General features: G+C 44.3%; 3 protein-coding genes and 1 long non-coding RNA gene across 30 annotated transcripts; 2 read left to right on the forward strand and 2 right to left on the reverse strand.

Moving 5' to 3' along the window:
* The first annotated feature begins 5,303 nt into the window (after positions 1-5,303).
* On the forward strand, positions 5,304-27,364 carry RPS27L (ribosomal protein S27 like). 4 transcript variants are annotated; one of them, XM_032297226.1, is made up of 4 exons: positions 5,304-5,603; positions 6,499-6,607; positions 7,325-7,435; positions 16,341-16,600. In XM_032297226.1, exons 1-4 carry the CDS (start codon positions 5,598-5,600, stop codon positions 16,583-16,585), a joined length of 471 nt encoding a protein of 156 aa, XP_032153117.1. In that variant the 5' UTR covers positions 5,304-5,597; the 3' UTR covers positions 16,586-16,600. The 4 variants fall into 4 exon arrangements, 3 of the variants coding, with proteins under 3 accessions (XP_032153117.1, XP_032153120.1, XP_032153118.1); XM_032297229.1 differs by lacking the exon at positions 16,341-16,600 and adding an exon at positions 9,706-9,906; XR_004274821.1 differs by lacking the exons at positions 5,304-5,603; positions 16,341-16,600 and adding exons at positions 5,866-6,161; positions 15,202-16,318.
* LACTB (lactamase beta) lies at positions 19,661-39,493 on the reverse strand. 2 transcript variants are annotated; one of them, XM_032297224.1, is made up of 6 exons: positions 39,072-39,493; positions 38,564-38,630; positions 35,538-35,728; positions 34,895-35,231; positions 32,661-32,826; positions 19,661-20,433 (listed from the first exon to the last, which is right to left on the reverse strand). In XM_032297224.1, the coding sequence occupies exons 1-6, from the start codon at positions 39,426-39,428 to the stop codon at positions 19,908-19,910; spliced, it is 1,644 nt and encodes a 547-aa protein (XP_032153115.1). In that variant the 5' UTR covers positions 39,429-39,493; the 3' UTR covers positions 19,661-19,907. The 2 variants fall into 2 exon arrangements, with proteins under 2 accessions (XP_032153115.1, XP_032153116.1); XM_032297225.1 differs by lacking the exon at positions 32,661-32,826.
* Positions 38,597-58,604, forward strand: LOC116564270. The gene is made up of 4 exons (XR_004274822.1): positions 38,597-38,933; positions 40,768-40,839; positions 56,416-56,502; positions 58,234-58,604. It is a non-coding gene; the product is annotated as an uncharacterized LOC116564270 (long non-coding RNA).
* Positions 58,605-90,465: 31,861 nt separating this feature from the next.
* On the reverse strand, positions 90,466-119,898 carry TPM1 (tropomyosin 1). 23 transcript variants are annotated; one of them, XM_032297254.1, is made up of 10 exons: positions 119,592-119,891; positions 118,710-118,835; positions 118,380-118,505; positions 104,665-104,798; positions 102,182-102,299; positions 100,915-100,985; positions 100,064-100,139; positions 99,582-99,644; positions 99,215-99,284; positions 90,466-91,297 (listed from the first exon to the last, which is right to left on the reverse strand). In XM_032297254.1, exons 1-10 carry the CDS (start codon positions 119,703-119,705, stop codon positions 91,215-91,217), a joined length of 981 nt encoding a protein of 326 aa, XP_032153145.1. In that variant the 5' UTR covers positions 119,706-119,891; the 3' UTR covers positions 90,466-91,214. The 23 variants fall into 23 exon arrangements, with proteins under 23 accessions (XP_032153145.1, XP_032153127.1, XP_032153134.1 ...); XM_032297234.1 differs by lacking the exons at positions 90,466-91,297; positions 118,710-118,835 and adding exons at positions 96,156-96,358; positions 97,724-97,802 and having other exon boundaries at positions 119,592-119,898; XM_032297237.1 differs by lacking the exons at positions 90,466-91,297; positions 100,064-100,139; positions 118,710-118,835 and adding exons at positions 96,156-96,358; positions 97,724-97,802; positions 100,582-100,657 and having other exon boundaries at positions 119,592-119,898.
* Positions 119,899-143,350: the final 23,452 nt, after the last annotated feature.

A 143,350-nucleotide genomic window follows, 5' to 3' on the forward strand; every position in this document is an offset into this window, starting at 1 on the left:
AAATTTAACACTGGTTGGGTTCCTGGCTTAGCCTGTTCAAACACCTGTGTGCCTTCCCAGCATCAGAAGCTGGTAAAGGGAGGCTGGGCACAGTGGCTCACACCTGTAATCCCAGCGCTTTGGGAGGCTGAGGCAGGTGGATCACCTGAGGTCAGGAGTTCAAGACCAGCCTGGCCAACATGGTGAAACCCCTGTCTCTACTAAAAATACGAAAATTATCCAGGCGTGGTGGCACCTACCTGTAATCCCAGCTACTCGGGAGGCTGAGGCACAAGAATCACTTGAACCCAGGAGGTGGAGGTTGAAGTGAGCTGAGATTGGGCCACTACACTCCAGCCTGGAATTCCATCTAAAAAAAAAGAAGTTGGTAAAAGGAGATGGGAGTAGAGATGGCCACACCTTTCTGAGGGGAAAGGAGCCAGTGCCAAATAAGAGGTTTCAGTGGCACCTACTTAGACCTGGCCAGCTAGACCAGCTGGAGAGTTCTCAGGGAAGTAAACAGGATTTTGACTGGTGCTTTACAGTTCTTTGGAAAGCCAGGTGGGAGCTCCTTCTGCAGGATCCCTGAGAGCAGGCTGCCAAGGCAAAAGGACTCCAGGGTCCTGCATCTGCTGTCAGTCAGTGCAGGGGCCTGAAAACACTTTAGGAGAAACTGAGCTTTGGAGGAGGAGAAGGCAGAATTGTAATTTGAGTCCAGGTCTTCTTGACCTTGAACATTTTATTTCTCAGGCTGCCTCTGAGTGTCTCAGAGGCTGGAGGGTTTTGACACTGTACCAGGCATTGGTTAACAAGAACTGAAGCCTTAAAAAGGCCTAATAATCAGAAATTGTTCTAAGACCTATAACACTGAAGTGCCAAAATAAATTCCAACTTAATTAAAAAGTTAAAGAATAAATATCACAGCAAAGGAACTAGAAGAAAGCAAGGGCAAATATTCAGTTAATTGTATGGTGACCAAGGCCTCTCTAAACACAATAGCAAAAAGGAAAAAAGCAATGGATTTGAAATACATGTGTATTTGTGTATGTGAATACATAACATTAAAAACTTCTGCATGATTAAAACAAATCATCAAGAAATAAAATTCGGCAGGGCACAGTGGGTCACAGTGTCATTCCAGCAATCTGAGAGGCAGAGGCAGGAGGATTGCTTGAGGCTGGGTGTTTGATGCTGCAGTGAGCCATGATGGCATCCCTGCACTCCAGCCTGGGCAGTAGAGCAACACCCTGTTTCAAAAACACAAGAAAACAAAAGACAATAAAAATTAAAAATGTGATAAAGGTTGGGAAAAATATTTGTAACATATATGATCAATATTTAATATCCTTAATTTAAAAGGATAAAGAATAGGCTGCTCTGCCTATGCAGCAGCCATTCTTTATTCCTTTACTAAAAAATAAAATAAAATAATAAAGAATAGATGACCATCCTTATAGAAAAATGCTAATGGCCAATAAGCATATGGAAAATACTAATTACAACAATGAAATATGACAAAATACTAGTTCAAAACAATAGTTCTTCTGGATTGAGATAGGAAAAAACACAATACCCAGTATTGTCAAGGGTGCAAAGAAAGGAACATTCCCATACATTTATATCTGAAATATAAATTGGTTTCGCTTTTGTGGAGGGTAATTTGCCAGTTTATGTTACAAACTTTAACTTGGGCCAGGCATGGTGGCACATGCCTATAATCCCAGCACTTTGGGAGGCCAGGCGGGTAAATCACGAGGCGGGTGGATCATGAGGTCAGGAGTTCGAGACCAGCCTGGCTAATATGGTGAAACCCCCATCTCTACTAAAAATACAAAAATTAGGCCGGGCACGGTGGCTCAAGCCTGTAATCCCAGCACTTTGGGAGGCCGAGGTGGGTGGATCACGAGGTCAAGAGATCGAGACCATCCTGGTCAACATGGTGAAACCCCGTCTCTACTAAAAATACAAAAAATTAGCTGGGCATGGTGGCGCGTGCCTGTAATCCCAGCTACTCAGGAGGCTGAGGCAGGAGAATTGCCTGAACCCAGGAGGTGGAGGTTGCGGTGAGCCGAGATCGCACCATTGCACTCCAGCCTGGGTAACATGAGTGAAACTCTGTCTCAAAAAAACAAAAAAACAAACAAACAAAAAAAAACAAAAATTAGTCGGGCGTGGTGGCAGGAGCCTGTAGTCTCAGCTACTCTGGAGGCTGAGGCCAGAGAATCACTTGAATGTGGGAGGAAGTTGCAGTGAGCCAAGATCCTGCCACTGATTCCGGCCTGGGTGACAGATCAAGAATCTGCCTCAAAAAAAAAAAAAAAAAAAAAAGAATGTTTATTATAGCATTAATAATGAAAAGTTGGCCGGGCATGGTGTCACACCTGTAATCCCAGCACTTTGGGAGGCAGAGGTTGGTGGCTCACAAGGTCAAGATATCGAGACCATCCTGGTCAACATGGTAAAACCTCGTGTCTACTAAAAATACAAAAAATTAGCTGAGCCTGGTGGCGTGTGCCTGTAGTCCCAGCTGCTTGGGAGGCTGAGGCAGGAGAATCGCTTGAACCCAGGAGGCAGAGGTTGCAGTGAGCCGAGATTGTGCCACTGCACTGCAGCCTGGTGACAGAGTGAGACTCTGTCTTAAAAAAAAAAGAAATAGAAAAAAGAAAAGTTGCTGGGAGGGTGTATTGAATATTAAGGTTTGACAGAGCTAGGTGGTGGGTACATGAGCCTTCATTATTGCATTAGTTTTCTATTGTTGCTGTAACCAATCACCATAAGCGTAATGGCTTACAACAACACAAATTTATTATCTTACAGTTCTGGATAGAAGTCTGAGCCAGGTCTTACTGGGCTAAAGTTGAGATCCCCTCTTTGGGGGATCCAGGAGAGACTCCATTTCCTTGCCTTTTCCAGCTTCTAGAGGCTGCCCACATTCCTTGGCTCATGGCCCTCTGCCATCTACAAGCCATTAATATAGCATGTCTCAGACCTTCTTCCATTACCACATCTCTTTCTCTCCTGTCTTCCTCTTTCACTTTTAAGAAGACTTGGGATCACACTGGGCCTACACAGATAACCCAGGAGGATCTTTCTAGACTGAGTCAGCTAATTAGCAACCTTCATTCCACTTGCCAGGTAACTACAAGTTCTGAGGATTAGGAGATTGATGTCTTTGGGGGCCATTATTCTGCATATACAATTATATTATTCTATATACTTATCTACATGAAAAGATTTACCATTTACCAATATTTTATGAATTTTAAAATATCAAATATTTTAAAACCCAAACCCAATTTAGTGTATGGCTGAAATGAAGATACATATAGTCAGAGGACAAATGCTATAGGCCCATTAAGAAGCATAATGTAGAATATTCTAGCCGGGGCAACATGGCGAAACCCCATCTCTACAAAAAAACACAAAAATTAGCCAGGCGTGGTGGCTTGCACCTGCTGTCCCAACTACCCAAGAGGCTGAGATGGGAGGACTGCTTGAGCCCTGGAGGTCAAGGCTGCAGTGACCTTGACTTGGAGATGGTGCCACTGCACTCCAGCCTGGGCAACACAGTAAGGTCTTGATTAAAAAAAAAAAAAAGAATATGTAGTGATACCAAGCAATGCTTATTTAATAGTAAGTGGGAGGAAAACTCAAGTCTACAAAAGATTATGCACATGATGATCCCAGTTAGGTTAAATCAAAACCCAAAATAAACCTATATCCAAGTGAATAAAAAATATTGGGAAGGATATAGGTCAAAAGTTAAAAATGTTTATCTCCAGATGCTAAATTTTCTTCTCTTTTTCTGCATTTCCCAAAATATATATTATACATTTGTCCTTTTTGCAAAGACAAGGTAATTAAGAACATCCAGTTAGGGCCAGACGCGATGGCTCATGCCTATAATCCCAGCACTTTGGAAGGCCGAGGAGGGCGGACCACTTGAGGTCAGGAGTTCGACCAGCCTGGCCAGCATAGTGAAACCCTCGTCTCTACTAAAAACACAACAAGTAGCCGGCCATAGTGGCGGGCTCCTGTAATCTCAACTACTTGGGAGGCTGAGACAGGAGAATCGCATGAACTCGGGAGGCGGAGGTTGCAGTGAGCCAAGATCGCACCATTGCACTCCAGCCTGGGGCAACATACGGTGCTAAAAAAGAAAAAAAAAAATTCTGTTGGTCCAATTTTCTGGTCAAGTGTCTTTCTAGTTTCTTGCCTTTCAGTCGTCCATGACACTCGTCTCTCAAGCTTAGAGTTTCCTCCTCAAAAATAGAGCGTGGTAGCCGGGCGCGGTGGCTCAAGCCTGTAATCCCAGCACTTTGGGAGGCCGAGGCGGGTGGATCACGAGGTCAAGAGATCGAGACCATCCTGGTCAACATGGTGAAACCCCGTCTCTACTAAAAATACAAAAAATTAGCTGGGCATGGTGGCGCGTGCCTGTAATCCCAGCTACTCAGGAGGCTGAGGCAGGAGAATTGCCTGAACCCAGGAGGCGGAGGTTGCGGTGAGCCAAGATCGTGCCATTGCACTCCAGCCTGGGTAACAAGAGCGAAACTCCGTCTCAAAAAAAAAAAAAAAAAAAATAGAGCGTGGTGGCACGTGCCTGTGGTCCCAACTACTTGGGAAGCTGAGGTGAGAGGACTGCTTGAGCCTGGGCAATATAGCAGCACCCTGTCTCTACAAAAAGTTAGAATAGTGGGGTGATCCTGTGGTCCCAGCTATTCGGGAGGCAGAGGCGAGGGAATCGCTTGAGCCCAGGAGGTTGAGGCTGAGTGAGCTGTGATGGCACCACTGCATTCCAGCCTGGGCAACAGAGCGAGCGAGACCTTGTCTCAAATAATAATAATAATAATGAAGATTCATGTTCGGCTATCAGTGACATTCGCCTTTCTCAGGCCCCCGAGTTGTCCATTCTGCAAAGCACTTGTAATCCCCAGAAGGTGGGTCTGTGAGTAAACGAGGCACAGCAGCTAACCGGTGCTGTTTCAAACACTTTTTTTTTTCAGAACGAAACAAACCTAAGGCACAGCCACACCCTGCAGAGAACTTCGAATTCTGCGCCTTGGAAAGGGAAGCCAAAAGGATTCGGGCCTCTTTCATCTCTCTGGCACATACTAATGGTTAATAGTGCTGTATTTTTTAATACACAAAAGAAGAGAATAGTGGCATCGCCCCGTGTGCCCACCTCGAGAGCCGAGCGAGAGCGGCCGGGCCAGGGGGCTGGGGCCGAGCGGCCTCCGGGTTCCGGGGTTGCGCGGGCCAGGGTGGCCGAGGGCGCTCCCTCGCAACAGCCTAAGCCCGACGCCGCTCCCCAGCCAGATCCTGGCCTCAGGCATCGCAGAGTCCGCGGCCCTCGCCGACGACCCCGTTTAGACCCACGGGACTTGGCATCCTCGAATGCGCCCCATTCCCAGGTCCTCCCTGCACCCTGGACCAGCGGACATGGCTTGAGCATCCGCCTCTACCACCGAGAGGAGGGCCTAGAGCGGACAGGCCCGCCCCGCCGCTCCTCCCTGTCGCCTCTATCCCGGAAGTTGATGCCGAGCACAGATCGCGTGCAGCTTGTTAGCGGTGTCGGCTGAGAGGTCTGGAAGGGCTGGGCTTGCGAGAGGATCAACATGCCTGTGAGTTGTTTACGTTGGGGTCCGGGTTTGTTTTAGGCTTCTCTACCTAGGAGCATAGGGGGCGGATGAATCCGGAGGCTTCCCCGGCCTGTAGTGTCCGAGAGTGGCGAGACGGCTCCAGTCACTCAGCGTCTCGCGCGTGGCGGGCATGTAGTGACTTGCCCGGTCAGTGCGGCGCGGCTGGCCCTGCAGGGGCGTGGGCTGCGATCAGCAGGCGGTGGCTGGGGCGGGGGTTGGAGGTAAAAACTGTCTAGGTAGCTTATGAGCCCTCTTGGTTTTTGGTGGGTGCCCCTGAGGCTGTGATATTTGGATCTTTTTGCTTTCCTGGTGCTGGTGTTTCTCGCCCCCTCTGCCTTCTTTCGGAATCGATTTCCTACTTGTTTTTCTTTTAAAAACTGCCTTCATTGTTGCCTTAATATTAATTCTGTTGAGTACGGTCACGCCTCAGCCAGAATTCCTGTCAGATCAGCTGTTGAGCCCCGGGAGCAAAAATCACCCGAGAGTTGGCGTTCTCTGGTCTACTTCAGCAGTTTCTACTCTAAGCGAGTCCACATTGGGGTCAGTTTCTTTACTTAACACCTCGACCTCACACAGTTTGCACTGAAGACAGTTTATTACGCAATTGAGTAAAGAAGGACGGAGTTTGCCTTACCATATGTTTGCTGATCGCCAGAAAGCCCTTTGATAGAGACTTGGAGAGCACAAGTATTTTGAAAAGTATTGATGAAAGTTATTAACAGGTTTCGAAAAATAAGTTTACCATCTGAAGTATTGCTTCTGCCGAGGATGACCGTTATGCCTTTTTTTTTTTTTTTTTCATGTATATTTCACGTATGGTTAAATGTGCCGGCATTGTGGTTTAAAACAACTACTAATGATATGCTTCTTTATTCAGCTGGCTAGAGATTTATTGCATCCGTCCTTGGAAGAGGAAAAGAAAAAACATAAAAAGAAACGCCTAGTGCAAAGTCCAAATTCTTACTTTATGGATGTAAAATGTCCAGGTAAAATTTCAAATCTTAATTCTTTTACTAACGAAAATTTCTGTAGGAATTCCTAGTGTGGTGTGTATAGTTAAGATGCTTTAGAACCCTCTGTTGAGAAGAAGTGGGATTACAGAATTGGAAATGTCAGGGACATTTTCATAATAAATGTACTACTTAAAACCATTGTAGAAACATTTGAGGGTAAGTGAAAGCAGGCATTCACAGGAGATATGCTATTTCACTTAGTAAGTCTTTAAGCTGTTCAGGTGATAAGTTTCTATTTCATGATACAAGGAAAAGTCTGTTGATTCTTCAGTCTAAAACTGTGCTGCCCATACAATGGCTATTAGCCGAACGTGGCTACTGAGCACTTGGTGGGTAATCAAAATGTGAATAGTCAAAATAGGAGGGTTCTTTACCCTTCACTCTCTGGATTTTGCCGATGTAGCACGGGAAAAAAAATACATTGATTACATGTTGAAATGATAATATTTTAGAAATATCAAGTTCAGGAAAGTATATTATTTTACCTGTTTTTTAAAAATTTTGTGTCACTGCTGGAAGAGTTTATGTTTATGTTACACATGTGGCTTGCTGTTTCATAGCGCTAAAGTTCTTAATTTTTTTTTTACATATTACCACAAATGTTGAATAGGTGGTGTTCTGCTTTTCACTTTTAACATTGCTTTTTTTTTTTTTTTTTTTTTTTTTTTTTTTTTTTTTTTTTTTTTTTAGGTTGCTACAAGATCACCACGGTTTTCAGCCATGCTCAGACAGTGGTTCTTTGTGTAGGTTGTTCAACAGTATTGTGCCAGCCTACAGGGGGAAAGGCCAGACTCACAGAAGGTATATCATTTGGCATTTTCCAACCCAGTGATGAGATTTTATGATTATAAATGTCTCCATCTTCACTGAAAAGTTTAAAGAAATCTTAATGATTACCAAAACAGCTTTTCTCTTTCATTGTGTGCTTTTAGTAAAGAATGCCCTGTTCAGCTGGATATGTTTATACTCTTGCTCTTGCAATGAACTCCACTGACTATTCTTTTTCTTAGTTTAGAACACCTAGTTCTTTTATATTCATTCACTTAGTTTGCTTAACTTGGAATAAATTAAAGAAATCAAAATGGAAACAAAAGAATAACTACATGTTATACGGTTTTTTAAAACCATATAGAATTTTAAAATTTCTCATAAAATTTTGTTCCGTATGGTATTAGTACATAGAATAGTTTTTTTAATCATTGCCAGCTAAACAACAGATAGCTAATGTGTAAGTTAAAATGCCAGAGGTTTTATTTTTATGAGCAACTGCAATGATTAATATAAAAACCTAATTTTAATTCCTCTTTCACTTTAGTGCAGTAAGAAAAAAAATTACGTATATAGTTTCCATAGTAATACTCGTAAATTTGCAATTCCATAATGATGTTAGAAATTTGCTTGTGATATTTTGGGGAGCTGTAAGTTCCATGTTCTCACTGGAATAATTCAAGTGGATTGGCAGCAAATCCGAGATCTATTTGGTGTGACCTGGTGAGATCTAAATATGAAGTCAGCACATGATTTTTTAATTTTGATTTTAATTTTTTTGAGACAGAGTCTCGCTCTGCTGCCAGGCTGGGGTGCAGTGGTGCGATTTGACTCACTGGAACCTCTGCCTCCTGGGTTGAAGCAATTCTCTTGTCTCAGCTACCTAAGTAGCTGGGACTATAGGCATACGCCACCGCATCCAGCTAATTTTGTATTTTTAGTAGAGACAGGGTTTCATTATGTTGGCCAGAATGGTCTTAATCTCTTGACCTTGTGATCTGCCCACCTCAGCCTTCCAAAGTGCTAAGATTAAGGCGTGAGCCACTGTGCCTAGCTAGCACATGATATTTTAAGAGTAGTATTGCTAAGTATACTTGTTGGATTTTGAAATGTAGTGCCCATACGCTGACAGATGGTTTAAAGGGTGCATCTGATCTAGAGTTTTCCTAATAGATCTGAAAATAACTCTAATCAAAATTATTTTCTTGAGAAAATTATTCAGAATACTTCATAAAAATTAAGAGTATCTCTTCTGACCGCTTTTCACTGTTGAATTCAGGCTCATGGTCTTAAGTAGACTTTATTATAGCATTTGAGAAACAGGAGTGACACTTATACCAGAGTACACTCAGCTATAACAGATTTATTATAGCAAATTTCTGGCATGGGAGGATAAATAATCTGTATATATAGAGTATTAATCCAATATTCTTTTTTTTGGGACAGAGTTTTGCTCTTGTCACCCAGGCTGGAGTGTAATAGCGTGATCTCAGCTCACTGCAACCTCTGCCTCCTGGGTTCAAGTGATTCTCCCGCCTCAGCCTCCCAAGTAGCTGGGATTACAGGCACCCACTACCACACCTAGCTAATCTTTTTTGTTTTGTTTTGTTTTTGAGATGGAGTTTCACTCTTTCGCCCAGGCCAGAGTGAAGTGGTGCAATCTCAGCTCTCTGCAACCTCTGCTCCCTACCCCCATGTTAAGCAATTCTCCTGCCTCAGCCTCCCAAGTAGCTGGGATTACAGGCGAATGCCACCATGCCTCGCTAATTTTTGTATTTATAGTAGAGGCAGGGTTTCACCATGTTGTCCAGGCTGGTCCCAAACTCTTGACCTCAGGTGATCCACCCACCTTGGCCTCCCAAAGTGCTGGGATTACAGGCATGAGCCACCACGCCCAGCCTAATCCAATATTATAATTATTATTATTTTGAGAAGGATTCTTGCTCTGTCGTCCAGGCTGGAGTGCAGTGGTGTGATCTTGACTCACTGCAACCTCTGCCTCCTGGGTTCAAGTGATTCTTCTGCCTCAGCCTCCAGAGTAGCTGGGACTACAGGTACTCGCCACCACACCTGGATAATTGTTTTCTTATTTTGATTTTTAGTAGAGACAGGGTTTCACCATATTGGCCAGGCTGATCTGCCTGCCTTGGCCTTCCAAAGTGTTGGGATTACGGGTGTGAGCCACCACATCCCCAATATTCTTAAAACTCTTCAGTATTTTACTGAAAAAGTACTTTTTGTCATTAAAAGTTTAGCAAAGGTATAATACTCTTGTTTAATATACTCTCATGATTCTTTTGCAGGGTGTTCATTCAGAAGAAAGCAACACTAATGATCCAAACAGCTTCCTGAATTTGTGTTATCTCACAGAAAGCCTTATCATAAGTTCCATAATTCTAATTAATCTACCAAGATAATGTAATTATATTTGGTTTTGTAAGGTATACAACAGTGAACTACTATTTTGGTGTCAGTTTTTCAATAAAGTTTTGATTATGGGCAAATCCCCTCTTTTTCTTTCTTTTTAAAATATGTGTGAGTATGCCATACATTTATATATATGGTGTATATTAATTTGGTTTAAACATTTCAAACTTTATTCTGATTAGTGTGTGTCTCATTTTCTTTTCTTTCTTCCTTTTGAGACAGCGTCTTGCTCTGTTGTCCAAGCTGGAGTCCATTGGTGCAATCTCGGCTCACTGGTTCACGCGATTTGAACCTCCGCCTCCCAGGTTCAAATGATTCTCTTGCCTTGGCCTTCTGAGTAGCTGGGATTACAGGCACACACCACCGTGCCCAGCTAATTTGTGTCTCATTTTCAAGAGTAGAAACCCTAAATATTTTATTTTCATTCCTTTTCCAAATTATTTGTGAATAGGGTTAAAGGATTACAAATGTAAAATCTATTATTTGTGAATTCTAAATGTAGTTCTGCTGTTGTACCTGTGGAAACATCTTATAGAAGTACATATCAGCCGGTTGCAGTAGCTCACGCCTATAATCTCAGCACTTTGGGAGGCCGAAGTGGGTGGATCATCTGAAGTCAGGAGTTCAAGACCAGCCTGGCCAACATGGTGAAACCCCATCTCTACTAAAAATAAAAAATTAGCTGTGTGTGGTGGCACATGCTGTAGTCCCAGCTACTCCGGAGGCTGAGGCAGGAGCATTGCTTGAACCCAGGAGGTGGAGGTTGCAGTGAGCCAAGATCATACCATTGCACTTCAGCCTGAGCAACAGAGACTCTGTCTCAAAAAAAAAAAAAGTACATATTTTGCACATCCTTCATGTTTACTGCAGAACTTAAAAATAGTAGCTTCAAAAAAAAAAAAAAATATTTAACATAGTAACCATCACAATGTAATGCCTTAGATTTATGTGGCCTTACTGTACTGCTGTATAATTTAGGACAGTAACTGCTAGCTGGGGTCTCAGTTATTAATTGGAAGCTCCTTTTTGGGTTAGAAAATTTGAGAGGAGAAATCAGGAGTGGTACGATTTACTTGCAGAAGTCCTGGTTGGAGATAGTAGATGGTGTTGAATTCTCTGGCTCAGAGAATTCATAGGTGAGCACTCCAGACTACAAATGTGTGTTGAGTGGTTCTGGTGCCTCATTGTCATTTTCATAGTTTATGAAGTGATCCTGGGGAGCTGAGAGGGGCAGTGTACGTTTCCCTTTTCAGTCACTATACAACTCCTCATTGGACGAGGAAGATGGTCCAGTTTCTACTCTGCTGCTATTTGATTTGTTACCTTATGTCAGGTCCTTAAAACAGGCAGTTCCTATCAACAGGTAGGCCTCTAATGTGAGTCACTAATCGTCTTACATACTGCTTAAATCAGAGAACTGTTGCACAAGAACTGAAGAATGATGTCAAGTTTGGGGTATATATAATGTATGAGGAAGTAGATGACCAGAGATTCTCAGACTTTTTGTTTCTGACATCCTAAGAATCTCAGTAATTTTTTTCAGGTTGTCCCTTGGCCAAAAGAAATACCTAACAGTTACATTTATTAACTTATGTTCTAAAAATTCTAGTAGCCATTTGAAAAAAATTATACACAAGAGCAAAAGTGATGTAATGATTTTTTAAAAAGTAGAGACAGCGTCTTGGCTCTATTGCCCAGGTTGGAGGATCATAGTTCACTGTGACCTCAAACTCCTGGGCTCAAGCAAGGCTCCTACCCCCACCTCCTGAGTAGCTGGGACTTAGGCATGTGCCACCACACCCGCCTAATTTTTTTGTAGAGATGCGGCTCTGGCTATGTTGTCCAGACTGTATTGAACTCCTGGCCTCCCAAAGTGCTGGGATTACAGGTGTGAGCCACTGTGCCCAGCCTGATGTGATAATTTTTATCTCATCCTTAAATCATCACAGTTACTAGTGGAATATGTGTGCTTGTTGGGCTCTGTGCACTTTCTCAAAATTGGAATCTGATTGGACACCACCGTCCTTATTTCTTCCACAGTGATTTTTACATGGTGCTTTTTGTCACAGCAGTGGCTCCAAACCCAGCTTCACAAAGATAGGATGCCATCAAAGGGAATGCAGTGCCTTATAACAGTAAAACTGAACTACCTGGAACTAGTAGTTTATACAAAAGATGTGTCCATGTCAATGTTTTTCCTGAGGTACTCCAAGGCACTTCAGCTTGTGCAGTTTAGGAAACTTGGTTCTAAGGAGAGCCAGTGGAAATTACTGCTTTTGATGAGAAGTAATCAAACCTATGATGAGGACTAATCTAACAAACCCCCCAAAATTCCCTTGGAAGTATTTTTTTACAAAAGGATTATACTTTAAAGAACATATCTAAGGGCTGGGCACGGTTGTTCATGCCTATAATCCCAGCAGCTTGGGAGGCTGAGGTGGGCAGATCACTGGCGGTCAGGAGTTCGAGACCTGCCTGTCCAACATAGTGAAACCCCATCTCTACTAAAAATACAAAAATTAGCTGGGTGTGCTGGTACCCACCTGTAGCCTCAGCTACTTGGGAGGCTGAGACACAAGAATCACTTGAAACCAGGAGCAGAGGTTGCAGTGAGCCATAATTGCACCACTGCACTCTAGCCTGGCTGACAGAGTGAAGCTGTGTCTCAAAAAAGAACACATCTAAGGATTTATTTGATATTGGGAAATGAATGGTGTATTCAGTTTTACTTTATTATTAATCTAGATGATGTTACTGGGTTTTAAAAGTGCTGAATAGGACACCAGAACTTTCCCAAACTTCAGGATTAGCCATATACATTATTATACTGAATGTGGTAAATACTATTATCTATATTGACTTCATATTTTAATGTAAATACATTTTTAAAGAAAACTTTCCATAAATTTAATATAAATATATTTTTAAGGGAAGCTTTCCATTAATGGAAAAAAACCAGTTACATATAGCTAAAAATAAAATGAAATTCTTGGCTTCTGGCCTGATGAGATGACAAATGGTTTTGTGTCTGGTTGTTCCTGTAAGTCATCTGATAAAGTTCTAATTCCTTTTTATTTTATTTTTCTGGAGAGATGATTCAGAAACTATAAAATCCAACCTTCTGTGATGTAAGATTCAATAGTTTTTAGTATATTTACAAGGTTGTACAACCATCACCACTGTCTAATCCCAGACCATTTTCATCACCTTAGAAAGAAACTTCATACCTATCAGCTCTGACTCTCTGTTTCTTCCCTCCTCTCAGCCATTGGCAGCCACTAAGCTACTTTTGTCTCCGTGGATTTGCTGCTTCTCAGTATTTCTTCAATATTTATATGGAATACTATTTCATATAAATGGAATCATACAATATGTAGCTTCTGTATGTTTACTTAGCATAATGTTTTCAAGGGCTATCCATGTTGCATATATCAATCAATCAGAATTTCATTCCTTTTTTTGACAGTAATATTCTGTGTAATAATCTACAATGTTTATCCATCAGTTGATAGACATTTAGAGTGTTTTCACTTTTTTTTTTTTGACATGGTGTCTCGCTCTGTTACCTAGGCTGGAGGACAGTGGCATGATCTCAGCTCACTGCAACCTCTGCCTCCCTGGCTTAAGCGACCCTCTGGCCTCAGCCTCCTGAGTAGCTGGGACTACAGGCACCTGCCACCACACCTGGCTAATTTATTGTATTTTTTGTAGAGACGGGGTTTCACCATGTTGCCCAGCCTAATCTTGAACTCCTGACCTCAGAGGATCTACCTGATGGTTTATGACCTTGGGAAAAATAATATTTCTACTTTAAATAGAGTTATGTTGAAGATATAATGAGATAGCATATACAAAGTGCTTAAGCAAAATGCCTTTCCCACAGTAAGTGTTCTGTTCATAGTTTGTGTGTTTTTTAAATGAAAAGCAGTCATGTCTATATAACATCAAGTACTTTAATGTTGTTTTTTCCCCTACAGTTACTTACCCACCTTACCACCACACTGGAGCATAGATATGTTAACTTTTGTTGCAAAACAAGTCAACCCCAAATCTAATAGCTTAAAATATTGACTCATTACTATTTCTCATGATTATATGTATTGGCTGCTTACTCTGTTGGTTTCACCCATGTTCACTCATGCAGCCGCCTTTACCTGGAGGCTCAAGTCACAGGTCTGGCAGCTGGTGCTAGCTGCTAGCTGGGGCATCTTTGTTCCTCTCCATGTGGCCTCCCTCCTCCAGTAAGCTAGTCTGGCTTCTTTATATGGCAGTCTTGGGGTAGTGTTCTTAGAAGGTGACAGACAAAAGCTTGAAGGCGTCTTAAAGCCTATGCAGTGGGACTTGCACATTATTTCCACCACATTTAATAGGTCAAAAAGCAGCCAGGTGCAGTGGCTCATGCCTATAATCCCAGCACTTTGGGAGGCTGAGACAGGCAGATCACCTGAGGTTGGGAGTTCAAGACCAGCCTGACCAACATGGAAAAACCCCATTCTTCTAAAAATATGAAATTAGCCAGGCATGGTGGCACATGCTTATAATCCCAGCTACTCAGGAGGCTGAGGCAGGAGAATCACTTGAACCTGGGAGGCACAGGTTGCAGTAAGCTGAGATTGTGCCATTGCACTCCAGCCTGGGGAACAAGAGCAAAACACCATCTCAAAACAAATAAACATAAAGTGAGACTAGATTCGAGGGAGTGGATAAAGACCCCCAACTTTGGATGGAAAAAGCAGCAAAAGCACATTGCAAAGTTGTATGCACAATGGAATGAGAGGAAATTGTGGCTATCAAATAATTGGTGGCTGGGTGCAGTGGCTCATGCCCCTTTTAGAGGCTGAGGCGGGAGGATTGCTTGAGTCCAGGAGTTTGAGACCAGCCTGGGCAACATGGTGAAACCCCTTTGCTACAACAAATGCAAAAAATTACCCAGGTTTAGTGGCATGCACCTGTAGCTTTAGCTACTCTAGAGGCTGAGGTGGGAAGATCACCTGAGCCTGGAAGATCAAGGCTGCAGTGAGCCATGATTACACCACTGCACTCCAGCCTGGGTGACAGAGTAAGACCCTATCTCTAAATACATAAATAAATAAAAATAAAAGAAAATTCCAAATGAGGGGCCAGCCATAGTGGCTCATGCCTATAATCCCAGCACTTTGGAAGGCTGAGATGGTAAGGCTCACTTGAGCCCAGGGGTTTGAGGTTATAGTGAGTTATGATCATCACTGCACATCCAGCCTGGATGCCAGAGCAAGATCCTATTTCTAAAAAATAAATAAATTCTAAATAACATATTAACATGAAAGAAACATTAAATATTTAATGTTAAAATAACATTAAAGAAAGACATGACATTTTTATGTTTATCTAAGGGCACGGATTGAAAAGTTTGACAAACATGAATATAAGACCTAGAGATCAGTAGTCAGAAAGACATAAGGAGATGAAATGGATCTGTTTTAGAGAGGTGCTTTCTTTCTACTTTAACCAACTCTGAGATATCCTTCTATTTACTTGTATACAGTATTAAGTGAAGAAACACATTTAGGGCTGAGAATTATAGAAAAGCCCTTCTACTTTGATTTCAGTGGCACACTGGCAATCTCTAGTACACAGGATCTATGGCTGTTGGAACAGAATTCCCCAATATGTTAACATTGCAGCCTCCAAAATGGCTCCCAGTGATCCCCACCTTCTGGTATCCACTCCTTTGCGCAGGCCTCTCCCACATCAAATCAGGGTTGGTTTCTGTAACCAACACAATCTGGCATAAATGATGGCATATAACTTCCAAGGCTGAATTACAAGAGACATTGAGGTGTTTGTCTGATCTTCAATCCCCTGCTCTAAAGGGAAGCCATAGCACAGACAAGCAGACCTATGGAGAGGGCCACATGGTTAGAAACTGAAACCTCTTGGCCAAAGCCAGTAAGTCACAAAGACCTCTTGCCTGTAGCCACATGGGTGAATCATTTTGGAATCAGATTCTCCAGCCCCAGTTGATCCTTCCCTCAGATGCCTGAAGCCCCTGCTTACATCTTGTCTGCAAACTCATGAGAGACCTTGAGCTAGAAACACCCAGCAGAGCTGCCCCCAAATTTCTGAAACACAGAAACTGTGAGACAATAAGCTTTGGGGTAATTTGTTAATGCAGTAGTAGATACCTAACACACATTATACTACAGGAAAAAGCTCAGACTTTTATACTACAGACACAGAAGGCCAGATATGGTATGATTCCATTTATATGAAACATTCATAACAGGCAAATCCAAAGAGATAGAAAGCAGTTTGCTGATTACCAGGGGCTGGAGGAACAGAGGAATGGAGAGCAAATGCTAATGAGTATGAGGTTTCTTCTTGGAGTGAAAATGAATTGGATAGTGGTAATGGGTGCATAATCTCGTGAATATACTAAAAACCACTGAATTGTACATGTTAAAGAATTTTATGGCATATGGACTGTGAATTATATCTGAATTATATATGTGTGTGTCTGTATTTGGGACAGAGCAGCAGATGGAAGTTGGAAGGACTTTGAGGAGGGTGCTAATGAAAACCTGGAGATCCTTAAAGAAATTGTTGAGAAGCATGGCCTTTGAGGAGGCTGCAGGTATAATCTTAAGGAAAGTAAGGGAAATCTTATTGTCAATTAGAGGAGGGGATTCTTGTTTTGTACTGGCAGAAAATTTAGCAACATTGTTACCAGCAATAACTCAGAAAACAGAAAATGTGTCTAATGAACTGGGTGATTAGCTGATGGGATGTCCATACACAGGGTTTTTTTTTGTTTTTTTTTTTTTTTTTTTTTTGTTCTAAGGCTGGGTAATTTATAAAAAGAGGTTTATTTGGCTTACAGTTCTGCAGGCTGTACGGGAAGCATGGTGCTGGCATCTGCTTCTGATGAGGGCCTCAGGAAGCTTACAACCTTGGCGGAAAGAGAAGGGGGTGCTCGAATGTCACAGGGCAAGAGAGGGAGCAGAGAGCCATACACAGTGTTGAACGTGCTTCCTTAATTCTTGTCACTTATACTAACATGCAAGAGAAAGATAAGCTAAAGGAGGAACTATTAATACAGAATTAATAATTGAGGGTTTCAAAAATTCCCAGACTTTTCAGATGGCAAGTGATGCCAAAATTAAGAAATGGCTTCAAGACAAAGATATAATTGAGGGCACTTCCAGGAGAACATACTCTAAAGATGAAATTGAGGGCATGACTATACAATCCTTTCTCAAGACTTCAAAATGAACCAACATGGCACTTTAGAGAACTATTAAAACAATAGAGTTCATTAGATTATTACTGTAAGTAGTTCTTCCCATTGTCTCAGCAGACAAGGCCCAATTTACAGAGGGGTTATTCTGAAGGGATTTTGGTGTGGCATTTGTCTATTGGCATAAACCCCAATAAGATTCACAGGATACCCTTAACATTTTAAAATATTATATTGTCAGTTAATAGGGTTGCTAAGAAATAATTCAAAAATTAAATAAATAATATATTCTATTAGCAGAACCACTCTTAACTTAGATTGAAAGGACAGAGAGAATACAAAAATGCCTTTGGGCTTCCAAACTTCTACAAGCAGAAAGCAGACTGAGAAAACAACTCAGCTAGAAAGACATGCCAAAAAGCAGCCAGGCATAGTGGCTAATACCTGTAATCCCAGCACTTTGGGAGGCTGAAGTGGGTGGATCACCTGAGGTCAGGAGTTCGAGACCAACCTGGCCAACATGGTGAAATCCCATCTCTACTAAAAATACAAAAATTAGCCAGGCATGGTGGCGTGCACCTGTAATCACAGCTACTTGGGAGGCTGAGGTGGAAGAATCGCTTGAACCCAGGAGGCCAAGGCTGCAGTGGGTTGAGACTGCACCACTGCACTCCAGATTGGGAGACAGAGTGAGACTCTGTCTCAAAAAAAAAAAAGAAAGAGAAAAAGAAAAGGAAAGGAAAGGAAAGAAAGAGAGAGAGAGAAAGAAAGAGAAAAAGAACAAAAGAGAGAAAGAAAGAAAGAAGAAAAGAAACAGAAAGAAAGAAAGAAAAAGAAAGAAAGAAAGAGAGAAAGAAAAAGAGTGGCTCATGCCTATAATCCCAGCATGTTGAGAGGCTGAGGTGGGTGGAGCACTTGAGCCCAATAGTTGGAGACCCACCTGGGTAACATGGTGAATACCTGTCTCTTAAAAAAATAAATAAGTATAATCGGAAGGCAGAACTAAGAGCCCAGAGAACATGGCCAAGAGCTAAGAATTATTCTGAAGTCTTGAGTACTAATCAAGAGTTGTCAACCTCTGTCTGACTGAATCTCATGATTGCCAGTCTCCTGTATGTCTTCCATTTCCCTACTTTTTGAAGAGAGTATCTAGCACTTATCCTGCATCTACTGTGCTATTGTATGTTACACATATGGGGAACAAATAAAGTTCACACGTCATAAGGTCAGGAGAAACTGTACTTGAATTGCTGTACCTAAGGAACTCCTCCCGAGGAGCTGTCATTCACACTTGGACCTGACCCAATTTAGATGGTAAGATACTGGGCTTTGAGCTGATGAAACTTCTGGAGGATTTAAAAGGAGATAAGAGTATTTTGCACTGGGAAGGACATAAATCATTGGGGACCAGAGGTCAGACTCTGGTATCTAGCTTCCAAGTTGACTCCCAGTGATTCCTACCTCCTAATATTCACAATCTATACAAACTCTCCAACATTTATTCGGTCCCATGTAACCCATGGACTATGGCAAATGTGATGATATGTGACTTGAGGCTAATTTATAAAAGAGTGACTTCTGCCTGGTACTCTCTATGTCTCATCACTTACTCTGCGGGAAGCCAACTCCCATGACATTAAGATACCCCAGCAGCCCTACGGAGAGGTCCTTGTGGTGACAAACTGAGCCCCCTTGCTACCACCAGCCAGAGGACTGACTCTTGCCAGCAGTCATGCAAGTAAGCCACATGGAAGCATTTCTTACAGCCCTGGAGCATTTTTTTTTTTTTTGAGACGGAGTTTCGCTCTTGTTACCCAGGCTGGAGTGCAATGGCGCGATCTCGGCTCACCGCAGCCTCTGTCTCCTGGGTTCAGGCAATTCTCCTGCCTCAGCCTCCTGAGTAGCTGGGATTATAGGCACGCGCCACCATGCCCAGCTAATTTTTTGTATTTTTAGTAGAGACGGGGTTTCACCATGTTGACCAGGATGGTCTCGATCTCTTGACCTCGTGATCCACCCGCCTCGGCTTCCCAAAGTGCTGGGATTATAGGTGTGAGCCACCGTGCCCGGCCTGGAGCATTCTTTAGATGACTCTAACACCCTGTCTGCAACCTCATTAGAGACTGCGCCAGACCCACAAGACTATATTGCTCCTGATTTCCCAATTCCTTCTCCGAAAGTTTATTTTAAGCTGTAGTAGATAATAAACCATTTCTCATGCTTTTGGTTCTGTTCTCACATTAAAAGGATATTTGGGCTGGGCACGGTGGTTCACGCCTGTAATCCCAGAACTTTGGGAGGCTGAGGTGGGTGGATCACCTGAGGTCAAGTTCAAGATCAGCCTGGCCAACATGGTGAAACACTGTCTCTACTAAAAATAGAAAAATTAGCCAGGCAGGGTGGCGGGTGCCTGTAATCCCAGCTACTTAGGAGGCTGAGGCAGGAGAATCGCTTGAACTCAGGAGGCAGAGGTTGCAGTGAGCCCAGGTCATGCTGCTGCACTCCAGGCTGGGCGACACAGTGAGACTCCAACTCAAAAAAAGAAAAAAAAACCTGGGTATCTGGAGGCTCCTGTTGAATGAGATTTTCTCTGTATCACACACACAGAGAGTACATATTTTATCAGAATATTTTATTCAAGAGTTAACACTTTTTTCAAAAAGTAAAAACAATAGAATTACTTCCCTGAGTATAAAGAACTAATTCTACAATAAAAGACCATTACAAAATTAAGCAATTAGAGGTGCATAATTGTCTGCTTTCAATTATACTCTATTTCAAATTTATTCTTAAAAATTTCATATGTTTTGGAACACTGATGTTTAAAAAAAACCCTCATTTTGCACCTGTGGTGTTAAGATATCAGTCCAATCTGTCTTTATCAAATTCAAGGGCAATCTTCAAAGCAGTGCTATTGAGGCCAACAGATTGCATGTTACATATGATAGAAACAATGATTCCTCTCGGGGGAACCTTGTTATTTAGAGTCTCTGTATCCAGTTCTTCAGGAAGGACCAGCAGGACACTACTGGCACCCACTGCCCCTCCAGTATGTGAAGCATAATGCCGTTGCTTTCTACAAGAACCATACGTTTGTTTCTTTTCCACCACACCCCATGCCATTGCGTATTTACCCTCTTTATCCCAGGACATCTCTGTGTTGGGGACTGGTGTCCACATCATAACCATTGTTTCTGGCTTGAGGTATCCAGGTAAAAGATTTTCATTGGAGTTCTTAAACAGCCCGACTTGGTAACCATACAGCATTGCATTCCCAAATTTCAGAAGGTCACCCACTGTAGACAGAAATCCACCACCAGCCCATTTATAGGAGTTATCCACATAGGGTGTGTTGACAAGACGTTTCTTTTTATTGTAAACATAAAATCTAAAAGGAAATAAGAAAGAATCGTTAAAATTTCATAATCGCTGACTTCACACGATAGAAAAATGTGTACATGAGACAGATTGTATTTCAATGTAATGATCATACATTCTCAGAAACTACAAACCACTAATTTTCAGTATGATTCAGGTCTTAATGACACACGGATAACTAAGTAAGGTAGTCTAATTACCTTTTGAATTAAAGCTTAGAATGTGAGTTTTTTCTACTGGTATGGCTTGTCCATGCTGAGTGTATCAAACTTTTAATACCTGCAAAAATTTATTGGTTAATATTATACATAATATTTACCCGGTGCATATGGAGAAACTTATCATTTGGTACATATTCCTTGTCCTTGGGGTCAATATTGAATTGTGCCACAATTGAATTTTATAACCAAAACTGTAAACATCCAAAGCACATTGGGATGTTTAGGAATAAGGTTATTTGTAAGAATACTAGATTTCTTGGATAGAAATACCATATAAGCTGGGTGTGGTGGCCCATGCCTATAGTCCCAGCTACTCAGGAGGCTGAGGCAGGAGGATTGCTTGAGCCCAGGAGTTTGAGTCCAGCTGAGCAGCAAAGCAAGACCCTATTTTAAAAAATAAAACCTCTAAAAAAAAAGCCACATGCGTATCATATATAATGATGTGACATGGTACTTTCTTGGTGCAGTGGGAAAGGCTGGAGTTAGCAAACTCTAGTTTGAATCCTTTCTTCTTTTTTCAAGATTCTTATACATCCCCTTAAAGTACAAGTCATAATATTGGATGAAGTAGGGTTGGCAGTTAGAAAGGGAGTGGCCACAGGTATTTATCGGAAGATTTAAAAAGGAAAAAAGGTCTAAAGGGGATCTTAGCATGCTCTTTAGAAAATCAATGACTTGATACATGGTTTTCTCATTGTCTCAAAGGCAACATGTCTAAAACTAAGTTAATCTCTTCCAAACCTTCCTGTCTTGTTTCTTTCTTGACATTAAAACCTTCATTATACAACTTTTGATGACTTTTTTGCCCTAAACACTCATATCCCATAAGATGCTAAATCCTACTTATTCAATCTCTGCTTTGTGACTTACCCTTCTCCATTCCTTCCATTCCTATGACAACTCTCATATTTTAGTCCCTCATTACTTTCTGTCTCAAATCCTGATTGTATTTGTAATTCCAGCCAACCAAGTAAAATTAAATTTAAAAAGAAGTTACATAATAGAAACACATTTTTGTCATTGAGAAATAATTTTTTACTTTTTTGGAGACAGAGTCTTGCACTATTGCCTAGGCTGGACTGCAGTGATACAATCAGGGTTAACTGTAGCCTCAACCTCCAGGGCTCAAGCAATCTTCCTGCCTCAACCTCTTGAGCAGCTGGGACCACAGGTGTGTACCACCATGCCTGGCTTTTTTTTTTTTTTTTTTTGGTAGAGATGAAGGTCTCACTGTTGTCCAGCCTGGTCTTTAACTCCTGGTCTCAAGCAATCCACTCACCTGTGCCTCCCAAAGTGCTGGGATTACAGGTATGCGCCACTGTGCACAGCCAATAATCAGCTTTCTGTAACTTTTTTTTTTTTTTTTTCAGACTGAGTCCTGCTCTGTTGTCCAGGCTAGAGTGTAGTGGCACGATCTCAGCTCACTGCAACCTCTGCCTCCCAGGCTCAAGCAATTCTCCTGCCTTAGTCTCCCTAGTAGCTGGGATTATAGGTGCTGTCACCATGCCAAGCTAATTTTTTCTGTATATTTATTTTTTTGAGACAGAGTTTTGCTCTTGTTGTCCAGGTTGGAATGCAATGGTGCGATCTCAGCTCACTGTAACCTCTGCTTCCCAGGTTCAAGCGATTCTCCTGCCTCAGCCTCCTGAGTAGCTGGGATACAGGCATCCACCATCATGCCCAGCTAATTTTTGTAGTTTTAGTAGAGACGGGGTTTTGCTGTGTTGGCCAGCCTGGTCTTAAACTCCTGACTTCAAGTGATCTGCCCACCTCGGCATCCCAAAGTGTTGGGATTACAAGCGTAAGCCACGGCGTCTGGCCTATTGATTTTTCAGACAGAGTCTTGCTCTGTTGCCCAGGCTAGAGTGCCATGGTGTGATCTCAGCTCACTGCCTCAGCCTCCCCAATAGATGGGATTACAGGCGTGCACCACCATACCCAGCTAATTTTTTTTTTGTATTTTTAGTAGAGATGGCACTTCATCATGTTGGCCAGGCTGTTTCGAACTCCTGACCTCAGGAGATCCAGCCCTCTCGGCCTCCCAAAGTGCTGGGATTACAGGCGTGAGCCACTGTGCCCAGCCGAATTTATTTTTCCCCTTGAGATGAGTCTTGCTCTTTCGCCCAGGGTGGAGTGCAATGGTGTGATCTTGGCTCACTGTAACCTCTGCCTCCCAGGTTCAAGCGATTCTCTCTGTCTCAGCCTCCCAAGCTGCTAGGATTACAGGTGCCTACCACCAGACCCAGATTTATTTTTTTTAATTAATTAATTAATTTTTTTTAGTAGGGATGGCATTTCCCCATGTTGGCCAGGCTAGTCAGGAACTCCTGACCTTATGTAATCTGCCAGCCTTGGTTTCCCAAAGTGCTGGGATTACAGGTGTGAGCCACTGTGCCCAGCCCTGTAACTTCCTTTTAAGAGTAAAGCATTTCAAACCACTTACATTAAGACTGGAAACTAGAATTCCTCAGTCATTCCTCCTTTAAATATAAAAATACGGAGACTTTCAGACTTTAGGATTCTAACTTTAATAAAGTAAATTCTAGATTTTAATCTCTTAGTTCCTTTTCACATAGGACAAATTAGTACATTTTTATGAAAATAATTTTGTTCAGCTGAAAGATAAACTACTATTTCAAGTTCTTAGAACATGTCTGCTTACAAGAATATAGACAAAAGTTCTTGACTAAGTTACTGAGGCATTTTTGTAACTAACTGATGGGATGATGCCAGATGACAAACAGTTTCCTCATACTTATTTATAAGAATCGCCAGATTCTGCTTAAGAGTGTTACATAACCACCGAAATCTACACCTACAAACTTAGAAACTAAAAATACTTTTTTTCAAGAGTGGGGGGACAGGGCCTTACTCTGTCACCTAGGCTAGAATGCAGTGGTGTGATCCCAGGCTCAGGTAATCCCCAACCTCAGCCTCCTGAGTAGCTGGGACTACAGGCAAACACAACCTTGCCTGGCTAATTTTTGTATTTTATTTTATATTTTTTTGTACAGGCAGGGTTTTGCCATGTTGCTCTAGGTTGGTCTCGAACTCCTGGGCTCAAGCAATCCCAAAGTGTTATGATTATAGGCATGAGCCACTGTGCCCAGCCTTATTTTTAAAATGCTTCTTAAATGCCTTTAGAGACAATATCATCACTTAGTATTTATTGTTACAAGAAGTTTGAAAACCAACAGAGTTTCAAATGCATATTATAAAAACAATGCCACTTTAACATCTAGTATTAACATTTATTGAACTACTAGTAGAGAGTCTGTCAGCTAAAGGCGTGAAAAAGAGCTTGATATGGAACAATTCTTAATTCTGGAAGACACTTTAGAAATAGAAGGTAAAGGCCATATCTATACTGCCAAAATAAAGCAAAGGCTGAGAGAAGGTGGAGATGGTTAATGGGTACAAAAGAAACAGAAATAATTAATAAGATCCAGTATTTGATAGTATCACATGGTGACTATGGTCAATAATAATTGTACATTTTTAAATAACTAAAAGAGTAGGATTGGATTATTTGTAATACAAAGGATAAATAATTGAGGGAATGGATACCTCATTTTCCACGATGTGATTGTTACACATGGCATGCCTGTATCAAAACATCTCATGTACCCCATAAATACATACAGCTGCTATATACCCATAAAAACTGAAATTAAAAATTTTAAACATTAAAAAAATGCAGCATACACTCCAGAAAACATCCATTTTATTTGGTTTTCATCCCATCTAGTTATAAAATTAGAAATTTTTGTTGCAAACATTGTGCCAAACACATAGAAAATATGGCCAAATTCTAATAATAAGCCAAGGCATTGACTGAGGATTCCCCTTTCAACAAATTGAGTGTCTTTCAGTGGCAAGAACATTCACTGAACTCCTTCGTGATGTTTACTCACAGAGTTATTTAGTGTACTTGCCTATACAGAGTATATTAGCTACACAGAATCAATATAGTTATGCTCCTAAATAGAATCAATGTTCCCATTGTTCCATTTAAGAAACTCCCAATTTTATTCAAGACAACAGCATACCCAGCTAAAAACAATTTTCTTGCCTCCCTTACAGCTAAGTGTAATCTTGTGACTCAAATCTAAGCAAAAGAATTTAAGTGCTATTGTGAGGCAGGATTCTAATGAGATACTTTAAGCAGGTGACAGTACAGTACTATTTTAAAGACGTGCATAAACACACGGAGATGGAATAAAGAGAAATATTTACTCCTGGAAACACAGCAACTCTAAAAAGCCCTACTCAGGATATTACAAACCGATTTATGGTTATACCCAACAAGTCAGGAGACTAAATAACAAAGCTAGAAACATTTTTTTCCCCGCAAAATGGTACCATAAAACACATGATTACAAACATATGTATTTAGTAAGTTTTACTATAAGGTTTTATTTTTGTCTGTAACCAAAAAGACTCCTTTTACTCCCAAAATTCCCCCCAAAAGCTGGTGCTTTTAAACTCCTTTAAAATAATTATTACAAAAAATAATCAGAGTTGAGTTCTAGAGGCCCAAATAAATACTGTATCAAATAAAATAAAACAAGGCAAATGGACAAAACATTTTCCTGTGTAACAAAATTTCCTTCTTTTAGTGCCCTATTTTATTTTAGCAGCCCATTTTATCTAACTAAAATAATCAACTATCCTTTAGAACCATTGGGAACTACTAAAAATTAAAACAACCACACCAAAAGCATCTCAGAGCTCAGAGGGACTCTAACTAAAATAATCAACTATCCTTTAGAACCATTGGGAACTACTAAAAATTAAAACAACCACACCAAAAGCATCTCAGAGCTCAGAGGGACCCTTAACACTAGAGATAGAAACCTGTTGCCTTTTTTCAAAGAATAGAAAATAAAATGAGCTACGCTCATACCTGTAATACCCACACTTTGGGAGTCTGAGGAGTGAGGATCATTTGAGGTCAGGAGTTTGTGCTCAGCCTGGAAAACACAGCAAGATCTCATCTCTACAAAAAATTTTAAAAATCAGCTGAGTGCGGTGGCGCACATCTGTAGTTTCAGCTACCTGGAAGGTTGATACAGGAGGATCACTTGAGCCAGGGAGTACAAGGCTGCAGTGAGCTATGATTGTGCCACTGCATTCCTGCCTGGGCAACAGAGTGAGATCTTGTCCCAAAAGAGGAAAAAAAAAAAGAAAGAAAATGAAATTAACTCACCATCATATGGTATATTTTGATTTTCATGCAAGTCACAAGTTAATTACTCATCAAGAAAACAGGAAACAATAGCTGCTCTGCAGTCTGCACATTCACAGAGCCTTAATTTCTAGCTTAGTAAAGAGGCTCAATGAGTGGACATAATGTCCTTCTCCCCTTATATACAGAGCTACACATCCGCTTTCAAAATTTCAAATGTGTAGGTCTAAATCACAGTTAAGGTCATCCATCTGTGCCATCTTTACTAGAGAATCATTTTTTAGATTCAACTGACAACTTCTGTTTTTTTTTTTTTTGAGATAGGGTCTTACTCCATCATTCAGGTTGGAGTGCAGTGGCACGATCACAGCTCACTGCAGCATCAACTTCCTGGGCTCAGGTGATCCTCCCACCTCAGCCTCCAAGTAGTTGGGACTACAGGCACGCACCACCATGCTCAGCTAATTTTTTTTTGTATTGTTTCACTATGTTGCCCAGGCTGGTCTTGAACACTTAGGCTCAAGCAATCTACCCTTCTCTGCCTCCCAGTGGTATTTATCATTTTTCTGGTGCTTTCCAGTAAAATATAATGCTAGACCCAAAAATAATAAACACAAAGAGTCTCAAGTAGTTGAGAACCACAGGCCATTTAAAAAATTAAAATTCATTGCTTGTTGTTAACCTAATTTATTTTGGGTCCCCAAAAAATCTTTTAGGCCACAGACTGATTTGCAATGCATATTTAATCCTTTTAAATAAGCTGATAATTTAAAAATTACAATTCAAATACAACAGAAGATTGAACAAAACTAGTGTGTAGAAAGGAACATAAAGCTAAAAAAAATTTCTTTAATGGCGCCATTTCATCTATTTCTTTATGAAGTGCAAGTAAGCCATTTGTAAAGCATGTACTAATGGAAATATGCAAGGTAAAAGTAACAGTTGATTTGTTAAATGTGCTACTTTTCTAACAAATCAAATAATAAAAAAGAAAACACTGTAACTGTAAAATTCCTATTAGTCATTAAGCCTCAAAATTCTCTCCCAAAGTCCTTTTCACAAATTACTAGTAGAAATTATAATAAAATTTTAGTTTGATATATTCCACTGAATGGCTTTCAAACTTTTTTTTCAACCTCAACAAAACTGAATGAAAACACACACATGCACACCACCCTTCTAAAACAGGAGTTTTATGGAGCAACACAGTAGCCAGTGGCATAGATGGCTGGTTGTTGACCAAACTGACTCTTCTCTTCTTACTTAGTAATAAAGTATAGCAAGGCGCATGCCTGCTCAGCTAGAAATTACATTTCTCAGCCTCCCTTGTTGCAAAGTGTGATCATATAGCTACGTTTTTGCCAACAGAAGGTGGGCAGAAATGAAGTGTGGCACTTGCAAGCCTAAACCTTAAGGCCCTGAGTACATGCTTCATCCCACCCTTTCTCTTTCCAGGAAGCTGGGGCACCTGCGGGGCTCTGATTGAGCTTCAGGTGTACAGATGTGGACACCAATGAGGAGGGAGGAGCAGTAAGATGGATGAATCTGGGCTCTTAAACGCTTGTGGGGAACCAATCAGAAATGTTCATCTCAAGAATGTTGCATGGGAGAATTAAAGTTTTATTTTCCTCATGCCACTGCATTTTGGTGTCTCTTTAATGTAGCAGCTAGCCTTTACCCCAAAGCTTATATCTACCTTTACTACCTGCAGTGTACTTTATCATATTCTATATTGTTTCATTAAAAAAAAGAAATCCTGGTACTCAACCCTCTAAACTGATTTTCCAACTCAATAATTGAACATTACCTACAGTTTGAATACTACTATGGTAGGAAGAGAGAGGAGTAAAAAGATACAGATCAGTAAAGAATACAAATACATAACAAACTGAATTTATTCTGACCTTAAAGAATCAAGACATGACTCAACTGGCCATTTTATAAACTTCCGACTCACCCTCCTAACATCTGACACAACTGCCCTTTCATAAGTATTCTTTGTTCTTTCTGAATTAAAGTATTTTTGACAAGTTACCAAGTATTTGCTTTCCAAATACTTTTTCCTCTACTAATAAAACCCCAAATTACTTTAAAAGGTCAAACAAATCTTTATTGCATTTGCTAACACTGTGTCTCAAATTTGTGTCTACAAACTAAGCTCAAATGTTTAAAATTCAAATACTTCTGTGTGTGATTTTTGAAGTATACCAGTTCATACAAGGAATCTTCATGTATTTGGTTTGCATTATTTTGATCCTGTCTCATCTCAACTTAACATGTAAATTTTTTAGCACTTACATATACTCTTGTGCTTGTTTTATTTAATTCACTAATTAATTAATTTTTAGAGATAGGATCTTGCTTTGTCACCCAGGCTAGAGTGCAGATCATAGCTTATTGTACCCTGAAACTCCAGGGCTCAAGCAATCCTCTCCTCCTGATTTGCTAGGACAACAGGCATGTGTTACCACACCCCACCAATTTTTTAAAGAATTTTTGTAGGGATGGGGTCTCAATCTTACCAAGGCTGGTCTCCAACTCCTGGCCTCAAATGATCCTCCTGCCTTGGCCTCTCAAAGTGCTGGGATTACAGGCATGAGCCACACAGCACCTGGCCAGAGTTATTTTAGATTATGCAAATTAGTAGTTAAAACTAAGTCATAGAGAATCTCTCCATAACAGAAAGCATATATTAAAATATAAAATTTGTAAAGGCTAAAATGCTGACTAAACCCTTTCCTATTATAGTGGTAAATGAATCAAATATGAAATTATATAAAATCATAGCATTTTTCACTCCTAAGGATAAAAATTCTAGTTAATTTGTCAAAATCTGTTCTAAAGCCTCTCCATAAATTATATTAAAGTCTGCTTAAGCAATTTGCCAAGGATTTTGTTTGAACACCCAATTCAAATTTACATAAGTAACTTCAACTCGATATTTTACATTTAAAAGCTGTAGAAGAAAATGGAGAGAAACTGTGGCTTAAATGTTTTTAATCTTAACACTTATGAAAAAGGACCTAAGGATGCCTAACTGTAAGATAGTCTTTTATACTCAGTTTTTAAATGTTCAATTATTTTAGTTAGATCTTATTTTGTATTTTTGTAATATATTAAAAAAATTTTTTTGAGACAGGGTCTTGCTCTGTCACCCAGGCTGGAGTGCAGTGGCACAATCACAGGTTACTGCAGCCTCAACCTTCCAGACTCAAGTGATCCTCCCACCTTAGCCTCCCAAGTAGTCAGGACTATAGGTACACATTACCATGCCTGGCTAATTCTTTTTGTGCTTTTGGTAGAGATAGGGTTTTACCATGTTACCTAGGCTGGTCTTAAACTCCTGAGCTCGGGAAATCCACCTGCTTCAGCCTCCCAAAGTGCTGGAACTACAGGTGTGAGCCACCGTACCCAGCCCCCAAAATCTTAATTACCCTTATTAATGGCATGCAGCAGAGGCCTACATAATCCAACTAAGAGCATTTAATGTTCACTATCAACACACACAAAATCAACCAGAAAATCATTCAATTAAAAAAATATATATATATACACATAAAAAAGAACAAAATCATGTCTTTGCAGCCACATAAATGTAGCTAGAGGCCATTATCCTAAGTGAATTGATGTAGAAACAGAAAATCAAATACCACATGTTCTTACTTATAAGTGGAAGCTAAACACTGGGTACACATGGACAGAAAGATGGAAACAAGAGACACTGAGGACTCCATAAAAGGGGACACAGGGAGGAGGGCAAGGGTTGAAAAACTACCTATTAGGTACTAAGTTCACTCTTTGGGCGACAGGTTCAATTTAAGTGCAAACCTCAGCATTACACTAAAAATCCATGTAACAAACCTGCACATGTACACCCTGAATCTAAAATAATAATTACAAAAAGAAATTAGGGATTACCATGTTAGCTATATACCTAAAGGGCAGTGTGGCCCCACTGATAACTGTGTTACATGATTATATTCTTTTTTGGTGGTGTGGTGGAGAGACAGTCTTGCTCTGTTACTCAGACAAGAGTGTGGTGGGGTGACCCTGATTCACTGCAATCTCCACCTTCTGGGCTCAAACAATCCTCCCACCTCAGTCTCCCGAGTAACTGGGATTCAGGCATGCACCACCATGCCTGGCTAATTTTTGTATTTTTTGTAAAGATGAGGTCTTGCTATGTTGCCCAAGCTGGTCTCGAACTCTTGGCCTCAAGCAATTCTCCTACCTTGGCCTTCTCAAGTGCTGAGATTACATGTGTGAGCCACTGTGCCTGGCTGTAACATGTATTCTTTTTGAAAGAAAATTTATGTACTTAATTGATTTACTTGCTGGATGTTGTTCTGTAAGCTCCTGGAGGGGAGGAGCTATGTCAGCTTAGCTCTACTATGTGGTACAGTATGTGGCATGTAGTGTTTGCTCAATAAATATTTACAAATGTATGGCAAAACAAAACAAAAAAATACACATATAGATAAGCAATCTAATAACAATTTACTGTTAGTTTTAATATTTTATATACTATTTTAAAAGCAACATATTAAATAATGACAGTGACAGATTACCACTCACTAAATAAGAATCCATGGGTGCATACTGGTATGAATAAATAAACAAGAGAGAAGGGAAAGCACTTTTTCTTAAATGGAGTCTCACTTGGTTGCCCAGGCTGGAGTGCAGTGACATCGTGATCTTGGCTCACTGCAACCTCCACCTCCTGGGTTCAAGGGATTCTCCTGCCTTAGCCTCCCAAGTAGTTGAGACTACAGGTGCATGCCACCACACCCAGCTAATTTTTTTTTATTTTTAGTAGAGATAGGGTTTTGCCATGTTGCCCACGCTGGTCTCAAACTTGGCCTCAAGTGATCCACCCACTTCCCAAAGTGCTGTGATTACAAGCCTGGGCCACTATGCCCGGCCTGCACTTTCTTATAATAGAATGCCAATTAACGAGCATAGAGTGGAGGACAGAATTCAAAAATCACCATTTGACAGCCATCACTGCAATAACTGATTAAATCATGAATCATTGATAGATGCTAAAAACTAGTAGAAAGTTTGACGAGAAACAGGATTTTTATATCATCTCAAATTATCTCCTCCAAATATACTTATAAAGAAAAAATGGTAGCTTTACAATAACTTGACAGGCACCACCTCAAAAAGTGATTAAAATACCATCAGCAATAACGGGACAAACTGATGTCATGTGACTTCTGATAGATATGACAAGTAAATGCAATGTGGAATCATGGATTAGATCCTGGACCAGAAAAAAAGTTTTTCTCCTCTTTTGCTATAAAGGACATTATTGGAACAACTGGCAAAATTTGAGTAAGGTATGTAGATTTGATAAAAGCATTGTATCTGTGTTAATCTCCCAAATGTCCTTGTTGTTTGTTTATTTTTTTTCCTTTTTTGAGATGGAGTCTCACTGTGTTACCCAGCCTAAAGTGCAGTGGCACAATCTTGGCTCATTGCAACCTCAACCTCCCGTGTTCAAGCGATTCTCCTGCCTGAGCCTCCCATGTAGTTGGGATTACAGGCACCTGCCACCATGCCCAGCTAATTTTTGTATTTTTAGTAGAGAAAGGGTTGGTTTCACCATGCTGGCCAGGCTGGTCTCAAACTCCTGACCTCAGGTGATCCACCCACCTTGGCCTTCCAAAGTGTTGGGATTACAGGTGTGAGCCACCGCACCCAGCCCTGAATGTCCTTATTTTTAGAAAAATACACATTTTATACAAAAAAAAATTAGCTGGGTGTGGTGGTGCATGCCTGTAGTCCTAGCTACTCGGGAGGCTGAGGCAGGGGAATTGCTTGGACCCAGGAAGCAGAGATTGCAGTGAGCTGAGACTGCGCCACTGCACTACAGCCTGGGCGACAGTGCGAGACTCCATCTCAAAAAAAAAAAAAGAAAAGAAAAGAAAAGAAAATACACATTTTGATATTTATAGGTAAATATAAATATTTACCTATTTATAGGTAAATACGTGTTGGGTATCACGTCAACAACTTACTTGCAAATGGTTCCGAAACAAGCACACATGTAGACAGAAAGGTAATGCAAATGCAGTAAAATAACATTAAGGGAATCTGGGTGAAGGGGTATGTGAATTATTTGTACTACTCTTGCAACTTTTCTGGAAGTATAAAATTATTTCAAAATAGTATTAAAACAGTTAAAAACTAATAAAATGTAAACAAAGCATTAGCTAAAACATAAGAAAAGGAATGGTTGAAGAGCAAATTATAGATGCCTATGATGGGTGCAGTTTTGGTTTAATTATTCATATGTTTGAAGAATTATTAATATTATTGCTTTCTTTTTTTTTTTTTGAGATGGAGTTTCAGTCTTGTTGCCCAGGCTGAAGTGCAATGGCACATTCTTGGCTTACCACAACCTCCGCCACCCGGGTTCAAGTGATTCTCCTGCCTTAGCCACCTGAGTAGCTGAGATTACAGGCATGCACCACCACGCCCGGCTAATTTTGTATTTTTAGTGGAGACAGGGTTTCTCCATGTTGGTCAGGCTGGTCTTGAACTCCTGACCTCAGGTGATTCTCCTGCCTTGGTTTCCCAAAGTGCTGGGATTACAGGTGTCAGCTACCACGCCCGGCCCCTGCTGTCTTTCATCAAGTGGTCTTAGTGCACTTTATCAACACATTTTACTTCCTTCACTTTATAGGTGAGAAAACAGACATGTAGAAGAGCTAAAATGTGGCAAGTTGATTTTGGAATGGAAACAAAGAAACTTTGACTTTTAATTAATAACACAGTGTTAAGATGTGATACAGCTAGACACAGCAGAAGGCATTCATTTACCTTGCTCTATTGTAAATCACTGGCTCATTTTCTTCCTGCACAGTTGTCAGCATATCCAAGTCATGGAATATTTTCTGCATATAGTCCAAATATTTACATCCTGAAGCTCTCTCTACTATGGCTGCCAGTAGGGTATAGCCAAAAGTTGAATACAAAAACTGACTACCTTGAGACATCATTGTAAGGAGGAAAAAAAGAAAATAATAATCAATATTATTCAAAGATATATAAAATATATTCCCACTGAAAACTGGCATACCTTTAAAACTGGAATATTTTACTTTAGCATTTAGAAGAAGAACACAGGAAATACATCAACAAATTGAGTTAACTTTGCAATTGTCCTTATTCCAAGTTCTTAACACAAGAATAAAATTAAGACCAACATAAAATTTCACATAAATCTGCTCCTTTCTTTGATAATAAAGTAAGCAAATAAATACCACCTCAAAACAAAATAAAAGTCTTTCAAAGCGACAACAAAACAGGAAGAGGAAAAAGAGCAAATTTGATTTATTGGGTCAACTTGTTCTTAATCTACCTCTACTCATTGTTTAAGGCATCAATGGGCATACACATTCTTATTTTAATCAAATATATGGGCCAGATGTGGTGGCTCTCACCTGTATCCTAGCACTTTGGGAGGCCAAGGCGGGTGGATCACGAGGTCAGGAGTTGGAGACCAGCCTGGCCAACATGGTGAAACCCTGTCTCTACTAAAATATAAAAATTAGCTGGGTGTGATGGTGGGGGCCTGTAATCCCAGCTATACGGGAGACTGAGGCAGGAGAATTGCTTGAACTCAAGATGCGGAGGTTACAGTGAGCCAAGATGGTACCACTGCATTCCAGCCTGGGCAACAGAGCCAGACTCCGTCTCAAAAACAAATAAAGAAATAAATAAAATAAAATACATAAATGTAGACGTACAAACCTTGTTTCAAATACATATTTAAATTTAAATACATATTAAAATATACATAGTATTTCAAATAAGTAACTTTATATCATTTTGGGTTCTAGACAAACTCAAACTGGTTTGAGACAGGGTCTTCCTCTTGCTGTTGCCCAGGCTAGAGTACAGTGGTATAATCATAACTCACTGCAACCCTGAACTCCTGGGTTCAGGGATCCCCCTACCTCAGCCTCCTGAGCAGCCAGGACTACTTACAGGTGCAGGCCACTGAACCTGGATAATTAAAAAAAATTTTTTGTAGAGACAGGGCCTCACTTTGTTGCCCAGACTAGTTTCAAACTCCTGGGCTCAAGCGATCCTCCCACCTTTGCCTCCCTAAGTGCTGGGATTATTGGGCATGAGCCAACTGTACCCAGCATGGAACTTTATTTTTAAGAAAAAATCCAAAATTATATTTTATTTGCTCTAATTATATATATTAACATCTATTCAACTAAAAGCTTTTAAAATGAAAATAGAATAAAAGTATATAAACCTATGGTAAATTTAGATATTAAGTAGCTTCAATAGGCACTAAATCAAAAAATAAACCAAAGATAATTATTTGTATAGATTGGCTTTTTGGGAAAAAATTGATGAACAGTTATTTCTTTCTTTCACTTTTGTTTTTGAGATGGAGTCTTGCTCTGTCACCCAGGCTAGAGTATAATGGCGCGATCTCGGCTCAAGGCAACCTCTGCCTCCTGAGTAGCTGGGACTGCAGGTGCACGCCACCATGCCCGGCTAAATTTTGTATTTTTAGTAGAGATGGGGTTTCGCCATGTTGGCTAGGATGGTCTCGATCTCTTGACCTCAAGATCTGCCCGACTTGGCTTCCCAAAGTGCTGGGAGTACAGGCATGAACCACTGCACCCAGCCCAAACACTCCTTTCTTTAAGAAACAAAGGCACAAAGTAAGTTGAGCAATTTACCTTCTAACTAAATAGTAAAATATCAGCAATACCTTATCATGTCTACTTTGGTCCAGGTTGTATTTAGAGAACTATTATTCCAACATTTCTCCATAATTTTGCATGAATAGCTTGATACTGAGAATCCTCTAAATGACTAGGTAGTCACTAATGAGGCAAAATTTAAACAACGACCCGCCTGGATGCTAGGCTTTGATAGGAACTACAGACAAAACCATGAGCACCGGACTGGCCCACATCACAATCGTCAACCTCACTGAATACACTCCGGATGGCATCATTTTAGATTTCCTGAAGATTAACATTTCAGTAATGATGATTTTGTTAAGAGAAGAGATTAACACTCACCAGGTTTAAAGAACAAAGGATCATTTTTAAATAATTTTAGGGATTCAATTGAATTTTCAAACTTTTCTTTCAAATATAATTCGCCTTGTTCAAAATCATTCTTCTTCTTGCCAGGTTTTGAATTCCGGCATTTGGCTTCATTCTCCTGCTCTGTTTTAAATTTAGTAAAGTCATTCTTTTCATTGCTTTTGCCTTCTTTTTCTTGCTCAAATGCAACAGTCTCTTTCATCATCTTCAAGGCTTTATAAGCTTTCTCTTCTTTCACCTTTTTCATGTCCTTTTCATAATGACGAATTCCACTTAAATGGGAAATCAGTAATCTTGTTGTGACAGAAACCTAATTATAACAACATGAGAATGCAATTACAATATTAAACTGTGCAATAGAAAGTTAGTTGCCCTGGAATCATGTCTCAGTAATATTTTCCATTTTGAGCTGCTGCTGGGAAAATGTCATGTACAAATCCTTAGCCTCAAATTTCAGAAAAATACCTACCTGATGACCATCTGGATTAAAAGAAAAAACTAATACACTAACAATAACTACAAACAAGCCAAAGAATGCTATGAAACGTTTTAAATATAAATTTCAGCATAAACTATTTAACAGGCCATTAATAAAATGAACAGTAAGTTTCACTACCTTTTCACCTTCATATTCCTTTTCTGGGAATTCGGGAACATAATGTTGTACTGGAATATCAAGATCCAGCTTCCCTGCTTCCCACAACTTGGCAAGAGCAACCATGGTGAGACTTTTGCTGATGCTGGCAATTCGCATAACTGTCTCAGGTTTACATGGTACACGGTTCTCAACATCAGCATAACCTAAACCTTTGGGAGGAAAAAAGCAAAAAGTCACTATTAACAGTTTTCATGGTCAAACAAGTCTTCAAAAACTGAAGTAGTACTACGTTTAAAGATACCGTGTCTTTATCTAAAAGAAAAGATACTCCACTTTTATAAGTTACTTAACACTGGACATGTAAAAGATTAAAATCTTAGTATACTGGTAAGCCTAACAATTTAACCTTATAATGAAAGTGCAATTGTACCATTTGCAATAGCAATTTTCTATGATTTAGATACACATTTGTCTTAGCTTATCTAAACAACTAAGTTATTCCACATTTTAAATATTCTTTAAAGAAAACATCTTTATTCTTTCGATTATATTTACTTTTGACTTTTGAGTAAATTTCCACCAAATTCCTTGAAATAACCACTCAATAAAAATCAGTGTGGGTCAGGTGCAGTGGCTTATGCCTGTACTCCCAGCACTTTGGGAGGCCGAAGCAGGAGGATCCCCTGAGGTCAGGATCGAGGTGATCAGCCATCTGACCAACATGGTGAAACCCCGTCTCTATAAAAAATACAAAAATTAGCTGGCTGTGGTGGTGCGTGCCTGTAATCCCAGCTACTCAGGAGGCTGAGGCAGGAGAATTGCTTGAACCCAGGAGGCGGAGGTTGCAGTGAGCTGAGATCATGCCACTGTACTCCAGCCTGAGTGACAGAGTGAAACTCTGTCTCAAAAAAAAAAAAAAAAAAAAAAAAGTGTGAAAAGATGTCCTGCAAACCAAATCTAGCTAACCATCAATTTAATTTGGCTGCAAACCAGAAGAAAAATTATGTACTAACTTACTTTTTCTAGAAAATATTTAAATTTGGTTTCGATGTTCTACAGACTGAAAGCGTGTAAATCTAATTAAGAAAGAGAAAGTTTCTGTAATCCCAGCACTTTGGGAGGCAAAGGCAGGCGGATTACTTGAGCTCAGGAGTTCGAGGCTAGACTGAACAACATGGCAGAAACCACATCTCTAAAAATATACAAAAAAAAGTCTGACATGGTGGAGCGCACCTGTAGTCCCAAGCTACTTGGGAGGCTGAGGTGGGAGAATCATCAGAGCCCAAAAAGGTTGAGACTGCAGTGAGCCAAAATCACGCCACTGCACTCCAGCCTGGGTGACAGAGTGAGACCTTGTCTGAAGAAAGAAGAAAGAAGAAAGAAGAAAGAAGAAAAGAAAAGAAAGAAGAAAGAAGAAGAAGAAGAGAGAACCCAAAGGAATAAATATTAAATATCTAAAAAATATTTGTATAAAGTCCATAAAGCTGACATTTGTATAATTTTTGATTATGAGATTTATCATAAATTAGGTATAATGATTAGGCTATACTTATATTTGAAGGAAAAATCATTTTTCTTTTTAAAAAAATTAAAAATTTTTTATAGAGACATAGGTGTCACTACGGTGCCCAAGCTGGTCTCCAACTTCTGGCCTTCAGAGATCCTCCCTCCTTGGCCTCCCAAAGTGCTGGGATTACAGGTGTGCGCCACCTCCACTGGCCCATTTTTCTTTAAATTCAAACCCCTACTGTTCCCATCAACTTCTAAAAGTGTTACTGCCTTTAAATGACATCTGAAACGTTTTTTTTTTTTTTGAGACACAGTCTTGGTCTGTTGCCCAGACACAGCTCACTGCAACCTTTGCCTTCCTGGTTCAAGCGATTCTCATGCCTCAGCCTCCCAAGCAGCAAGATTACAGGCACCAGCACGCCTGGCTAATTTTTTGTATTTTTAGTAGAGATGGGGTTTTGCCATGTTGCCCAGGCTTTTCTCAAACTCCTGAGCTCAGGCAATCCGCCTGCCTCCGCCTCTTAAAGTGCTAGGATTACAGGTGTGAGCCACCAAGACCGGCCTGAAACCTCATTTTCTAAAATTAGTATTCCTAGAAAGCTGGGATGACCAACTGGATCAATTTATGTGCAATGAGGAAGTTATACAAAAAATGCTATCATAAAAGTATCATAAAATGAATAGAAATCCCTCTCCCTAAGTTTCTTGCCTTTTGTTTTAAAAAAATATTTGACACCTCTGCCTGGTAAAAAGCCTGATAAAGTAGACTAAGAAGTCATGAAAGACAACGGGTACCGTATAACTCCAGTACTCAGTACTGTGCCTTTTACAGAAGACAGGACTCAACAAATTATTGAGTTAATTAAAAAAGAAAAATACGCAAATTCTGAGTTTTAACTACCCATAAGTGTTACCTACAAGTACTCAGTTAATGGATTGTTCTACACAGTAGTCACCCCTTATCTGTGGTTTTGCTTTCCTCGGTTTCAGTTATCCATGGTCCAAAAATATTACATGGAAAATTCCAGAAATAAACAATTTTAAAGTTTTAAATTGCATGCCACTCAGGGTATTGTTGTGACTGTTGTATTTTGTTGTTGTTGTTAATCTTCACTATGCCTAATTTATAAACTAAACTTTATTACAGGTATGTATGTATAAGAGAAAACGTAGTATATACAGGGTTCCATACTATCCCCGTTTTCACGTATCCATTGAGGGTCTTGGAATATATCCCTAGGATAGGGAGGGACTACTGTATACAACTTTCAGACCAATAAATCCAGTCGTAAGAGAAAAGTGGGAGTAGGTAGCAGCAAGCCATCTTTATGACTCCAATTTATTAGTCACATTTTAAAGTTTACTGTGATTTAAAAACACCTAATTCTCTATTCTGTTAGATGTTCTCTCTGCAATATGCATCGCTTTATGTAAACGGAATAGCATTTCATGGGATTCTCTCCAACCAGTAAAACAATATTTTATTTACCAACTGGTACAGAACAATCTACTAAACAACAATTTTCTGAACCCACCTTCTGACCAGACTTCCTTTCCATCTACAGAAACTCCAACCACTATGCCGGGTGCGCCCACCTCATCCTAAAGCGATGGGGAAAGAACCTGCAGTTAGAGACCTGCTGAAAAAGCCCAGAGCTCTCCTCTGGGGCCTTCCAAGGCCTCGCCCTTTCGGTCTGGACTCCGCCCCCTCTACTCGAGCCCCGCCCCCGCCACCAGGGCCCCGCCCCCTCCACCCGTCCCCGCCCACCTCATCCCAGGCCAGACTCACTAACAGCAAGGGATGTGCCCTGTCCGCCCCTTGGGGGAAGGCGCAGTCCCCGAGACGGGCGGTGACCTCCGCCCCGATTTGGGGAACCCCCAAGAGCGTCTGACCGAGGCTTAGCGGTGAGGAAATGGGAAGTCTTTCTCGGAAGCCGACTGCCGGCACCCCACTGCCCCTGGTGGGGTCCGCTCAGCCCCGGACAGCACCGCCGAGAGGGCTGGGTCCCCGGCCACCTACGCCCCGCGCCCCAGTGGCCGCACCTTGATCCTGTGCAGCAGGTCGCGGCTGCTCTCGATGGCTCTGGCGAAGCACCTGGAGCGGGGCAGCGCCGGGGTCTGCGGAGACCACGGGGCGAGGGATTGCTCCTGTGGCGGCTCGGCCAGAGGCGATGCCTCGGGGTCAGGAGCCGTGGGGGGCTGCGCCGGAGCCGCGCCCCTCAGCCCACCCGCCAGCTTCACCCCCAGCGCCAGTCCCAGCCCCAGCCCGAGGCCCCCGACCCAGCCGTGCCCAAGCGGCGGCAGCCCGGCGCGCTGATGGACCCCGCGTCTTCCGCAGCTCGAGGCCAAGCCCCCGGGGGCGGCAGCCGGGGCAGTCACGGCTGACAGGAGCCGGTACATGGCGTCTCTACACAGCGGGCCGCCTCGGAATTCACGCAGGCCGGGCGGGCTGCGGCGCGGCGAAGAGGGAGGGACAGGGGGCGGGACGGGGGCGGGGACTGCGGTCAGACCCTAGCAGTCGACTCCTGAGGACCCGAGCGCCGCTCACATCGAGCCGTTCTCCTTTGCCTTTCTTCTTGTCTCTTCCCTGTTTTTTCTTTCTTTCGGTCTCCCTTTCCTTTTTTCCCTTTGCTTATTCTCAGATCAACCGTCACCTCCAAGAGCCCTTCCTAGCTCCCGTCCCATGGGAGTTCTTTCCCATACCGTCTTGCCCCTCAGTGTGCACAAACTTCCCTTAGTAACAGCAAACACTTTGTTATCGTTTAACTGCTTGTCAGATTCCCGCCAGACTGGGACTTCTTTGGGGAGCCTAGACTTAGTTTTGGATCCTCAACTTCTGGAACAGCACAGGGCACACAGTAGACGCTCAGCAGACAGCTTCTTTCCCGTTAGAACGGACTTTTATTCTCTCTCTCTCTCTCCCTCTCCACCTCCCTTCTTTATGTCTCATTTCAGCTCCGCCCATTTCCCTAAAGCGTGGTGGCTCACGGCTGTAATCCCAGCACGTTGGGAAGCCGAGGCTGGTGGATCACTTGAGGTCAGGAGTTCGAGACCAGCCTGTCCAACATGATGAATCCCCGTCTCCACTAGAAATACGAAAATTACCTGGGTATGGTGTCGCACGCCTGTAATCCCAGCTACTCGGGAGGGGGAGGCAGGAGAATTGCATGAACTCGGGAGGCGGAGGTTGCAGTGAGCCGAGATTGTGCCACTGCATTCCAGCCTGGGTAACGTGAGTGAAACTCCGTCACAAAAAAAAAAAAAAAAAAAAAAAAAAAAAATCTATTGCTTCTGGAATTCTAGCTCCACACCATACCAAAGATATGAAGTTACATTCAGACCTGAAATTGTTTCTTTGCTGTAAAAGATAAAGTGTTTTTTTAAAATTTTGTGTTTGAAAAACTTTAATCAAAATGTAACTCTTGTAATTTACAATTACCTATGATTTCTCAGCATCTGTAAATGATCAGACATTCTTGTGAAATAAGAAATCCAATCTCAAATTGCTACAAAATGTAAAATGTGTATAAAATCCTAGTTTAACATGTAATGAAATAGATATGTTAATTTTGAAGTTACTTAAACATTTATCAGTTTTGCAATTTTTATATTTTAGGATACACACACACACACACACACACACACACACACGATCTTTGGAAGCTTTTAGGCTTTAGCCTTTGGCATTGGGGCCATATAAGGGGCTCCATATATAAAATGGCCCTGTCTTTTCTTGCAGGTAGAATAAAGAAGAGAGCTCACAGACTTGAACTGACAAGCCATCAAGAGAAAAAGCTGTAAACATATTGAGGTAATAATTATTTAATAGGAGGAAAAGGCAACAATGGTATCCACACCTAGCGACAAGATAGCGGGGCTAAATAAGTAAAGCTTCTGGGGCTACTCACAAAACCCAAGACTCCAAGAGACCAGAATATCCTACGATCCAGAGCATATAACTACACTGAAACTGCAGTTATAGTGGACAGATGTACTCTATTAAGATAGTGTTAGAGGTTCACATGGTGGGGATCACCACTACTCCAAGCACATGACAGAGAGAAAAATATAGAGAAAAATGTAAAAGACAAAGTCAGTGACCGTTATGAGTACCCACTTTAAACTGTACACAATTTTATTTAAATTGTACATATGTTACTGAAACACCAAGGGTTTAGTCTAGGTTCCATTGCTCGCCACACAGAAAGCCAATCGCCAAAGCAATGAGAATTTCCAGGGAAAAAAGCTTTTTCAGGTGCTGCAGCCAGGGAAAAGGGAGATCAGTCACAACTCCACCTCAACTAACTAAAATTAGGAGTGAATATGGCAAGGAAGAAATGTAACTATGTGTGGGGAAACAGAAAATAGGGAGGGATAAGGAAGAATAATTGTTCAACAGGAAGTGGATGGTTGGTTAGGCCAGGGGTCCCCAACCCCTGGGCCATGGACCAGTAGGGAACTGGGTCACACAGCAGGAGGTGAGTGGCAGGTGAGGGAGCATTACTGCCTGAGCGCCATCTCCTGTCAGATCAGTCGTGGCCTTAGATGCTCTTAGGAGCTCGAACCCTATTGTGAACTAGATGAGGGACCTAGCTTGTGTGCGCCTTATGAGAATCTAACTAATGCCTAATGATCTGAGGTGGAGGAGCAGTTTCATCCCGAAACCATACTCATCAGCCCCCAACCCCACACCCCATGGAAAAATGTTCTTCTATGAAACTGGTCCCTGGTGCCAAAAAGGCTGGGAACCACTGGTTTAGGCAAGCATGACAGGTAAGGGATCTGGTCTCATTGTCCTGATGTGGTGATCTGGTAAGTTTCAGTTTCTTGATACTATCTGGGAGGACTGATAGTTGGTTTCCTCTAAAGGGAACTCAGATAAGACAAATGTAAGTTTGTCAAGTTTTAAGACTGGGCAGGTCAATTTCTATGTTTATTCAAAAGAACCCATAAACATGAACTGGTTTCACATATGTGTTTTTTGCACTCTTCTGTACCTCTCCTTGGATTAAAAAATAAAAAAAAGAAACAGAGCCATGGGTTTGCCATGTATAGGGCAAAAGCCAATGTCCTGGTGAACTTTCAGTCTAGAAGCAGGTATAGAGAGACCACTTGAAGTATGGCTTCTGGGAAGTGTTGGCCTAAAAGGAAGAGGCTGAGGCACAAAATATAATTTAAAGGGTTTACTTCAGCCAAAGTGAGGACAGCTGCCTTGAACACTGAGGCCCAAGTAAATTTACAATAAACTCTGCCTTAGGCTTTTGTTACAAGCAGGTTTTAAAAGGGGACAGGGAATGGACTGATACAAATTTGTCAGGAATCCCCATTGGTTTATGGAAATAGCAGTGACTGGCTATACATTGTTAAGCAGTGGAGTGTGGGTTCTAGTGGCTGGTGCCACATTATTAGGTTAATTTATAACTACTTGTGGCAACAGCAAGCAGTTTCAAGAGATGAATACATAGGTTACTGGGGAGGAGGAGTAGGACATGATTGCCAGCCATCGCATTTTTTTTCTTTTTTTGGAGACAGGGTCTCACTCTGTTGCCCTGGCTGGAGCACAGTGGCACGATTATCACTCGTTGCAGCCTCAGCCTCCCAGGTTCAGGTGATCCTTTCACCTCAGCCTCCTGAGTAGCTAGGACCACAGGTGTGCACCACCACACATGGCTAATTTTGTATTTTCTGTAGAGATAGGGTTTTACCATGTTGCCCAGGTTGGTCTCAAACTCCTGGACTTAAGCGATCCTCTGCTGTCAACTTTCCAAAGTGCTGGGATTACAGATGTGAGCCACAGTACCTAGCCACCATCTCTTTTTAATGTCTCTCTGGGCCTGATAATTTGAAAGGACTTGCATTCTTCAGATGAAAGTTATTTTCTTTACTCAGAAGGTAAGAGAAAATAAATGTTCTCCAGAAAGCCGAGTGCCAGAAGGCAACCTGATCAAGCAGCCTGCAGACTTGTTGGCAGGATCTTTACTACAGCCCTAGGGCAAGAGCCCAGAGCCCCCAGCATTGGAGCTGGCTTTAGGATGGGAGCCACAGAGACCAGACAGAGAGAGGTAAACCACTCCACATGGAAAATAATGGGAAGACAGACAAAAAGAGAGGAAAAGGGAGAAAGAAATAAACTTTCCGCTAAAAATAAATCTGCAAACCAAATTTCCAAAACATATTTTTAAAACTTTTCTAAAAAACACTGACAATAACAATCAACAACCAAAACGTGAAATTGCCCCAAACAAAATAAATCAGTAGAAGAATATGCAGGAAAACAGGCCTTTCCCTGCCTAAGAAAAAGATGGGTGATGGAAAATAAAAGAAATGTATGTATTTCAAAGAATCCTTAAAAAGAGAAATGGATGTATAATATCTACACAACAAAAAAGGAATTATAAAACAAAAATAGGAATAAATGAAACAAAATCATACACAAATGAAAAAGCACTTATCAGAATTGGTGGAAAGAAAAGATCATGAGAGACCTTTAAGAGCATCTCTTCTGAAGTTGGGGGCTGCGATTTTGGTGGACTGCTGTAACTGAGCCCAAAGCTTGTGCTACTCAGCACACAACAGCCAATCAGTCAAGAGACGGGGATTGGAGCAGGGAAGACAACTTTATTTCTGGGGAGCCAGCAAACCAAGATGGCAGACTACTGTCCTAAAGAACCATCTTAAGTAAATGTGAATTTTGGGCTCCTTTTATGTTAGGGGAGGGGGAAAATGGGAAGAGGTTTAGGTCAAAAAGTGACCAATGACCACAGACCTCTGGGTGGCAGTGAGGGTAAGCTTCTTTGTCCTTGTCAGGTCACAGTGCTCCTGTAAATTTTTAACATAACATTGTTACTTATGTGTATACCCACCTTATTATCTCCTTGGTGGTTAGTTTTGGGGAGGGACTAATCATCCTTGCTTTAAAGTTCAACTATAGGCTGGGCATGGTGGCTCATACCTGTAATCCCAGCAATTTGGGAGGCCAAGGTGGAAGAATTGCTTCAGCCCAGGAGTTTGAGACCGGCCCTGGAAACATACTGAGACCTGTTTTCTAAAGAAAATTTAAAAAAATTAGCCGGGCATGGTGGCCTTTGACTACCAGCTTCTTAGGAGGCTGAGGTGGAGGATTGCTTGAGCCTGGGAGGTCGAGGCTGCAGTGAGCTGTGATCATGCCAATTAACTCCAGCCTGAGCAACAGACTGAGAACCTGTCTCAGAAAAACAGCAAAATACTGAGTGGGACTGGACCTCAGACAGAAACCACTGGTACATCCATCAGTAGAAACTTTTCTCCAACAACTCAGAAGATAGTCCCAGCCCTCCTGGAACTTGCAGTCTATAGTGTAGGATAGTCATGATAAACCGAAAGGCACAATTAAATGTAAAATCCCAGTTGTAATGAGTGCTGGGAAGGAGAGGTGAATACTGTGTTGAGAGGTTGTAATGTGAGATGTGGTTTGGTCTGGGAGATCAAGGAAGACTTTTCTAATGAAATGAAATTACATCTAAGACTTTAAGGATAAACAGGAATTACCCTGGTTAAGTATGGGCAGAAAGAGAAAGGAAGTGTTCCATGCAGAGGAATTAGCAAATGCTAAGACCCTGTGGTGGGAAGAGGCAGTTTCATGCAAGGAATTAAAAGATAGTCATGGTGCCGTGACTAACGCCTATAATCCCAGAACTTTGGGAGGCTAAAGCAGGCAGATCACCTGAGGTCAGGAGTTCAAGACCAGCCTGGCCAGGATGGTGAAACCCCATCTCTACTAAAAATACAAAAATTAGCCAGGCATGATGGCACACATCTGTAGTCCCAGCCACTACGGAGGCTGAGGCAGGAGAATCACTTCGACCTGGGAGGCAGAGGTTGCAGTGAACTGACATTGTGCCATTTCTAGCACCTTCTTAATAAGAATGATGAGAGGGGACATACTTGCCTCGTATGTCTTCCCCATTAAACATAATGTTAGCAGTAGACTTTTTGGAGATATTCTTAATCAAGTTGAAGACGTTTTTCTCTATTCCTATTTTTCTGAGGGTTCTATCGGTCATCATGGAATTTTTAGCACATGGGAAGTGGAGCCAATCCTGCAGACCCCTCTACCTCCTGTCCCTCCAGATCAGCAGAGTCTGAAACACCTGTCCATATGTCACTCCAGGGGTCTGTGTTCTCCTGCACTAGCCACAGGGCCTGAGGGCATCCACACTGTACTGATGAGCAAATTGTGCAGCAGAAGGGATCCAACAGAGGGCCTTTCAGCTAGGTAACCGATCCTGTGGCCTTAGTCACAACGAGCCCCACACAGATTTACCTCCTGGGAATGTGAGAAATGATTTTTTTTTTTTTTTTTTGAGATGGAGTCTTGCTCTGTTGCCCAGGCTGGAGTACAGTGGCACAATCTTGGCTCACTGCAAACTCTGCCTCCCATGTTCAAGTGATTCCCCCGCCTCTGCCTCCTGAGTAGCTGGGACTACAGGCGACCACCACCACGCCCGGCTAATTTTCGTATTTTTAGTAGAGATGGGGTTTCACCATATTGGCCAGGCTGGTCTCGGACTCCTGACCTTATTATCCACCTGCCTCAGCCTCCCAAAGTGCTGGGATTACAGGCATGAGCCACCGTGCCCGGCTGAGAAAGATTTTATGTATATATTATTTTGGTCAAAAGGAGCAAAGAATGAGATAACTGACATCTATTTTAGTCTTACAGTTGTGAACAATTTCCAAGTGCAGATGTTAAAAATCCAGAATCCTGGCTCGGTGCAGGGTGGCTCATGCCTGTAATCCCAGCACTTAGGGAAGCCAAGGCGGGTGGACCACCTAAGATCAGGAGTTCAAGATCAGCCTGGCCAACATGGTAAAACCCCGTTTCTCCTAAAAATACAAAAAGTAGCCAGGTGTGGTGGTGTGTGAGAGAATCACTTCAACTCAGGAGGTGGAGGTTGCAGTGAGCCAAGATCGTGTCACTGCACTCCAGCTTGGGCAACAGAACGAGACTCGATCTCAAAAAAAAAAAAAAATCCAAAATCCACGGAGGACAAACAGATCACCTTATTCAACCCATGTTCATTGCTCAAGGGCCTTCTGCAATTCACAGCATTTGGTGTCCTGCTTGTGCAGAGTAACCCCTGCCTGTGGCTCACAGGCTGCATTCAATTCATTGCAACTTATAAAACCATTTACAGAGTCACAACAACATCTGGCTTCTATGCTGGGGACATGCAAAGATGAACAAGGCCAGCAAACGGTCAAGGGGCTCACAGTTGGGAGGGAAGACAGGTGGGGAGTCCTGCATGTGGCAAGCAGGCTTTGCTCTACACAAAGGAGCCTGGCTGGGGGAAAGTGGGCTGCAGTACCGCCAGCGCTCCTATTGCCAAGTCACGTGTCTACCTCTGGAGGAAGGGGCACCTTTTCCTAATATACACAAAGGGGCAACATGTGCTCCTGGCAGCCCGGACAAATGGACAGACTTAGGACTCAATTAGTACAGTAAGATAAGCGCTAGAATAAAGGTGGACATCAATAGACACTGGAAGGGAGGAGAGTCTCTCTAGGGGAAGGAGTTAAGGAGAGTGACAGAGAAGGAGGAACATTTCAGATGAGCCTTGGAGGGGGAACAGGAATTTACCCAGTAGAATTAGTCAAAGAAAAGTCTGGGGAAACAGAGAGAGCAAAGATGCAGAGGTTTGACAATACAAGGCGTGTTCATAGAACAGGGAGTAGTACAACCTGACTGATACAGGTAAGGCCAGAAGGTAGGCAGAGCCACATGCTGCAGGCCCTGCAAGCCCCACTGAGGATTCTGGGCTTCAGCCTGTAAGCTGCTGGTTCTCAAACTTTGGTGTGATTTGAAACACATGGAGGGCTTGTTACAGGTGTAGTTTCTTTAGCTCAGACCCCAGAGATGGGCTCTGATTCAGTAGGTCTGGGGAGAATCCTAAGAATGAGTATTTTAAATGATTTGCCCGCAGGGTTTTGATACAGTGGTCACAGGAGACATAGTGCTGATTAATATGGGTGTCCATAGGGGGTTAAGCCATAGAGTGTCTGGTGAGCTCACCTAAGGAAAGGTCCCCAGCTGCAAGGGGGAGGAGGAGGGCCTGCTGGTAGAATTCATGATGCCGGTGCCCTGCTCTTCACACCCTCGCCCAGGGCTCAACCCTTCATTAATCCACTCCCAGGTGTGTAGGTGCAGTTTTGTTTTCTTGTGTTTTTTTGTGTTTTGTTTTTTTTTTTTTCCAAGATGGAATCTCACTCTCTCTTAGGCTGGAGTGCAGTGGTGTGATCTTGGCTTACTGCAACCTCTGCCTCCCGGTTCAAGCGATTCTCCTGCCTCAGCCTCCTGAGTAGCTGGGATTACAGGGGTGTGCCATGACGCCCGGCTAATTTTTGTATTTTTTGTAGAGACAGGATTACACCATGTTGGCCAGGCTGGTCTCGAACTCCTAGCCTCTAATGATCTACTTGCCTCAGCCTCCCAAAGTTCTGGGATTACAGGTGTGAGCCACTGCATCCGGCTTAGTAACAGTTTAAAGGATAAAATAGTTGAGCACTAGGAATGAGAGGCAAGGATTTCAGGCCCTTTTCTACCACCACCAAGGTGGGCTCACTTCAGCCTAATTATTTCCCCTTAGAATCTATGTCTGTAAACCAGCATGCACTCTGAGGTCCCCTTCAGCCACATGGTACAAAAATTCTAAACCTCCCAGCAAGGGGTTCACTATAGAAAACCATGCTGGATAAGGCCAAAAAGAAAGAAAGGAAAAAAAAAATCCCTAATAGTGGACATTGGAATAGGCTTAGCGTTGTTTTAAGAAAGAGAAGTTCTTTCTGGAAGCTTCTCAAGCCTCTCTGTTCTTGATGGAACCCTACACAAGCACTCTGCATCTAGTAGGCCCTCAAGAACTATTTCTTACTAATGAACAGCATCTAGAGTGTCAGAGTTGGATCTTCAGGTTTGGGTACATCTAATAAACTCCTCTCCCAGTGCTTCACCCGGCCTGTGATAAACAAGTATTTGATGTATCTACCCTCTTCTTTTCCAGACTTTTGTTAAAGCTCTCTATGGGATGTTTTCAAGCCTTCTCAGGTAATGATAACAAGGCCATAATGATGACCCAGAGGTGATTGTAACTTTTGTGTGATAAGCTCAAGAAAGAATTAGAGGTTTTAAAGGTGACGAAGAGTTTTTTTTTAAACTGATCAGCCTTTGACATACGCAGACTGGAGATTTAACACTTGCAAAATGGAGAGAGTGATGCGGGACATTTTTTGTTTGTTTTGTTTTGTTTTGTTTGTTGGAGATGAAGTCTTGCTCTGTCGCCCAGGCTGGAATGTAGTGGCACAATCTCTGCTTACTGCAACTTCCGCCTCCCAGGTTCAAGCAGTTCTCCTGCCTCAGCCTCCCGAGACTATAGGCTGAGACTACAGGCAAGTGCCACCACACCTAGCTAATTTTTGTATTTTTAGTAGAGACAGGGTTTCACCATGTTAGCCAGGATGGTTTCGATTTCCTAACCTCGTGATCTGCCGATGCGGGGTGTTTAAAGGTAGAGTAGAAGGCACAGAGCAGAGAGAGCAGCTGTAACTTTGCTGAGGAAATGGTCTCCCTTCTCATCACAAACCATTCCATTATCTATGTGTATATCAAAGCATCATGTTATATACCTTAAATATATACAATAAGATCTTTTTAAAAATGTCTTTCATTTATCTGTTTGCAAATTGGAGGAGCTTGAGACTAGGATGCAGTTAGGCCAGAACAATGCAATAGACATGTTGAGCTCATGACTGGTCAAGGAATAGGCAAGGCCAGAAGGGAAGCTGTGACCAGGGAGACAGGTAGCCAAACTGACACTCCTCAAGAGTGGCAGCTGTCCCTCCTGCCTCCTCGTGTCAGCCCTTCCAGCTGCCAGTGCCTGCCTGAGGACTCTGGTGCTGGAGCCTGTCTTGCCCACAAGTGCAGGAGGCAGGAATAATTGCTGCCCCCTTCGAAAAAATAGAGACTGATGGGACTCAGCACTCTTGCCTCTCTGGGATAATTCTGTCTCTGAGTTTCCCGGGCGGGGGAGGGGGGGATCAAGCTTCCGCCACGTGGGTAACTTGCATGATCTCATATCCTTCATTGTCTCCTTCCTCTTCCTGTCTCACATCTTCAGTGGTGTTTCCTGGGATCATCTCCCACAAACTACCTGAACTGGAATCCTTGTCTCAGGTTCTACTTGTGGGGAAACCCCAACGAAGACAGCAGGCCACTAGGAATATGATGGGTAAAGTCACTGACTTGTAGCTCGGGGGCTAATAGAACACAGGACCACCATGGAGCTTATAACACAAAAGAGGAAGTAGCTGAAGTGTCCAGTATACAAAGAGATGAGCATAGTGACACTCATGGGGATGTGCAGGAAGGAGCAACCTTGATTGGAAGCCTACCCTAGGCCTGACCCTATGTTTGAGATTAGGTACATATTATCTGTATTAGTCCTTACAGAACTATATGCTAGGGAGATGTCACCTCCATTTTACAGGTTGAAGGAAGTTAAGTAACTCATTCATGATCACACAACTTGTAAGTGAAGTAGAAAGGGGATGTGAACCAGGCCTCCCTGGTACCAGCGTCTATGCTCAGTTCCCAAGAGCTCATCTAACATCCCACACATCGTGAGTGATCAGTGACCAGTCGGTGTGGTTTTCATGAGGAAGAGCCAGCAGTTTCTCAGGCTAGGCCGGGCTTCCCAGGGTGGAAGGAGCTTAGAGAGGTGGAGGTCAGCCATACAGGACCTCAGCTCACCAGATCTAGAAACTTGATCTGGCGACCCCATAGCAGTGATCTGGCTCAGGGGACTGAATAACAGTCACCAGACTCTCCAGAGACTCATAAATGATCTGGGCACTGATCTGTTGACCAGATATTTATGCTTGTTAGTATATTAGTTTTCTGTTGCTGATGTAACAAATGACCACAAACTTAGTGGCTTCAGACAATACAAATTTATTATCTTATTGTTCTGGCAGTCAGAAGTCTGAAATCAGTCTCATTGGTCTAAAATGAAGGTGTGGGCAGGGCTGCGTTCCTTCGGAAAGCTCGAGGGGAGAATCAATTTCATTGCCTTTTCCAGATTCTGGAGACCACTCTCATTCCTTAGCCCCTTCATCTGCCTTCAAAGCCAGCAGCATAGCAACTTCCAGCCTCTCTGACCCCTAGACCCTGGCTCCTTCTTGTGACTTTTGGTGCAGCTGGATGATCCCGGAGAAATCTCCTTATTTCAAGGTTCTTAGTTTAATCACATCCACAAAGTCCCTTTTGCCCATAAAGTAACGTATTCACAGGTTCCAGGGATGAAGACATGGACATTTTGAGGGAGCCATTAGTCAGCCTGTCTCCTTTGCTCAGTGTTTTTTTTTCTTCCCACAGCAGAATCATAGTTAAGCCAGCCTATGAGTAGAGGCTGCTGATGAACCTGAAACCAGAGTAGGGGTATGTACAATCTCCACGGACAGGTCATCAGCTGGCCGCGAATCAGTTGGGCCCCAGTCTGACATCCAATCAACAAGGGGTGGAAACTTCTGACACTCAGGCTTCCCTTCTTGTAGACACTGTAGACTTTTGACAGGTGGACTCCAGTGCTGATTGTCAGGTACTGCTCTACTTACTCCCAACTCTCCATCTTTGACACAGTTATAAGTCATCTTTTATGGTTGCTTGATGGGACCTGCCTCATCCTGGGTTCTCGTTAATCGTGCCCATTAACCTCTCTGACAGATCATGTTACAAACCAGTGCCCAGCGACAGCATTTGAGCCAGTCTTACCCAGGACCTCACAGCTCTCTGCCCTTCTCTCCCTACCTCTCTGACATATGGCCACACACCCCCGGTTCCAAAGTCTGCTCTGCCCTTCCCTTGTCTTTTTGACAATGTGTTAGGACTTTCCTTTCTGGATTCTGTGTAGAATAATCTCATAGATTATGTGTTGAGTTTTATGAGTAAACTTGTCTGAAAATTTACATACCTCCTTCATGCTGACCTTTTTAAAAAAAACTCTGATTCTCAATTTTCTGTGTTAGGCAATGTCTACCTTTATGAAAATCATTCTCTAAGTATTCTGCAAGAATCCGTTTATGTGCCAGGCTCTGTGTAAGGCTCAGAGAGCCTAGAGGCTAGTAGAGAAAATGAATTTTTATCAAATCATCACATTCACACATGTAATTATAAATGAAGATTAATTGCGCTTAAGAAAGAAACATGGTTAATAAAAATTTAAAACAGATACCTGCCCCAGATTGGGGGTCCTCAAGGGAAACTTCTCTATGGAAGTGCCATTTGAACTGTGATCATCAGATAGGTGACAGGGAGAAGTGGGGAAGCTGGGAGGTGACCGTGGCTGCAAGCAGAGACAGACAAATGGGGAGAAAAGGTCAAGAGGGAGTTGCAGAGGCAGGCAGGGGCCGAGGCAAGGGTTTTGAGTTTTAGCCTAAGAGCAAAGATTTTCAGCAAGGAGAGAGTGGGGACAGCATCAGGTGTGCTGAAACCATCTTCCTGTAGCGTGGTGAACAGCTTTTATGGGTAGGGAGGAGAAGACAGAATTGGTGTAGGGAGAGCAGTTAGGAGACTTTTTCAGTAACGGAGGTGACGCATGAAGGCGACCTGGCTGGGGTGGTAGCAATGGAGAACAAGAGGAGTGGTTGGTTTCTCAGAGGTAGTTTGGAAGTAAAAATCTAACAGGAGATGGTGACAGTTTGAATATGAGGCAAGAGAGTGGAAAGTTTTGAAGATGAAACCAAGCTTCAAAGCATATGTAAGTTACCATTAACTCACCTGATGTTTACATTTAACTGCAATGAAACTTTTTTTTTCCTTGAGACAGCTTCCCTCTCTGTTGCCCAGGCTGGAGTGCAGTGGTGTGATCTTGGCTCACTGCAACCTCTGCCTCCCAAGTAGCTGGGACTACAGGCACGCACCACCATGCCCAGCTAATTTTTGTATTTTTAGTAGATACAGAGTTTCACCATGTTGGCCAGGCTGGTCTTGAACTCCTGACCTCAAGTGATCCGCCCTCCTCAGCATCCCAAAATGCTGAGATGACAGGCCTGAGCCACTGCGCCTCGTCTGCAATGAAACTTTTTTTTTTTTTTTGAGATGGAGTTTTGCACTTGTTACCCATGCTGGAGTGCAATTGCCCAATCTTGGCTCACAGCAACCTCCGCCTCCTGGGTTCATGTGATTCTCCTGCCTCGCCTCCGGAGTAGCTGGGATTACAGGCGCATGCCATCATGCCCGACTAATTTCATATTTTTAGTAGACAGGGTTTCCCCATGTTGGTCAGGCTGGTCTCAAACTTCCAACCTCAGGTGATTTGCCCACCTCGGCCTCCCAAAGTGCTGGGATTACAGGCATGAGCCACCATGCCTGGTCTGCAATGAAACATTTTTAAAAGGAGGAAATGCTAGCTCTTTGTGTATTTTGTGACAGGCCTAATGAAAACAGCTGCCTTCAGTGTGAGGGGTTGCTCCATCCCTTTGAGCCTCAGACATGACTGTGCTGGTGACTTCCGGGAGAAGTTTACATACCTAAGTTCAAGTACGTAGGTGGCCAGCATGGTTGATGCTTTTATCATCAGACTTCCCCTAACATTCTTTGCAGTGGGGAGAGGGACTATCTCTAAAACCAGACCACCATCATGAAGGGGCTGACCTTAGAATGAGAGGCTCACTTTTGGAGACTTATATTTGGAGAATTCTGGGAATCCAACCCCAAGAATGCTGGCCCCTTTCCCCACTTGTGACAGCCTTTTGAACTTCAGGATTTGGCAGTCTGTCAAACCAAATAACTCTGGGTGCAAAAGTCAACGGAATCCAGAACAATCTCTGCCTCATTGCTGCAGGCTGGAAATCTCTAACAGGCATGTCTTGGAATCCTTGCCCTTTTTCCCTTTTCAGTTACAACAGATTCTCTGGTATCAGAACATTTTTTTCCCAACATTGTTTTTTAATATTTTATTTTCTTTCTTTCTTTTTTTTTTTTTTTTTTTTTTTTTTTTGAGACAGAGTCTCACTTTGTTTCCCAGGCTGGAGTACAGTGGCACAATCTCGGCTCACTGCAACCTCTGCCTCCCAGGTTCAAGCGATTCTCATGCCTCAGCCTCCTAAGTAGCTGGGATCACAGGCACGCGCCACCTCACCCAACTACTTTTTGTATTTTTAGTAGAGACAGGATTTCACCATGTTGGCCAGGTTGGTCTTGAACTCCTGACCTCAAGTGATATCCCACCTTGGCCTCCTAAAGTTCTGAGGTTACAGGTGTGAGCCACTGTGCCTGGCCACAACATGATTTTTTTTTTAATAACAAGACACTTGGTTGCTTTGTTGAGACAGAATTTTCAAGATTTCACATTTCAGTCTCTAGGCCTAAGTATCCTGGTGGCATCACTTGGATGTCTTCATTAAAGTCACCTGTGGCTGGTGGTGGTGGCTCATGCCAGTAATCCCAGCACTCTGGGAGGCCGAGGCGGGTGGATCACTTGAGGCCAGGAGTTCGAACCCAGCCTGGCCAACATGGCAAAACCCCATCTTTACTAAAAATACAAAAAGTAGCTGGGTGTGGTGTCATATGCCTGTAATCCCAGCTACTTGGTGGCTGAGGCATGAGAATTGCTTGAACCTGGAAGGTGGAGGTTACAGAGAGCTGATATCCTGCTACTGTCCTACAGCCTGGGCAACAGAGCAAGACCCTGTCTCAAAAAAAAAAAAAAAAAAGTCACTTGTTAAAGTGAGTGGGCCCCTTTGGAACATTCAGTCAGATTCTGCTACCCAAAGGCTGGAAACCTGGCTTCCCAGCACACAGTGGGGGAGAGAAGTGTGTACTTTAGGATGAGGCTGAAGGCTCTTGAACAGGGAGCCTGGCTAGTGTGCTCCAAATACACCATTACTTAGGTTCAATTACACATTAGGAGAAGGGGAAAGAATGAGGAAAGCAAATTAATGCTTAATCACTGTTAATACCCAATGCACTTCTAAGGAAGGGCCGTGTGCCTCACTGTGGAGCTCTACATATGACTGTATGGCGACCCCAACCACACCTCTGATGTCATAATTAACATTTAGAATTCTCCACCTTGGTTGCATTTTGCATGGTGGATGGGGTTGAGGGGTTGGGGGTGTTAAAAAAAAATCCCAGCACTTTCGGAGGCTGAGGCCACCAGGTCACCTGAGGTTGGGAGTTCAAGACCTGGCCAACATGGTGAATCCTCTTCTCTACTAAAAATACAAAAATCCAGCCAGGCGTGGTGGCACGCACCTGTAATCCTATCTACTTGGGAAGCTGAGGCACAAGAATCTCTTGGATCTAGGAGGCAGAGATTGCAGTGAGCCAAGATTGCGCCACTACACTCCAGCCTGGGCGACAGAGCGAGACTGTCTCAAAAAAAAAAAAAAAGACAATATCATGGTAATGATTTTGTTCATTATCATAAAGTATGTGAGTCACCCCAATCTTACTTGCTGGCCTAAAGGCAAGCGACAGCTACTTCAGTTCCACTCTGTCACGTGCCCTACTTGCCCAGCACATACCTTCTTTCCTTCCCAACTAAGATGCCGGCTGGTCCTCATGCCCTGTCTTAGCACTGAACTGTGCTATTGAAGAATATGGATACTCACTCACCTTCTGGCTCTCTTGTCTCTGGCTTCCTTGAATTCCAGCCTCTAGGAACCAGATCCTGACTCTGGTTTGCTTGGTTGGTGACTGTACCTCCCACTGGGGGTTGTGGATCCCAGCTACTGGGGAGGCTAAGGCAGGAGAAATGCCGGAACCCTGGAGGTGGAGGTTGTGGTGAGCTGAGATTGCATCACTGCACTCCAGCTTGGGCAACAAGTATGAAACTTCGTCTCTGAAAAAAGAAAAAAAAGATATTTAGATTCTCATCAGCAATTTGGGAAGTAGAAACTAACACTACCCCCATTTTACAGTCACGGATATGAATGTCCAGAAAGGTTAAGTGTGATTCAGGCCGAGAGTGGTGGCTCATGCCTGTAATCCCAGCACTTTGGGAGGCTGAGGCTGGCAGGTCACCAGGTCAAGAGATCAAGACCATCCTGGCCAACATGGTGAAACCCCGTCTCTACTAAAAAATGCAAAAATTAGCTGAGCGTGGTGGCGCATGCCTGTAGTCCCAGCTACTCAGGAGGCTGAGGCAGGAGAATTGCTTGAACCCGGGAGGCGGAGATTGCAGTGAGCCAAGATTGGGCCACTGCACTCCAGCCTGGCGCCTGGTGACAGAGCGAGAATCTGTCTCAAAAAAAAAAAAAAAAAAAAAGCCAGCAAAAATTATCACCCGTTTACTTGGGTGACTTGAGAATTTATGTGGTGAGGATTAAAGGGATATGGAGGCAAGATTAGTGAGGATAGCGTAAATAAGGCTCAGGCATTGGATTCCAGCTGAATAAAGTGTGGGCATTAAAGATTGCTCCAGTGTTTAGTATTCATCATCTTGGGCTGCCATAACAAAATACCACAGACTTGGGTGGCTTAAAGAACAGAAATTTATCTTTTCATGGTTCTGGAGGCTTGAAGTCTGAGATGAGGGTGCCAGCGTGGTCCGCTTCCATGAGGGCTCTCTTGCAGGCTTGCACACAGCCACCACCTCACTGTATCCTCGTATGGCAGAGGCAGGGAGACAAAGGAGGAGAAAACATGGGGGAGGATTTTCTGTGCAAACCAGAGTGCTCCTTGTGTCTTTTCTTACAAGAACGCTAATCCCATCACACAGGGTCCACCCTGGGGAAATCGTTTAACCTTATCTCCTAATACTAGTCACCCTGAGAATAACATATGCATTTTAACATAGGAATTTGGGAGGACATAATTAAGTCCGTAGCATGTTTCTAGAGAAATCATTAAGTCTCAGGGTTGGAAAAGAACACAAAGATCATTTTATATTTCTTTACTTTTTTTGTGTGGTGGAGACGGGGGTCTTGCTATATTGCCCAGGCTGGCCTAGAACTCCTAGGCTCAAGTGATCGTCCCACCTCAGCCTCCTGAGTAAAGAGATCTTCTTTTTATTTGCACATTCCTTCTCACGAACTCATTTCTCTGCTCAGCTTCCTTTCCTTGGGCAGGCATTGAGGGGAGGCTTTCTGCTAGAGTCTACCCTGGGGCTCTGAGAACAGTTATCCAAACAGACTTTAATTGTTCCCTTCTGAGGCCTTTCTTGCCCTTGAGTTGGTTATTCATGAAAATGCCTCAGGGATTCCCAGAGAAAGTCCCCCAAATTCTAAGGTGCTGGCTTTCACTCTGGATTCAATGCTCTGTTCCATGGCTCACTCAGCCCGCCTATCTTCAGGAAAAGGAGAAGCTACATTGCTGGGGAGCTGTACTTATTCCCAGAGCCATTTTACCCTTTAGGTGAAGAGGATGTTGGAAAACAATCCCAAATACAGGTCTGAAGACTCATCCCAGTGATAGTGATGGCCTCCAAAAGCATCCTCCACAGTATGAGACCGAAGGTTTAGCTTCTCTCTGAAAGATTGTAACTTCCCGTTTTTGTCCTAAGAGGGTTTTTCTGACTAAGTTGTCAGAAGTGGACTGTCTGAGAAAATCTTAAGAGGCCCTTACTGTAAGACTTTCAAGAAGTTTAAAGTGTGGCTCTCTCAGCAGGGCACTCCTGTGAAGGAGAAGTTAGATTTTAGTTACTTTCTAGAACAGGCTGGGCAGTCTCTCAGAGGCCTGCACCATCTGGATGTGGGTGAGGGGAGGAGAACGCATAGGAAGGAAGCCTGTGGTCCCCTCCACTTCAATGCATCCACTTTGGCTACCACAGGCTGACCCCAGGGTGGACCCCATCTCTGTTGCTAACCACTTTGTTGCCAAGTTACCTTTCTGAAGGTACATTTTCCTCAGCATGGCTCTGACAGGGAGTGCCTCCTTAATTTGTGTCTGTGTGTGTGTGTGTGTGTGTGTGTGTGTGTGTGTGTGTGTGTATGTACCTCCTTAATTTTGTACCCTGGGCCTCTTACTCCCCTCATCCTAGTCCTGCCCTAGATACTAATATCTTCCTCACTGGGATTTGTGTAGATTAAATTACAGAATGTGGGACAGGCGTGGTGGGATCTGCAATCCCAGCACTTTGGGAGGCCATGGCCAGCGGATAGCTATCTATCTCTGTCTATCTATCTGTCTGCCTGTCTATCTATTTATCTATCTATCTAATATATATATATATATATAATAGATATTATATGGATAGATATCTATAATACACATAACATAAATCTATGATATATATCTATATAAATATATATATGTATATATATATTTTTGAGACAGAGTCTTGCTCTGTTGCCCAGGCTGGAGTGCAGAGGCGTGCTCTTGGCTCAACTGCAACCTCCACCTCCCAGGTTCAAGCTATTTCCAGCTAATTTTTTTTTTTGAGGCAGATTCTGGCTCTGTTGCCCAGGCTGGAATGCAGTGGTGTGATCTTGGCTGACTGAACTTTTGCCTCCTGAGTTCAGGCAATTCTCCTGTCTGAGTCTCCTGAGTAGCTGGGAGTACAGACACCTGCCACCATACCTGGCTAATTTTTGTATTTTTTTTAGTAGAGACGGGGTTTCACCATGTTGGCCAGGTTGGTCTTGAACTCCTGAGCTCAGGCAATCTGCCCGCCTTGGCCTCCCAAAGTGAGAAGCTAGATATTTGTAAGTAATTTAATAAAGGAATGTTTGGGTATAATTGCTAGACTAGATATAAAATTCCTTAATGTTGGCCGGGCGCAGTGGCTCACGCCTGTAATCCCAGCACTTTGGGAGGCCAAGGCGGGTGGATCACGAGGTCAAGAGATTGAGACCAAGGCCGGGCGCGGTGGCTCAAGCCTGTAATCCCAGCACTTTGGGAGGCCGAGGCGGGTGGATCACAAGGTCAAGAGATCGAGACCATCCTGGTCAACATGGTGAAACCCCGTCTCTACTAAAACTACAAAAAATTAGCTGGGCATGGTGGCGCGTGCCTGTAATCCCAGCTACTCAGGAGGCTGAGGCAGGAGAATTGCCTGAACCCAGAAGGCAGAGGTTGCGGTCAGCCGAGATCGTGCCATTGCACTCCAGCCTGGGTAACAAGAGCGAAATTCCGCCTCAAAAAAAAAAATTTCTTAATGTTTTATAGGGCAATAAATTATAAACTTTGGAGTTATTTTTTCTACTGGGCAAAAATAATTTGTTTCTCTTCTAGGCAAAATCCAACAAGCTGAAAACTTTAATCAACAATGATACCAAGTAAGTACATTTCCCCAGTTCAATGGCTCTCCAATCTAGTCCATGAGACCTCCCCAGGGGATGTGGAGAAGCTTTCAATGGATCTGTGTGTTCAAAACGATTCTAATAACAATACTAAGACCTTATTTGCCTTTTTCATGGTGCTAACATTTGTATTGATGATTCTAAAGAAATGGTGGGTAAAGCTGCTGTCACTTTCACACAAATCAAGACAGTGGCACCAAATAGAAGTGGCAGTCATTGTATTCAAGCTACCACGCCAGGCTAATTTTTGTATTTTTTTGTAGAGATGAGGTTTCACCATGTTGGTCAGACTGGTCTCTAACTCCTAGCCTCAAGCAATCCACCTGCCTCAACCTCTCCAAGTGCTAGGATTACAGGTATGAGCCACTGCTCCCAGTCTCATCTTGCATTTTAAATGGCTCTTTTGCTTGCATGGTGGCTTGCGCCTGTAGTCCCAGCTACTCAGGAGGCTGAGGTGGGAGGATGGCTTGAACCAGGGAGGTTGAGGTTGCAGTGAGCCATAATCATGCCACTGCACTCCAGCCGGGACGACAGAGTGAGACCCTGTCTCAAAATAAAATAAAATAGATTAAAAAGTAAAATAAAATGCAAGATGAACCAGTGAATTTTTGCTGAGGCCAGCTCGGTCGTAGAGACCTCAACCCAGGTGGCGCTGAAGGAATTAAGAAACGGAAACAAAGATAGAGTACAAAAGTGGGATCAAAGTGGGATGTCAGGAGACTGCCAGCATTTCCCAGTTGATAGCCCAGAGCAGACTCTGACCCATGTATTTATTCTCTGTGAACAAGTGATTATTGTTAATAAGCAGGTGCTCAGTGTTTCTTCATAGAATAAAGATAGACTAAACAGGCAGATAGTGCCTGTTCACTACTGAGACAGAAATAAGCTAAAAAAACCACTCTGCGAGTCAGCAGAGGTGACAAGGTCAGATATCCTGTGTTTTGGGAGCTGGTTTAACTAGTGCATGACCAGTACATACTGCTTGCTTATTCTAGCAGTTTCCTTCCTGGGGATGGCTCAGTGTTCCTTGCCATCACTTCTCAGCAAACAACGTATACTCCATTACACAAACATCAAGACCTCCTCCCAACAAATTTTAATGTAGTTGAATTTGAAAAGTTCAGTGATATGGTTCCAGAGTCTACCTTGGAATTAATGTTTAAGAAACTACCATTTGCCCAGGCACAGTGGCTCATGCCTGTAATCCCAGTTCTTTGAGAGGCCAAGGTGGGCAGATGACCTTAGGTCAGGAGTTCCAGACCAGTCTGGCCAATATGGTGAAACCTGTCTCTACTAAAAACACAAAAATTAGCCGGGCATAGTGGCACACGTCTGCAATCCCAGCTATTTGGGGGGCTGAGGGAGGAGAATCACTTGAACACAGGAAGTAGAGGTTGCAGTGTGCTGAGATTGCGCCATTGCACTCTAGCCTGGGCAACAAAAGTGAAACTTCTTCTCAAAAAAAAAGAAAGAAAGAGACTGCCATTTGTTGAATTACAGTGCAGTATCAAAGAAGCACATCCACAATTATCTGAAAAGTTTAAGGACATACTCTTTCCTTTTCCAACTATACATACATGTGAGGTCATATTTTCTTCATATATGCCAACCAAAACAATATGTCAGAATGAGTGGAATAGATAAGCAGATAAAAGAAAGCAGCCGTCTTCTGTTTAATGCAAACATTAAATGGATTTGCAAAAATGTAAAATAATTTCACTGTTTTTACTAAAGTTTTCTGTCTTGGAAAACATATTTTTACTGAAAGTGTTATTTATTTTAATAATGGGTTTATTATTGTCATTTAGAAATGAATTTGTAGGCTGGGCATGGTGGCTCATGCCTGTAATCCCAGCACTTTGGGAGGCTGAGGCGGGTGGATCATGAGATCAGGAGTTCGAGACCAGCCTGGCCAATGTAGTGAAACCCTGTCTCTACTAAAAATGCAATATTTAGCCAGGTGTGGTGGTATGTGCCTATAGTCCCAGCTACTTGGGAGGCCGAGGCAGGAGAACCACTTGAACCTGGGAGGCAGAGGTTGCAGTGAGCCAAGACCATACCATTGCACTCCAGCCTGAGTGACAGAATGAGACTCCGTGTCATAAAAAAAAAAGGAAATGAATTTGTAAAGAAACTTCCCAGTTTTAATTTCTAATATATAAACATTGATAGCTATAACTCATATAAACAAAAGTTCTTGGGGTTCTCAGTAATTTGTCAGAGTAGAAAGGGGTTCTGAGACCACAAAGGTCATTCTTGGGCAAAGGGACATGCTGCCCACCTTTTTTTGTTTTTGTTTTTTTTCTTGAGAGCATTCTATGCCTGTACCACATGGACTGTGTGGTAACTCTGCCTATTCACCAGTTTTCCATTTGAGTGACTAGGAAAACCTTCTGCATACAATGCTTTGTGACGTCCTTTGGCCTCTACTTGTTTACACAGTAAGTCCACCTCCATTCTTTTTCCCTCTAGCCTGTGACAATTCAAATAGCATTATTTGGCTCTAATCCCATCTAAACCCTGTGCCAGTGTAGATTGTGAAACCATGTTATGATATTCAGAGGCAGGCCAGAGGTCCCAGAACCTGCAACCGTGAATCTAATTTTAAATAGTAATCAAATGGAAAGACAGGTCTGAAAGTCCATAGGCATCTGGGGGTGAGTCTGCAGATCCCAGCATGAGAAGCCTGAGCTTGCTGGCTTGAGCATAGGCGCCCAGAGCCATGTCAGGAACCACAGGGTGGCTGGAAACATGATGGTTGTTATCAATGTGTGGTTACTTAGTTTTTCTTTAGAAACCATCTCAAGAGTTGTTCCCTTTATTTCTATGCCGAGGTCTAAGTTTGAAAGTTTTCCTCTGAGCTTTCTTGATCACTTAGGGACCAAAAATCTAAGTCGAGTTCCACCCTTAGTTCTTCCACCCAAAATCTCCATCAGATACTGCATCCACCCCGCTGCCTTCCTCTCATAGATGCCTGGGTACCAAGGTCCTGAGTCATCTTCCTGCAATTATCCCACACTCTGGCCTCACCAAGTTGCTATTAGGCTCTTCAACAGGTCATTGTGTGGGCATCCCCAGGCACACTAACCATTTATACCTCATAAAACATTCCTTTCTGCCCTTAAAAAGTCAATTGGTATTTTCCTCGCAATCTATGTATCTTAGAGTTGATATGCCAACACTCATTGAGCGTTTCCTCATGTCCTTTATGTCAAACAGCTCTCCAATATTTAGTTTCAGCTTTGCTGTTTATTAACTGTGTGAGCTTGGGCAAATCACTTCATTTTCTAAGCCTCAGTGTCCCCATGTATAAAATGCTATGTGTCCTGCCTGCCATGCAGAGTTGGGAAACGCAAACTTGATAAAATATGTGAAAATATTTTAAAAATTATGGGTCGGATGCAGTGGCTTATGCCTGTAATCCCAGAACTTTGGGAGGCCAAGGTGGGCGGATCACCTGAGGTCAGGAGTTCGAGAGCAGCCTGGCCAACATAGTGAAACCCCATCTCTACTAAAAAATACAAAATTAGCCGTGTATGGTGGCACATGCCTGTAATCCCAGCTACTTGGGAGACTGAGGCAGGAGAATTGTTTGAACCCAGGAGGCGGAGGTTGCAGGAGCCAAGATTGCGCCACTTCACTCCAGTCTAGGCAACAAGAGTGAAACACTATCTCAAAAAATAAAAATAAAAATAATGCTGCAACTACTGGCTTCTTAAACACAGCTTTTTTGCCTTTGTTGAAAACTAAAATCTCCAGGATAGAATTATTAGCTCAAAGAATGAAACCTTTCGAGTTCTTGCAAATATATTTCTATTGCTTGCCAAAATAATCCCACAAATTTCAATGCCATTAACATTTGATCTCATTGCTAACATTCCAGCATTGAGCAATTTATTATAAAATTTTACTAATTTAGTAGGTATAAAATGCTGAATCTTTTAAAATGCTATTTTTATTTCCACAAAGGAAAGATAATTTCCAAGGGCTGCTTTTTTAAAGGGAAAAGTTTTGGCACCAGAAAGATAAATCCAGGTAGTAGATAGTATCTTCATTTATTCTTTTGTCCATACCAAGGAGGTAGGGGAGTGAGCTGGTATTCAACCTTCCCTTTAGAGGGTGAGAGCAGCTAGATCCACCCCTCTCAACCATCACATCCAGGCCTATGGTGTGCAGCAGAGTGGATACTACTGAACTAGTTTACACATTCTTGCTAGAACTTACCAATAGACAGTTTCAGTTTTACTGAACTTCTAAAGCAGCAACATAAGTTAAGGATCCAAGAATATTAGATTGGCAACATGCAAATTGACTATCATCTAACAACTGGCATCTAGACTCAGTCAGAAGGAGTTTTCAGGCAAACAGAATCTGGTGTGATGTTCATAGCTGCATAGAGGGAGCCAGGCCTCTTAGCTTTGCTATTTGTGTCAGTTCCCAAGGGAACTTAAGTGGCAAAAGCCCACTCTGATTTCCTCAGTTTTAGGTTGCCCATTTGCCTGAAAGAAGTGATGTGAAACTTGTGAACCAGAATTTTGGGAATATTCTGAGAATCTCAGATGGAAGGGACCATTTTAATAATAAAAGCATTTTTCATAAAAAAAAAATCAGATAACCTTTTCCGTATTTCACATTCTGGTTCAGATACCCAATAAGATGCAAATAGAATGAAAGAATTAACTTTGATAAGCTCTAAATCAGTAGCAAAATGTAAATCAAGATGCCTTATTAAGAAATAAATGAGGCCAGGCACAGTGGCTAATGTCTGTAATCCCAGCATTTCGGGATGCCGAGGCAGGCGGATCATGAGGTCAGGCGATCGAGACCATCCTGGCCAACATGATGAAACCCCGTCTCTACTAAAAATACAAAAATTAGCCAGGAGTGGTGGTGTGCAACTCCTAGCCAGGCAGGAGAATTGCTTGAACCAGGGAGGCGGAGGCTGCAGTGAGCCGAGACCGTGCCATTGCACTCCAGCCTTGGTGACAGAGCAAGACTCCATTTCAAAAAAAAAAAAAAACGAAAAGAAAAAAATGTTAGATTTGTTAAAAATGATAATGGTAAACAGAGATGATTTTAGGATGTTTAATTGTGTCTCATCCTGCCTTGCCCTTTACATATTTAACATTTTTTTTGATAGGAAAGTAAATTTGTAGGTGGGAAAAAAATCTTATTTTATCTTAAAAACAATTTCGTGAAGCAGATATTATTATGGTGTCTTCATTTTACAAATGAGGAAACAGACTTAAAGAGGCTAAGGGTCTTGCCCGGAGGTCACATTGCTCAGAACTGTGTCTCAGCTCCCTTATTCAAGCTCTCCTATTTCTAAGGGTTTACCCTTCCTGCATTTGAAATTGAATGAAGGTATAAATTCTTTTACCCAGACTGCAGAATGGGTCTAGGAAAGACGGTAATGCTCTTGAAAGGCTCATGCATGTAGGTGTTGGGGAGAAGCCATTGGATGGAGAATGTGTGAACAGCAGGTGGCAGCAGTGTCCTTGGAGTACGTGGCTGTTCCGGGCAGTCCTCCGCAAGATCCATGCATACCATGGAGCCCTGAACCTAATGCCTGACCTCTGGTCTCTCACCTCCTGCTGAGCCAGATGGACTACCTCGCACCTAGTAAGGGGCAGCGTATCCCTGGGGAAGGAGTAGGGAAAGCAGGTGACTTGGGAGTCATTTATAATTGAAAGGCTCCCAATTGAATAACTGGTATAATGTGTGGTGGTGTGACCCTGGCATGTTACTTAGCTTCTCTGTTCTTCAATATCCTTTCTGTAAAATGGGGATAATGGCCACCTACCTCACAGGATCACTGAGATGATTAAAGGAACGTGGTATCTACAAAGCCGTTGGAACCGCACAGTACCAGACACACACTATGTGTACGTTACCCATTATTATTATTCTTTGTTGAGGGCTTTATCATTTGCAGTGGACTTTCATACCTACCATTTTATTCCATCCTCCCACCATATTTTGAGATGCAAATATTACACCCATTTAACAGAGGAGGACACCGGTTGAGCCAGAGAAAGTACAAATTAGCACGAGCTTTGAAGTCAGACAGATTGGAAGTCAGGCTCATTAGAATTGTGGGATTTGCACAAGTTACTTAATGCTTTGGAGCCTCAGTTTGTTTGTAAATGGGTGATAATATTACATATCATGTGGGTTTATGATGAGGATTAAATAAAACAACATCTATGAAGCCATCTGGTGCGGTTCCTCTTCCATAGTGAACACTTAAAATTATTCAAGGGATGTTTTAAAACATTAAAAAATATTTTAAAACGCAAGTAAAGTTATTCACAATCTACCACCTAGAAATAACCTTGTTTTGACTATGATGTGCTTTTTCCCCTAGTGTTTATAAGTGACTGGCCAATGTCCCACTCATCACATATGTCTAAGTCACTTGACCAAAGTGCCGAAGCTAAGACAGGGGCAGAGCTGGGCTGCCACAGCAGGCAGGGCTGCCTCAGGGCCAGGCTCTTCCATGTACTCACTTCTCTACACTTCCTCAATCAAGGTAAGGCTTACATGTCTTTTGGGAAACTGATGAAAAAATATTTCAAGTGTTTCAAGTTTGAAAATATACACTTACATTTCAAAGCATGTAAAGAAACCGGAGGTACCCAAGACAATCTTATCATATAGTTAAAGGCTGGAATTCTGCCCAGAAAGTAGTGTTTCGTGTGCAAAACACGTTAATTTCTACAGATTTTTGTTTGGCCGACATTTTAACTGTTAAAACATTACTGTTCAAGCTGTTACAACCAGTGAATTTGGAAAAATCAGTGAATTAATCATCTGACAAATGGATTAAATTGAATGAATTAATGATTCAGCAGAGTGGGTCTTTGGGTGCACCGATTTTTTGGCAAATTGGCTCGCATCTATTAACATGGAGTAGTGCTCAATATATGTACTTGTTGAATTAACACATGAATGAATGAGTGCATTGAATCTTGCCATAAATAAAATAATCTTTCCCACCAAAAGTCAAATGACTTTACAAGATGTCAGCATTTTAAGAGTCCCGAAAGCGTCCTGAGACAGATATTCTGATTATAGGGTCACAGCTACTCACCATGTGTGCAGCCCAACTCCAAATCCACACTCATTGCCTGGTTGGTTCCTCAGTGAGAGCTGGTGTTTCCCTGTTGGTTCTCAGGGTTGAAGCCCGCTCACTATGGGGCTTAGAGTCAGAAGACCCAGGTTTGAATCTTGCTGAGCTTGTCCACATCTTAGCCACAGAACACTGGCCAAGCCAGTGCACCCTGGAACTGTGTCGTCACCGACTACATGGGGACTGTGCTGATGCCGGTCCTGTTTTTGTTCCCAGCATCGCTGTCAATATCAAATCGAATGGAAATGCTCTCTGGGACCAGGAAAGTGCTGGCTGAATTTTAGTTCCTTATGAGTTCATTATTATGAAAACCACAGTGGCCACATGTGCTCTCTGTTGTAGAGGGAGGTGGAGGGCTGGGGACAGTTCTTGGGGAAGGAGGGCCAGGCCTGCTCTCTGGGAGAGGGTCACTGCTCACCTTTGCTCTTTGGTCTCTGCCTTTCTGGTCACTGACACGCATGATAGAAGGGCACACACACCTATTAAACTGCCTCCCCCAGGTCATCTGCCAGTGAGGAGCTGGCAAACCCCAGTGACCCTACAGATGCCTCCTCGCTGGCAACTTCAGGCTGAGGCCATTTGCCTAGAGCCACTGGGGTGGAGTAAGGGGGGAAAGCCTGGATCCTCCCAGTCACCTCGGGCCCTGTGCAGCCAAGCTGGGTGGCATCCTCCTCCGTCTGGCCTCTTGGCTCCCAGCTCTGAATGCAGCATGAGAGAGGGCAGAAAGGGTGTCTACTGGGCACCTTTGCTGCCTCGAAGCTAAACAAACCTGGCTGGGGAGGGCCAGGCAGGGAGGATGCACAGCTGGGCATGACAGGGAGGGTGTGTAATGGTGTAAGCTTGGGAGCAGGATCAAAGACAAAGAACGAGGGGGCAGGAGGTGTCCGGAGAACGTTGTTTTTTCCTCCTCCCTTTTCTCAAGTGTAAGAGTGAAATCATTAAAGAAAAAAAAAAAATACACTCTTCAAAGGGGAATTGGCAATCAGTGTTGAATTTTAGTGCTGAAGTGGGTGACAGCACATTCCAGCTGCAGTCAGGAGACCTACCGGCTGCTGAGTGACACTGCACCAGCCACCTGCCACCAGCCCCTAGTCAAGCAGTCATTTACCACCCACCTGGTCTGGCTCACTTTCTGTTTCCTGAGTTACATTAACCCTAGTGGAGACTTCACATAACAGTTCATTATGCTTGAAAGTTGCTTCTTCCTCCCAGAAAACTTCACATCCACCCTCTAAAAGCTCATCTGTCTGAACAGCCCTTCAGGGTTAAAAGCACTTGTGTTCAGATGGACTCTGAAATGGAAGGTTCTGAGGTTCCATCTAATCCCATTATTATCCAGACGTCAGCTGGGCCCTCGTTTCACCCCTCAGAGATTTGGTTCAATTTAGCCTGGACCCCAATTCCAGGGCCAGTTTAAGACCATTGCAGGCCCCAGGGTCTTTTAATTATGGAGTCCGCATCCCACATCATATCAAACACGTGAGCCTATACTCATATTTCACATTATCATGTTTGCTGTAGAAAAGATCAAAAGGACTTTATTAATCTTGCTTTTGAAATTATAGCTGCTCATTTCCTACATGGCTGGCTATGTTCTCCAGGCTGGTGTTGTGCATACACAGGCCATTTTATGGAGGGAGAAAATCAAACCTTAGCATTATTTTCAAACAGAGAATCCAGAAACACTAAATGTAAACATGAATGAAGTTTGTTAGGTGCGCTCTGGATGAAGAGACCCCCAAACAGGCTTTGTGTGAGCAACATGGCTGTTTATTCATCAGGGTGGGAGTGGGCTGAGTCCGAAAACAGAGTCAGCAGAGGGCGGTGGGTTAGGAGTTGGTTTTATGGGCTTGGGGTAGGCAGTGGAAAATTACAGAAGTACAGTTCAGGGCAGTTTTTGCAAGCTGAGAGGGGGACGTAGGGTCTGGAGACATGAGGTTGACCTGTCAGTTGAGCAAGGTCAGTTACAAAGTCCAGCTGCCTTATCAGTTGAGGCAGGAATAAGAAACAATAGAAGAATGTCTCAAAGTTAATTAGGTGCCACAGGGGTTGGTCATTCTTCTCCTTTTGTGGTTTTCCAGTTACTTTAGACTTTCCAGTTCCAGGAACTCATCTGGAGGTGTATGTGCAGGTCACAGAGGTTACCATGTAGTCCATGGCACAGTCAGCCAGCCTAAAACACCTTACAAAGTTGACATTGTTTTATAGACATTTAAGTAAAATATATTTCTTTCAATTTCATACTTTATATTTTAGATCCAATAATTTTTTTTCTTTGCATGTCACCTATTTTTACAGGCCTTTGAAAAAAGCTCATTGGCCGGAGGCCCTGTCCCTGGGGCCCTGCTTACCAGATGGCCCTGCTGGTGGTTGCTGAAAGCCCTTCCCAAGATTTTGGCTGACCCCTCACCTCATTTTCAGCATCTTTCTGATTCCCTGCTCCTGCATATCTATCTGCTTGTGTTTCAGTTTCAGTATCAAAACTGGCTGCAAAGCCCAGCTCCTTCATTGTTACACTGGACATTTCATGAGGTTGGTATCTGGACACATTCTGAGGGCCGTGGAGAGCTGTTATTTACATACCTTGTAAGCTCCTGCCATCTGCTTGGCTCCAGCCTTTTGCTCCCTGTGCCCACCCTCTCTCTCTCCACATCCTGCCAAAGGAAGCTCTCCAGGGAGCCTGCATCACATCAACCACTTCCCTCATCTGGCAGCTTCTCTTTCAAACAGCAAGGCCTACCAGGAATGCCTGCAGTCTCTATCCCCCTTGAATCGGCACAGCGACATTGCTCCATCTCTACACAAACAGTATCCGATGCCTCCATCCCTTCCAGAGCTTCCTGGGAAGGGGCTGCTGGTGGACACATCCCATGATGGGGATCTCACTGTCTGTCAGGACAAGGCTGTTGCTTGCCTTTTAGCCTGTTCTTCTAGTAAAAAGTAATAAGGTGAGGCTGGACAAGGTGGCTCATGCCTGTAATCTCAGCACCTTGGAAGGCCAAGGATTGCTTGAGCCCAGGAGTTTGAGACCAACCTGGGCAACACAGGGAGGCCCCATCTTTACAAATGCTACTATTAATACTGTTACTACTAGTAGTAAAATTAGTTGGGCGTAGTGGTCCACACTTGTAGTCCCAGCTACTCAAGAATCTGGATCATTTGAGCCTGGGAGATTGAAGCTGCAGTGAGCCATGACTGTGCCACTGCACTGCGGCCTGGGCGACAGAGAGATAACCCAGTCTCAAAAAAAAAAAAAAAAAAGAAGAAAGTAATAAGATGGATCTGAATTCTGGCTTCATTTCGACTGCTCCCGATCCTGCCTCTGGGCTCTTCTGACCTTCAACCTACCCCTGAGAGGCAGAGCTGTGTCTCCATGGGACAACTGAGGAGCCCTGTAGTAAAGTCCCAGCTGAGATCCAGGCCTTTTGACTTGCAGTCCTAGGCTTCCTTAAGGTCCCATTTTCTCCCTGACTGCTTTTTATTACCTGTTACCTGGCTTTCTTCAGGGAAGAAGTGCACTGCACTGTGAATTTCCTTCAGCAAACAGAAGCTCTTTGCTTGTTGAAGTAAACAGCGCTGCAGAGGGTGGGGGTGGGGAGGGGCCAGGATGGGAACAGGGCCAGCTTCCCTACTAGCCACAGGAGGCATAGTGCCCAGGGCCCACAATAGGACCCATGGAAATAATGCGATTTCTTTTTTATTTTTTTTTGACATGGAGTCTTACCCTGTCACCCAGGCTGGAGTGCAGTGTCTCGATCTCTGCTCACCGCCTCCCAGGTTCAAGCAATTCTCCTGCCTCAGGCTTCGGAGTAGCTGGGACTACAGGCACGCGCCACCACACCCAGCTAATTTTTGTATGTTTGGTCGAGCCAGGGTTTCACGTTGCCCAGGATGGTCTCCATCTCTTGACCTCCAGCCTTGGCTTCCCAGAGTGCTGGGATTACAGGTGTAAGCCACTGTGTCCGGCCACAATTTCTTCTAAAATTGGGAGAAAAAAAATACTTACAAATATGTCTTCTTACCAATGCATAAGTAAAATATAATTTTTAACATTTTTTTCATGAAGAGGCCCATGAAGGCAGCAGTGACCAGGGTCCATGTACTTATAGTGATAATATGGCCCTGGTGAGGCAGGAGTCTCTTTACTGAAATTTACATTTCAGTAGCATTTTAAGGCCCATTTAAGGCACAGTTGTGCTACTGAGGGGACAGAGACCTGGTACCTCCTGGCCTATGAGCTGCCATCACCCTCCCACATACACTCAGAGGCACCAGTGAATGAATGACAAGGCTGGTTCTGTTGGAGTGGTCTGCATGTGTTGGCTCCAAATGCCCTATCCTTTTGGGGGCCTCTTTTAAAAAAAAATTCTTTAAATATGTTTTATTAGCTTTCTAAATTATGAAAGTAAATATTGTAAGGCCGGTTGCCTCGCCGGGAGCTCCTACACGCCCAACCCTCTCCACGCCTGAAAATTATGTCACCAGAATCTGCAGTCAGCATCTAGCTTCACCACGCCCACCTCTGCACTCAACACTAAACTCTGCAGTCAGCACCTAGTTGGAAAACCCCGCCAAAATTTAAAAGAAGCCCTGCCAAAACCTGCCCAATAGTGCATTGCCCCGTCCAGCCCTCGCTGGAAATCCTGCCTACCTACCTATAGCAGCTTGCCACGTCCACGTCCTGTTTCTCCATAGCCAATCAGAGCGCCTTCCCTCCCTATAACCCCACTCCTGAGAGGAGTCAGGCGGGACTTCTCTGGCCCCCTTTCCCTGGACCATAGAACCTCGCCCAGGAGTCTAATTGTTCTCATGCAGGCCTCAGTTTCCTCATTTTAAACTCGGCAATAAACCTTCCAGAGAATAAACCTTACAAATATAACTGGAAAAATACAAAACCCAAAGTCAATGGAGTGAAAAAATTTAACTTCCTTGTTTCCCCTCCCCGTGTAAGCGCGGTTAAGTCGGTGTGCACCTTTACAGATGCTTTTTCTATGACTATACAAACATTCAACTTGTTTCTTGGACTTTACGTTACAGTCCAAAGAGAATCATGTGAACAGCATAAAAGCAAGACGGTCTGAGGACCCCAAACCATAACATTTCCAGATCTACTTACTCAGAATTCCTGTTTCTAGAGGACCACACCCACATGGCTCTGTGCATCCGCGGCAATTTGGTCTTTCTTTCTTTGCTGAGTTTGGTTAAGAGTAAGGGCTGATACTGAGTGGACTCAGTTCACAGGTGCCTGAAATTCCCACTTAGCAATGTTCCCTTCCGGCTAATGCTAACAGTTGGGGGTGAAGTGTCCTTAATTGCTCGGTCCAATTATCTAGATGGGTCCAGGTTCCATTCGCAGATAAGGACTAAGGGCCGGAGGCGCTTCCAGGTGTGCTCCTGGCGAGGCTTGCCTCCCCACTGAGCACTTGTGGGCCTTGCTGGCTGAGCTAGGCCTTTCAAAACCAGGTAACTTCTCCATCCAGTGGCGCCAGGCTTAGCTGGGGGGCCTCAGCATTGTATCAGCTGCGTCTAGGAGTCATCTTGGAATGCAGTGCTCTGGGGAGCCCGCAGGAGCGCGGGGCTAGGCGGGTGCATCGGTGGTCCTGGGGGGCCCCTGCAGGTAGGTGTGGTTGGCGAGAAGGCCGTCTCTTGCCTGCAGAGCCAAGCAGGGTCCGGAGGGGGCGGTCAGAGTCTGGCACTATAGGCCTCGCCTGGGTATCCGCCCTGCTTCCTGGGCCGTGGCACGGGTTCGGGCCCAGCGCCCCCACATCTTGCGTTTACGGCATCCTGAGACAGCCATGGGACCTAGAGGAAACCCCTATGCATGACCCCGAGGAGAACTAAGGACACCCGCCCCCTCATGTCCTGGACGGCTTCATAAGCCAGAGGATCCGGTGGCAGTGCCAAGCAGGGCACCACCCTGGTCATAAGCACCTAGGAGGTGGAGCAAAGGTCAGGCGCTGCGGTGGCCCTGGCTTCCCTCTCCCGCCTCCCCGGCGGAGCCATTACTCACCCGCTCCAGCACTGGAGGGCGCGGTCGGGTTCGGTCTGCTTCCCGTCACGAACTGGCCAGAAAAGGCCACTGGAGTCTCGCCCCGCGATGCGCTTAGTCCTCTAGCCTCAGACGGGCCGCAGGAGGGGCCACCCGCAGCTGGAGGGGCGGAGGAGGCTGGAGCTGAGTTTTATTCGTGTTTGGGGTTTGGAGCTGCCCGGCTTTTCCGCGGGTCTCCTTTCTAGAGGCCCCTTTCCCCAGCTCAACCCTCAGCTTTGCAGGTGGGTGCATGGGGGCCGGAGGGTCTCAGGAAGACGCCAGGAGTGCGGGCCGGGGCGGGTCCCGGTGCCGTCATTTTGTTGTTGTTGTTGTTGTTGTTGTTGTTATTTAGACGGAGTCTCGCACTGTCACCCAGGCTGGAATGCAGTGGTGTGATCTCCGCTCACTGCAACCTCCGCCTCCTGGGTTCAAATAATTCTCCTGCCTCAGCCTCCCAGGTAGCTGGGATTACAGACATGTGCCACCACACCTGGCTAGTTTTTGTATTTTTAGTAGAGATGGGGTTTCACTGTGTTGGCCAGGCTGGTCTCGAACTCCTGACCTCAGGTGATTCACACGCCTTGGCCTCCCAAACTGCTGAGATTACAGCCATGAGCCACTGTGCCCGACCTTTTTTGGGGTATTTTTCTTAAGAGGTGATTCCATATAGGGTGTGTAGTAGTTTTTCTTACTGAAGAAGGAAACAGCATAAAACTTAGCCCAGGTTTAGGGTACAGTCCACTCCTTATCTCCTATCAAGTCAGTGTGGGCATGAGTACACTGCTCTGCCCTACACATCACAGGGACAGGGAGAAGTGAGGCCATGGGCCATGCTCTGGGGGACTAGGATCAGCTCTCTCAGCTGGGGGCGGCTTGTTTTCTCCTTTGGACTTCCACCTCACTTACAGCTCAACCCTTGGCTTCCTGAAGGACAGATGGGCAGTTCATTAGAGAGCCTTGCCTGGCTCACCCTCAAACTGACCGCCTCCTCTCTCCCTAGTATCTCATTAGCATTCTCAGCAGAGAAGCAGCATAAAATGGTTTTTGTTTGTTTGTTTGTTTAAAAAAGTGAGATCTGCCCCTAGCCAGCCATGTGTTCCAATCCCAGCTCTATCACTTCCCAGATCTGTGCCTGTTTTTGAGCCTCAATTTTGTTAGCAGTTAAAATGGGGATATTATCTATTCATACAGTTGTATTAAATGAGGCAGGCAATGAAAAGCCCATAGAACCAGTGGCAGCTTAGAATAGGAAGGGTCTAGGGCAAGTGTCCTGAAGCTATGGTTTTCTACTTAATATAAAGAAACATCACTGGGTGTGGTGGCTCATGCCTGTAATCCCAGCACTTTGGGAGGTGGGTGGATTATCTAAGGTCAGGAGTTCAAGATCAGCCTGGCCAACATGGTGAAACCCTGTCTCTACTAAAAAATACAAAAATTAGCTGGGGCTGGTGGTGAGCAGATGTAATTCCAGCTGCTTGGGAGGCTGAGGCAGAAGAATCACTGAACCCGGGAGGCGGAGGTTGCATGAGCCAAGATCTCGCCACTGCACTCCAGCCTGGGCTACAAAAGCAAAACTCTGTCTGAAACACACACACACACACACACACACACACACACACACGCCCCAATAGTGTGTATGTATTAAAGATAGAGGGGGCAGCCATCCCTGCTTTCGCCCTCTAATATATAGGAGCTCCTCTCTCTTCTTTCGGATGACTTGGTTCCATCTACCAAGAATCTGTCTTTGTAGTTCTGCCCCCACTTCCCACCCCTATCAGCCATAGAGAGACTGTAGCATAATGGGAAATGCTCTGGATGTGCCATCAGGGACCCTGAAGTGCAACATGAACCCTGCCGCCCCTTAGCTGCAGATCTTGCTTCAGCAAGTGCAATCTGGGCTTTGGTTCCAGATCTGCAAAACAAGGTCTCCCTTCCCATTCTAGCATCTCTGATTTTATGACTCTGGGAAAACTCAAAGTTTCTTCACATCAGGAAAAGACTGAGCATTCATTGTTGAAAGGTTATTTCATAACATACACTCCATTGAGCTATGAAAACAGGGAGTTTGAAAGCTTCACTACCGACTGAGGCGGGCAGGCAGAGTAAAAGCCTGCCCCCTTCCGTGAACTCCCCACATTTCACATCCTGTCGGTGGAATGGACTTTAAAATTGCTCACAGGAGCTAGAAGGCTCACATGCTGCTGCTGACCCGGGAATTCTCATACATCACCCTGCTGTGACACTCAAGGCTCATATTGGTGAGACCAACAAAATCTCTGGTAGTTCAGGAAAATCTAGAATTCCATAGAACCAGGGGAATCACATAGGATCGGATTTCACCAGCTTTCTTTACTTCAAAATTCTTAGGCTGGCAACCCAGACCAAGTGTACTTTTCTTGAAGTTAATCAGCTACAAAACCATAGGTTTGGGGAGAGAGTACATGTGGGGATATGAGGTGCAGAGAGCAAAATGACAATCACACCTACCGATAAACGTGGGGGCGGGGGAGAATGGGAGAAAAACCAGTTCTGGAATTCCTGTCCTTGTCTCTTCACTCCTCCTACTCATTGCAGTGTGGAAACCATTTAGCTGCAGACGAATGATTTCCTAGGCATGTTCTTGAGACTATTCCAGTAAATCATGTCGTTTTCTACCCCTGGGAAAAGTCTCTCCCTTGCTTGGGTCGTAACTCAAAACTACAGCTTCGAGATACTTGCCCTAGACCCTGCTTCCAGTCTGCCGCTAGCGAGCGGAGGCTCTGAGATTAAGTATGGTGTGTGCCCCAGTGCCAATGGGCCTGAGCTCGAAGAATGACCCACAGTAAAAGATAAGCCAGGCCAGGCACTGTGGCTCATGCCTGTAATCCCAGCACTTTGGGAGGCCTAGGCAGGAAGATCACTTGAGCTCAGGAGTTCAAGACCAGCCTGGCAACATGAAGAAACCCCATTTCTACAAAAAATACAAAAATTATCCAGGCATGGTGGCGTGTGCCTGTCGTCCCAGCTACTCAGGAGGCTGAGTGGGGGTATCACTTAAGCCCAGGATGTCCAGGCTGCGGTGAGTTATGATGGCACCACGGCACTCCAGCCTGGGCAGCAGAGCAAGACCCTATCTCAAACAAAACAAAACAAAAACAAAATCAAAAGACAAGATAAAGAGGAGATGTCTCCAGGGTCACGCAGTTCCTGCTTCTGACAAAACCTGTCCTCCAAAACTAGAAGAGACAACATTTTCATTTCTCTAACCTAAAAAATTTCAAACAAATATCAAAAATGTGATTTTACTAGTAAGTCTTATATTTACACATAAACTCTCTGGGAATCTATCTCCCTAAGCAATGGTTCCTACTAGAATGAGATGATATCTAGTGATTTTCTAAAAAATACTGAAACAAGTTGATGGGATAAATACAGGAGTACAGACAGCTTCTGGTCAGAGTCAATAAACTTTCTGTAAAGGATGAGATAGCCAATATCTTAGACTGTGGGCCATGAGGTCTCTGTCACAGCTCAACTCTGTCATCATAGCACCAAAGCAGCCACAGACATTTCGTAAGTGAATGAATGTGGCTGTGCTCCAATAAATATTTATACACTGAAATTTGATTTTCATGTAATCTTCACATATCATAAACTATTATTCCTCTGAGTTTTTTTTTTAACCATTAAAAAATTAAAAAGCAGGCCGGGCGCGGTGGCTCAAGCCTGTAATCCCAGCACTTTGGGAGGCCGAGGCGGGTGGATCACGAGGTCAAGAGATCGAGACCATCCTGGTCAACATGGTGAAACCCCGTCTCTACTAAAACTACAAAAAATTAGCTGGGCATGGTGGTGCGTGCCTGTAATCCCATCTACTCAGGAGGCTGAGGCAGGAAAATTGCCTGAACCCAGGAGGCGGAGGTTGCGGTGAGCCGAGATCGTGCCATTGCACTCCAGCCTGGGTAACAAGAGCGAAACTCCGTCTCGGAAAAAAAAAAAAAAAATTAAAAAGCTATTCTTGGCTCTCAGTTTGTACAAAAACAGGTGGTAGACTGAATTCTGCCCACAGACCATAGTTTGCCAACCTCTGATTTAGAGGTTTCCCAGGGCAAAAATGCTAACAGGTTAGTTTGGTTTTTGGTTAATGTAACCTTTCCCTATGGGCACTGGCATTTTAAAATAAGATAAGCAGATAAGGAAAATGAAAGTCGAAGGAATAAGTTATTAATAGAGGAATTTCAAAAGAGTAAGGAAAAATATTTTGGACAAGGTCCCTCATCTGACATTTTGTAAACAACTGTTAACTTTACCTTCAGGTGGATTGAGTTTCACCTTCATCAAGTTCAGTAGACTCTTATTGACCTGTTACATTCCAGGAACACACTAAGTGCAAAGATGATGCCAAAACAGCCTCCGCCTCTGAGAAGGACAACTGCTATTAAACAGTGAAAGAGCCTTTCCATTTAGTGATGGGATTGATTCCGTCATCGAACCATTTTTTTTTTTGAGACAGGGTCTTGCTCTTGTCACCTAGGCTGGAGTGCAATGGCACAATCTTGGCTCACTGCAACCTCTGCCTCCCAGGTTCAAGCGATTCTCCTGCCTCAGTCTCCCCAGTAGCTGAGATTATAGTCATGGCCACCACATCTAGTTAATTTTTGTATTTTTAGTACAGACGGGGTTTCGCCATGTTGGCCAGGCTCAAACTCCTGACCTGGTGATCCGCCCGCCTCGGCCTCCCAAAGTGCTGGGATTACAGGCGTGAGCTCATTGAACAAACATTGATTGAGCATGCCAGGCCCTGTGTCAGGTGCTACCCATTTCAAGGTAAATAAGTTCTGAAGATGTTTACGGTAAACAACTTCCTTCCTCACTATTAAATAAGAACCTTGTTCTTGTTTGCTTGAGGGAAAAGAGAGAGGCTGAGGGGTGGCTTGACCAGATGGAAGAGTAAAGAGGAGATCAAAGTGTGACTGCTCTGTCTTAGCAGGGCTAGAGTTGGGTGAAGTGCCTGCTTTGCAAAATTTAAGAAGGAGCCGGGTGCAGTGGCTCACACCTGTAATCCCAGCACTTTGGGAGGCTGAGGCAGGAATATCACTTGAGGCCAGGAGTTTGAGACGAACCTGGGCAACATAGTGAGACCCTGTCTCTACAAAAAATAAAAAAAATTAGCTGGGTGTGGTGGTGCCTGCCTGTACCCCAGCTACCCAGGAGGCTGAGGTGGGAGGGAGGATCACTTGGACCCAGGAGTTGGAGGCTGCAGTGAGCTACAATTGTACTGCTACACTGTGGCCTGGGTGACAGAGCAAGATCCCATCTCTTAAAAAGTAAAATAAAAAATGTAAGGAGGCATTCATGTGCAAGTACTTGTACGACTTGAGATTACACCTCCTTAAATTTGGCACCCTGGCATGCCTCACTTGTCACTCCTAGTCCAGCCTGTGCGTTGGCTCCCCCTAAGAATGCTGTGGTCCCAGGAGGACTTGGACCTCCAGTTTCACTGTAGAGCCCACAGACCCCTTCCTCACTCCCCTCTCCCTCCCCAGCAGCACTGCTATGCATACCCCTCCTTCCTTCAGCTGGAGAGAAAGATGCCATCAAATAGGAGGAGCTGTGTCAGGCCCATCAGGGCCTCCAGATCTCACTCTTTGTCCACTCACCTGGCTCCAAGGAGTCCTCACTGGAATGGGCATTTGTGGGTTTTGGACACGTAGTGCTCATGTCCCTTTCCTAAGATGCCTCAATTCTCAGATGCAGAATTGAGGAAGGACCTCTTTTTCACTGTACATAGCCTTATGGAACTCCTCCCAGGGCCTTACTGTCCCAGGGCCAGGCTGGTATGAAGCCCAGGACCTGGCCATTGGTGCTCCCCTCCAGGACCTGAGCTGAAGGAACTGGTTTCTTTTCCTTGCCACCAACCACGGTGACCCCTACAGTCCCTCTGAGTAATGCCCATGTTACACAGCACACCATACCTCAGAGCCCTGCTTCTCAAGGTGTGGTCCACAGGCCGGCAGCACCGGCATCACCCAGGGCTGGCAAGAAATGCAGAGGCTGGAGCCAGCCCCGACCACAGCAGAATCTGCATTTGGACAACATTCCTGGTGGGCTCCTGTGCTCATTTAAGTGTAGGGAGTGTCTCTCTACACCTTTACTCACACTCCCACCGCATTTCACAGCCTCGGGGGCCTGGGGAAGAGACCTGTCTTGACGTGCATGAGTAGCCGAAACTGAAGGAGGCTCTGGGCTGGCCCTGCCTTTCCAGATGACCTGACTCCCCGAGGACTCCTCAGCTACGGGCTTCTCAGATGCACTTACCAGATGCATAGTGGATGGCTGACTCTAAAAGAAGAAATATTGGGCAGTGAGCTCAGAAAATAACAACATTTGAACAAACCTCCCTCCAGAGAGCCCCTCCCCTTCCAAGGTGTGGGGCAATGGAGGCCGGAGACTCCTGAGGTTGCTTCACGGGGTAAAGCTTCGCTACAAAGTCCCTCAAGCTGAGATGGTGGTGGCTGTGGTTCCTTTTCTCTAGAGAAGGAACCTACTGTATCTTTTTAGGTGGATCAGGAGTGAAGAAAGGGCATGAATAACTCTAATATTCATAGGTAGCCTGCCATGTACCTGGCCCCAGACAGGTTTTACCTTTTATTCTTATTTATTTATTTGAATAGAGACCGGGTCTTATTCCATCGCCCAGGCTGGAATGCAGTGGTGCAATCATAGCTCACTGCAGCCTCGACCTCCTGGGCTCAGGCAATCCTCATACTTCAGCTTCCCAAGTAGCTGGCACTACCGGTGCATGCTGCTATGCCTGGCTAATTATTAAAAAATTTTTTTGACTGGGTGCGGTGGCTCATGCCTGTAACCCCAGCACTTTGGGAGCCTGAGGAGGGCAGAACACAAGGTCAGGAGTTCAAGACCAGACTGGACAACATGGCAAAACCCCGTCTCTACTAAAAAATACAAAAATTAGCTGGGCATGGTGGCTCGTGCCTGTGATCCCAGCTACTTAGGAGGCTGAGGTAGGAGAATTGCTTGAACCGGGACCCGAGAGGTGGAGGTTGCAGTGAGCTGAGATCACTCCACTGTACTCCAGCCTGGGCTACAAAGCAAGACTCCATCTCAAAAAAAAAGAAAAAAAAAGGAAATTTTCTTTTTTTGTAGAGATGAGGTCTCACTATGTTGCTCAGGCTGGTCTTAAACTCCTGGGATCAAGTGATCCTCCTGCCTCAACCTCCCTAAGTGCTGGGATTACAGATGTCAGTCACCAGAATTGGCCTTTTTTTCTTTTTCTTTTTAAAAGATGGGGGTCAGAGCAACTGTCACTCAGGCTGGAATGCAGCGGCAAGATCGTAGCTCATTGTAGTCTCCAAATCCTGGGCTCAAGTGATCCTTCCACCTCAGGCTCCCAAGTAGCTAAGACTGCAGGGCTGTACCACCACACCTGGCTAATTTCATTAAAAAGTTTTTTTTTTTTTTTTTTTTTTTTTTTTTTTTTTGGTAGAGGTAGGGTGTTGCCTATTGTCTGGGCTAGTCTTGAACTCCTCTCAAGCAGTCCTCCCATGTCGGCCTCCCAAGTAGCTGGGATAGCTTTTATTCTTTAACACAACTATAAGGAGCAGGCTCTTAGAGAAGAGGAAACTGACATTCAGAGAGGCTGAGTAAACTGAAATTCAGAAAAGCTGAGTAACTTGCTTCAAATCTCCCAGTTGGTAACTGGGAAGAAGTAAGGATTGAACTCAGGTTTTTATCAGTGTTGCAGATTCACGAAAGTACATGCAACATAACACATGCAGTATAAAAGTTGTTGGTGTGTCCTCATACGATCAATGGTGGTGGTGGTAATGATGGCTCTGAATGTTGGGGAAGGTGGGTGGTGGCCTTGGGAGAGTCCAGGGCACAGACCAGGGGCTTGCAGAGGGCTCAGCTCTCTGTGGTGGTATTAGACTGACGAGATGTTCAGCTAGCATGAGATATCCTTTGCACCAAAGGCATTTGTAACTCAAGATAAAATGTCACTAAACTAGTAAGTAGAAATAAGACTACATAAATTCAGATTTTTCCAATAATGACTTTGTCAATGCCTTTTTTTTTTTTTTTTTTTTTGAGACAGGGTCTCACTCTGTTGCCCAGGCTGGAGTGCAGTCGTGTGATCACGGCTCACTGCAGCCTTGACTTCCTAGGCTCAATTGATTCTCCCATTTCCGCCTCCAAAGTAGCTGGAACAACAGGCGTGTGCCACCGTACCCAGGTAGTTTTTTATATTTTTTGTAGAGATGGAGTTTTGCCATGTTGCCCAGGCTGGCGTTTAACGGCTTGGCTCACGCTATCCTCCTGCTTCGACCTCCCAAAGCGCTGGGATTTAGCATGAGCCAGTGCCTTTTTTTTGAAGTATAAAATAGCAAAATTATAACACTGTTTCTCATTCTTTTGGGTGCTGTGCTTTTGTGAATGTACTCGGTACAAACCCCTGTAGGGTAATCCAGCTCTAACAAGCGGCGAGCTGACCTTCTGCTTCCTTTTAATTCCGGATCGGAGGCTAAGGGATGTTTGCTCACGTATAGGAGGTGGCGGTGATTCCTCCACTGGGAAGACCAGTGGTGTGCACCATGCTTAGAGAGGTGAGTAGGCTGAAAAGTTACGTAGTCATTTCTCAAGCATTTCTGGAGTGCCTGCTATTCTCATTCCTGGGCTCTCAGTCAGGAATGTAATTGAAGCCCCAGGACAATAGAGTGTGAAAGGAAAGATGTTCCCTGGTGTCAGATGCCTTGGCCAGCCAGAACCAAAAGCATGGAGTAGATGCTTGGCTTTTATTCTTGGTGCTGGCTAGGTCCCTGTGTCCTGCCCTATACCCGAAATCCTCTGTAGGCAAAAGGCAAACCTAACTAGAAAGCTCCAGCTCAGGCCTCCGCCGGCATCTCCAGAACCTGCTGTGACTGAGAATAGCCTGCTTCCCCCGCCGCCCGCCAACCCCTCTGTTTAAAGGTTAAACATACAAAGGCAGGAGTGGCAAGCCCAACAGAGGGAACCACAAAGCAGCCCCTCAGATGCTAACAGTTTCACCAGAGGACCAGGATATTGTTATTGTCTAAACGCCACTTATAAGTGCCCTAGGAAACCTCGTAGTGTCTGAGAGCAAGATCAACAAGGAGGGGAGCTAGGTTTTCATAGTGTCACTGAGAAGTCCCCAGGAAACCTAACCCCGGGTACAAACTCCAGTGTGCTCTGGGGAGACATAGGACCTGGACACCTTTTCTGGATGCCACTGGGGAGGCACTTCCTGGAGAGCTGGTGATGGTTGGTCATTGGGGTCTACTCAGGCCCCTCTTCCCATGCTGGAGAGAGGCTGTTCTTACGGCTCACCAGTGCTGGACTTTAGTGCTGACGGGTGGTGAAGTGTGCTTCCGTAAGATTTGACGGGGGTGGTCCAGCTGGGCTATCAGGCTAACTCGCCACTGGCCCTGACACATCCCAATGAATCATCCTGGTGAAATGAGCATCAGAGGCAGCCTTGAAGGAGAAAATGACAGCACACTAGGGCAGCCTGACAGGTGAGTAGGGGAGAGGTGAGGGGCGGCCTTGTCTTTGAATCCTGGGGACTTCCAAGGGCTGATCACCAGGATCTAAGACTATTTAAAGAACACAGCAAAAGAAGTTGTTCACCATTGAGAGTTTGCTATCCAGGCACCATCCTAAAACTTTTCTTTTTTATTTTTTATTTTTTTTGAGACGGAGTTTCGCTCTTGTTACCCAGGCTGGAGTGCAATGGCGCGATCTCGGCTCACCGCAACCTCCGTCTCCTGGGTTCAGGCAATTCTCCTGCCCCAGCCTCCTGAGTCGCTGGGATTACAGGCACGCGCCACCATGCCCAGCTAATTTTTTGTATTTTTAGTAGAGACGGGGTTTCACCACGTTGACCAGGATGGTCTCGATCTCTTGACCTCGTGGTCCACCCGCCTCGGCCTCCCAAAGTGCTGGGATTACAGGCGTGAGCCACCGCGCCCGGCCCATCCTAAAACGTTTCCTGCAGTATCTTAGTTATTCATGCTCTGAATGTTATGATGCAGGGTACTAGTATTATTATCCCCATTTTGCAGATGGGGAAATAATCACAGAGAAGTTGAGCAGCTTACTTTAAGTCATACAACTAGTTAGTTTTGTTCTTGTTACCCAGGCTGGGTTTTAAATTCTGGTCTAATTTCGAAGGCTGGGATTGTACACACTATCTAGGCTGCCTCGTTAGTGGGGCAGTTAAGTTTTCTCTATGGCTGCTTCCTCCTTCTATCACTGTTGATCATCCAGTAATTAAGGGTCTTCCCAGAACGGAGGCCTGGGGCAGTGCCTCTAAGCCCACACAGCGTCATTTACTTTTATCAACACTGGGTGTAGACAAGGGGTACAGGAAAGAGCCGGGTGGCTGTGGTGAAGGCATGTCTTACGCTCAAGTTTGTGTGTTTTTGCTGGAGGAGCAGGACAGATGAGGGAGGGGGAAGACAGAGATAACTTGTGGAACTCTTCAAGGCCTTATTCCACCAGTTTGGGAAAAGTTGTTTTGTTTCTCTTTTAAGAACCTGAGGCCTGGAAATCAAAAAAGGAGTCCAGGCTGGAGTGGGAATCATTACATAGTTAAAAAACAACTTAACACTATATTTAGGGTATGTCTGTGCTTAAATGAAATAGTTTTATTTTTGAGTGTATGTTTTCATTTCTGTATGTAATATCCATATGACAAAAAATCTCCTATCAGTCCTGGTTGTGAGAACAAAAAAAAATTAGAAAAACCCAGTGATTAAAAATAGGAGAACAAATTACGGCACATTGACCAGAAGCCGAGGTGAGCAACACAGGAAGATGCTTATGCAAATTTTTTTGAATAAAAACCAACATTTTGAATAAAAAGCCTTCCATAAACCCACAGGCAAAACATATGGAAAATAAAAGTTATTTTTTTCCACTGGTGACCTTTTTGTCCTTCATAGATTTTCCCGATTGTTTTTATAATGCTTTGTGACAAACACAAAATGTACACAATTAAATGGTGGCATTTAGCTTATGTGTACATTTTGCTTATTTCCCTTGCAACTCTGTATCCAAATGTAGCAAATAGCTTTTCATTTGAACTTGCAAATTGCTGCATGAAATTTAAATATTCCTTTAAATACACAACCCCACATCGATTGCTGTTATAGAAATTGGAATGAATTTTTCAGGTTCAAGTCATTTTTATCCAAATTTAATTACCCATTTTTTGTTTGTTTGTTCTTTGAGAGGGAGTTTTGTTCTTGTTGCCCAGGCTGGAGTGCAATGGCAGGATCTCGGCTCACTGCAACCTCCGCCTCCCAGGTTCAAGCAATTCCCCTGCTTCAGCCTCCCGAGTAGCTGGGATTACAGGCATGTGCCACTACGCCCGGCTAATTTTGTATTTTTTTTTTTTTTTTTTGAGACTGAGTTTCGCTCTTGTTACCCAGGCTGGAGTGCAATGGCGCGATCTCGGCTCACCGCAACCTCCGCCTCCTGGGTTCAGGCAATTCTCCTGCCTCAGCCTCCTGAGTAGCTGGGACTACAGGCACGCGCCACCATGCCCAGCTAATTTTTTGTATTTTTAGTAGAGACGGGGTTTCACCATGTTGACCAGGATGGTCTTGATCTCTTGACCTCGTGATCCACCCGCCTCGGCCTCCCAAAGTGCTGGGATTACAGGCTTGAGCCACCGTAATTTTGTATTTTTAGTAGAGACGGGGTTTCTCCATGTTGATCAGGCTGGTCTTGAACTTCCAACTTCAGATGATCACCCCCAGCCCTTGGCCTCCCAAAGGGTTGGGATTATAAGCGTGAGCCACTGTGCCTGGCCAATTATCCATGTTTATCAGGAATATCTTGTTTCTTGGGTAGGAACCAAAACCAGGAGAGCAAAAGAGGAGTTTGCAGCCCCCAGCAGTTCGTATTAAAACAGCACTGAGACCCAGTTCTCTTTTACCCACTGCCCCACTAGTCCTCTCTCTTGGAAGAATGAAAAATGGGTTATCTAGAGACACCCAGGGCTCCTAGCCCATCAGGGAGGCTCTGAACTTGGCTGAGGCTTCTGAAATCTGGCAGCCCCAGCAGATCTAGCGACTATAGGAATCAGCCTGGGGAGACTTCTCATGGAAGAAGTGAATGTTAGCGGCTATCCTCATCCATTTGCTTTACTAGAAATCAAAGGCTCCTTCAGACCTCCCTGGTGGAGTAGGAAGCTGATTTTTTTAGGCTCTAAGGGTATATATATGTGTTCATTTATACTTAACTCTTTCCTTTAAAGCTTAAGAGATGCTCTAGCATTAAAGCAAAGGTATGATAAGACCAAAAATTAAAAACCAAAAGAAAACAACAGCAACACACAACTACATGGCCTACAGCAAGGAATGAGAGGTGGGTAAGAGGAGGATTTTAAAATGAGAATTTGGTAGCAAACTTACAATAATGAACAAAAACTTTCATAGCCAGAGTAAATAATCAAACCAAAGCATTCTTAAACTAGCCGAGCTCTTGTTTCTAAGACTTGAGAGACGAGGGTGAGTGGTGATTTGCCTGTGGCCAGATACCCCTGAGAAAATTATACAGCATGCCCAGGAAAGCCTCTTCCACTGGTTTGAGATGGTTAAAAATCTTCCAGGAAGGGGGCATGACATGTTTTCCATGTAGTCTTGTATCATTTACTCTCAGTCTGCCATGTAATCATATCTGGTTTTATTATTTTTGAGTGTGTTTGTGCGTATATTTAGTAGCCTCCATAGACTCCTTGAGGGCAAGACATCTATTGTACTTTCTCTGTATTGTCCTACAATCCCCAACCTTGAAAAACAGACCAGGATTTACCATCATGGTGTGTGCTGGCTTCTCGGCCTCTAGCCCCACGCAGCATCTGCGAAGATGTGCCAACTCTTCTGCTCCTCTGGCCCCCCCAAGCCCAAAATACAGTCCCTAAAATACTGTAAACCATACTTTTTTTTTTTTTTTTTAAATTTTGAGATGGAGTTTCACTCTCATTGCCTAGGCTGAAGTGCAGTGGCACGATCTCGACTCACTGCAGCCTCTGCCTCAGTCTTCAGAGTACCTGGGATTATAGGAGCCTGTCACCATGCCTGGCTAATTTTTTGTATTTTTGGCAGAGAGGGGGTTTTACCATGTTGGCCAGGCTGGTCTCAAACTCCTGACCTCAGGTGATCCACCCACCTCAACCTTCCAAAGTGCTGGGATTACAGTGTGGGCCACCGCAACTGGCCTGTAAACCATTCTTAAGTGGAAATATAATTTGCTTTTTAGGCCAAATCATGAATCTTAATTTTAATAATTAGTTCCTAGAAGACAATATGGAAGCTCTTTCTGTTTCTGAGAGAAAATGAGCAGAACAAGAACTCAGAGTAACAAAAAATTGTAGCCAGAGGGGAAGAATGAAAGCCAGAAAAAGAGGCATGGTGGATAGTTTTCAGGTAGAAGGTTAGCAACGGAAGACAGGTGAGCAGTTTGGCCCAGGTTTGAACTTAGCAATGCTTTGTCGAGGCACATTTTCTTAATATTCCTATTCTTAGGCAAATGATTCTGCCTTTGCTCTTTTTAATTTCTTGTGAAGGTACTAGGCAGACAGTCCCGGAGTGTTCTGGAAAGGAGCGCTCTGTGTGGAGATAGCAGGAAAACAAATCATGGAATGACAGGCTTTGAGCTGAGTAAACCAGCAGTTAATCATTTCCCGCTGGCTCAGGCTTCTGAGATGCAGGTACGCTTTGGCCATCCCTAGGACGCCAGCATCCCCCTCAAAAACAAAAGCCCCTACTGGCTGGTGTGGGTTCCATTTCTAATATTTACATCACTGGACTTTTGGCAACTGTGCTTAATCCTTTTGTAAATAGTGATGCGGCTCACTTCAGATAAAGGCGTCCTTGACCACAGCATGATTCAAGCAGTTCACTGGTAAGTGTTTCATTGTGAAACACTTCATTGCACAGAGGAAGTGAGGTGGAGGAGTAGAGGTGCAGAATGTGGGCAGCCCATCAAATCCCAGCTCACCAGAAGGCCGAAGGGCTATATTATACCAGTGCAGGCATCTGAGAGTTTAACATTGGATTCATGAGTCTTAACAGTAGTTCCACTGGAAAGGCAGCATTCCACATCCTTTCTGAGTGTCTCTGGAGTTGAAAGCAGACCAGGACTTGCAATAATGATGTGTGTCGGGCCCTCTGACTCCACCCCCACGCAGCATCTGCCAAGAGGAGCCAACTGTTCTGATCCTCTGGCCCACAGGTGCCCAGCTGGCCCCTCGGGAGACAGAACACCTGCTCCCCTGCCACACACTTTTCACCTTTCTGGTTATTAGCTTCCCTCTGGAGACAGTGGATTCCCCGGTTCCACAGGATCTGCCTAGTGGGTCCTCTAGAATGAATGAGGGTTGAACTGCTTTCATTTACGTCCAGTGCCAGGCCTAAGAACAGTGGCTCATGCCTGTAATCCCAGCACTTTGGGAGGCCAAGGCAGGAGGATTACGAGGTCAAAAGATCGAGACCATCCTGGCCAACAGGGTGACACCCCATCTCTACTAAAAATACAAAAATTAGCTGGACATGGTGGTGGGTGCCTGTAGTCCCAGCTACTTGGGAGGCTGAGGCAGGAGAATCATTTGAACCTGGGAGGCGGAGGTTGCAGTGAGCCGAGATCGGGCCATTGCACTCCAGCCTGGTGACAGAGCAAGACTCTGTCTCAAAAAAAAAAAAAAAGAAAGAAAGAAACATTCTTTGCCTCCTGTGCACAGGTGATAAACAACTCAAACACAAACTTTGAAACTGTTAATTGAGCTTTGTTACTCAGCCATTTGTGGGGTACCATGGCCATGCAGTGAATATCCCCCTGGCCTGGGGCTTTTCATTTCAAAAGGAAAAAGTTACTTTCAGTTTCCCTAAGGACCTAATGCAGATGGTAAAAAAGGATTGGGGCTAAGGAGCAGAAGAGGGACTCTACACATATTGCCCCATTCGGTTCTCAGCCCTCAGGAAGTGAGTGGGCAGGTGGAGAGGAGCAGTGAAACCATCTCCTTCAGGGAGGGGAAAATCAATGCTCAGCTGGTAACATTAACCTGGGCCGCTGGCCTGTGAGCACAGAGTGAATGCAAAGCCAGCACCTCTGGTTTCCAGGCTCTACACTGCACTGCTGCCTCCACGAGAGGTAGATGACTCTGAGCAAGCCACTAAATCTTTCTAGGTTTCGTTTTTCTCTAACCTCAATGATCTTAAGGCTCCTTCCAGTTCTGAATCAGCATTTAAGTTTAGGGCAGCAGCCCTGGCAGGCCTTGATAAGGCCTTCACTCAACCCTATGTTCTCCGTGGCTTTGGTAACAAATGGAAAGAAAACTCTCACGGGCAGCAGAAACCAGCCTTTTCCTTTGGGTTGATGCCCATTTGTCAAAAATTTGGCAAAAGTTACATTCATATTAGTGAAATCTCAGCATAGCTTCATTCATTGTTTGACACGCAAAATTATGACATCTGTTGCAGGAATGTAGCTCTGAAAACCCTCAATGTCAAAAAGTCTGTGTAATGGAAGGAATACTTCTTGCACTGCCCAACGTTTCCAATGTCTTTCCAAACCCTTGTCTCCAGTTCTGGAAATGATGGCTCCCTGAATGCCCTAGCGCTTTTTGTTTTGATTGCAGAATTCAGACTTCTTCCCCCTGCGTATACATCTGATTGTAGATTAAAAAGGATTAGCTACAAATAGTGTTGACAAGTTGAAAAAATGGTTAACACACACTCAAATATCTTGAGTAAAAAAGACAGATATATATATAATTTTTTTTTTCCTGGAGAAAAAAGAAATCAGGCCCAAAGTATTGAACTCTGGAGGATACAAGCCAGCATTTGCAAAAATTAGATTTTGTTTCTCCTAATACCAACTCTAGAACAATAAGGAGGGGAACTGTACTCTTCAATGTCAGTGCCAAAAAGTTCAGAATGTAGCCACAAAGTGCTTTTCTTTTTTCTCTTAATAACTGATTGTAGGCCAGGCACAGTGGCTCACGCCTGTAATCCCAGCACTTTAGGCGGCCAGGGCGGGCGGATCACTTAAGGTCAGGAGTTTGAGACCAGCCTGGGCAACATGGTGAAACCTCGTCCCTACTTTTTTGAGTATTCTCTTTATTTTTATACAAAAATTAGCCAGGCATGGTGGCATGCACCTGTAATCCCAGCTACTCAGGAGGCTGAGGCATGAGAATCACTTGGACCTGGAAGGGGGAGGTTTCACTGAGCCAAGATCACACCACTGCACTCCAGCCTAGGCAACAGAGACTCCGTCTAAAAAACAAACAAACAAAAAAAAACAAACCAAAAAAAAAACAACAGATAGTATGTAGCACTCTCATCATAAATTTATATTTTTTGAAGATGTTTGCCAGGCACGGTGGCTCATGCCTATAATCCCAGCACTTTGGGAGGCTGAGGCAGGCACATTATGAGGTCAAGAGATCGAGACCATCCTGGCCAACATGGTGAAACCCCGTCTGTACTAAAAGTACAAAAAATTAGTCGGGCGTGATGCCTGCCTGTAGTCCCAGCTACTCAGGAGGCTGAGGCAGAAGAATTGCTCGAAACCAGAAAACGGAAGTTGCAGTGAGCCGGGATTGTGCCACTGCACTCCAGCCTGGTGATACTGTCTCCAAAAAAAAAAAAAGAAAGATGCTTATGTGTTTACCCTGTGTCCTTTCTCTGTGGAGTTCCACAATGCTTTACTCTGAAAAGGGCAACCATTCCAGCTGTTCATTCTGAAATCTGGGCCTCCTCAGTTTCAGCAACGGAATTTAGAATATGAATCTTGAATTCTCTCTCTACACTTCATGGTTCTCTAAATGGTCACCGTATCAGCTTCCAGTCTTGGCCTTTCCATATTGAAAAGTCCTAATCTCTGTACCCTGACCTCACAGGCTGGCATGTTCAGAGGTTATCACACCCGGTCATACCCCCGGGGGGTATCATGTATAGACAGGGCTGTTCTCCTTTTTTATATTAATCTGAAAGATTAGGTAATCATTCTTTGAATTGGTATGCTTCATAATTAACTGATCTCATCTGATCCCTGGAACCCAGACAGTAAGTCCGATGTGAAACCACTCCCTCACAGTCATGTCAGCTGCTAAAGGGTTGATTCAACCTCCATCTTCCCAGCCTCCTCCTCTCCTAATTATACCTGTGGCTTCATCTGTTTTCACCTGTATCTAGGAACTGTTTTTCTTCTGCTGTAAAATGTTGGAAACAAGGGGAAGAAGATTCCAGGCAGGGCTCTGGAGTCACACAGGGTAAGAGTTTGAAGCCCAACCCCACTACTTGGGAGCTACTGAACTGAGTCTCTGAGCCTCAGTGATGTGAGGCTTAAGTGGAATAACCTTGTGAGTACAAGTTCTTTAGCACACATAAATGGCACCTGCAAGTATTCATAACCATCATCATCGTTTGGGGTAAAGTTAGTGCTCCCTTAGCTTCACAAGGATGGGTACTATCCTCTGTAGTGGTCTTTGGAGCATAAATGACAAGTTGAGGACCACAGCAGTTAACCTTTTTTTTTTTTTTTGAGATGGGAATCTCACTCTGTCATTCAGGCTGGAGTTCAGTGGCACTATCTCGGCTCACTGCAACCTCCGCCTCCCAGGTTCAAGCGATTGTCTTGCCTCAGCCTCCAGAGTAGCTGGGATTATAGGTGCACACCACGCCTGGCTAATTTTTGCAATTTTCTTAGAGACAGGGTTTCACCATGTGGGCCATGCTGGTATCGTTTGAACTCCTGACCTCAAGGATTCACCTGCCTCAGCCTCCCAAAGTGCTGGGATTACAGGTGTGAGCCACCATGCCTGGCTGAGCAGTTAACTTTTATGGAACAAGCCCTAGGTGTCTGGCATTGTGCCATGTACTTGAAGTGCTTATGGATTTGATTCCCACAGTTACAAACTATGAGCTAGGTGCTAATCTCACCTCCATTTTAAAGATGGAGCAGCTTGGATTTCGGGACTTGACAGGTTAGGAAGCCTAATAAAGGTGGAGTTCTGATTTGAAGCCAGATCTGGCTCTCCATGTGAAAGAGGGCCAGGTTTAGGAAAGGCTTCCATGACTACAGTGGTGCAGTGTGGGTTTTTTCCTAGCTGGGGACTGGCAAAGGTGAGCCTAGGGGTGCTGAAACTGTGGGAAGGTTGAGACCAGAGCATTTATTTGCCGTGAGCAAGGTGACAGATTTTCAGGAGACCTAAAACCAGGCTCTGGGACCCTGCTAGGATTCTTGGCCTTATAGCCTTTGTCTTTCTGTGGAGAAGAGATTCCTGATTAAGGGTCATGGAAGAACAGTTACAGAGATACTGAATACTTTCAAATGAAAAGATATCTGCATCCAAATGAGTTTTCATAGATGTCCATTCCGCTGTTTGCTTTTGGTGAGAACATCCTTTTTCCTCCCTGCAGTACAACTCAAGCCAGGATTGTGTGTAATCTGTTTTGTTTGCTTAAAGTCTTCAAGAGCTAGGAAAATGACTGATGATATTTTTAGTTTCTAAGTCTGAGAAAATGGAGATGTACTGGAATTGAGAACTCATGAGTTGGGAAGCAGAAAGTCATAAAGACTCATTAAAGCAGTACTTTTGGGACAACAGTAGATTTGGCACATTAACCCAGCATTTGTTCATGTGTGGCTATGTCACTTTTAGAGACTCAGCTGATATGTCAGAAGAAAAATCCCCAAACCAGTAAAATCACTGTGAAAGTCCTACATGTATGTGCAGATACACACCAATAACATTGAAAATTACATTTGGAAAGGTGCTCTCTTGCTTGGTTATAACTTTAAGAGACCAAAATAATGCTGTTTTTAGTGTTTCTGAAAAGGTAACACATGACACCTAGTTTCTCCTGGACTCTGGGATATTGTTCTGAGAACCCATTTATGGGGGAAGGCAGGTCAGCTGCATGCACGATCAAAAGTTCACAAATTAAGAACATATAAATGACAGGACCACCAAATTTAGAAAATGTCCTACAATGTGCATTTTATTCCATATCATTATACAATGTTTACATATAGTTATAACTCTCAAGAAAATGTCCTTTACCAATTTTATGTAGTGTCTAAATCTTTCACTTTAACATGAAGAAACTGAAAAGAGTGGAAATCCACACTCATTATTATCCTATGGACTGTCATGAGCTGCACGTGTGCCAATCAGAAAGGAATGGAAGTCTCAGAAGAGCAGCGTGGCTTACAGACCCTAGGCTTTAGTGAATTCAGGCATGCGGGATCCACAGTCTCATCTCGTAGTAAAACTCAGGACAAAATAAATTAGCGTTGGACAGAGTTCTACATTGTACAATATTGAACAAAAGACCACAGGGGGACCTTTTGTTTAAAGTAGCACCAATCCACACCTGATTGTGTTTCCAACATTAATCTTCCTGTTGACTCTATCATTGGCACTTTGAACGGAACTACTTCTGCTTTAGTGAGGATTCCTACGCTGACTCAGCATACTGTGTTGCTAAACTCTACAAAGTGTGGCAACATCAACCTGGGAAATGGCACATTTAAACCATTATCGCCCTGACATGGGTTTGCCTTTTTGTGTGTGTTTTCCCCACCCCCTGACCTAGCTGGTATTTTGTGGATGTTTCTGTGACAGTGGTAAAAGTAAATAAAAATGCATTTAAGGGGTAAGCAGTTGTTTAAAAACAAAACAGAAACAAAATGAAAGAATGTGGTCGCAGCTAAGGAGGTTTCACATGTTGTTTAACTCCAGTAAAGTCTGATCCAGCATCTGATGCATACTAAGGTTTTCTTCTTTGGCATGAGCCACTTTCTCTGTGGTGGGATTAGAAAATTAAGTTATGAATAGCTGTGCTTTGGACACAATGGTGGTTTGTACATTTAGGCAGGCAAACATCAATCACAAACACAGGATGAGATGATTAGAACTAGGCATGCTTGTAAGACATTACTCATTTCTAGACAAGAATCTAAGTCGGGGGGAGGATGTCTTTGACCCAAAGGAGCCATGGAATGGATTCTCATAGAGCAGTCGGGTGCACCTCCACCAACAATTCACTATGAAGATAAAATGCACATGGGGTTTGGTGAAGGTTCACTGACTGTGCCATGGGAACAGGGAGAGGTAAAAACCAAATACAGCTGCAGCATTGCTATACAAACTGGAGAAGTTACTAACAGCAGACATTTCCGAGGTACAGGCAGTTAAAAGTGGGAGTTGTGCAGTAACACAAACTCACAAAAACAAAGATGACAAATAGGTTTTCTGAGAACTTTTAAAATGATGTATTTCTGTTGCTCATAAAAAAAAAAATACCAACATGTTTCATGCACACTTCATTAGGACATTCCTTTATTATTTTTATAATGTTCTACTTATTAATAGCATGACATTCTCCCCAGACTCCAACAGCACCATTAGACTGAATAAAGCCTACCTTTCAGACAACCAGGGGCTTCTGGCATGAGTTCCTGTTTTCAAAAGCTATTTTGCCCAAGCATAGGTACATTTAATCATATTTCAGATGCTATACCAGATATTTATGTTAGGAATATGAATATGTAATAGGAATACACACACACACACACACACATATATATATATACTTAAAGCAGGACTCACGGCTGTCAGTGGGAAATAGAAAATTTGGGGGGGGGTCCTCATTATCAGTTCAAACAAGAGGACCTGCTATTTCAAAGAGGGGTGCTGAATTGAATAAGTATTTTACCATAAAAGCTGTTTTGTGATTAAAGAGAACATAATTATTCCAGCCATATAGAGGAAAATGCAGGCAAGGCCGGACTTTCAGCCAATTCCTTGCATTTGCATTTCTGCAGAAAGCAACGGTTTTCAACTCTATTAGTTGAAGGTAGGACAGTCTTAGATTTTCTGCACGTGGGCTCCACTCCTAGAATTCAGCCCAAGTTTTTTCACTCTTAAGTTTAATCCTCATTCAGGGCCAGCTTTAGTTCATTAGTGAGGCGGCGGTTTTGCTCAAGTTGCTGGTAGAGTTGATCTGTACAGTCAGCAAGCAGGTTAGCAGAAAAGAGGCAGAAGGAAGAAAGGTTAGCAGACTCAGTGAGAGGCAGTTAATAGAGAACACAGAGACCTCAAGCAGGACAGTAGCTGGTCATTTGCTGAGCAGTTTACTCTTACCCCATAGTCACCTGTCCTGTATCGAGGAAGAGTAGACCCTACAAAGCTTTGTAGACTTAGGGTCAGAATTTCTCTCTTGGTAGGGAAAGAGGAGAGGGGGAGCAACAGGAGGAGGAAGAGTGAATGTTCCTCTTACACTGCACTAAACCACTTTGTGAGCTGAGCCATATATAGTTTCTGGCAATAGGTTTGGGAATGGAGGCCCAGCTGGAGGCGAGCCAGCGTGACATCCACCCCTTACTGGGGCTCAGTGTTGAACTCAGCTGAAACCTCGACCTCCCCAGGGTAGCCCACCTCTTCCAGGACCCCTTTCCTCTTGTTCTCAGGGCAGGTTTTACTTTCAGGTAGTACCAACTGGGGGATACTGCTTTTGCTGCACTGAAATATTTTGAAATTTGGAATTAAGTCCCTGTCCTTCCCCCAGTCACCAAAACACAGGGTCCACATTCTGACTCCCATCTAGCTTTGATAGTGGTATCTATTCAAATAGCAAAAGAACAAGCACTTGTCTCCACTCAACACTGATTTAGAATTTACCTGCTTGCTTCTTGAAGAGGATGGCATTCATGTGTGGTGCTAATGGATGTGGATAAAATGAACAAAGCTTGGAACACCTACATGAAGATCAGCATGATACACATGATCTGCTCACAGGGCAAGGAAACCAACTACAGGAGTCTGTCTGTATCTGACGATCCAGGGGACACCCAAGCTGACAAACAAGAGCCCGGTATGCACTGGGAACAGCCAGAGGATGCATGGTGGCTTTGAATGATGGTGACAACTTGGATCTAGAAATATTTCATGGTCTTGAAAAACTAACAATCCTACTCCTGGGGAAAATGTGCCTGCAGCCCCCAGGTCTGTCAAGAGATTGAGTAGCTCTCACATTAACATTCTCATAAATGGTAGGAGATGGGAGAATGCTATGCTCGTTACATTTTCTCACTTGGAATATCTGCCGCTCTGTCCTCTTTGCTCATCCACAGTTTCTGAATATGCAAAACTCCAGTCAAATGTCAGCTACCTCTTCTAGGGAGCTCCCAGTCAGGATGGTTCTCTCTTCCTTGTTAGCTCCAAATGCACATGCCTATTGGTTCTGACTTGCTTCACTCCTCTCTCCCGGCACCAGACAGCCAGCTCATCAAGAGCAAAGAACCTTTCCAGCCTGTCTCTCTACCACACCCCCACTGCTTCCCGTGGTGTTTTGCATGTGGCATATGCTTGGGGGTTGCAAGACATAGCCCCATTACTACATTTACACTATGGTCATAGGGAACTGTCGCCATGGGTAGGGAGCATGTCTCAGTTTGCTGAACCCAAATGTTTGGCCAGGCTAGAATGGAAGAACTTTGGAGAAACACTGGAGAATCCAGAGGCTCAGTGTGAATTCAGCAGGAAGGACAGTGGTCCCTCCCACAGCCTCCTCTGGACCTGCTCTCCTTCAGCTACTGTGGAGCTGGTGTGCATGGGTGGCCCAAAGGCAGGGACAAGACATGCTCTTATCCTTGGAAGTGTTCTCCCCTCCCGTTCTATGGAGACTCTCAGCTGCCTGAAGCTTCAAGTGCCCCAAAACTCAGTGATGCTTTTGGATTGGCCCACCAGAGCAGCTGTGGCTATGGCCTGGCCGTTTGAACCAGAAGCCTGGGCTCCAACAATTTCCTGATAAACCTGACTTGCTGTTTTCCTCTTGCATATGCACACCCTGGGCTACTCCCGACCTGCCCTCCTGATCCAATAGTGCCTACTTCCCCTTGTTGAGTGTACTTATAGAAAGTGTGAAAGTCTCTGGAAGGGTTTCCAAAAAACAGATGTGCCTCCAGAATTACATGAACATCTGCTCAGCAGAACTTTCAGACTTGGCATTTTGTCTATGTCAGGAAGCAGGGTTTGCTCAGAGAAGGGTACACTTCTCTTATTCTGAATTTAAAAAAGAACAAGGAAGGAGTCATAGTCAGAAGCAGGCCCAAGGAGCCTTAAGAAAAGGAAAACATGAAATTATAGAAGCCTTTATACACTCAAAGGAGAGACACTGTCCAGATTCTAAATTTAAAAGTCCATCACATTATGACTAAAATACTGTAATTCACAGCTTTTTTAAAAAAGAGTATTTCCTCTCTGCTTTGAAGTTTCTGTAGAGTGAGAATGACACTATCTATCTTCAGAGTTTGTCCAAATTGATTTGAGTATGGTGGTATATGGGCTAAAAAAACTATATACAAAACATGCAGATCATCCATGTTAAAAAAAAAAGAAAACTGGCCGGGCGCGGTGGCTCAAGCCTGTAATCCCAGCACTTTGGGAGGCCGAGGCGGGTGGATCACGAGGTCAAGAGATCGAGACCATCCTGGTCAACATGGTGAAACCCCGTCTCTACTAAAACTACAAAAAAATTAGCTTGGGCATGGTGGTGCGTGCCTGTAATCCCAGCGACTCAGGAGGCTGAGGCAGGAGAATTGCCTGAACCCAGGAGGCGGAGGTTGCGGTGAGCCGAGATCACGCCATTGCACTCCAGCCTGGGTAACAAAAGCGAAACTCCGTCTCAAAAAAAAAAAAAAAAAAGAAAACCAGGAGAACTATAAAGTCAGATTGTCGAGGAAGGACAAATGTTGGGAATTATGACACTAAAGTCCCTATTAGTTAAAGTTCTAATTTTTGCAATGTATTTTTTTTAATCACTTAATTGGCGTTAGCCAAAATAGAAGCCCAAATGAAATACAATTGTTGGGGGAAAAAAGAGGAACTTTCATTGCTATATTTAAAAAATGTCCATAAATGAAAACACAGCCATTGAACACAAAGATTATGTACAATCCCTCCCAAAGAATATGTGCTGAAGAGCACAAAACAAATCACGACTGAACAGAGTAATCATATTTAGAAAACCTAAGGTGTCATTTTCATGATCAAAATAAAAGTAGCTGAGTAATAAATATACTTCGAAAAAGCCTGAACTCTTCTTTGTGCTATAAAAGGATGATCGACAATAACCAAAATTTACATTGTTTGAATCCAAGTTCTTTTTCACCCTTTTCAGTGTATAACTTCCTAGTAACGTGGGATAGCTTCGGAACCATTCATTATGAGCCTTTCATCAGTTAGCCATGTCCTCCCAAGCAGGGCCACCGAAGTATCAACACAGAGGGGTCACTACATCCCAAGCTAAACCTCCAGCAAAGGGAGACACTGATCAAGCCAGAACTTACAACTCTCAATAAGCAACGTCCCCTGTGTGACTCAGACTGCATACCAGAGCCATCACAATCCCCCCCAAATCCCATAGATGTCCAGGCCTCACTCTAACCTTTGAAGGGGTGCAGGCCTGGGCATTTTTTTAAAGTTCAACAAGGAACTACTGTGCTTTAGCAGCTCCTAATACAATTCTGTATAATGTTCAGAATTTAAAAGAAAGCAGCAGCCAAAAAACTAACCCTCATATGTGTGAAGCAGCTCTGTAGTTTTATTCAATGTTGAAACTAAAATGTCAATAAATAAGAAGTAAAAAGAATAGCAAACAGATATAGCTTACACAGTGTTTATTTGACACTGAAATGATGAGCTTCTGTACAACAGAAAGCACAGTGTGTGCCTGGCTCTAAGGCAGGATGCTAAGAGAGAGAACCAGGGTCAGCTGGAGAACAGACAAATGCAGAGCTCAGAGAGGTGGTACATCCAGCTCGACGAGGGAGTCTTGGGAGAAGTGAAGCAAAGAAACTTATCTGCGTGAAGATAAAAAGGTGGGAGAAAAAGGAAAAAAGTGGTACAATGGGGAAAAAAAAAAAAAAAAAAGAAAACAAACCAATAGATGAGAGCACTTGAAACACAGACAAGAAGCAGTCATGCAAAACCCACTGCCAGCCATACCATCAGAAGGACTGCTGTCTTCTCACCTGAAGCGTCACAGGCTGCCTTTGGGCAAGGGTCCATTTTAAGAAGACCCATGAACAGAATTTAAAAACAAATTTTATGCTACACTCATCTTTCAGAATATTTAATCATACTGGATGCAAAAAGTGTTTCCCAAAGAATCACCATGTTTTAGCACTGGAAAAGACCTTAGAGACAAATGATCTGATCCACCCCCTGAATTACAAATGGGGGATGAGAAGACAGACTTTTCTCTGGTTTCCATGGCAACAGTCATGTCTCTAGGGGCTTTTATGTTGAGTGTGGGGATTCTATAACCTCTAAGGCAGCAGGCACAGGCCACACTCTTCGTTACCATTTTTTTTTTTTTTTTTTTTTTTCTGGGGAAAAAGAATAAAAGGGGGGTTTGGAAAATAAAATTTCCAGCTTCAATGGAATTTAGGGTGATATCAGACGGAAGAACTCTGAAATATTACAGATTAGAATTTAGTAGAACAAATTTAATGTTTAAGTTTGGTTAGTAATATGTAAATTAGTTGTATCTGTTCAAGGTTCTTCTCTTGATAATAGGATTACCTACTCCAACTCTTACTGCCTCACAGTAAAATCTGGGCCATTAACTCCTAAGCTCACATTGTACAATCTGTGTTCCATTTCCCATTTCTTTGACACAGGTTATGGTAAATATTCATTTTAATTCCTTTCAAAAAAATGAAATTAAAGCCTCGGTTATTCAGCAGAGGGTTCCTTTTACTCTAGAATTCTTAAAAGTAAAAGAGGATCTTTTATAGTACCATCCTTCAATTTATATTTACTTGATGAAAATGATTATGTTGTACTTAGTTGAATCTCAGGAAACAAATTTTTGATATTTCTTGAGAATTTCCTGTACAACAGCATGGCCATCTAGTCTTGAGTTTAATTTCCCAAAAGGATGGTGCTCAAGGTCACTCATTCTAGTTCATTGCTCTCATTTAGCATTTACAAAATAAAAGGAATCTGAAAGGAAAATGGTTTGTGTAGACACACTTAATCTAGTTCGCCTTCATATTAGTAGAAAGTGAAAAAACAATGACTATTCTAGGTTATGACAAAAAGGGTGAATACAGGAGTGCAAAGATCAAGAGTGCAGAGATCAAGAAGCAAGGGATGGTGGTGCATTTATTACATTAGCATGAGGGCATGGGTGCAAGCAGGCAGAGTGGATGAACGTTTACATGGAAGTCATATCGTTGAGAGCGTGGTCCAGCTCCTCGCTGATGGCTTTGTACTTCAGTTTCTGAGCGTACAGCTCGTCTATGACCAGGAAGTGGAAGGCAGAGGTGCAAGAACATGAAGAGTGATCAAGAGATGGGGGGTGAGTGAGGGTGGCGCGCGCACCATCCCAACACAGCAGCAAGAAAAGGGCAATGCATTGAAGGGGTTGGTGCCGCAGCAGGTGGCCAATGCAGGAGGCGTGCGTTTTGTTTTAAATAAATTGAAACAAAAACAAAGAGAACAAAACCCATTAGAAAATAAAATGAGAAAGACTCATTACGAAAATCATAGCAAACATGGTAGGTGTATCAAGTAAACCATGTTAAATCCTAAATGAAACCACAGAAGGCTGTCTCCTGGTCAGCGGGGTAGGGGCTAATGGAACATTTTTCTTTTGCAGAGCTATATTTTAATTACACTGGAGTAGTCAGCCACCTGCAGCTACAAACAATGGGAAAAAAACACCCAAGGGCACTGTTTTGGAAGAACAATTTGTGACTACAGCCTGTAGTCCTTATCTGGCTCCACCTTCAAACCACTGACTTCCTGACCACACCAGACCACTGGGATAGTGATTTCTTAGTGTCATTTAAGCTACTCCTGTGGTCTTCCCATTCCAGCTGCCTATTACTGGTCCAGGAGGCTTGAAAAAGAGCGTCACACTTTATATGGCACGTGTGCAATTTAATTTTTGTAATTATGCAGGTTTCATACTTTGCTGCACTTTGGCAGATCATTTTGCAACCATTTGTCATCCTCTCTTCTCTACTATTTTGGTTATTATCTGCACCAAACACTAGTTCCTTCTCTAATCCCTTCTATTTGTATGTGATGTATATGTTTGTCGTTTTTCTTTTTCACAGTAACCCTTCACAAGCTTCAAAGCTCAACAGTTAGGATATCCATGAGATAGAGTGGTTATTACTAATATAAAACCTAAATGCCCTAGGAGAGAAATGCTTAACTATATTTTCCGCTCCTCCTTCAGGATCTAAAATACTTTGCTAAGATAATAAATGACTTAAAAAAAACAAACCCAAATCCTTACTTTGAATTCATACTTGGAAGAAGATGGATTCTTCTAAAAACAAGTCCATATCCTTCCCAATTTAATTAGGAAATAACACTAAAGATTTAAACTATACTAGAGTCATTCTCACCTATAAGCACGTCACTCACAGTGAAAAATAAACCTGCCACACTTATGATGAGCATGAAGTTAAGCTAGATGGTGTTTGCCACTAGGGCTGGTGGCTAACTAGTCACCTCTTGAGCAGAAGACTCAGGTTCATGAGTTTAAAAGCCACAGAGGAAAACCCCAGAGGACAGACAGAAAGAATGTGTAAGTGCAAAGGAGTCTATCAGGGTAGATGGAAAATTTGAATTGGAAAATCTGCCAGATCAGTATTCAACCATAAGGAGTAAATGAAAAACAGTACTTAAGATCTTACCTTCTAAGTCATCAATGCTTTTCTCCAATTTAGTTACTGACCTCTCCGCAAACTCAGCCCGAGTCTCAGCCTGTAATGATTTATTTGAGTCAAAGTTGGGAAGTTTTATGTTTTCCTTAGCTACAAACATAGGGAAAACTAGAGGATGAAAATGAAGCACATCACCCATAAAATGGATCTGAGACTACTTGTCAATTTCAGTCATTAATGTGAGAAATGGAGCTAGTACGGCACATAAACTCCAAGGCGACCTTTGAATATTCCTGACTTGGATCACTGGACCTTTAAAATGAAAAGGCCCTGACCGGTTCCATGAAAACAAACTCATTTAAAATCCAGCTGGCTTCATCCACAACTCTCATATTACCTCCTTCAGCTTGTCGGAAAGGACCTTGATCTCTTCCTCATATTTGTCTTCCTTCTGCGAGTACTGTAATTAGAAAGAGCATTCCAGATGTCAGGCTGCAGCTCACTCTACTCATGCCTTCTCATGCAAAGAACTCGCCAGCCCAGCCAACAGATGTTAAGGATGTCTTAGGAGGTAATGGAACCTCTGATATCAAATGGCACACTGCAATACATTCTCTGCTTTCTTGCCTATTGTTTTACATGGGATAACAAGATAACTTATCCACTTGGCACTTGGTTTAAATTAAATTGATGACTCACATCCCTAACATAAAATAAATTCTCTAGTTAAAAAAAAGAATTTGTTATCTAGTAACTCTCTAAAAATCACCTCATAATATTGTCATTTACTAAATGTCTATGTTCGGTTGCTTTCACCGGCAGGGTCTCTTGAGCAGCACTTAAACGATGCCTTTCCCCGACACCATGCTCCTGGCCTACCTTCTCAGCCTGAGCCTCCAGTGACTTCAAGTTGTTCGTCACAGTTTTCAATTCTTCTTCAAGCTCGGCACATTTGCTAATGTTTTCGATCAGAGGCAGAAAGGGTGGGAGACAAGCCAAAGGAAAGAGGAGAGAAAAAGGAGAGGGATGGGAAAAAATGAAAACCAAGTCCTAGAGACGAAGGACTGCCTTAAAGTAGCCAAATCATCAGGTATTAAAATGTGTACTTTTGCCAGGAACACTGCCCCCCAACCTTGCAACAGCAGAAGGCAGGGTGACAAAAATCCAACAACTTTGAAGTGCAATAATTTGGCTCCTTTTTTGGCTGCCCAAAGAGCATTTATGAAAGGAAAACAAAGGAGCTCAAAGGACCAAGGGAAAGCACTTAAAGCAAGATATAAATAGCAGAGGGTGAAGTGGAAGTGCAGTCGTTATACCAAACGAACCAGTAGGCATTGGAAGCTGAAAGACGTCTGGGTTGCAGTTAAACCTAAAAACCACACATGAGCCATCAGTACCTTATCCTCTGCAGCCATTAATGCTTTCAAGGTCTGATCCATTATTCTTAATTGTTCTTCCAGCTGTCGGACTTGGCTGTTAGTGGACACAGGAAATGCACAAGGCCATTCACAAAATCAGTGTGCAGGTAAGGCATGCAGTGATACACGCATTCATACATAGACACCCCAAACGAGTCCTCCATGTTCCATACTCGTGGCTCGTCCACATCAAATGAGTACAAAAGGAGCCCGGAGTGGAAACAGGTAATGTGCAGCTGCCAGAAGGTCATGCTGTTTAGTCACTGCTCTGTAGCACCCCATTCGTGGCCTCCTGGCGCCGGGCCCGCTTACCCTTCTGAGAGCTCAGCCCGCTCCTCTGCACGTTCCAGGTCGCTCTCAATGATGACGAGCTTACGGGCCACCTGCAGCAGGAAAACACAGAACACACATACCATGGGTCTTGCAAGCTTAATGTAGGAGGGCATGGGGGTAGGGATCAGATCCCATCAGTCCCTAAGGGTTTTGTGTACTAACAATGTGATTCTCTTTCTGGTAGACCAGAGAGAAGCAAGCCTCCATTAGGAGTGCCGGTAGAGAGGAGATCAGAGGCTTCTGCTCTGATTCAGAGTGGTCAGTTGTGATTAAGCAGTCTCAGTTGGAAGTCTGACGCAGGTGAGCTGGCAGCCAGACCAAAAGTGGAAGGAGGGAGAAAATACAAATTCACAATCTCAAAAACAGCAGTAGGATGAGACATGATGCATTTTATACTGAAAAGGTAGGAGCTGTCAGGAAAACAAAACAAACCTAAGGCCTCCATTGATCTGATGGCTGATCTGTGCATCTACCTCCTTACTGCAGAGGAAGAATACAAGAGACACTAACGTGAGACAAGTTGGTGAGATAACTGACAAAGTCAAGTTTGTATTTAGTGGAAGAAACAGAGAGAGGAAGGGAGGCTCTGAAGCAGATCAAAACTAGTGAGCATAGTGTAATCTGAAAGTAACGATAATAAAAATGAGGGGCCATGCTGTCTCAGGATAGCCACGATGTGATCCAATAAGGAAAAAACAAAAACCTTAATAATCATATTGCCTCTGTTATCACAGGAGGTTGTTTTCATGGGGACATGACCAGGAGCAAATTCAGCAGAAAACCTGTGTTGATAATAGTTTTCTTTACCACCCTTGAGGAGAGAGGCCTCCATGAATCCACTGAGCAACTGTCTGTGGTCTCTAAGTTGCCCAATCTGGATGTGCTAAGTGAATCTGGAAAGAAGTGACTGGCACCATGACAGCATGAGAGCCTCCTTTCACAAGACATAGGGCCCAACTCTCCTTTCTGGCCAAAGATCTTTTGTCTGGGTCTTTGTGCTGGGGGAGAGGAGTTCTGGTCCTTTTTCCCAGTGCTACTGATCAGCTTCACGACAATGCCTGGGATCCCCTAGCAGGATCAAAATTAGAACCGTTTTCTGGAGACAAAGGAGCTTTGCTTCTTGAAACCACCCATTTATTCCAGCAAAGCAGATGGCCTCATTCAGGAATCAAGGTTGTGCTCTGCTCCCTGGCCTCCTGCAGACCACTGCTGAGAGTCCACAAGGCTTTGGGCCCTAGGATCTGACCTCTTCATATTTGCGGTCGGCATCTTCAGCAATGTGCTTGGCCTCTTTCAGTTGGATCTCCTGAATTTCCATTTTTTCTTCATCCTTTTGGGCTCGACTTTCAATGACTTTCATGCCTCTGAAAAGAAAGACAGCAGGAAAATCCAAGATTTAGAGCTAAACTCTCCAAATGCACACTGCACTGCTGTGGCCTGTGAGTCTTGGTGTAAGTGGTAAACCAAAATAGAGCACAGAGCTACTTTTATTTTCCAAACCAGGAAACAACACTTTCCAGAGCTAAAGGTGGAAAAAGGAGACACATTTCTCTCTGTTCGCTGTGAAGGAACACTTCATGCACTGATGAAACTATCAGGCATCTAACATTAGATGAAAGGTACCATGTCAGGATCCTGTTTGAATCTTGGTGGCATGAAACTGGAAAAGCCAATATGTTAAATCGATGAGATCTCTTTCCTTTCCTGTGGAAAAGAAAAGAAATCCTTTGGGAAGGGTTTCTGTGGGAAGGGTCCTGTGGGAAGCCTCAGCTTGCATATGAACCAAAGCTAGAATTAAATTTATCTTTATTTACCTCTTTCTACAAAAAATCCTCTTACCCTGCCAACCATAAGCAAAAATATTAGACTGGCTTACAAAAAACCTGCTGATATTTGACCATTTCAGAACAGTAATAATGGCAACTTCCTAGGATTCAACTGAATGCTTCAGGTTAAGTTTTACCTGTAATGGAACCCTTTCATGACAGCAATGCTGGGAGACAGGCCTGACATTGTCATCTATACTGAGTGTATTAGGGTGCTATGGCATGGTGTTATGTTCCAGAAAAATACTCACCTATGATATTTTATAGCTATATGGAATAATGAGTCATGTTAAAATGGAATTCATTTATCACAATTTAAGTAGGCAGTATAAGTAAACCACTATTTTATTATCATTTTTTTGAGACAGAGTCTCACTCTGTCACCCAGGTTAGAGTGCAGTGGTGTGATCTTGGCTTGCTGCAACCTGCACCTCCCAGGTCAAGCGATTCTCCTGCCTCAGCCTCTCGAGCAGCTGGGATTACAGGTATGTACCACCACACCTGGCTAATTTTTGTATTTTTAGTAGATTTAGGGGTTTTGCCATGTTGTCCAGGCTGGTCTCGAACTCCTGGCCTCAAGTGATCTGCCCGCCTCGGCCTCCTAAAGTGCTGGGATTATAGGCATGAGTCCATTATCTTTTGATGAAGCATTGGAATACAGTTGAAGAGATCTGGGTTGGAGTCTTGGCTTAGCCACAAATATGCTGTGAACCTCGGTGCAACTCATATCACTCTCTGAGCCCTTGTTTACTCACTTGTAGAACTAAGGGACTAAATGATCCCCAAGTTCCCTTTACTCTAAAGTCTAACATTACCAGACTGCTTTAAGGCATACTGCACTAACAAGTATATTTCAGAAAGAAATCAGCCACAAAACCGCTCTTATGTGTACACTGTAAGAGATGATTAGTCATCTTAAAAGCTTGGTTAGCGAAGAAACACTAAGCGGCAGTGAATAATGGCCTAAAAACTTGAAATAAAAATCTTCTTTAATCCTAAAGTATGAAATCACTATTTATACCTGATACCTCGTGGCAGGGTCACTGCAAAGATGGAGAAATGAACAAGGTGACTGACTGCTTTCACTTGCCCAGGTCACGGCACAGACAGATACATGTTCAGTGTTCTGAGCCCCTTCATGCTATACCATCCCTCAAGCAGCAGAATGCTCTCTCACCTCATGGAGTCTCTCTTGAAGTACTTCTATGCAATATGGCAAATCATTAATTCCAACAGTTGAGCACAAGGGAAAATGCCTTCTAGACCACACAAGGCTGTGCTGGTCTATACGAACCATGCTTTCCTTTACTACCACAAAGCTGAATCTTGGAGTAGGGCCAGGTTACAGTGGAGGTGGGCTCAGAACACACAAGCATCTGACTATCTGTGTATTAAGACCAAGTCCAAAATATTTTACTTTTGCAGACCATATTTCTGTTTTATTTGTGTTTTTCTTCTACCTATTTGTTAAGCTATTTGACAACTGACAGTCCATAGTTCCTTTCTCTAGGCCTAAGACTCCTTGGTATATTTTAAAATAAAGTTATACTTTAAAAAATGCACAATTGCTTTGTGGTCTGTAGGAATGAAAGGGCCCACTTGTATCCCTAAGTTTCTCCTTTACATACCTGTCTCCCTCATTAGATGGTGAGCTCTGTGATGGCAGAAATAGGATCTTTTTCTTTTTTGTAACCTTAGGGCTTAGGACAGTGCTTTGCACATAGTAGGTGTTTCACTAATGCTAAATGAACAAAACCAACTGAGTTATACCTGGGATCAATGGAGGAAATGATCCCACCACCAGGGGACTGAAAAATTCTTAAACCTCAAAGATCACAGGAGCCCTCCAGTTTATTCCACTAGGAAAGGCAGCTGCAAAAGATGGCTGATGAGGCATTCTCACCTCTCACTCTCATCTGCTGCCTTCTCAGCTTCCTCCAGCTTCTGCAAAGCTGTTGCCAGACGCTCCTGGGCACGATCCAACTCTTCCTCAACCAGCTGGATGCGTCTGTTCAGAGAAGCTACGTCGGCTTCAGCCTAGGTAGAGAGTGAAACGCATTTCAGAGTTGGGGAGAAAGTGAGGATGGTACCTTGAGGAAGTGGCTGGGACTGCAATGCTGATTTCAGACAGGAAGACTGTCTTCTGGTGAGCTACCTTTAAGTGCATTACAAGCCTTAGTCAACTCCGGAATTCTCAGATACATTTATACATTGATTTATGTAGTCAACATCCATATTTAGGTACATACAAATCTATACAAACAATTCTCATCAGACAGATCATTAGCAAACGGTCTTTCACATGGTTCCTTTCTTCCACAAATTTCAACACCCTGGCTTTACTTGCTTGTTAAACAAGAGCATCATCACAGCCACCTCACTCACTGGGGGCCTGAAGTGTGAACTGAGACAGGACTCACCCAGGCTCAGCCATGTAAGACGATAGCAGTACAGCCAGAAATCGGACTCAAGAGTTTCACTCAACCTTCTTTTCTTCTGGCCACTTTATAAAAGGAACTAAAATAGTTTAAAATTCAGTGGTTCTAGCCGGGCGCGGTGGCTCAAGTCTGTAATCCCAGCACTTTGGGAGGCCGAGGCGGGTGGATCACGAGGTCAAGAGATCGAGACCATCCTGGTCAACATGGTGAAACCCCGTCTCTACTAAAAACACAAAAAATTAGCTGGGCATGGTGGCGCGTGCTTGTAATCCCAGCTACTCAGGAGGCTGAGGCAGGAGAATTGCCTGAACCCAGGAGGTGGAGGTTGCGGTGAGCCGAGATGGTGCCATTGCACTCTAGCCTGGGTAACAAGAGTGAAACTCCGTCCCAAAAAAAAAAAAAAAAAATTCAGTGGTTCTAAAATACACCACATGAAGGCCCAACACAATCCAACAACCCCTTTTAGAATAACTGGCCTCACTGGAACAGAGCCAAGACAAATTTCCCAAATGTTTTTGACGTAAGCCTATGAAATTCCTTAGAAGTCAAGGTTAATACAAGAAGAGCATCAAACTCCTAAAAAGAAAAGTAACACAAGTACTGTTTTTACTTGGTATCTATTGCTGGAATAAAATGTTTGTTTCTTTGAGAGGCAATGATCTTTTCCTATCATAAGAAATTGTTGCTATGAGCCTCAGAACACTTGTAAGACGATGATGTTCCATTATACATACCTGCACTGGTGGCTGTTTAAATACTGTGCATGGAAGTGGAAGACGGAATTTACTAATCAGGTACAGCACCCTCATCTACTTTGAGTATATGCTCACGAAGGGGTAGTGGGGTTTTCGGAACACTTAGGTGTTTTCTAGAAATTACAATAAACACTTAGGGACCCATGGTAATAGGATAACAAATTTCTCTACATACAGCCCTATCTTCATCATTGAACTGTAAGCTGCTCACATCCAGAGAACTCACAGTTCTCTGCATAGAGTATGGGCTCAATAAGAAGGAATAATACCAATCTAATTTCAATAAAAGCAATTTTCTTAGCTTATGGATCCACAATACAGAGTTAGAAATGCAAATGTAGTTAAAGACTGAGGTCACAGCTTTTAATCAAAGGAATCTGAGAACCTTCAGCTATGTGCTAATCTAGATTTGTAAGACTTTAAATGCCAAGTTTTATCTGGGAAGAGAGGTGAGTAGGGCATCTCCAGCTATGGTGAAGGACTCTATAAAAACATGTAGGCTGGGCATGGTGGCTCACATTGTAATCCCAGCACTTTGGGAGGCCAACGTGGGAGGATCACGAGGTCAGGAGTTTGAGACCAGCCTGACGAACATGATGAAACTTTGTCTTTACTAAAAAATACAAAAAATTAGCTGGGCATGGTGGCATGTGCCTGTAATCCCAGTTACTCAGGAGGCTGAAGCAGGAGAATTGCTTGAACCCAGGAGGTGGAGGTTGCAGTGGGCCCATGATCACGCCACTGCACTCCAGCCTGGGCAACAGAGCGAGACCAAAAAAATAAAAAAAAAAAAGCATGTAAATACACTTTTATCCTGACAAAAATGTAGTAATTGGTTGATGGAGGCAGGGAGCAGGGCAAATGTGAAATAAGTCAGAGGAGGAACATTTACAACTGTACTGCCTACAAAGTAAATCATTATCAGTGCACAGCTGGTAACTGGGCCCAGCTAGGAATTACTGGCAGCTGACTGTTGTTTTGGGGGTTATGAGTATATTGAAGGGTGACGGTAATAGGATAACAAATTTCTTAATTACAGGGAATTATCTTTTAAAAACCATTAGACATTTTTTTATTATTACCGGAAGGATGTATATGTTAAGGATACACTTTTGGGTCAGGTAAGATTTCTTCACTTTTCTATATTTTCATTTTCCAATAAAATTCTATTCCTTTTGCAGGTGGGAGGGGGGACTCAAAGCTGAAGCAAAAACAAAGGGCAAAAAACAAAACAAAACAAAACAAACCGAAATTTAAAACCACACAAAAAACCAAGCACACAAACCAAAAGCCCTACAACAGCAAAAAGCCTCTGCAGCGTGTCTAGGTTATGTACTCCAAAGTATTGTACACTTTCTTTTCTTTCCCCCTTTCTTCTATTTAATATGAAGGCAAACATCCTTGTTACAGAGGCAATGGCCTATGAGAGAAATGTCAGCAAGATTTTCAAAACCTTTTTGTAGCCACCAGGTTGTAAGTTCTCTGCTCTGCTTTAGATGTGGGTCTAAACCTCAAGGACTTTGTACTCACTGAAAGTCAACTGTTTATGCTCTGGCGAAAGAACTCTCTGAGTGACAGGTCTCTTGACCCCAGCTCCTCACACAACTGAGTCACCAGAAAGGAAGTAGACAGCACCTCATGTTCATTCCAGCCTTGCACATGAGATCTCCCTACCCAAAGGGCCCCCACCAATCCATCTACATCTTCCCGCCGATCACCCCCACCCCCATTCTTTCCCTTAGCTCTTGGTACTGAGTTTACAGACTGCTGTTGTCTAAAAGTCATCTCTTTGTTTCCCCAGGAGCATTCTGTAGAGCCTTAGACTCCTGGACATCAGAGAATATATCCTACAGGAATACCAGCCAGCAGGGCTTCATAGAGGGTGCCCCAGCAACGACTGGGCATGGAGATCCATGTCTAGGTGCCAGTTTGTGATATGGAGGAAGGAATGGTAGCACATACACAGCAGACCTGAGGGTGGCTGCCCCTTCCTGAGGAGCCCCTGTAAATCCAAAAAATAGGGTCTCAATGTTTTAGCTGGAAGGATCCTGAGGTCAGCAGTTCCCACGAGTGGCTTAGTGTCAGAATCAACTCAGAGATGAACATTAAAAAAAAAAAAAATCAAACTTCCAGGCCCTATCCCTAGAGATTCTGATTCAGGAGGTCAAAGGGGGAGGGCAGGAATCTGTACTAAAAATAAACAACCCCCTTCGCTACCACCCGAAGAAGCTGGCCATTCTCATTCTTCTAGCGCTTCACTAAAAAGAGGCGGCATGAGGGACCTCTGACCCTGACCACTGAAGTATGCGGAGGCCATATAGCCATCAGTGGGAGACAGGATTAAAACCCAAGTCACCAGGCTCCCGGTGTGCTGGCTCTCCACTCTTCACTTCTCCTGGCTTCCCGGAACGTCATGGAAGCCTTGGAACTGGCAGTTCTCACTCCTTGGTCTTTATCTCTTCTGACATCAGATTTAGATGTTCTCTGGGCACCCCCCCCCAACTCCCCAAGAAAGGCCTCAGGGACAGACCCTAACCAGGACTAGGAGAACAGTTGCTGTAATGCAAATCATCCACTAAAGTATTTATCACAATCTTTTCGAAATTCAACAGGATATAAAATTGAAAACTTCATAAAACAATGCTAATGGGTAATAGAAAGGTCACATAAGGACACAGAGCATTTACTCCCTGGCCCCGAAAACAATGACTACTGCCCCAGAGGTTTCAGAGTAGGACAGGTAGAAGGACTCTGAGGTTAAAGCCAGGACCTGGGAGTAGTATCTGAAGTCACCTATCTTTATGGGAAAACCCTGAACCCATGACAGGCTCTGCAGGCCCCAGTATAGTAGTCTAATAGAATTTTTGTTTAGTTCCTTAGAATTCAAGATCTGTTTAATTTTATAATTCAACTACGGCTATCTTCTCTTTCTTATTTTTACTTTTTCTGATTTATTATGCTGTATGCTCCAAAAGCCCCACACCTGTCATCTTCACTAGCTTTTATTTCAGGTATGTTTTTTCTAAGTTTTGAGGTTATTTAGATATTTTCTTTCTTTTTTTTTTTTTTTTAAGATGGGGTTTCACCATGTTGGCCAGGCTGGTCTCGAACTCCTGACCGCTAGTGATCTGCCCACCTTAGCCTCCCAAAGTGCTGGGATTACAGGCATGAGCCATCATGCCCAGCCTTATTTAGTTATTTTCTAAGGTTCTTTTCATCATAGCACCTGGGAGGATCTTAAGAACCTGCTCTTGCCTCTGCCTTTGAGACCACAGACACATGGCCATCTGTTAGTTAAAAGCAGATATAAATAACCAGGCATTTGGGGGAGGGTCAAGACCCCTGAAACAAATTATTTCCAGGCATGTAAATCACTCTTAGTGTACTGAGTTAGCTTTCCTCTTCTTTTTTTTTGTTTTTGAGGTGGAATCTCGCTTGCTCTGTCACCCAGGCTGGAGTGCAGTGGCGTGACCTCGGATAACTGCAACCTCTGCCTCCTGGGGTTCAAGCAATTCTGCCTCAGCCTCCAGAGTAGCTGGGCTTACACGCACGTGCCCCACCTGGCTAATTTTTGTATTTTTAGTAAAGATGGGGTTTTGCCATGTTGGCCAGGCTGGTCTCTAACCGCTGACCTCAGGTGATCCACATGCCTCTGCATCCCAAAGTGTTGGGATTTACAGGCATGGGCCACTGTGCCCCGCCAAGTTAGCTTTCTTCTAACAGCAGCACACGTGCCGACTGCCAGTGAAGTGAGCTTCACTTCCGATGCTAGTTTCTTTTCTTTCAAAAGTGCTATTGTGTTCTAACATGCAATGAACTACTCAAAAAAGAGACTGTCACATTAGTAAAGGCTACTTCCTGCAGATCTGTTTTTAAATACTTCCTGGTGCTGTGTACTTGAGGTGCCTTATAATGCATAGGCTCCTCCTCCAAGGTAATAGCTAAGGGCATGCACCCCATTCCCCCACCCCCCACACGGTACTATATGGAAATCAAGGGCCTCCCCACCCCAACATAGTAAAATATTACTCAAAATCAGATTTGAAAAAAAAAAAAAAACACAACTTTTATGAAGCCTAGATTTTCATGAAATCCAGATGTTTTAGCCAATACAACAACAGAAAATTTAAAATGGCAGTGACTTCTTTTTAAAAAAGTATTCCAGTTAAGGCTATTAAGAAAAAATACTGGTGGGAGAATATTATATTCTAGAAATCAATCCTCTGGAATACGTTTCCAAATTCCTGCCTGAACCGGGGTGGAAGTTGGGATGAACAAAAGTCAGATCTTTTTATTTCATGCAAACTGTAGTTATATGAAGGTTTCACCCAACTTGCTGTGTAAGACCAAGTGACCACAGCCAAGCTAAACTTCTGCCCTTATATGGTAAAGAAAGGGGGGAAAAAAACACTGATGACATTAAGGGGCACTCCCATGGATAACAGATAAACACAACCTCCTCTGCGTGTGCCAAAGCCCATAATTTATGAGGCATATTTGTATAATGAGGGAGAAGAGACATGAACAAGGCATTGTAGTGCCTCTGCCTTGCCTACATGTGAAAGCGGAAATTGAGAGTATACATTCCACTTACAGCCTCTCTGGGAGTGCCAATGCAAGCACAAAATGCACCCTCGATTTTCCTATCCCGGAAATATTTACCAAGTCTGAAGAGGGAAAGTGCTGGGAATTTTTGTAAATTGGTTATTCCCATGATTTAATCATGTTACCAGTTAAGAACCTTCTGGCTACAACTCCCTGTCTCCTTGTTTGCTGGATACTACTCAGAAAGGAAGAAAGAAATCAGCTTCTTCTTGCCCTTTTTTTTTTTTTTTTTTAAGAAAACATAATGACAAAAAGCAAACAAAACCCTAGTGGGTCACAAGACCTAGAGTCAGTCACGTCAAGCAAAGTAGCCTCATTCCAACATTTTGAAGGATCCACACACCTTGGAAACACAAACTAGGAGGAAATAAGGGATGCTTTTTCCAAGGTAAGGGCTGGTTTAATAGGGGCTATTAACTACAGTCTGAACCTCTGAGTATTTGAGTTTAGGCCAACTCTGCGGTCAAGTATTTTTTAGAGTGGCTCATGGTTTTGTCACTAAACCTTTATCTTTGCTGCCCAAAGAAACTGTTGCTGCTAGCTTAACTCAGCCCAAGCTACATCTAACTACCTGAGTTAGCTACATTTAAGTTCCAGTTTCAGAAGTTGGGAACAACTTGCAGCCTGAAGGTCTCTCTTCAATGGTCTGACCCAGTCCTCAAGTTGTTGTCTTAAAAGGTTCTGTGTTCAATCACCCAGGTAAGCCGTTTTCAAAAATTACTTGAAAAAACGGAAACTACTTAAGCCACTTCTGATACAAAGCCGCGAAAAGAATGAAAGCATTATCTTTAGCCAACTGGCACAGGAAGAGTTCTGTTATAAAAACGATGCCCAAAAGAGAAGGTAAGAATAAAAGTAATAATATGCCCTTCATAAAATTTATCTTTTGTGTCTAACATCAGTCACCAGGCCAGGAGTCAATACAAGGCTCTCCCGCATAGGGTCACACGTTCTCTTTCTTAGCAGAGTGAGGAGGCTTCAGACTTCTGCTAATACCACTTCAACCCACCAAACATTTCTTCCAGTCTGCCCACCTCGTCGTCATTCAAACCCCCACCTCAACAAATGTTGATTAAAAGCAGTAAATGAACTGTTCTATGATGTCATGAAATGAGCAAGGCATCTTTAAGTCCCCTTGCTAGGTGGGGAACTGATGAAGGAGCACTGTGCTGCCAGGGCTGTGCAATTTTAATAACAGTGGACATGGGCTGGGCGCCGTGGCTCACACCTGCAATCCCAGCACTTTGGGAGGCCGAGGAGGGCAGATAACCTGAGGTCAGGAGTTCAAGACCAGCCTGGCCAACATGGTGAAACCCAGTATCTACTTAAAAAACAAAATTAGCTGGGCATGCTGGTGTGTGCCTGTAATCCCAGCTACATGGGAGGCTGAGGCAGGATAATCGCTTGAACCTGAGAGACGGAGGCTGCAGTGAGCCGAAATCCTGCCATTGCATTCCAGCCTGGGAGACAGAGTGAGACTCCATCTCAATAATAATAATAATAAAAACAGCGGACACACAGCACTTACCCTGCTGTGCCAAACACCACTGTACTGTCTTTACATGTAACTCCTTTAACCAACAGGTAGATGCTGTTACTATCCACACTTTACACTGAGGGAACTGAAACACAGAGGTTAAGTAACTTGCCCATAGCTAGTAAGTAGTGGAGCCAGGATTCAAGTTCTGACAGTCTGGGTCCAAAGTTCTTGTTCTTATCCATCATATTCTATAGTTCTAATGGTTCAAGGACAGCTGCTAGCCAGTTAGAGAGGGAGTCGGAAATAGTTTAACACCCAGCCAAGTTCAGGGATATCCACAGGACTTTTGTTGACTCCTCCTATAAGGCAAATACTGATAGTTATCTTTTGCCTGTTGATTTCCTTATTCCTGTCTGCATTTTATCTGAAATTTTCTCTAGTTGAGCTTTCCTCTGAAGAGGACCATTTCAGATGTTGAAGTTTCTGTGGCCAGCCATACAGCCATTATAATAACCAGAACGATTTACTCAACTCAGAAGAGCCCGGTATATTCAGCACAGCAGGACAACATATTATCGCTTGTCATAGAATTCCCAAGGTGTATCAGTATCTTGATTAAAAACACACACACACAAAATCGACAAATAGCAAATACTAGACTACCTCTGAAATCTTGTTCCTGTTTGCTGGATACATTTGCCTTAGAAGAAAGGAAGGAAGCCAGGTATTACATTCAACTAGGGGTAGGGGAAGCCCGCAAGAGGATACACCCAATAACTGTTGACATTTCGCCAACTTTTTCCAAGACATGGTAACAAAGGATTATCTATCTGTGTGAGAGAACTGGGGAGGAGGACTGCAGAAGAAAGGGAAGGGTGAAGGGTTTTGCATACTATATGGCAGCTCTTCTAACAGAACCCTGCACGGTCAAGCTGTCAATGTCTCTCAACCGCCTCGGCGACACAGGCCTCCGGGAAACCGGAGTCGACCGGGACGGCGAAGTTTAGCATCCCGGGGCCCCAAGTCCGCAGTGCTTATCCCACCTGACCGGTCGGCGCCCCTTCTCAAAGGACCAGATCTCCAAGAGGAAGGACCTACTCCCTCCCACTCTCAAAGCAAGCCAGCAGCGCAAAGTGCACCTTCCGGGGACGCAGAAACACGACCGAACGCCACCACACCAGAAACAGACCCTTCCTGGGAAAATGCTGCTTCCAGAACCTTCTCAACACCACGCCTGTTTCTCCTGGGAGCGTTTACTGTAGACCAGCGAAATGGAAAGGAAAGACTACGGAGAACAAGCCGGGACCCTCCCCAGAGCCCGCCGCCAGCTGGCCCAGGTGCGCCAGGTGCGCCCTGGACGCGTGGGGTCGGGGCACAGGGGACTGCGGCCTCCAGGAGGGCCTTGAGGGGCCGCCCGGGGAGGATGCGCGCGCCTCTGGGGGCGGCAAGGTGATGGGTGGGTCCCTTACGGTCTCCCTCAGCTTCCTCTCGTGGTCCAGCTCGCGCTGCAAGCTGCCCGCGCGCTCCTCCGCGGCGTCCGCCTGCTCTTGCAGGCTCCGGATCTTCCTCCGCACCGCCTCCAGCGAGCTGCTCCCCGCCATCGCGCCGGACGGGTAGGTGGGCGGGAGGGCTGCAGTGGGAGAGGCCGGCTGCCGCGCTGCGGACCCGGGTGCCGCAGCTGCCCCGGTTGCCCAGCGCCGGTCCGCCCCGCCCAGGCCGCTCCTTGCAACTACGGCGCCCCCTGCGGCCAGGAGCAGTCCGGAAGTCAAGGCCTCCCGGGCGGCGCAGGCGAACCGCATGCGGGCGCGCACGGCCGGGCGGGGCGGGGCGCGGTGCGCGCCGCGGATTCCGGGCCCAGCTGGAGGCACTGCGCATGCTCGCGGCGGCGGCGAGAAAGTCGCCGGAGGCGCGCTGCGGGGGTACCAGGTGGACTGGGCGCTCCGGGAGGCCTCAGCGCCAGGGCTTTGGCTTCCACTCCTAGGGCCCCTCCCCGGCGCCGTGATGACCCGGGGTAACGGAGCTGGCTGCTAAGGGCAAGAGCGTCTCCTGCTGGCCGCGCGAGCGCTCCGCTCCGGAGGCCAGATTCCCATGCCCAGGAGCGAGAAGCGGAGCGGCGGGTCTGCTGCCGGAATATACCCTAACGGGACTGATCCTAACCGCAATATTATAACCACCGCACTACCCCCATCCCTAAAAATTTTACGAAGTGAAAACCACCAACGTGTAGAGCATAATGGTTAGCCTTCCTGTTCTAAATGCAGTTTCCCTACGTTGACTCTGGCCCCTACTCTCCTGCTGCGTGGCTTCGGACAAATAACTTGTCTTCTCTGGGCGTCATCTGTAAAAGTGGAAATAATAATGGCACTTTCCCCATGGGGCTGCTGTGAGAATTATGAAGAACTACAAAGCGCTTAGCACCATACCTTATACATAGTTAAAAATTCAAATTATAGCTACGATTAAGAAATATACAAGCACTGTTTTAAGAGTCAGGCTGCGGCCCATAATCAGCTGTGTGATCTCAGGCCAGCCTCGCTGGGGCTCCCTTTCCATGGAAAAAAAACAGTCATCCTAAGGGTCTCTGCTTTTTACAAGCTTCTTATCGTCAGACCGGGCTCTGAGATCTCCTGGAATCCGGTCAATTCTGGGATGGACTGGGACGCCTTTAAAAGGCACCCCAGGGAAAGCCACAGAACGCTACGAGAGAGCCTCTGGCTACAGGTGGAGAAAACCACTGCGGACACAGTCTCTGCCGATTTTCCCCTTCTTAAATGCCTTCTAAGTCTCGGGGCTTTTTCTCCTCAGCTTTGTCACAGAAAGCTCTTAAAGCCAGCTCCCTAAGTGTGGGAATAATAAAGAAAACATGCTTGACAACCGTCTCATCCTCCAAGCCCTAACAAGGACCTTTGGCTTTCCTGACTCATTTTCTGTGGTTTTTCACAGCCTCTGCTGAGACTCTCACAAATCCCTGCTTGGGTCCTTGCATCCTGTAGGTGGGAGTTTCCCGCTTTGTTTCCATACAGTTCAACAGGTCAGGTGGGGAGGTTACAGCTGGTCGCCTAAGTGCAGAGACTGTGGGCCTCCAACATTGAGAATGGGGGAATGGGGCGTCTGGGAACCTCCAGGAGCAGCCAGAAAACTGCTGGATACTGGCAAGTGCTCTAAGCGGCCAACTAGTGACTTAATGTCCTGGGAAAGTCAGTTTCAGGTGAGTTCATTTTCATGCTGATGTCATTATACAAGAGTTTGGGAGAGTTTTCTCATTCTTGGCTGCAGATTGGAATCACCTGGTATTTTCTAAATGCTGCTGCCTGGGTTCCACCCCTAGGGATTCTGATTTAATTGGTCTTGGGTGCATCCCAACTTTGGGCTTTAAAAACTCCCTAAGTGATTATGTTTAGAGAAGGTTGAGAATCCCTAATTTAGGAACTAAAGACCTACAAGGGGATAAAGACTCACATGTTAATAATGTCAGATATATCACAGTTACTGGGGAAGAGACTGGGGGCCAGAAAAAAATGTAGTCTTGGATCCCCTTCAGCCTCACTTTTGGCTTGGGCGGAAAGACAACACAAAATTCAAAACAAGACCATCAGGGATACTACTACTCCTGAATGACAATCTTCTAAGCTAGAAAGAGCCCACTTCCAGAATAGGATTTGTAAAATACACCAGTAAAATAGTAGAAAAATGTTTTTAGTGGCTGGGTGCAGTGGCTCATGCCTGTAATCCCAGCACTTTGGGAGGCCGAGGTGGGCAGATCACAAGGTCAGAAGATGGAGACCATCTTGGCTAACAGTGAAACTCCTGTCTCTACTAAAAATACAAAAATTAGCTGGGTGTGGTGGCGCACACCTGTAGTCTCAGCTACCTGGGAGGCTGAGGCAGGAGAATCCCGTGAACCCAGGAGGTGGAGGTTGCAGTGAGCTGAGATTGCACCACGGCACTCCAGCCTGAGAGACAGCGAGACTCTGTCTCCAAAAAAAAAAAGAACAAGAAAAATGTTTTTAGTAATAATAGTAGAAAAATAGAGAAGTATTTTACAGTGGCAAGTAATGACCGTGAAATGTCCTAATCCTAAAGGTAATATGATTCCAAATCAGGAAGCTGACTTCTTCCTCACCCAACTTCTCCCTTTTTCTGGTGACAGCTGTCTCTTCCTCCTCAAGTTTTGACTATTTTTTAGTAAATAAAAAACTACCACTCTGAATATGGTCATGCACCGCATATGGTCAATGAGGGGCCGCATATATGACAGTAGCCTCATAAGATTATAATAGAGCTGAAAAATTCCTATCGCCTGGTGATTTGTGTTACCATCGTTGACTGTATTCAGTACAGTAACGTGCTGGACAGGTTTGTAGCCTCGGTATGTAGTAGGCTATACCCTTCTATGTTTGTGTGAGTACTATACACTCTGTGGTGTTTGCACAATGAAGAAATCACCTAATGACCCATTTCTCAGACCTTATCCCCTTTTGTTCATCAACAAATGACTGTATGGCATTTCTTCACAAACTTCTTCAATATCCCTATGGGTTCCAAACTCCAAACAACCTAAAGTGTCCTAAAAGGGAATATGATCAATACACTACCAAAAAAACCCATATATGCCAGATTTAGGGGCAGTTTCCCAGGGGGAAAAAGAACCAAAACAAGATTCAAGAACCCCCTCCCCTGCTGCTCCCCACACCAGCTGACTTCAAATAACTTTTTTTCCATTTCTGCCCCACCCCATTCCAGTACTCCCTTCAACAAGACTTTTCAATAAAGACATGTTAGCACTACATAGTTACAATAATTATTATCCTCCTTTTCCTTAAGTATTGTAGTAACCTTTTTCTCCCTCTTTTGCCTTCAGTCTTACTGGGCTATTTTCAAATTCTCTGCATTCTTTTCCTTATAAGGAATATCTTTCCTTGATCTATCAGTAGCTCTTTTGAAAAAGCTAAATAAACGTCCTGCTGGAGAATTTGCGGGAGACAGGCATCTTCCATTTAGCCATATGTAGAGCAGGCATCTGATCTGCATTAAACAAAGCAGGCTCAGAGTTATATATGGTTTTTGGCTCTTTTTCCAAAGCCAGGTAAGTTTATAATTTAAATGTTTTTACGAAATCAGTGCTTCCCCCAAACCCCCTTTCCAGGAACCTTGATTTTCACTGAAAATTTCTTTTTGGCAGATTCCAAATGTCCTGTCTGGATTTCTCATTTACAAAGCACACCTGCACATACGTCTCCAGCCTTTCATGCTACAAAGAGCCTTTACTAATTTCAAGACCTGAGACCCTTCAGTAATTTGCATGTTACTTTCATACAAAAAAATTCTGCTGTTGCCCTTGGTGTTTCAACTTCTGGCATAGCTTTCCCTGGTGCTCACGCATTCTTGGAATTGTTACCAACTTCCCAAGGAATTCTTTTCTAATTGGGCCTCTAGGCTTAATTAGCTTTTGGAATGGAATCCAACGGTGTGAAAAGAAGTTGGTCCTTTGGCTTGACTTTCAGAGGCAGAAGAGGCAAGTTCTCAATTAAAAAGCTTCCAAAGGGCGGTGGACAAAGAGCTAGTAGAGCCTTAGCTGTGTGCATCACCCCTGCAACTATGTGGTGGTTGTCAGAAGGCTGACAGGTGGGGGCGGGGCGAGCAGGAGGGGCAGGGGGCAGCTAGCTCACTATACCATATAAAGCACTGAGCTATATATAACTCAAGGCTTCCTTTCTGAATCTAGTGCCTTCAGACTGCAGACCCAAGCAAGTATCACCTTCCCAGGCAGACCTTAAGGGGTCGATTAAGGCTTCGCTAGTGAGAAAGGAAGCCTCAAAGTGTCTCTGTGCCCCACCATGAAGTGCAGCCTTCTAAGTAAAAGTATCACTGTGTCATTTCTTTCATTTAGAGGCCAGGTTCTCTGTACCTGACTAGACCCATCACCAAAACCCAGAACTTCCCACCCACTGGAGACGGTGAAAGGAAACAAAGTGAAGAAAACCTGGCATTCTCGGCACAAACCTTGGTGATGACACCTGAGGGGTTTTCTGCCACCAGGGAAGCGACGTTCACCTCCAGAGTCCAATTTCAGCTGCTCTATTCTCCCAGCCTCTCATCTCATCCACCCACCTCCACCCCCAGGAAGGTAAAGGAAAGAAGAAGAGAGGAGTAGATGAAATATAAATGAATGTGTGCAGTAGCAGTCAGAGGTGGCATCCAATGCTCTGGGCAATGGCGGGGCTGTGTGCAGGTGTCCAGCAGGAGGAGGTAACTTTCCTCCATTGCTCTCCAGCCCTGTGGTGACCAAGAGTGGCCACGCAGGCAAAAGGTGAGGGAAGCAGTGTGAGCGTGCACTTACATCAGTGGCCTTTTTCTCTGCCAGCTCCAGCTTCTCCTGGGCATCTTTGAGAGCCTCAGAGTATTTGTCCAGTTCATCTTCGGTGCCCTTGAGTTTCTTTTGCAGCGACACCAGCTCATCTTCCAGCTGGGAGTTGGCCAGGGGATATGGGGAGGAAGGGGGGGTGCAGCAGGCAGCGTGATCCCAAAGGGGAGGGGTGTGGGTGCACAGAACCAGAAGGACAGGGACAGAGGGAGAGAGAGAGGGAAAGACAGGGAGGGAGAGAGAAAGAGAGAGAAAGAGAAAGAGTTAGCCATTAGTGCGCCGTGCCGTGCCGCGCGCCCCGGGTACCTTGGCGGCGGCCTCCTCGGCGGCCAGGAGGCTGTCCTCCGCCTTGTGCAGCTCCTCCAGCACCCGGTCCCGCTCGTCCTCCGACACCCGCAGCAGCTTCTCCTTGGCCGCGATGTCCTCCTCGAGCTGGGGGCAGCGGCGGGCGGGCGCGGGCGGCCGGCAAGGACCGGGTGTTAGACACACACAACACACGGGTGTCGGATTGGCTGGGGCCCCTCGTGCTCGGGGCGCCGCCGAGTTGGAGTGCAAGGGACCCAAGGTAACCTCCTCTTGACCCTAGCAGGAACCGCTCCGCGGCTCACCAGCACACCCACCTGCCCTGGGACGGGACTCCTGCCGAGGTCTCAGCGGGCTCAAGTCCACTACTTGGGGATACAGAAAAACGCCACTGCTGGCCTGGCTTTCGGGCTATAGCCCCCATTCCGTCCCATCTTACTTCTTAGGAAACAACTCCATGACCCCCCTCTCCTCCCCTGTTCCTTTCTCCCCAGTCAAAAGTTAAAGAACTTCTAACACTTGAGTTACTTGAGTCCCTTTCTCCATCTCTCGCCCTTCCTTCAAACGTCCCCAGGAACCCGGTGTCCTCCTCCCTTCCCCAAACTGATTCCTGGTCCTGAGAATAAAGCGCCTCTAGGACTTGACTTCGCGGGCCATGGGAACCAGAGAAGAGAAATAAGCTCCTCAGACCAGACTACAAAGTTAATCTAAGCCTGGCTCTTGCGTTTCCCTTCCTTCTTTCCAGACGCGCGCCCTGGCCGCCCTGGGTGGTGGTGGGGGTAGGGTAGTGGCTCTCCGAGTCCTCGGGGTGGGGGATCCAGGAGGGGGTGCCAGGCTGGGGTCCTGGCGCTCGGGGCTCGGGCGCAGGGCGGGGGAGGCGCAGACCTGCTTGCTTCTGTCTTCCGCCGCCTTCTTGTCGGCTTCCGCCTGCTCAGCTCGATCCAAGGCGTTCTCCTTGTCGAGCTTCAGCATCTGCATCTTCTTCTTGATGGCGTCCATGGTGGCGGCGGCGAGGGGCCCTGGGGCTGCGGCAGGAGCGGTCTGGCGAGCGCGCGGTCGGGCGGAGGAGCCGGAGTGCAAGCGCGGAGCCGCCTGCTGCTCCCAGATATGTACTTTCCCAAGGGGGCGACCGCATTCCTCAAGACAGCCAATACTTTTTCGGAAAAGCTTTTTTCTCCTGCCCCCCTTCCTCCTCTCCTCCCTCCGCCCTGTGCCCCCTCCCCGCTCCTCCCGCGGGGGCCGCTCGCCCATTCGCTGCCGCCCGCCGGCCTCCCAGTTGACGGTGGATATGACTATATATGGGGACCCGAGCCGCCGAGGCGGTGGCCGGGCGAGGACGCCCTGTTTCTAAACCTGCGCGCCTGGGAGAGGGCGTTGGGGCCGATCCGGGGCCGAGTCGGCACAACCCTCCGCCCTCCGCGCCCCCTTCTCCCACGGCCTGCACCCCGCCATTAGGGTCCCCAGCCGAGCCCGCCCTGAGCCACCGGGGTCCGGGGGAGCGCGGGGCAGGTGGTGGATGCGCGTCGCCCCCCTGCTTAGCCGAAGACCCGGGGGCTTCCCAGCCGCCGCCGCACCCTGCGTCCGGGACCTTGGGCTCTGGGCACCCGCCAGCACCTCCCCGGCAGCTCTCAGCCCGCCAGGTGTCATCCTGGGCACTCAGGCTCTGGAAACTCAACTGGAGCAGAGAAAGGGAGAACGTGGGGGGAAAGCCTGGGGCAGCTTCTGAGACTTTCTCTGCGAGAGCGGGTCAGAAAGGCAGGGGGCGGCACAGTGACGGTACACGGAGTCTTGTTTTCTGTGTGCCCTTTCCCCCAGCGGAGGGACAGTGAAATACTTTAGGGACACAGGACTCAGTGGCGTAGCTCTGCGCTTGCTGTGCGGTGCCTCCAAAAAGGAGGCACACGCGCACGCGTGCGTGTGCGTGTGGGTGTGGGTGTGCGCGCGCGCGCGCGCGCGCGCGAGTGGCAGTTTAAGGGGAAAGAACAGCCGGGCGCGGTGGCTCAAGCCTGTAATCCCAGCACTTTGGGAGGCCGAGGCGGGTGGATCACGAGGTCAAGAGATCCAGACCATCCTGGTCAACATGGTGAAACCCCGTCTCTACTAAAAATACAAAAAATTAGCTGGGCATGGTGGCGCGTGCCTGTAATCCCAGCTACTCAGGAGGCTGAGGCAGGAGAATTGCCTGAACCCAGGAGGCGGAGGTTGCGGTGAGCCGAGATCGTGCCATTGCACTCCAGCCTGGGTAACAAGAGCGAAACTCCATCCCCCCCCCCCCCAAAAAAAAGGGGAAAGAACATTGAGTTTAGACTCACGCAACTTGGCCTGTGGTCTCTACTCTGCCACTAGCGACCATGAGACCTTGTTTGCTGCCCGCGGCTTCCTCAACTTTAAATCCAAGGGGTAGATAATCCCCGAGATCCCTCCAGATTTAACTCACCATTTAGGGAGTCGGCCTTTCCATGTTAGATGCTCAGGTGCCAGGTTTCAGAAAACAAGGGGTCGGTGTCATCCTGGCTAAGTCATTGCAACCACAGCTGCAACTGTGAGGAGGGAGTAGGCCTGGCAGGCTCTGCCTTGAGCGGTGCTTGGAAGCAGGAGGATTTTCTCCCAACACTGGATTTTTAACTCTATTCCTTCCATCCCCCAAGTGGGAAAGGCTACTTTTTTTTTAGAGCTTCAGTTGAAGGGGAGATGAGGGGATTGCTCCCAGCCCCTGAGATCAGCTGAGGCAGGGTTGTGGTTGTGAGGGTCTTGTTAATAGTCCCCACAGAATAATTCACAGTCTGTACTGCATGGATACCGAATATTCCCCAGGCGGTATCTGAGCAGATTAGGCAGGCCAAACAACTTGTTAAGTCCTTCAGAGAATGATCAAGTTCCTCTCTAGGATTTTATCAGATTTCTTCCACTAACCCAACTGCCTAGGAGGGAAAAAATACACGGACCTAATGGTCAGAACATTAGATCTGTGTGCATAGGGGCTGCATGGCACGGAAATTAACCAGAGCCCTTTAATCACGGTGGGTCAGCTTAGCCACCGGAACAGTGACAAAGTTCCAGGCCTGTGGATGATATCCAGATGCATGGACTCTAGGGAGCTGACTCTCCAGGTTGGAGCTCAGCAGAGGAGTCAAGAATAGGGAGGTTGGAGTTAGTTCCCCGGATCCAAACCTGTCCTGGCCACTTCCTTGCAGTGTAACCTTAGCCATGCTACAACCTTTTTAAGCCTGTTTTCTCACTTGTAAAAAGAGGCAACTGAACTGAAGAAACTCCTGGAGGGACCGCATGTTACTGACTTTTCTTTTCTCACTGTGCCATATGTAGCCAAGAAACTCATTAAATCTTCTTTAAGTGAATTCATGCTACAGGCAATTTATCAAACATGATGTTATTGAGCACCTGCTGTATACTAGGCAGGTACTGGGCTCTGGAATCCAAAGAGTGAGTAGCACAGGTCTTTGTCCTCCAGGTGTTTGCATGAGCAGGGAATAAGAATTCATAGGAGGAAGAAACAGAAATGACCGGGTCAGAGCAGGTGGGAAAAGCTTCTCTGAAAAGCTGGTGACTTTTAAACTGATTTTATTTTTTATTTAATTTTTTTCTTGAGACAGAGTCTCACTCTGTCACCAGGCTGGAGTGCAGTGGTATAATGTCTGCTTACTGCAATCTCTGCCTCCCAGGTTCAAGTGATTCCCCTGCCTCAGCCTCCTGAGTAGCTGGGACTACAGGTGCACCACCATACTCAGCTAATTTTTTGTATTTTAGTTGAGATGGGGTTTTGTCATGTTGGCCAGGATGGTCTCAATCTCCTGACCTTATGATCCACCCACCTTGGCCTCCCAAAGTGCTGGGATTACAGGCGTGAGCCACCGCACCCGGCCTTAAACTGATTTTATTTTATTTTATTTATTTATTTTTTTTTTGAGACGGAGTTTCGCTCTTGTTACCCAGGCTGGAGTGCAATGGCACGATCTCGGCTCACCGCAACCTCGCCTCCTGGGTTCAGGCAATTCTCCTGCCTCAGCCTCCTGAGTAGCTGGGATTACAGGCATGCACCACCATGCCCAGCTAATTTTTTGTATTTTTAGTAGAGACGGGGTTTCACCATGTTGACCAGGATGGTCTCGATCTCTTGACCTCGTGATCCACCCGCCTCGGCCTCCCACAGTGCTGGGATTACAGGCTTGAGCCACCGCGCCCGGCCTCTTAAACTGATTTTAAAGGAAGGGTAGCGGTTAGCTAGAGAGGAGGGCCATTGTATGAGCCAGGGAAAGAAAAAGGAATGTTTGGAGGTGGTTGGACAGTAGGATTTGGGGGTGAGTGGGAACATGATACTGGAAAGGAAGGTTGGGGCCATACAATAAAGGGCCTTGAATTCCAGATTCAGACATTCAGACCTTACTGTGTAGTTTAAAGCCATCGATGTCTCTTCTTTTCACATCTTCTCCCGGACCCCCTCACCTAGGGCTATATTCAGAAGTCGAAGCCTGTGGTGTCCAAGTGTGGAAATGGAGCTATACAACACTAACTTTTAAAATCCTGTGGTAGTACGTCACTGATCCCTAGACTGCTGGGTTAACAAAGCAGTTCCTGAATTCAATCATTTCTTTTCACCCCTGTTGAGATTCTGCCACATGTCAGGCCCAAGGCAGCTTTATGGACTGCACTGCCTGTGACCTTTTTGTCATCAAGGGCTAGGACAAGGCTAGGACAACCAAAATGTCATGACTTAAACAACACATTCTTCTGTACTGAACAGGTCCTCTGATCCTCTCCAGGGGTAGGCTTGACAGTCACGAGCTGTATGTAGCGTGTATTCCTGTTCTCCAGCAGACTGGCCATGACTCAAGGACGATCTAAAGACTAACTAGGGACCTGGTGTTGTGGCCTGTCAGGCAATGATGGACTGGGCCACTCAGCTTCTTTCATTGCAGTTTGAACTAAGGAACATAAAAAATAGGAATCATTAGCTGTGGCTGCTGAAACAAAAAGGGATTGCAGTGTTGGGCTGGAAATGCCATGTGTAAAGGTGATAATTTTTAGTCTTTCTCCCCAGTCAAAGTCTTGGTAACATTGCACATCCCAATTAAGTTGGCTGTGGCCATTTGACTTGCTTGGGCCAAGGAAATATGAGCAGAAATATGGTGGATACTTGAAGAGTTAGCCCATGTCTAACCATGTTCATTTTTCAAGATTGTGGCTGCTTTGTCATTGTGGGTTTTCAAGTGTCTCCTTCTTTCCCCAACTAACCCTTGGTGGACATGTAGTGAGAACAAGATGTAAATGTTTGTTATTTTAGGCCCCTGAGATTGGGGGTGGTTTTTACAGAAGCATAACTAGCTTCATCTGACTGATACAGTATAAAAGGTATGCATCATTTAAGTTATGAAGAAGCAGAGAAGTGATTATAGAGAAAGAATGAAGCAGGCATATCAAGATAAACAGAAGTACTATTTAGAGAAAGAGGCTGGGAGAATATGACAAAATTTCAGTTCCAGGGGTCCTTATAGTAACCCCCTGTATTTCTTGAGGTTACATAAGTGAGTCTATATTCCTTTAAAGTAAAAACGTTACCAAATCATGGTGGCATGACAACCTGCATGACATTCTTGGCCCAGAGGCTCTATGTGAACACCATGAACATGCTTGGAATTTCCAGATTTCTCCAGTGCTTGGTATTCATTCATTTCTCAATGAATGTTTGTTGAATGATTTTTTTTTTTTAATGACTGACAAGTCCAACTTTCTTACTGACTTACAAGTAAGTCTGGGAAGATAAAGTAACAAAACTAGGTTCAAAAGATCTTGTTTCCATTCAAAATATGGGCTCTGTATTGTATTTAATGAAGAATGAATATAAGTATTGTGATAGGGTAAGACAAATGTCTCCAAATATTTAACACCTTTTGTGTGCAAGACATTTAGGGCTTATGGGATCAAGGGAAGTAGATAAAAGACATGGATCTTCTTCTGTAGGAAAACTGTCTATGTATGATGCAGGGAGAACCCTCTGTTTGGGGGTCATTTAACGTGTATTTCCAATGGCATGACCATCAGCCCAAATGGTCACCTGGGGCCCCCTATATTTATGAGGATCACATATCCTGGGTTTTCTAGGAAAACTTTAATATTAAATATATTGTCTTTTTCCCTCCATAAAACCACTTGTATACGTCATACTACAGTTTTCAATATTTGGTTACAAAGGAGAGTCAACATGAGCATTGTTTCCCAATGTGGCACCTTTAACAGGAATACTCACTTGAATATGTACATCAGGGTTTGTTTGTTTGAAGAAACAAAATGAAAACCTAATTACCTGAGAATCACCCCTTGTTTAACAGAAATAGCCCCCTGTGTCTACTGGGACTCCCTCAGAGTCAACAGTGCTGACTCAAGGAATTAAGGCAAAGTGAAGAATCTATAATTAAACTGAGAGACGATTGCTTCTTCCACTGGGTTTTGGAATGCAGTGTTTTATGCTCACGGCTTAGTGTCCCCGGAACAAGATACGGCATGCTCCCCTCAGACGCTGGGGAGTTTTGTTTCCCAATGGTTTGTGATGCCACCATCAAGGGCCCACAGAAAATATGCTGTGCTTCCTAGGGGTGGGGGGGTGGGGCTGCTTTGGAGCTCTGGGAAAGGTCTTTAGGCCAGTTTTGAGGCTTGCCTGCCTTTATTGTTAGTAACACACAGCTGGTTCTGATCCTGCGGAAGGCTCTTCAGCACGCTTGTCACCTGAAATGTTTGCATGGGCACAATGATTCTCCCAGTACAAAAAAAGAAAAAAAAAAAAGGGCATAGGAGTTTTCCTGCCTTACTCCTTATTGTCTTTCAACACGAGCAACTCAGTGTAGATTTAATCAAGCTCCAAATGTGGGGGAATGCAGCTGTCTTAAGAAAGGCGATATTCCCTCATGTCTGTACTGTATAGCTTATAAGGCACTTTCAAGTTCATTACCTCCTTCTCCCAACCTCTTAGGACAGCGTCAGGATGAGTTCTCTGATTTTCACTCTGCAGATGAGGCCAAGCACAGTGGCTCATGCTTGTAATCCCAACACTTTGGGAGGCCAAAGCAGAACTGGGCAAATCTGTAGGAGCCCGCCCCCGCCTCCATCTTTACAAACAAATTTAAAAATTAGTTGGGCATGGTGGTGCACACCTGTGGTTCCAGCTACTCGGCAGCCTGAGACGGGAGAATCGCTTGAACCCAGAAGTTCAGGTTGTAATGAGCTATAATCATGCCACTGTACTCTAGCCTGGGTAACAGAATGATACCCAATCTCAAAACAACAACAACAGCAAAAATAACCAAACCCTAAACCAAAACAAAACCACACATACCAAGTGCAGTGACTAGTTCAAGACCACTGAGCTGGGAGGTAGCAGTACAGGGACAAAAATGCAGATATCCAAACTCTCAGGAACAATGAGTAACAATCAGTAACAATGCGCTTTTCTTTCATTCATTCATTCATTCATTCCCAGCCTGTTTCTATGTTCAGTTTGATTTCATATTTATTTTATTTTTTTATTATTCTCGAGACAGAGTCTCGCTCTGTTTCCCAGGCAGGAGTGCAGTGGCACAATCTCTGCTCACTGCAACCTCCACCTCCTGGGTTCCAGCGTTTCTCCTGCCTCAGCCTCCCGGGTAACTGGGATTACAGCCATGTGCCACCACACCTGGCTAATTTTTGTATTTTTAGTAGAGACAGGGTTTCACCATGTTGGCAAGGCTGGTTTCAAACTCCTGACCTCAGGTGATCCACCCACCTCGGCCTCCCAAAGTGCTGGGACTGTAGGCGTGAGCCACCGCACCTGGCCTGATTTCATATTTAAAAGCAATACACTATAACGTGAAGAGGAGAGGGGGCCTTAAGAGGTCTTTTCTACATGCAAAACATGGTTAAAACATGATACTAACAAGGCTAAGACTGAAGGGGTGACTTAGACTGCACGGGCCAGCTCACTACAGCAGCCTGGCCTCCTAAACCCTCTTGCCCACTGTCAGTGACAGGAGAACCTGATGAGAAAACGTTAAGCCAACAAAATCTTTTTTCACTCTTGTGTTTATGACCACAGATGGGATAATAAGGACATCTTGAAGATAGAGAGGCAAGTATGTAAATTTTCTTCCCAGCAGCTTTAACGGAGGATTTGAGGTAATCAATAGAAATCTACACTCGATTCCCTCAAAACCCTTGGGTTTGCAAAGGAATGAGTCACCAGTTAATCCAGGCAGTATGTTTGGGGGGGAAATGAAGACAAAATTTGGGATAAAACAGTATCTAGTGCCTCCTTAAGACTTGGCCTGTGCAGAAAGGAAAGCATCTGTACAGACTTTGCAGTCGAGAGCCTTGAGGGCCACATCGAAGACTTGGGATGGTTTCAATCATGACTTCCTGGCAAACCTCGCATTCTTTTCTTATTGAATGCCACCTGTTCGTTTTTATATTTTTATACTTGCTTCTTAAGTTTCTGCTGATGTCCTTAACAGGAGCATATGTGGAAGTAACCTTTGCAGCCTCCTGAATGGCAAGCAGAGCTCCACCCTTCCTTTGCAGATCATGAAATTGGATGCAAAAAAGCCCATGGAGGCGGACGGCCCAGGTGCCTCTCCTCTACTTGAGGTCTCGCTACAACTCATTCAGGCTCTAGGAGGCAGCCGTGTTAGGTAAATTCAAAATTAGGCTTTCTAAAATTTTGTTTCTGCCCTCATGCCAGACCCACTGCTAACAGCTTAGTTCTCACTGGAGGTTATTTGATTTAGAGGCCTATGGGTGGGCCTAGGTTACTGAAAGTAAGCAATGGGCTTCCTTTTGTTTTTGTAAAGACCCTTTCTTGGCAGACTAGCAACACCCATTCCCCCAGCATTTAATTGGTTTACATGTAGGTTTAATCAAGCTCTGTATGTGGAGGAATTTAGCTGTTTCAAGACTGGTGATATTCCCTTATATATGTATAATTTAAAAAGCACTTACAAATTCACTACCTCCTCCTACCTGCCTCTTATGACAGCATCAGGATGAGTGCACTAAAAGCAAAACCTTTACCCCAAGGTTTAGCGCTTTCTCCTGGGACCCTGAGCTCTTAAGATAACCTGTTTTCTTGCTTTGATGGAAATTGCTATTCCTCAATAGAAAAGCTTCTTTGAGTATTTTCTCCCAAGGACCTTCTACCTCTGTAACTTCAGTGGAGGAGGAAGCCAGAATTTTCTTACTGCTTAAAGCAGAGGAAACTCTCTGTTCTCCTGCTGCTTGAGGAGGGAGCTCCGTCAGGGCTGCGGGCAGAGTTCCAGAAGAGGCCCATATTTTTAGCATGGCCTTCTTCACTTCCCAGCACCTGCCATGATCTGTAACCCAAGGGGCTACTTAAATGCCAGTGAGATGACTGAGGACAAGGCAGCCTGAGCTAATGTCCTAAAATACCACCCAAGGGAGGTTTTTGTTTTGGGAGCCATTTCATTTCTACCTCTTCTTGTTCCTTCCTAGGCAGTGGGGCTATTATAGATCCTGGCTGAGAAGTGTGACATCTGCCCTGGGAAGAAGTTAGAAAAAAATCACTGCATCTGTCTACCTTGATGCCAGCCATCTACGCCAGGCTCCCAATTTTTGTGTGTGTTGTTGTTGCTGTTTGTTTGCTTGTTTTATTTTATAATTTTGTTGTTCCTTCTTCCCTAAGACTTCCAATTTCAATCTTTCTACTGTCCTAGCCAGATGGAAGCAACAAAAGCATGCCTGCACGTATTTTTCCTGAAGCAAAGTCCTCTTTTGATATCCCTGAAAACAGGTGAAGATGAGAGACAAAGTCAGGTAACTTTTCAGATGAGATGACGGTAAAGGGGAGGCGAACCCCTCTCCTAGCAAATATAACTCATGGAGCCCGTTCGCCCTTAAAGATGGTTCAAGCTGGAAATAGAAATATGTTCTCAAGAAGCTCGATACGTTTGTGGAGGACAGATGCACTGTGGGCCATGAGGGATAATGAGAACGTCTTAGGATGTCTCTAATCCTAGAGTTTGACATCAGCCCGTCTATCCACAGCATTCCTTGGCATCACTGTCAGATGTACAAGGCTGGGCTGCTAAATCCTAGGGCTTACCCTCTGTGGAAGTTCTTATGTGCCTCTGCTGATTTCTCAGCAACTCTAAATTCTTCCAAACGCTGTGGAAGGCCTGGCATGAAGTTAAGAGTTTATTTTAAAAGGAAGCAAACCAGAACTTATATATTGAAATGGATTTTGTCACCATGATCAGTTTTCCTCTAGTTGAGCAAAAAATGTAAGCAGTAAAATCATACATATGGTAACACAAATTAGTTAAAAATGATATGTATTATATATATGCAATGCATGTCATAAATGTGTATGATTACACACACACATGCACACACACACACACACACACACACACGATGTGTGAAGTTGCCATCAATTTGATAACTGAATTCACTTCCTTTGAAGAAGTAGGAGGGGTGATAGGATCAGATTTAGTCTTCGAAAAAGAATATAGCCATATCTTTATGGTTTAATTTTTAAAGTAGAATATATTTATGAATTATATAAAGTATTAACAATCTCCTAGTTTCCCTTCATTGTTATTTAAAAATATATTCTTGAGTGTATTACAGAAAATTTTGGAGGGTTTATAATTGCCTGAGTCTCTTAAAGGAAGAAAAATCCACTTTGGCATGTACATAAGCCAGAGTCTCACAGCAAGTAAAAACTAATTTAAAAATACAGTGGTCAATTTCCTTTGGGGCACCCAACTGTTTTTCAGTGCCTACTATTTGTCGGGCATAAAAGTGGATGTCAGAAATTTAAAAGTGAACAACCTAGAATTCTGGCCCTCTGTGAGATCCTTTATTTCTCCGTTGTGGCAAACCCAAATTTCAAACGACCTACTGGAACTGTTGTTAGTGGTCTTTTACAAGGCGCCCAATAAAATTAGCTTCATTGCTTTACCGTCTTTGTGTTTGGACCAAAAGCAACATGCCCCCAGCTTGATCATTTATTAAGTTTGCCACACCTGTTTCCTGATGGCTTACGGATGTTTCCAAAACTCCAACCTACCTACAAAGGATAAAGATTTGCTTCATCAGGCAAAGTCAAAAGAATGTGCTACAGGCTGGGCATGGTGGCTCATGCCTGTAATCCCAGCACTTTAGGAGGCTGAGACAGGCGAATCATGAGGTCAAAAGTTCGAGACCAGCCTGGCCAACATGGTGAAACCCCATCTCTACTAAAAATATAAAAAATTAACAGGATGTGGTGGCAGGCACCTGTAATCCCAGCTACTTGGGAGGCTGAGGCAGGAGAATCGTTTGAACCCGGGAGGTGGAGGTTGTAGTGAACTGATTGCTCCACTGCTCTCCAGCCTAGGCGACAGTGTTAGACTCTGTCTCTAAAAAATGCTTTTTGAAAAAAATCCAAATAAAAGAACGGACAGCAAAATGTTGACTGTTGTTTTTTTTTGGATGATGGAGTTGTTAGTAATTTCAGAAATTCTTTATTTTCCAATGTTTGAAAAACAAGCATGTTCTTCTTTTATAATAACAAGTTCATAAGCTTGCCTAAAAGCTCCTTAACCATCCACAACAGTGCTTTACGTATAAATAAGAGGCCTCCCAGAGAGACAGTTTTGAAAGGAATAGTGCTTGTGACTCCGAATTACCTGTTAGGTTACATGCCGGATTCTGCCTGTTCTGTCTTCACCATCACGGGTGCCTGCGTACTCGTCCTAACGCCTCTCCTAGAAGGATGCTCCTCACGGGCACTCACCTTAGGACTTCCACTGAGTCATAATACAAGTAATCATAGCCACAGACCCCCACTAGATGAGGCTTGGATGAGGCTAGGTCTTGAACCCAATTCAGACAGGGAGCAGAGTCCATGTTCTTAACCAAGAGACTGTGTCTCCCCTCCTGATGACTGATGGGAATAGGCCCACAACACATATTTACTGAGTGAACAGTTGTTCCTAAGTGCATTGGAAAAGCATGGCCCCAATATCTTGTAGTTCCACATGATTAGCAGCAATAGGAAAGCCAGCAGCCAGGATCTTCTCAGCTTGAGAAGAGAGAAAGCAAAGCTCACTGTGGCTCACCTCTGCTCCCTCTCCTCAGCCTTGCAGTCTGCGTAAGGACAGTGAGCTTATGGCTGGAAAGAATGTGCTTCTCATGCCCTCCCTTCCATGGAAGCTGGTTTGGCTTGTGACTTCTTGGTCTTCAGCCAAATTTCTCCAAGGCCTATGTGCTGGTGGCTGCTCCCTGGGTTCCTCCATGAAGGGGAGTCCAGGGTGAGTTTTCTCCTCAGCGTCATCATTTCTTGGCACTTGCTGAGCTGGTCGACCTGAGCACCCCAGCATTGCCAGAGGCAAGCAGAAGGCCTGAGAGTGACAGCCCAGTCACTGAGCACTCCTGGCCTGGTGCAAGTCCTGTCATACCTGAGTCCTCCTTCCTATCCCAATGACCCAGTGGGGCCAGTTGAGAGGTTAGCACAAGGATATAGATAGCCTTGTTTGGGAGGGCACACGCCTCCTTGGGCTTTGGAGTCACCCAGGCAAGGGTCTGATGAAGGCCCTTAATTGCATCCAGCCTCAGTTTCTCCTTGTAAACTAGAGATAAGAATATGTACCTCATCAAATTGTTAGGAGGGTTAAGCGTGCTAGCAGAACCACTGTGTCTGCTGCTTCCTCTCCAACATTCACATATGCGAAACTGATCAGCAAATTAAGTCTCCTGTTTACGCCTTGAGCCAAACAAGCTCACTTGTCTTGCTGTTGGATGTGTTAGCCGTAGAAGCCATTGATGGATGAAATGGAACATACCGTGTCTTATATTTCACACAGAGGTATTAAGCATACCAGTATCTGTGTCTGGACGTTTTTGGGGAGTTGGAAAGTGTTATTTTAAAGGCATAGGTTTTGCAGTTAGAACAACCTAATTTTGCACTTTATTAGCAGGGTGACATTAGCCGAGTCCCTCCCTACCTCTTTGAACCTTGATTTCCTCATCTGAAAAATGGGGATGATAATAGTACACATTTCACCAGATTCTTACCATGATTGAGCTATTTAATGAATGTAAAACATAGTGCCTACTACATAGAAAAGTTAAATATTCTCGCTCTCTCTCTCTTTTTTTTTTTTTTTTTGAGATAGAGTCTCACCCTGTTACCCAGGCTGGAGTGAGTGCAATGGCATGATCTCGGCTCCTTGCAACCTCCGCCTCCCGGGTTCAAGCGATTCTCCTGCCTCAGCCTCCCGAGTAGCTGGAATTACAGGTGTCTGCCACCACGCCTGGCTAATTTTTTGTATCTTTAGTAGAGACAGAGTTTCACCATGTTGACCAGGCTGGTCTTGAACTCCTGACCTTGTGATCTGCCCACCTTGGCCTCCCAAAGTGCTGGGATTACAGGCGTAAGCCGCCACTTCCAGCTAAATATTCTTTTTATAATTGTTATAAATTTATCAAAAGGTCCAAGTCATGTGTATACATGCACACACATATGTGTGTGTGTTTGTGGGTCTGTGTATTAAACATTAGCCCAAATACATTACTGTTATTGCATCATTTGGGATTGTCTTCTTGGCAATGAGTTTTTTTCTGCCCCCCAATTCCTCTGAGCACAAAGGTGCGCTTCTCTGACTTGGCTTTCTGATTCCTGTTTTCTTCCAGGCCTCTTTGGTTTTTAGTTTTAATCAGATATTGCCTGTATGAAAATGCCAGGGAGATGGAACCTTGAATTCCTGCCAGGACTGTATCAGGTGGGCTCTGGGTGAGTCAAGATCTGACCTCCGCTGCTTGTACCATTAAACTTTTTCTTGACACATACTGTACATACAGAGACGTGCTTATGCCATCCTCATGTAGCTCATCGAATTTTCACAAACCCAGCAGACCCTTGTAACCAGCACCCAGACTGGGAATCAAAACATTCCAGAAGCCCCTTGTGCCCCCTTCCACATATTATACCCCTTACAGCCACCAGCATCCTGACTAGTTTTTTCCTGGTTTTGAGCTTTATATAAATCTGGCCCCCTGATTTTAAGGAGCTCAGTGGCTCTTTGTTTCTCCCTTAAATCTGCACTGTGATTAGCTCCCCACTTGTTTTTGAGTATTAATTAGCATCAAAAAACTTGTATTCAGTAGCACCTATGTGTGCAAGGCGTTCTGTTACTTCGCTAAGGCGATGAGGCAAGAGAGACTGGTGCCTTCAGTGTGTTTTTTTGCAGTGTTCCTCATGCAGGGCTGCCTGCTTAAGCGGTTTCTCCTGGAATGAGGCACGCGTTTCCCATACTCTTCTCTCTTGTCTGGCTTCCAGTCTGTATTCCATTCATGAAAGCGAGTCTTCTGGGTAAAGATCCCAACAGAAGCTGACCAGTGTCCAGTTTCCAATTCCAGAGTCCCAGGAGAGAGCATTTGACTGGCCCAGCTTGGTCCACTCTCAGTCATGGCAGCTCTGGCTGGAGGATACAGGGACACATGATGTTAAAACGATGTGGACCCAGCCCCAGAAAGAAGAGGAGAAAGGGGTAGGGAGGGGCTTGGAAGTTTGCAGCCAGGATGTTGGTCTGTCTGAGCCGGTTCCTTCCAACTCTGATAGTTTATCACTTCCTTTCTTCCTTTTCTTCTCAGATGCAGATTCTCCATCCAATGTCTAAGCTGATTTTTTTATTCATCTTCCGCATCAAAGTTGCAATTCAGTAACATGGCTTGTGGAGCACTAGGGCCGATGCTCCCCCAGCTGCCTTTGTGGGGGCATTTCTGACTCCGATGCCACAGCTGGCCGCTCAGGAAGCTGGCCCTTTCATCTGGCTCTGAGGATTAGCTGTGGTTTTATAGACACACAGCCTCTGCAGACTCTCCCTCTGAGGGAGGGGCGTGTTCTCCCACAGCACAGACCTGGCCCCTGAAAACTAATTTCCTGGATGCAGGGACCACCAACTGTTTATGATGATGATGATGATTATGGCAGAGCATTGGAATTCCTGCCCAGGTTCCAAAAGTCACCCCCATGAAAGAATGTTTCCAGCACTATCCTGAATCCTGCACAACGTCATGGTCAGAGTGAAAAATAGATCGTGGAGTCTGCAGTCCAAGCTCTGCTGTGACGTGTACAGGGCCAGAGATGGAGGCAGGGGACGGTGCTCACTTTGCCTTATTCACACGATGTCATCAAATCGTCACTGCAAATCCAGGTGGGAGACATATCACTACTCCTGTTTTCATGGATGTACCAACAGAGGCAGAGAGAGGTCAAGCATAACCTGAGTAAAGCCCACTATTGTTTATGAAGTGCTTTCTCTTTGTTATCTCACTTTATCCTCACGAGACCCCATTTTGTAGATGAATTTCTTGTGGCTCAGTTTCCCAATTTTGCATGTGTCATAGTGCCAGAGGTGGGACGGACTCAGAACTCTGACTCCTATCCCCTAAGACTAATCTGCAAATGTGCTTCTGCAGTAAGAAGCAGATAGAGATGAACACCTTTAGATGAATATAATTTTATGCTGTTTCCCAGAAAGGCAAGCTCATATATGGATGGAGAAAATCGGGAAAGGATTGAAGGAGGAGGTGATATTTAGGCTAGTTTTTGTAGTCTGAGCAGTAATTGGACAAGCATTAGTTGAGAGAAGAACACTCCAGGAGGAGGAAAGGACAGGCCCCCAAGCCTGGGGAGGGGTTATGTTCAGGAAATAGGGGGAAGTCACTTGATATACTGGGGAGTCTGACACGCAGAGTGGAGGACGAGGGTGGAAAACCAGAGTGCCTCTCACATGGGCTGTGGCAATTGTCTCCTTGACAGCTTGAGGCAGACAGGTCAGTGGGTCGACCACCCACAGCTGGAGGTCTGTGACCTCAGAAGAATCTCCTGACTAAGCTTTGTCAGGGGATTCTTGTTGCTTCCTTGTTGGCTGTTAAATTATTACCCACTGGGTCCCAGTGGTTAGGAACAGGGTGGAGATAGGGTCTGGAACACCACATTATTTACAAGTGCTAGGGAGATCTAGCAACTTTCTAAAAGAAGGAGCAATAAAACTTTTATAGACCATTACAGAGTCAGATGTTCCAATAAGATAGGGTTGGAGTGTGTGTGTGTGTGTGTGCTTGTACATGTGTGTTGTACAGTTTTCAGGTCACAGAGGGTAGGGAGCAAGACAGCTGGGGGTAACAGCCAGGCATGACCTCCTCTGGCCCCATGTTAGCTTCCTCCCTCCAGAGGCAAGGCATATGGGAGATGGTGTAGCCTCAGTTTTCTTACCTACAAAATGGGAAATTGTAATACCTATCACCCAGGATTTCTCTGCAAATCCAGTGAAATGTGCCAGTGTGTCCTGAGATGTTACTTTCATTGCCATTTTGTACTGTTATTAACCTAAAACCTTCCCATGGGTACATGCCTTCCTAAGTAGAAAATAAAAGTCTTTGGGAGTAGTGGCCACATCATCTATTCCTTTTAAGCTTTGGTGGTGCCTAACAAGCATGCAACAAATTATTTCAACAAACAAAATAGAAATTCTTAGTAAGGTACATTTGCCCATGGCACGAGCAAGGCCATTGTTTCTGGGAGCTGCATCCTAGTTTCTGAAATGGTAATGAGCCGGGGGTCAGAGAGCTGAAAGAAACAAGGTGGGTTCCACCCAATCCGTCAATACTTGCACAACGACCCTGCGCTGAGCTCTGTGAGGGTGGCAGGACTGGGGGTGCTGTGGCTGCCTGGAACCTGAAGGACCATAGCACCTGTGGAGTTGGCTTCTGCCCATGGCTGAGCTTCACATGGTGATTGTGGACGTATTTGTGGAGCAGCCTACCTTTGAATGGACCCCATAGCTTGGACCAGGGACCCTAACAGTGACCATGGTGGACCACGGCTAGAGGTCTTGCCCCCATTTTCTCATGGATCATTAAAGCCCTGGGGAGAGGGAAAGGAAGCCACAACAACTGACCAACATGAGACACTATGCTGAGCTTGGTTGGTAAGGAATTGGAGCCCAGCTGATTTAATTCAGAAGCATTTCCAATAGAGACAATTCTTAGAGCTCCAGTGAGGTGCAAAGATTCATGTCAATTCTGTTTACAATGATGAACATTATATAAAGAAATTGTTGACCGGGTGTGGTGGCTCACGCCTGTAATCCCATCACTTTGGAGAGCCGAGGTGGGCGGATCACAAGGTCAGGAGATCAAGACCATCCTGGCTAACATGGTGAAACCCTGGGTAATTTTTTGTATCTCTACTAAAAATACAAAAAATTACCCGGCATGGTGGCACGTGCCTGTAATCCCAGCTACTTGAGAGGCTGAGGCAGAGAATCGCTTACACCTGGGAGGCGGAGGTTACAGTGAGCCGAGATTGCACCACTGCATTTCAGCCTGGGGGACAGAGCAAGACTCCATCTCAAAAAAAAAAAAAAATTGTTATCGAAAAATTGTCCCAGGACCTGAACATTGGGGTGATGAAGGTGGGAGGGAGAGGACAGAAGCTGACATGGAAGAGCTCAGGACCAATCTGCACACTTTTTGGGTGATGTATGTCCTTTTTGTTGTTGTTGTTTTGGAGAATTTCCTTTAGGGACGAATGCTTGGAAAATTGGGGCCTTTGATATATTTGAACAACTAGGAGATGCTACAGAACCACAGTGGTCTCTGTAAGTGATAGGGTGGAGTTTGGATTTGAGCCTGTCATCCCACATTGTGTGACACTTTTGTGGTTAGACAGTATGGCTTTCGGAGACTGCAAAGGTATTTATGGGAAGTGAAGGCCTTATCTTGGTTACTCCTAATTTATTGTCATCTTATTGTCCCCAGAATTCCTGTGTTGACTAAGTCTTCCTTTTGTCAATAAAGTTTCCTGCCTTGACTCCACATTGGAGTCTCAGAGTCTGGTGTCATCCCTGTCATTGTTGTCACCTGTTTTGAAGATATTGTTAATTATCTCAGAAACCCAGAGACTACACAAAGGAAAACTGAGGAGGTGCAGTTAAGGAGAGGCTGCCTCCCCTGAGGTTTCAATATGAAGGACTGTTTCAGCCCCATCATCCCAAATCAAAGTGAATTCCAGACTTTAGAAATGTACACCTTTGAGGCAAGTCTGTGGGGAGCACTACAGGTAAGAGGGGTGCCTGGCTAGGCGGGTCCAGGTGCCAGGTGACGGGGAGTTGGTGTTACCTAGGGCAGCAGAAGAAGGACACCTTTCCAGGTTGAGGATAGTCTCATATCACTACAAACTGATATTTGTTTCATGACAATCTCCACTTGGCTGAGGAACTTCCATCATACCAATCATAGAGTTGGCATTCTGTAAACGCTTCCTTGTTGGCTCTTGGATTCATGACTTTAGAACGGAGGGGCACAGCTGTGGGGCCTGCAGCTGAAGACCTGCAGATGCTCCCTGAGTCAGCCTGGACCTTCTGCAGCCTGGCTGCCCCCTCAGCCCCACCTGGGCCTGTGCTCCAGGGATGGGCTTCTGACTCACCTACCATTTCTACATTGACTCCCTAATCCTCCAATACTGGGCTCCTCTTCTCCAGTACTGGGCTCCCCTATCTCGTCCCTCACGCCCACCTTGCAGTCATCTCTTGGTCTGAAGTCTTGCCCTTGGGTCTCGATTCCTGTCTTTTCATGATGACATTTTCTCCCTCCAATCCATACTGTCCATCAGACGTGGATCTGCGTGAATGCAGTGCTCTGACTGGCCACCAGGATCATGTCCCTCAGGCCATCCTGAGGGGCTTGTCTATCTGGATTCCTAGGACCACCTATTCCCAAAACCGTCCTTTCCCAGCCCTGGTCCTGCCTGGGGGAGTCTCTCCGTATCTTAGCCAACGTTTGTGTGACCTCGTCCCTGTCCACCAACCCATAGCTCATCAACTCCAGAATCATGAATCCAACAGCCAACGATTAAGTATTATGGAGCACCAACTATATGACTGGTACCATGGGAGTTCCTCAGCCAAATGGAGATTGTCAGGTAACAAATACCAGTTTATAGTGATATGAGACCAAAGGTGGAATTATCTTCCTTTGCCCTTCTGGAAGAATTATGTGATGAAATGTATTAGTTATATATTGCTGCATAGCAACTTACCTCAAAATGTAGTGGCTTAGAATAAGAAAAAAATGTTTATTTCTTGTATTATGGGTCAGATATGAAGAAGCGGTTTAGCTGGCAGCTGTGGCTTGAGGTCTCTTATGAGGTTGTACTCAAGATGTGAGCTAGACTGCAGCTGTCTGAGGCTTTCTGGTGTTGGAAGATTTACTTCTAAGGTAATACATGTCTGCATTTTGGTGCTGGTTGCTGAGAGAACACCGCATTTCTCCTCGCCAGCCTCGTGCTGGCTTCTTGAGCGTCCACGTGACATGGTGGCTGAATTCCCGGAGCGAGTAGTCCAGGAGGCCAAAGATGAGGCAGCAGTGTCTTGTATGGCCCAGTCTTGGAAGTCATAGACTGTTGGCTCTACCATATTCTCGTGCATAGGTCAGCCCCAATTCAGTGTGGTGGGGACGACGGTAGGAGGTGGGGTCCTTGGGGGCCATCTTGGAGACTGACTGCTGTCCCACGGGCTATTCAGCCTAAAGGCCAGCTTATCTCTTTTTTTTGAGCCAGAGTCTTGCTCTGTCGCCCAGGCTGGACTGCAGTGGTGCAATCTCGGCTCACTGCAACCTCCACCTCCCAGGTTCAAGCAATTCTCCTGCCTCAGCCTCCTGAGTAGCTGGGACTCCATGCACATGCCACCATGACTGGATAATTTTTCGTATTTTTTTAGTAGAGACTGGGTTTCACTGTGTTAGCCAGGATGGTTTTGATCTCCTGATTTTGTGATCCCCTGACCTTGGCCTCCCAAAGTACTGGGATTACAGGTGTGAGCCATTGCACCAGGCCACACTTTTTCTCTAAAGAGATAGTCATATTTGTTTACTGCTCTATCTCCAATGCTGCAAGAGTACCTAGTATATAGTAGGTGCTCAATATATATTTAGAGAATGCATGATTTTATGAACAAAAGACATTACTTTCAAGAAGTGCTTTCTAGTATGTAAAGTAATTTTCCAGATGTTTTACAAGCTGGTTCCTACCTCCGTGAGGTATAGAGGACTCGTATTATGAATACTACTTTAGAGAAGAGTGAACATATAGTCACATATGAAAACCATTGTCCAAATTCACCCAGCCCGGAATCTGATGTTCTTTCCTTCACACTCCACTCCTGTCACATGATCATGTCATGACCCCAGTTCCCTGGGCTTCATCCATGTTCACTGGCTGTGAGGTGGGTGTCTTGAAGGGTAGATAAAATGACCTCTGGGAGGCTGGGACGAACCCTTTTTATGGTATGGGCAGGTCTGCTGTGATGCCAAGGACATTTAAGCAACAAGGCCTGCAGTTGCATGGATGCTTTCAGGACAATTCTTAACTTTGTTTTCCAAGTGCAAACCATCTATGTGTGATTACATTTGATAAACTGATACAAATTCTAGAAGATGGCAATATTGACAGTCGTTAATGACAGTGCGGCTGTAAGCATCCCTTAAATGCACCAATACGTTCTTAGAATAGATGCCATGAACATATAGATGATTTACTTGATCTCACAGGAGAAATGTTTTTAAGGATACCTGAAGTCATTGACAATTTCAGTGTTTTCCAACAGTTATTTTTTCCCCTTTTTAATATATTTTAGAGATGAGGTCTTGCTCTGTTACCCAGGCTGGAGTGCAGTGGCACGAACTTAGCATACTGCAGCCTTGAACCCCTGGACTCAAGTGATCCTCCCACCTCAGCCTCCTGAGTAGCTGGGATTGCATGTGCATACCACCATGTCTGGCTGTTTATTTAATTTTCTGTAGAGATTGGGTCTTTTTATGTTGCCCAGGCTTCATAAATATTTTAAACATAGATACAAATTCAAATTTTTGTTTAGCTAAACAACTGAGAAAAATCAGATAAAAATTAATAAATTATGAAAGTGATAAAATCAACCCAAATTATTTTGGTTTTAAGAAACAGGTTATAACAAAAGAACTCTTAGTGCCAAAGACATTCCTTCATTAAGAAGAGGCACATTTTGAAGATAAGTAATGAACAGGGTCTTGGACAGTTGGTAGTCCCATCTCTAGGGAGGGCTCATCTGGGGATGCGGGGACTTCTGAGAGAAGGCACGTCTCCCTCTCAGCCCAGGCCCTGTGGGATGCAGCTCCTAACAGCCTTGGCCAGACAGGGAGTTCCAGTGAGCTGGGGTTTCTCCTGCAGGCTCATGCCCACCCAGCTTCTCTTCTGATCTATGGGACCCAGCCTCTCTCTAAGGAGCCAATTAGGGGTTCTTAGACATGAGCAAATAGAAAGAAACCCAGAAGAAACATTCTGGGGCTGAACATGGTGGCTCACACCTGCAATCCCAGCAATGAGGCAGGAGGATCACTGGGATTTGGAGGCTGCAGTGGTCCATAACTACATGCCACTGCACTCCAGCCTGGGCAACAAGGGAGACTCTGTCTCTAAAACAACACAAAGAAACATTCTGTGTTTATTTAAAAGAAATGTTTGCTCCCCTCCAATTCTATCCTTTTGCAGTTTCAGAAGAAACTTTGTCTCTGGATTAGTCCAGCTGAAGTTATTTTTCTTGCCATCCGTATGAGGAATTTTTCCATTTTTCAACAAGAAAATAAGCCTTGGGCCAAAGGAACTGTAAAAATGTTTAGTCTCCAGAAAGGCATGCAGTCTTTCAGGGCAGCGGAAGCTCTGCAGCTCAACTTTGGAAAGTGCCATTGTGTCATTTATGAAACAACCTTTCTTGCTTTTCCTTTGCGCACCCAGCATCCAACTTCTGCGCCCCCACCCCAATTCATAATAACTGCCCTTTAGGATATCATGGGGAGATTTATTAGGGTGGGGTGCTGCTAGAATGCCACACGATTATCCGGATAAGAGGCATTTCAGAACCAGAGTGTGGATGTGGGCGTGGAGCTTGGAGACTGGCTATAGTCTCAGTTCACTTGCTGGGTGGTCACGGGAAAGTCATCTCCTCTCCTTGTGTCTCAGTTTCCCCACTTGTCAAAACACAATGTTTGAATGGGATCATTTCAATGCTGAATGATTTCTATGAATTATCCTGAAGGGCAGAGGGTGAAGCTCGCACCAGGGTAGTTTCTACAATGATTTACATGACATGAGTGATGAAGACGGCCATTCTCTGTATATTCTTGGGGAGCGGATAGGGGACGGGGCAGAGCTCTGATTTTTAAAGTATATATTCATATTACTTGATGTTCTTTAATACATTGATTTATTTTGGGTTTGTGATATGTGAGACCTGTTAAAGCATGGGTTCAGAGAAGGGGACCCTTTTGCCTGGGTCTTGTGCAGATGGTGGATGATTCATTTAGTAGATGCCAGTGTGGACGGTTGATGGCTAAAGATTACACACTTAAGCTAGAAAATAATTTGAATCATAGATAAAGTTCCATTTAATAAGTGTTTCTCTGGGAAGCCTTCCCTAATCTCTCTTCCTCCCTTATTGACAGAATTAATCACCATCCTTTGATCCATTCCCACACATATTTTTTATTGCTACAAATATTGCACTGTAATATATAATTCAAAAACATGTTAATATTTGTTTCACTCTATCTTTGCTGGCCAATGAATATCAGGAAATACTTGGTGGGGAGGAAGCAAGGGCTGTGATGGTCAAAGCAAGGTTGACAGAGACGGTGGCTCAAGAGGTCAGTGACTGAAGCTATCGGTCAAGGCAGATCAGGAAGCCAGGTAAATAGTTAGGTATCAGGAGACAGTCAGAAGGCCCAGGTCAAAGCAAGACAGAGTGAGGCCCTGAGCAGTAGATGTAGTAGCAGTGAAAATAACTTGCAGCCGAAGCCCCTCCCGTCCTGGCCTGGGGGCCCTTCACATGCTTCCTGCTGAGCCAGGTGCGGAGGGTGAGGACCCACACCTGGCCAACCTGCCATTTGCTGGCCCAGGAGGGAACCTGAGGGAGGTAGGCAAGTGGGGCTAAACAGGGGAGCAAATTCATCTGTCTGGGTCAGTTTGGGTTGTATAGCAAAGTACCATAGACTGCTGGCTTCTCAACCATTTATTCCTCACTGTTCTGGAGGCTGGAAGTCTGAGATCACAGTGCCAGCTCATCGGTTTCTGGTGAGGGCCCTCTTCCAGGTGGCAGATTCCTGACTTCCGCTTGCATCCTCACAAGGTGGAAAGAGAGCTAGCCAGCTTGCTGGCATCTTCTTATGAGAACACTAATCCCATCCCTGAGGGCTTCCCCTCAGGACATAATTACCTCCCAAAGGTCCCACCTCCAAATACCATCACACTGGGATTAGGATTTCAACACATGGCTTTTTGGCAAGACATATAACATTCAGCTCATTGCACCATCTCATGTTTTTCTATGACTGAATTTTCATGCAAATAAAATATGCAAAGCAATCTATTGAAATTAAAAGACAAAATATAGCATAATAAATTCATATCAACTTTAAAAATCAATATCACTTAGATTAAAATTATTTAATCTTTTGAAAATGTAATTAAATCTTTAGGCATATTTTAGTAAAATGAAACCTATTTATTAATACAATTCTGGCCTTCAAGGTCTGCCTGTGGCCAACATAAAGAATTAATATCAAGCTTTTTGTAGTTATGGATAGGCTTGCAAATACACAAATTAAAAGTATTGTGTATTTGCAGGCCTTTATTTGATTTGCAGGCCTATATTTGTATTTGCAGGCCTAATATTAAAAGTATTTAAAAAAAGGTTTTGTTTAATACTGCAAAATATTTTCCAGCCATCATGTGTAGCTGTTGTGAATACGGCATTAATTTCTGACTGCTTCCAGAATCACAGATTGGAGCATTGAGAGAAGCAGGAAATAGACACTCAGCACTCCCAGGAAAAGATACTTCACTTTGCATGAATCTGTGCATTCACGCAATCTGTGAGGAGGAACAAGGTAAGTTAATTAATTTGCCTTAATTTCTATCTGAGTTCATCTGGGGCTCACGTCCTGCCCAACCTCCAAAGGGAGGAGTCCATCTCCAATGCTGGCAGTGGCACAACCCACAGATCTTCATGGATGGGATTTGGACAAGGTTTCTTGTGATTCCCAGATACAGGAAAGGAGATGTGGAGAAGTGTTTCTCTGGGGCCTGAATGGTTTTCCTCATCCAAGTGGTGTTTAGGGCTGTTGCTGTGCTGTGCCAATGCTGAGTTCTGGATCCTGAGTGACAGAAATGCTCTCAAGTTCTTTAATATGTTAATCTATTTTGGGTTTGTGATATGTGAGACCTATAAAGTGTGGGCTCAGAGAAGGGGACCCTTTTGCCTGGGTTTTTCCCAGATGATGGATGACTCATTCAGTAGATGCCAGTGTGGACAGATGATGGCTAAAGATCACACACTCCAAATAGTAAACAAATGGAATCATAAAGTTTCATTTTTTGAATGTTCCTCTGTGATGCCTTCCCTAATTTCTCCTCCTCCCTTACTGACAGAATAAATCATCATCCTTCCATTCCTACATCTAATTTTTATTATTACAAATATCACACTGTCATATAGAATTAAAAAGTAGGCTAATGTTTGTTTATTTGGCTAGGTTGAGATCTCGAGCATCATGACCTTAATTGT

Source organism: Sapajus apella, unplaced genomic scaffold (genome assembly GCF_009761245.1).
Source record: "Sapajus apella isolate SASKATOON/1434 unplaced genomic scaffold, GSC_monkey_1.0 scaffold37, whole genome shotgun sequence".
Lineage (NCBI taxonomy): Eukaryota > Metazoa > Chordata > Mammalia > Primates > Cebidae > Sapajus > Sapajus apella.

What these genes read in the sequence shown, in the direction of transcription:
- TPM1 (XM_032297254.1), bottom strand. Translation starts at nt 119,705, where the DNA reads ATGGACGCCATCAAGAAGAAGATGCAGATGCTGAAGCTCGACAAGGAG. An exon ending in CGGAAGACAGAAGCAAGCAG is followed by an intron (nt 118,836 to 119,591) that starts GTCTGCGCCTCC and finishes CGCTGCCCCCAG; the next exon opens with CTCGAGGAGGACATCGCGGC. An exon ending in TTTCCGACAAGCTGAAGGAG is followed by an intron (nt 99,285 to 99,581) that starts GTAATATGAGAG and finishes AAATCATTACAG; the next exon opens with GCTGAGACTCGGGCTGAGTT.
- LACTB (XM_032297224.1), bottom strand. Translation starts at nt 39,428, where the DNA reads ATGTACCGGCTCCTGTCAGCCGTGACTGCCCCGGCTGCCGCCCCCGGG. An exon ending in AAAGGAAGTCTGGTCAGAAG is followed by an intron (nt 35,729 to 38,563) that starts GTGGGTTCAGAA and finishes TTCCTCCCAAAG; the next exon opens with GTTTAGGTTATGCTGATGTT. An exon ending in TCCTTTGTTCTTTAAACCTG is followed by an intron (nt 32,827 to 34,894) that starts GTGAGTGTTAAT and finishes TGATGTCTCAAG; the next exon opens with GTAGTCAGTTTTTGTATTCA.
- RPS27L (XM_032297226.1), top strand. An exon ending in TATGGATGTAAAATGTCCAG is followed by an intron (nt 6,608 to 7,324) that starts GTAAAATTTCAA and finishes TTTTTTTTTTAG; the next exon opens with GTTGCTACAAGATCACCACG. An exon ending in AAAGGCCAGACTCACAGAAG is followed by an intron (nt 7,436 to 16,340) that starts GTATATCATTTG and finishes TATTTGGGACAG; the next exon opens with AGCAGCAGATGGAAGTTGGA.